This window comes from Schistocerca americana, chromosome 1, assembly GCF_021461395.2.
Source record: "Schistocerca americana isolate TAMUIC-IGC-003095 chromosome 1, iqSchAmer2.1, whole genome shotgun sequence".
In the NCBI taxonomy this organism is placed as follows: Eukaryota; Metazoa; Arthropoda; class Insecta; order Orthoptera; family Acrididae; genus Schistocerca; species Schistocerca americana.
Genome location: NC_060119.1, coordinates 118811259 through 118933154, shown reverse-complemented (window position 1 = coordinate 118933154; position 121896 = coordinate 118811259). Strand labels below are relative to the sequence as shown.

The window sequence follows — 121896 nt, the reverse complement described above, 5'->3', positions numbered from 1 at the left end:
ATTAACACTATTCTTATTAATGTACAATCACTATTTATTCATGGAAGATATTATCAGGACTGAACTTGCTTTATAAACCTATCTGTAGAAGTTATCTATTATTTTATTTAATTATTTCAGTTGCAAGTGCCAATCTTAATTCTATTGTACTGGATCAGCCAGAGACCTTGGATTATGAGGGTGGCAGTACTTACCGTATTCATGGTTTCCAACTAATTTGAGAATATTATATATTGTGGTTTTTTCTTCAGATAAATGTTTGTCATTCTTTCCCAAAAGCTTGTAGTGCTGCATTATTCTGAATACTGTCATGTATTCAAGCCACATAGTTTTGATAATAGGTTTCTTTTTGTATTGCACAATTTGAAAGTAACCCCTGTGATTGGTTCAAATGGCTCTGAGCACTATGGGACTCAACTAAACCCCTGTGACTGTGAGTGGTGTTTCAAACAATTTTGGTGAGGACAAAACTCCCATACAAGCAAGAACACGCAGAGATAGACATAAGCAGTAAAAACACATTGAGGTATGTGGAATTAAGTGTAGGACAAAGTGCAAAATGCATCTAACACCACTAGAATGTTAAAAACAAACAGGTCAATTAAAAGGAAGAGAACCATTAAAACTTCAGAAAAAAGAAACGTAGTTTAGTTGAGGAACTGAAACTGAAGGGCTGAAACGATAAGGAATTAATGTCTAATGATGACAAGTACTCATTGAGATGACACACTTTCTTGATTTGTTAAAGAAATATATCAAAAAGCTGATTGTAAGTGTTTGAGGCAGTAAACCCTATTATGTGACTGATGCGTGGAATGTGTTTGTTTTCATTTTTTAAAAGTTTTATCAAGCTGGATGAAGTCTTATGAGAACTGTTCACTCAGCAGCTATTTTGAAACATGGAGAGTTTGTCTTTTTTCAGCTAAATTATAATTCTGTGGAATATTTTTTAATAAAAATTAAGCCTCATACAAAAAGTAAGCCTCAAGCAGAATAAGTATTACACAAATTATATTTTACAACACCATTATCTAATACCAAAAAAGTCAGTGTGTAGGTGAAGCTGTACTTACTGTTGGTCTGCAGATGCTTAAATATATCAAAAAGATGTTCACTCTCTGAGGTGTTCAAATAAGGGACTTTCCTGCTAGGTATGACAATCTTTAATAGTTTTATTTCAACAATCATAACAAAACATTATGCTAATTTTGTGGTGGGTATAGCACTGTAAACGGAGATAAGATAGGATGAAGATCCAAACTCTTCCATTTTATCGACTTGCAGGGTCTACTCTAGAAATGGAATTAAAATATTTAACAGTATTTGGTAACATTAAAATGGAAAATCTGGGATGGAACAGAAGCAGCACATATTAGGAAAGACTGCTGTTCACCACATAGAGCAAGTGGTGAGCAACATACATGCACATTTAAAAGTAGAATATAAGCTGTAGAATACAGTCCTTGTTCAGATTTAGAAAAACACACACATTCATACAATTCATGCAGTCAACACACACACACACACACACACACACACACACACACACACACACACACACACACACACACACACACACAATTACTGCTGTCTCTGAGCCATGAGATCAGACTGAACGTAATAGTGATCTTGGCTGGAGTAGGTTGTGGGGGTACAGAAGAGGCATGTGGCAGGGAAGAGATGGATAGCAGGGTAGGGGTGGGAGAAGATGACAGTGGGCTGCTGGGTGTAGCACTGAGAGACTGTGCTGCCAAGAAGAAACGGGACTGGAAGAAACAGAGATGGGGAATGGACTATGTAGATGCACTGAGGAGGACAGAAGGGTGTGTGACGCTGGAGTAGGACCAAGGAAGATCATAGAAGCAGGTGGAGAAAAGGAAGAAGCAAATTTTGAGGCCAGGTGGTAACAGAAATAAAGGATATGTTGCAGAGACTGTTCCCAAATATGCAGTTCAGAAAACCTATTGTTGGTAGGAAGAATCCAGAAGCACACCATCTTGCACAGTATGCTGAGCAAATAGGTGAATAATGTATCTTTTGGTCACAGTGGCCATTCATGTGGACAGGAATATTAGCTGACACATTAGAAATCTAGATAATTCTAGAATTTAATAATAATACTGTTATGATCCTGTTCCCAAAATGCAACGAAAGCTTTTTATCTAACACATATAAATTAGTTTTATACAACCATATTTGATATAAAAATAAGGAATTGTAGAATATTTCTGGCAGTGAAATAATTTATTTAGGAATACCAATACATATGAGTTTAAGGGCGAACTTCAAGAACTGGTCATGACATGACAGTGTCTGTAAAAAATAAAAAAAAAATACGAATATTTCATAATGTGATAGTTTAAGAGAAAATTTGACAATGTAGAGATGTGAGATTGCTTTATTCAATGATTCATTTAGTAAGGTATATGTGTAGCTCTACGGGAGCTCATAATACACAGTGAAACATTTGCAATTAAGTGATGTACAGAGGTCCAGTGTAGTAATATATTGTATACATCAACTGTACATATAATGTTAACTGAAAAAAGTATTTTGGTTATAGAGACACAATGATTGCAATAGCAGAGACACAAGAGACTTTACAACCAGACTGGAGCAACTAAACTGATGCTCTTTAATTTTGCCAAACATTTGTCTACTACGCTCAAAAAGCTGTGGTTGTACTTTTCTACATCAAAGCTTTAGACTATTTTGTGTTAAGAGCTTGGTGAAACTCATAAAACGTGCTGGTCTCTGAAATAATATGAGACAGTTATCCACATTTCAGAGGACGATTTCTTAATTTTCTAGATTGGTCTGATACAGTAAATTAAATAATCTGTAGGATCCATTTAGAATCTGAAAATAATGAATTTCGTATTATTATTATAACATATGTTATGGATTAACAAATAATAAATATTATAACCTATAAAGAGGCAACAGTGCTTACAATATTACCTAACATAACATATATGATGCACATGTAACTCATGTGCAGATTTATTGTATGCACAACACACACACACACACACACACACACACACACACACAACACAACATTAAGATCATGGTATATGTCAGTCTAAATATAACAATGCACATGAGAAACTACACAATAAGTCTACAACAGCACAGCAGGAAAAATGCAGTAGTTTAATCACTACAGTATAAAAGGATGAGTGGATGAGATAGCCATTTTTAACACAGAGACTGGAGTCTTTCAACACACAAAAGTTTAAGAGTTGTATTACATTCGTTTCGTCATCAGGGAAGTTCTCCACTTACCTTTGCTTGACAGTAATGATCTTATAAGTCCATGTGGTGTTGTGTTTAGGTGCCTACTTCTTGCAAAAATTGCCCCCCTTTCACCAAAGAAATTCAGTACCTGCAGATAAACTGTACTCGACTGTCTCCGCACAAGGAACCAGTTCTTGATGTACAATTAGAATGTGTCGAAAAACTATCAGCATTGTTGTTTGACACTGACAGTTCGTCATTTTTCTCATTAGCTCATCTTTTCTTCCCACTGTATGTCTTACCTCTTCATCTCAGGGTCATATTTGTGTATAGTGCACTATCTATAATCAGGTATGAAAAGAAGTTTGTTTTCCCTGACCAGTCTCCACAAAAACCCAAGTGACTTTGTTCAGCTCATCATTTCTTGTAAACAGTCATCACTCATGGTGTTATAATTATCAACTCTTGCGTGAGAATGAGGTGTGCAGTCTCTCGATTAATATCAGCATCATCGTTCACCATAAATGGGCAATCTGGGTTGAGGGCTTGTTTAAGCTTCTGGACATAGATATCTTTATGTACAATGATAGAACCTTCTGCACACTCTTCATCCAACTCTGAACTTCAGTCTTCACTGAGCATTTGGATGTGCATGGAGAACTATCCTTTTCACAGGGCATTCTGTAAATTTGTTTCATTTTTTCAAAAATTAATGAATTCATTTTGTTCACTTTCACTACAATGTTCACTACAGCTCTCTGGTCATCAAAATTACTACAGCTTTCTACAAAAATAACAGATTACACATGTATAAAAACAAATATACACCCAGTATGAAGTTGACTGAGTGGCTGAAACAATTAGATTTTTTTTTCTTTTTTGGCAGAGAGGGAGCACAATCACTGTTTCCAACATGGCAGTGTTACTATGGCACCTACAACATATCAGTCCATAAACTTTATAGTCACACCACATTTTTTATACAAAATACTATCTTTTTTATTGCTAATGTTGTTCATGTTTTTTGTTTCAGTATCCCTTTCATTTTGATGAGCTATAGTTCCACATGATGTTATTCTGTTTTTGTTTCTTTCAATAATTTTTGTGTATGTGGTGATGTTGTTGTTGTTGTGGTCTTCAGTCCTGAGACTGGTTTGATGCAGCTCTCCATGCTACTCTATCCTGTGCAAGCTTCTTCATCTCCAAGTACCTACCGCAACCTACATCCTTCTTAATCTGCTTAGTGTATTCATCTCTTCGTCTCCCTCTACGATTTTTACCCTCCACGCTGCCCTCCAGTACTAAATTGATGATCCCTTGATGCCTCAGAACATGTCCTACCAACCGATCCCTTCTTCTAGTCAAGTTGTGCCACAAACTTCTCTTCTCCCCAATCCTATTCAATACTTCCTCATTAGTTATGTGATCTACCCAACTAATCTTCAGCATTCTTCTGTAGCACCACATTTCGAAAGCTTCTATACTCTTCTTGTCCAAACTATTTATCATCCATGTTTCACTTCCATACATGGCTACACTCCATACAAATACTTTCAGATATGACTTCAATGTTAACAAATTTGTCTTCTTCAGAAACGCTTTCCTTGCCATTGCCAGTCTACATTTTATATCCTCTGTACTTCGACTGTCATCAGTTATTTTACTCCCCAAATAGCAAAACTCCTTTACTACTTTAAGTGTCTTATTTCCTAATCTACTTCCCTCAGCATCACCCGACTTAATTCGACTACATTCCATTATCCTCGTTTTGCTTTTGTTGATGTTAATCTTATATCCTACTTTCAAGACACTATCCATTCCGTTCAACTGCTCTTCCAAGTCCTTTGCTGTCTCTGACAGAATTACAATGTCATCGGCGAACCTCAAAGTCGTTATTTCTTCTCCATGGATTTTAATACCTACTCCGAATTTTTCTTTTGTTTCCTTCACTGCTTGCTCAATATACAGCTTTTGTTTCCTTCACTGCTTGCTCAATATACAGATTGAATAACATCGGGGAGAGACTACAACCCTGTCTCACTCCCTTCCCAACCACTGCTTCCCTTTCATGTCCCTCTACTCTTATAACTGCCATCTGGTTTCTGTACAAATTGTAAATAGCCTTTCGCTCCCTGTATTTTACCCTGGCACCTTCAGAATTTGAAAGAGAGTATTCCAGTCAACATTGTCAAAAGCTTTCTCTAAGTTTACAAATGCTAGAAACGTAGGTTTGCCCTTCCTTAATCTAGCTTCTAAGATATGTCGTAGGGTCAGTATTGCCTCATGTGTTCCAACATTTCTACGGAATCCAAACTGATCTTCCCCAAGGTCGGCATCTACCAGTTTTTCCATTTGTCTGTAAAGAATTCGCATTAGTATTTTGCAGCTGTGACTTATTAAACTGATAGTTTGGTAATTTTCAATCTGTCAACACCTGCTTTCTTTGGGATTGGAATTATTATATTCTTCTTGATGTCTGAGGGTATTTCGCCTGTTTGATACATCTTGCTCACCAGATGGTAGAGTTTTGTCAGGACTGGCTCTCCCAAGGCTGTCAGTAGTTCTAATGGAATATTGTCTACTCCAGGGGCCTTGTTTCAACTTAGGTCTTTCAGTGCTCTGTCAAACTCTTCACGCAGTATCGTATCTCCCATTTCATCTTCATCTACATCCTCTTCCATTTCCATAATATTGTCCTCAATTACATCACCCTTGTATAGATCCTCTATATACTCCTTCCACCTTTCTGCTTTCCCTTCTTTGCTTAGAACTGGGTTTCCATCTGAGCTCTTGATATTCATACAAGTGGTTGTCCTTTCTCCAAAGGTCTGTTTAATTTTCCTGTAGGCAGTATCTATCTTACCCCTAGTGAGATAAGCCTCTACATCCTTACATTTATCCTCTAGCCATCACTGCTTAGCCATTTTGCACTTCCTGTCGATCTCATTTTTCAGACAATGGTATTCCTTTTTGCCTGCTTAATTTACTGTATTTCTATATTTTCTCCTTTCATTAATTAAATTCAATATTTCTTCTGTTACCCACGGATTTCTACTAGCCCTCGTCTTTTTACCTACTTGATCCTCTGCTGCCTTCACTACTTCGTCCCTCAGAGCTATGGTGATGTATGGCTCTTATACCATGAGTATAACTCATGCATATGTTGCTCGAACAGTCCACGGGTATACTGTCGGTTCATAGTGTCCAACGGGCACAATATTTCGGCGATCAGACTTATCTCAGGTATTTAAGGAACAGCTAGGCCAGTGACAGGTGATCTCAAATGTAGTCTAGCGTAACACATTTGACACACCCACTGTTGTTAACATTGTTGCCGCCGTATAGCTGTACACTTAGTGCCCTAAGTGGTGAAAATGTCAGTCATTTATGAAAGTCATTGCTGTAGGAATAATGTTTTTTGACTTTCCTGCGTAATTTATGAAACAGTTATCAGACGATTGCATTTAATGCATTATTAAAATATCAAGAGGCGTAAATGACTCTAAAGTAAATGCAGCAAGTCCAAATACATAAGCATAATGACGTAAGCAACAATGTATTCCAGAAGAAATATTTTCGAACTTATTTTGGATTTTTTATTTCGTTCTGCACTTTCTTTTCGATGATACCCAGATCTGCCTTAACAAAAAGCTAGAGCGTTTTTTTTAAGAACCTGGATCCAAATGTTTTTAAAATTTGCTTCTCTTGACTAATTCGTTTTCTGTGATTTTTGAATGGATATCCATTCTTATTATGATAGGCACTTTCCTTGTCACATAGTAATTTAGCACAAGGTTGATAGTTTCCCCTCTATTACACATCAATCGATTTTGCAACACATGAATAATTTTAATTCAGATACTTTCATTTAAAAGTTGTCTGTTTAAGTTTCCAGTGTTGGTGGATCTGATGTTTCTAGCTCTGATTTAGTAAAAATTCTGGAATTAGCTTATTCTATGTGTTCATTTTTATTCCATTTGACATTTTATTATCACAGTTGTATGGCAATTTTCTCTTCAGTGAAATATGTGATGGTGTTCATAAAGTGAAAGGACAGTCTTGTCCTTCACAATATACCACCTTTTTTATGCTCCTAAAAATAAATGTTAATCATCGCTAAAGGTCTACAAATTACAAGAGATTTCCAGCTATCTAATTATGTAATGTGATATTCATACCTTTCAGGAAACCTAAAGAAAAACAAATGTGTGCACTTTAAACCCATCCCATTATTTACAGGATGTCTCGTATTTTAGGTCAGAAATGTATGTCCCACTTTATTTGTTTTTGTCCAGTAAAATTAGATGAACCCAAGGTTTCTATAAAAGATAACATTTAAAGTGGTGGTACTGTCAACTGACAAACCATTGTATTCTGTTTAAAAGTATTGCAAACTCTATAGTCGGATCTCTAAACTTCTGGTACAAAAGAAAACTATTTCTGTGTAGTGTTTGTGGTTAAACAGGGAAAATGGCTACAGCAAAAGAGAAATTGCAAATGCTTTCAAGTGTCACTAAAGAAGGACACTTTGTTAATTGGCAGAAGAAGCCAAGCCGGTGGCTTTCCTACCATACTGTGGGGCAACGAGCAGCAAGTTAGGACATGTGCTGCAGAGACATGGATTGAGACCAGTGTTCTGTCCCGCCCCCAAGATACGAGATATGTTGCCCCCTGTTAAAGACGACACAGCTCTTCATGTGCGCGGTTTGTATTGCGTCCCTTGCGAGATTGCGGCAGCGTCTATACAGGCCAGATTGTCACAGTTGCAGTGCGTTGTACCTAGCACAAGAGACATAGTAAACAAAGGGAGCTCGACAAGTCGGTACAGTATGAAAACACAAGAGTCTTGGCTCATGCATCAACATTCTGGGACTCTGCTATAAGAGAGGCGGCTGAAGTTAGAATAAACAGCAGCAATTTCAACAGAGATCAGGGCTACAAGGAAGCAAAGGCAGATGCTTGTAGGGAGGCAGGAACGGCAGTTTCGAACGTGGCGCCGGCTCCTCGCGCCACCTGACGTCACTCGGTCTCGTAGTGGGCTGGACTTGTCCAACTCGCCTTCCGCGCATGCGTCGTTTCGGCTCTTCTCTGACTGGTCGCCAGCGGTTGTAATCGCAAGTGTATAAGCGGGAAATAGTGACAGCCCTGGCAGTCAGTAGTTTTACTCCTGATGACGATTGCAGAGCTAGCCATCGAAAGCTCGAGAATTTTATTGGAATTGATGCGGCTTGAAAACCGAGAAAATTTTATCCGGTCGAATATTGTTTGTCGCATATTTAATGTACATGACTATGACGAAAATGACACTTTTTCAGTTTCACCAAAAATAAGGAAGAAGTGCAAACAAATGACTTGTTATCAAATATCTTGGAAGGCAACTTATATGGTACTTGGGTAAAATCAACATATGGTAATGAGTTCAAAGCGACATGCATAGTATGAAATATAATTATGGATCTCTCTGAAGGAGGTGAATTAGATTCGAAGCAGCAAGCAAGGAGTGAGGGACTCAAATTCAACACGTGTTCATAACTTTAGTCTAAAGAAACAGTCCATCTTTATCACAAACTGAATCACCTGAAAGTAATCTTATTTCTGCTGCAGAATTTGCCCTTGTGTTTCACATAATCCGAGCTATTCGAGCATGGGTTGTTCCAATAAGTTAATGTCTGATATATTTTACGCTTCGAAAATAGTAAAATAAGTTTCATGTGCTGAACCAAAGCACCTGATTATGAATGTACTAGCCCCCAGATGTACGATACTGCAGATATTGTGGAAGTACTCCACCATGAAGATCTGTACTTATCGATTGCATGTGTTGTCAAGATAATAGAGATATGTTTCGATTATGTTTAACATACTTCACAGTAGAATATCGGATGGAAAACAAATTACTTGACTTCTACGAAACTCCAAATGAATGTGATAATATTATTCCTGAAAATGTCGCTAACATAATTAGAGTGCTTAAAGAATGTCTAAGATGGTTTCATACTCTGCCAACAATACTAATTTAAATTATGGCAGTCATACACCTGTCTTTAAGCTACCAGTAGTTGAATCTACAAATGAAAAAATTGGCATCTAACTGTTGTGCACATATTGTGCATAATACAACAAAACATGATAATGACTGTCTAGATGTTGATGTGGAATGTCTGAGTATGAATGTGTGTGGCCATTTCTCTGCGTCTGCAAAGAGAATAGAAGATTTACAAAGGGGTTTCGAATTTATGAATGTTAAATGGAGAGAGATTCTAATCTATGCATCAACAAGCTACCTTTCTTTGGGTGCTGCAGTTGATAGACTACCTTTCTCATAACTGGCATGCTATTAAAAGTTATTTGTACTCAGTAAGGGAGGATTGTCCCAAAGCACTGTAGCAATATTTTGATCCTGAAGATGATACAAACAATGCTGTTGTTCTTCAGCAATAATTGTTGTAAAATGTATTAAGTACTTGGAAATAGATAATACCTTTATTGTTAAAAAGTCTTTATGTGCATTTCAGCATTAAATCTAAAATTAGAACAGAGCAGAGAAGACAATTTTTTTAAAAATTTTCAGTTAGAAATAATTTGAAACATTTCCTAGGTCTGACCGAAATAAAAGTGAAAAAGTTAAAATCCCACAAATTTTTATGAAAAGAATGTTGCCAAAAGCCTACAAATAATGAACATGGAGAGGAAAATACAGTTCTGTGAGTTGTAACAAGTACTAGAGAAGCTTCATCTGACAAATGACATCAAATGGAAGAATTATATGAAGACATTTGCATCTGTAAAGGTGATTTACATGGAATTTATGGACGTGAACAAAGTCTGGTAGAAAAATCGACTGTTAATGTAAAGCAACATGGCACAGCTAACATGAAACAGTTCAAAAAGATAGTGCCCTCTATTGCGATTTTTCCATGTTCCAATGCACCTACTGAAAGTTTATTATATCTCATGGTGAATAAGTAGACAAATAGAAGAAACAGATGTTCAGCTTCTCTGATTAAGAGTGACGTTCTGATTAGCATTAATAATAATATGTCATGCAAAGGATTCTATAATGTGGTTACAATGACGTTACACTCTTCAAATGAGCTAAATCTGGCATAAAATACTCTTGGAGGAATTTGTAAAGTGATGGCTGCCAACTTGAGGTAAATAACAGACACTTTAAAGTTACTTTAAAGATGATTTACTTAAATTATTCTAATAAATGATGAATAAGCATTAACTCAATTGTTGAATATCAAACCTTTTTAAATTTCTGACACATTTTTGACAACTGTTTAACATATCCAAGAACCTTATTTATAGGTATTTGTCCCTTTTCCATTGTTGCAATTGTGGCAACCCTGCAAATGTGTGTTCTTGTTACCACTGCAGAATATTACACAGAAAACGCTCCATTCCGTAAATACCATTACCCCTTATCACAAAACAATATAAGTGATATTAGTCACATAAATCATTGTATTTAGCAGAGTAGCTTACTGGCTACATGGCGCACTGCAGTCACAGTGTGACTTACAGGTTGATTGGCACATCACTGTTACTGACTAGCTTACTGGTTACTTGACATACTGATGTCACAGCATAGCTTACTGGCTATTTGGCACACTATTGTCAGGGTGCAGCTTACTGTCTGCTTGGTGAACAGCTGTCAAAATGTAGCCCACTGACTACTTGGCACACTGCTGTTACACTATAACTTACTGGATAGTTGATGCACAATGTAGCTTATGTCTGGTTGGTGCACTGATTTCATGGTATAGCTTAATAGCTGCTCCACAGATTGCTATCACATATAGCTTCCTGGCTACCTGGCAGACTACTGGCACAGTGTTGCTCACCATCAGCTTTGTGCACCATTGTCAGCGGAAAACCTACTGGTTGCTTGGTGCACAGCTGTCACAGTATAGTATACTGGCTACTTAATGCACTACTGTCACAGTGTAGTTTACTGGTTACTTGGCAAATTCCCATCACAGAGAAGCTTACTGGCAGCCTGGCACACTGCTGTCATATTGCTGCTTGCTGGACATCAGTCACAGGGAAGTTTACAATTTGGTTCGCGCATCTCTATTATAGCACAACTTAAAGGATGCTTAGTGCATTATTGTCATAGTGTAGACTGCTGGATATCGTGGTGCACCTCTGCCACAGTATAGCTTTCTGTCTGCTAAGTGCTCCATTTTCACAGTGTAGCTTGTTGGCTACTTGACTCACTGTTATAACAGTATAAATTGTTGGCTACTTGGTGGACCACTGTCACAGGGTAGTTTACTGGATGCTTCACACACTGTTGTCACAGTGTAGCTCATGGCTGGTCAGAGCACTATTGTCACAGTGTAGACTGCTGGGACTTGGATCACTACTGTGACAGTACAGCTCACTGTCTGCTAAGTGCACCATTGTGACAGTGGCTTACTGGGTACTTGGCTCATTGAAGTGACTGTGTAACTTACTGGCTACTTGGTGCACTGCTGTCACCATGTAGCTTGTTGGAGACTTGATACACTGCTGTCACGGTATAGTTTAATTGTTACTTGGAGCACTGTTGTTGCAGTGTTGCACACTGGCTACTTGGCGACCCAATGTCACAGTAAAGTTTACTGGCTACTTGGAAGTTCACTGTCACAACATGGCTTACTGGACACTTGATGTACCACTGTCATAGCGTAGTTTACTGAATGCCTGGCACACCACTGTCAAAGTGAAGCTTACTGTCTGCTTGGTGCACAAGAGTGACAGTGTAGCTTACAAGCTACTTGGCGACCCACTGTGACAGTGTAGCTTACTGACAATTTGGTGTACTCTGTCACAACGAAACTTACAGACCACTTGGTGTACTTCTGTTAGTGTAGCTTACTGGCTGCCTGGCTCACTGCTGTCACAGTGTAGCTTACTGTTTATGTGGCCCACCACTGTCACAGTATAGCTTTCTGCCTGCTTAGTATAATGCTGCTACAGTGTAACTTATTGTTTGTTTGGCAAGCTGTTGTTTGCAGCATAAATTAATGGCTACCTGGTGTATTGCTGTCACAGAGTGGCTTACTGGCCTCTTGGCCCATCGCTGTCACAATGCAGCCTGTAATACTGATGTCATAATGTAGCTTAGTGGCTGCTTGGTGCACTGCTGCCACAGTGTAGCTCACTGGCTGTTTGCTGAACTGCTTCCACAGTACAGCTTATTGGCTGGTTAGTGCATGCTGTCACACCATAGCTTACTGGCAAGTTGGTGCACTATTGTCACAGTATAACTTGCTGGCTGCTTGATCCACTGCTATCACAGTGTAGCAGTTGGCTACCTGGCACACTGCTGTTACAATGCAGGTTACTGTCTGTTTGGTGCACTCCTGCCATTGTAGCTTACTGGCTAATTGTTGCCCTGCTCTCACAGTATAGCTTACTGGGTGCTTGATGCACTGCTGTTATAACCTAGCTTACAGGCTGCGTGGCACCTTGCTGTCAATGTGTTGCTTACTCGCTGCTTGATACGTTGCTGTCACTGTGGAATTTATGGGTTGCTTGGTAAATTGCTTCACAGCGTAGTTAGTGTACTGGCACTTTCACACACTTGTGACACAGCTCAGCTCACTGACCACTTGCTGCACTACTGTAACAGTATAGCCTGCTGACCACTTGATGTACTGCTGTTATAGTGTAGAACATAAATGTGAATCTGTGTCACAGCTGTATGTGTTAACTGTGCCACAAATGAGAAGCTGCTGGACACTGTGACTGCTATGTCAAGATAGACAGCAGCGGTGTTTTTGCAGTGGGAGTGGGGAAGTTGGTACACAATTACAAAAAATGTGTCAGTTGCAATGGTGATTATGTTGAAAAATATCCGTTACATATATGCAGTATCTCTGTGTAATTCTGTGTTGCTTCTTGCACCGCTTCTAATTTGCAGCATTCTCAAAATTTAAAATGAGATACTTCTGCACACAAAAACGCTAAGAATATTGTAACAGCGAAGTGGTTTGTGGAGTAGTAGGCAACAGAGGTGCTGGTGCATTTTGTTAGTGCTGGTATTCACTTAGGGGAAAACCTACTGTTCTCCTTTGATTGACAGGTCATCAGCCTATTGTTCTGCTAAAAGGATCCTTCCTTTTGATTGACAGGTCCTTAACCTAGTGTCCCCCCCCCCCACCACCTCCCCAAACCCTACCCCTCAGGAAACCTCCAACCCATCCCCTCCCCCTCACTGATACATGTACACTTTCAGGTCTGAGTGATTCAAATAGCCTCCTCTCAGTCTTATCAATTTGATTCACTACTTAATTAATCAATTAACCTCTCCCCTCTGGTACCACCCCTCACCTGGCCCCCTCCCCTCTTCTACTGGGAAGTTGGCGGCTCTTTGGTGGAGAGGAAGGAGCTCATGACAGGAAATTCAAGGGCATATTGTTTATTTATAAAACATTCTGTTCACGTGGGTTCTATTTCTCCTGCTCATCATTCTCTTCTTTTTGGGAAGATGTAGGTCTTGTAAGAATTAATTAAATGAAATGCCTTTCTTTTTATTCTGATTGCACAAGGAATACCATCATGAAACACACGATCACACGTAATTACACAGTTAAAAATTTTTCCATCACGAAGCATACACCGCCCACCATCCCCTGACCACTGGATATACAGAATACCACCGCACATGCTTTCAGTAGTTGGGGTGCATCGGAGGGCCCTGCAAAGTGATGACACGGCCGTCAGCTGTCAAGCTATTTGTAGGTGTCCGTTTGGGTCCCACAAACATGAGGTGGCAGCATCCCTTTCATACTTGGCACCTGAGAAATTCCCGTCAAAACATATGTTTACCTAGCCACTATGGCTGATGCATAGCCTTTGTATTAGCGGTAAAGCGAGATATCATAGCGACTCCTCTCCCAGGCGCAGCTAAAAGGTTGTAAGTATCATACTGATGTCTCATGTCTATGTAAATAACAGCCGAATCCCCCTCTGAACACACTATAGAAATCTCTTGCAATGCTTCCCAGAATAGCACAGGATTCATTCTACCTAGCGATCGTAATTGGACAGCCCATCCCAAATGCAAGACACCTCTGGCCTCGCACTTGTTTATGTAGGCACTGTATGTACCTGGGAGTCCAGTGTTGGTCCAATTGCAGAGTGAGATGTTCCCACAGCGACTCACCTATGCAGGTGCAGCTAAAAAGGTTGTCAATGATATACTGACATCTCATGTCTATGTAAATAAGAACCAAGTCTCCCTCTCGGAAATGTTGCAGAAATAGTTAACGATCGCTTTTATTGGTGTAGGAGCTTTCGTGATGTCTGCATGGAAATTCTTGCCCTAACAGGTCCTGTTTACGAAAATAGTCCAGAATAACACCGAATTCATTCTTCCTGCTGGCCCTAATGAGGCATACCGTGCTACCCTTCCTGGAAATCGTGACGTCCTGCTTTCAACATATGTTATTACAGTAGGTGTAACCATTATTGTGAGCTGCGATCTGTTAATAACCACTACGTAAGAGCCGTAGGCCAGTCCTAACGAATGGAGTTTTCTGTGTACTTGGGACGCAAGAACATCCTAATGGAAAACTTTTAATGGTACTAGGAGCAACCCAGATTTTTATTACGCATTTATGGGCCTCTTCAAAACTGTCACTGACAGAGATTGCTAGGCTGTTTCTCACAGAGGTTTCAGAGTACTGGCCTGCAGAACAGACAGTGTGTGGTGAATGTCTACACCGAAGACAGAGGTCTGTTGCACCTACCTGCAAGAAGGTCTCCCTGGAGAGAGTGTACATCTTGCCGACCCTTATCTCGAGCAGGCGAGCCGACCTCACCATGAACACGGACAGCGACCGCTTGAAGCGAGCATCGGCGTCCGGCCAGGCGCAGCTGAACGCCGAATTCACCAGCCGTTCACTCTGCAACACGGGGTGCATTTCGAGAATCAGTATGTAACGAAGATTCTTTTCTCCTGGAAATTCCATTAATGGTTTGAGTCGTGACTGAATTTACAACAAACTCTTAACAGAAACTGATCAGCAAACGACGGATAAACCCGAGGGTTGTTCATAACCAAAGGAGCCTGAATCTGCCATCGACTGATTGCTTATTAAGTCCTACTAGACATTTCCTTTGTTTGCGGCCTTGTGCGGCCGTTACATGTCGCTCTTGGGAAGGTTTGTTGTGTTATACTCTGTCCCGGTTACCCAGTAGGGTTACCATATGACCCGTTTTTACCAGGGGCCACCAGTTTTTGAAACATTTCCACGAACCCACTCCCCACCATTCAGTTTTGGAATCTTTTACAAAACCAGCTGCCTTTAGTATAAAATAAAAATATATTTTTTATTATCCACTTCAATGTATTTTGAATCCTGGTTCGTGCAACAGCCATCCAGGAAATTTATTGCACTTTTAGCACCTGTTTTGTAAATGTATTTTGGTATGATTTGTTTGATCTCTAGCGGGTCTTTGTTTAACTCAGCTTAAAGTTTACAACACCTCTTCTCTTTACTCTTTGTTTTCTCCTTACTTTCATAAAGATGCGATAAACGAGAGAAGCTTCACAGTAATATTTTCAGTGGATCTACATTTTTTGGAGTCTGGAGCGAGTAGTGTGTTATAATATACACAGTATATCGTTATAGGGATCATGATGCCAAAAGATAGCTATAAGTGGAAGTTAAAGTTTGTTACAAAACTGAATTTCCTTTTGCTGTGCCAGGTTACAACAAAATGGTTCAAATGGCTCTGAGCACTATGGGACTTAACATCTGTCGTTACCAGCTCCCTAGTACTTTGAACTACTTAAACCTAACTAACCTAAGGATATCACACACATCCATGCCTGAGGCAGGATTCGAACCTGCGACCGAAGCAGTCGCGCTGTTCCGGACTGAGCGCCTAGAACCGCTCGGACACCACGACCTGCAGGGTAAAACAGACATAGAAACAGAACACACGTTAGGGGAGGATGGTACTAGGAACTCAGGTGGGTGTACGGGATGTTTCTCCTACGTGTAAAATGAGAAATCCCATGATTCAGGGGAAAAAATGGATTTTATTCCCAAGAACTACCTCTAAGGCAGGGCTTCCCAACCTTTTCAGCTGGCGGACCCCTTCTTCAGTCGAAAATTCATGGCGGACCCCTAGTCAGCCAAGAGGACAGTAACTTCAAATTTCAGAGCTAAACCCATGGGAACTGAAAGCTGCTTAATGCAGGTGCCATGTTCCCAATGACCCCCCCCCCCCCCCTCCTCCGCCCCACCGAAGTATCAATAGTCTTTGGTTTAGAGATGAATGAAAACAACTTGAAATTAACGATCCAATTTGAATTGCCACTGTATCCAGACACTTACTAGTGGATTTACTCCCTTTGTTCAACACACTATAGCCTGATTAAAATTACTTGGTAATTGAAATTTCACACGATGGAGCTTTCTTCCTCCAAGAGCAATCAACGTCACGACCAAACTTTTCGCTGTTGACAAGCTGTTGCTTATGGTCTGTTCATTTCCACTATTTGGCTACTGTTGTTAAGGAGCATGCATATTTCGTAACAGTCGTGTGTGTGTGTGTGTGTGTGTGTGTATGTGTGTGTGTGTGTGTGTGTGTGTGTGTGTGGTTTTTCGTTAAATATGAAGAAAAATGTTCAAATGTATGTAAAGTCTTCCTTTGGTAGTCCTCCCTCCTCATTCATTCCAACTGGAAACTTCCCTTGTTGTGAAGGCATGGAGAAACTGCAGCCTTCTTCAATGATCCTGACTTCAGCCACCGATCCATGTTAGAAGTAATAAACTGGTCAAAAATCGACTTATGAAACAGGTAGTGCACTGACAAGGCAAGTTTAAAATTTAATGATGCCTGAGGCCGCATACGTGCCAGCGAGCGCTGTGATTGGTCGACAAAGCTCGCTCCGCGCATATGTAAAAGGTTTTAGCGTATCTAGCGCCGTGGGCCAGCGCACAAACGACCCCTGTATTGTTGCTAAACAGTCGATCAGAGAAGCCGCATTCTCCGGCACTAAACTGTGTATACGTTCTCACTTAGGAACCGCAAAGGCTGCTTGGGGATACGACCTGAAGTAAAAGTACACATGGTTTTCACACGAAAAAAAAAAAAAAAGTGATGAATTTGATTTTCACATTTTTATTCAATAATTTTACTCTTTATTTTACACGATTTGGTGAAAGATGGCCGCGGACCCCCTAGAAAGAGCCGGCGGACCCCTAAGGGGTCCGCGGACCACAGGTTGGAAAGCCCTGCTCTAAGGGATACAATATTCGTGAAAACTGTCTACAGCCGCGGAGTGAACCGCACATAGCACGGTAAGAGCATTTCACCTTCAATAGGAAGGATTGGTGGACACGTCCATAGAGCAAGGAACCTGGCCGCTACCTCGCCGACCCTCTTGCGTTCCTCACATGACGGCACCCGGTCCTCCCACTGGCGGTTTGTGGCAGAAGGTTGGCGTCTCTCACTCAGCAATACCGTGGTGGCGTCCCTAGCTCAACGTAACAGCGCCTGGGAGCCAGCCTCAAGTACTGTGGAATAATTTACGTAACTGCTCACGCCACTGCCTTATTTGAACCCTCGAAAAGAGCCAGAGTGGCAAGCAACGAAAATCTGCGTTACTTTTAAAAGGTGTTACTATTGTTATTGATGACTCTGTAGTCTTTGATGAAATAAGTGCTTTAAGATTATAGTACATGACGAACTCTGCAAATTTGGTAGGGAAAAGTGTTGTTGATAAATAGCAGCAATACATGAGTGGTAGAATTGATCGCAATAAGAAAGAAGGTTGTATACATGGAAGAACCCTGGAGATACTAGAAGGTTTCAGATAGATTATATAATGGTAAGACAGAGATTTAGGAACCAGATTTTAAATTGTAAGACATTTCCAGGAACAGATGTGGACTTTGACCACAATCTGTTGGTTATGAACTATAGATTGAATCTGAAGAAACTGCAAAAAGGTGGGAATTTAAGGACATGGGACCTGGATAAACTAAAAGAACCAGAGTTTGAGAGAGCACTGAAAGACCTGAGCCGAAACAAGGCCCCGGGAGTAGACAACATTCCATTAGAACTACTGACAGCCTTGGGAGAGCCAGTCCTGACAAAACTCTACCATCTGGTGAACAAGATGTATGAGACAGGCAAAATTCCCTCAGACTTCAAGAAGATTATAATAATTCCAATTCCAAAGAAAGCAGGTGTCGACAGATGTGAAAATTACCGAACTATCAGTTTAATAAGTCACAGCTGCAAAATACTAACGCGAATTCTTTACAGACGAATGGAAAAACTGGTAGAAGCCGACCTCGGGGAAGATCAGTTTGGATTCCGTAGAAATGTTGGAACACGTGAGGCAGTACTGACCCTACGACTTACCTTAGAAGAAAGATTAAGGAAAGGCAAACCTACGTTTCTAGCATTTGTAGACTTAGAGAAAGCTTTTGCCAATGTTGACTGGAATACGCTCTTCCAAATTCTGAAGGTGGCAGGGGTAAAATACAGGGAGCGAAAGGCTGTTTACAATTTGTACAGAAAGCAGATGGCAGTTATAAGAGTCGAGGGACATGAAAGGGAAGCAGTGGTTGGGAAGGGAGTGAGACAGGGTTGTAGCCTAGCGCCAATGTTATTCAATCTATATATTGAGCAAGCAGTAAAGGAAACAAAGGAAAAGTACGAAGTACGTATTAAAATCCATGGAGAAGAAATAAAAACTTTGAGGTTCGCCGATGACATTATAATTCTGTCAGAGACAGCAAAGGACTTGGAAGAGCAGTTGAACGGAATGGACAGTGTATTGAAAGGAGGGTATAAGATGAACATCAACAAAAGCAAAACAAGGATAATGGAATGTAGTCGAATTAACTCAGGTGATGCAGAGGGAATTAGATTAGGAAATGAGACATTTAAAGTAGTAAAGGAGTTTTGCTATTTGGGGAGCAAAATAACTGATGATGGTCGAAGTAGAGAGGATATAAAATGTAGACTGGCAATGGCATGGAAAGCGTTTCTGAAGAAGAGAAATTTGTTAACATTGAGTATAGATTTAAGTGTCAGTTCTGAAAGTATTTGTATGGAGTGTAGCCATGTATGGAAGTGAAACATGGACGATAAATAGTTTAGACAAGAAGAGAATAGAAGCTTTCGAAATGTGGTGCTACAGAAGAATGCTGAAGATTAGATGCATAGATCACATAACTAATGAGGAGGTATTGAATAGAATTGGGGAGAAGAGGAGTTTGTGGCAGAACTTGACCAGAAGAAGGGATCGGTTGGTAGGACATGTTCTAAGGCATCAAGAGATCACCAATTTAGTACTGGAGGGCAGCATGGAGGGTAAAAAATCGTAGAGGGAGACCAAGAGATGAATACACTAAGCAGATTCAGAAGGACATAGGCTGCAGCACTTACTGGGAGATGATGAAGCTTGCACAGGATAGAGTAGCATGGAGAGCTGCATCAAACCAGTCTCAGGACTGAAGACCACAACGACAACAAATTGCCTGAAGTGGTGCATTACTATTTTGCCATACCTGCACATAATGCAGCTGTGTGGAGTATCTTGTGTCTGCTAAATGTTCAGTGGACGGATGAGTGGACTAACATCAATGTTGAAAATGAATATTGTTGATTGTTATGTACAACATGAGAAACATGTGTTCAGCAATATGACAGAAATATTTTTATAAAAGATTTCATAAAATAGGTCGGAGAAAATGAAACATATGTGAAATGAATCACATTATCTGAGTTCCCCCTGGTTTTGAACATTAAAATGCAGAGATGTGTCGAACACATAGACCATGCAATGCTCACTATTGTGTCATTGTGAATATAAGTATGGTTGGCGAACTATCTAATGAAGTGTTACTATTGTTATTGATGACTCTGTAGTCTTTGATGAAGTAAGTGCTTTAAGATCATAGTACATGACAAACTCCACGAATTTGGTAGGGAAAAGTGTCGTTGAGAAATAGTAGCAATACATTGTCTTTGCGACATTCCTTCTAAGAATTAGCCATGTGCAAACACAGTTTATTCATCACAACATACTATTTGTTTATGACGTCTTGATAGAGTAATTGTTTGGGTAATGGGAAGGGGGCAAGCAAATTCCACTCACCAAAGTGCAACACATAGACACTAATTGTGACCGGGTGTGCGAGGTGGGGGGGGGGGGGCAGACGGGGGAGGGCTGTACTTTCCTCATGCAGTGCTGGTACTACATGTAAGCTTACTGCGTCGGACTGGCGCAGCACGGTATCACAGTGGCTACAGTATGCACACGTACCATATTTTTTGGGCGTTAGCAGCAGCCAAAAACAAACCACTGGTAGTCTGAAGTCGCCCGCCTTCTACCGACTTCAGTGATTCAGAATTAGAATGTATGGCCTTACAGGTATGGCTCATCCGAGTAGGCTGTACTTTTCTGCTGTGTGCAAGAGAGAATGCGAATAAATTTCGTATAGCTTGGCAAAACTTGCCCAAGGTGACCAATGCTGGCTGACCTAATGACACAGCCGAATGAGCGCTGTCCTTGGCCACATGGGCATCACACGCTTGCTCCCACTTGTGCACAAGCTGAGAATTTGCAGTGTGTGCATGCATTTCCCCCATCACTACACATTGTGTTTTCTTCCTATTTCTGCTCAGTGCAGTTAACACCATCAACTATAACGAACTTGTCAGTTCATTTGCTCGAGTTACTAGCAAGAGCCTACACATACGTAGCTTAGTTGAAATATATTTGTCAGTGGGATTTACCCATAGACCGAATGCTATCATTATTTCATCAGCTATTCATTCACGCAACTTTAAAAGTCGCTCAGCTAACTCAGTAACCTTCAACGACATTCAGTGTTCGATAATCACTTTAATTTTTGTTATGCGTAAATGTACTGTATCATGGTATCATGTTGTACTGTCTGCAGATTCATTAAATAAAAACTTCAGTATCAGTGAACATGTAATAAGACAAGAGAAAAAGATACCCCATGTTCAGTCACTAAGGGCATCAGCATGTAAAAGTTCCCCAAATCGAAGAAACTTACTGATCATAGAGAGCGCATTTATATTTACGTAACATCAGATATTACAGAAATTATTTCTGTCAATTTCATAAGAAAGGCTCACACACTTTTAGAAAATATGAAGGTGAAAAGAAATTGGATACACCAGCAAGTGAATGCTCTACTCTCTGATTCATTATGGGACATAACTACTGTTCACTGAAGCCATTTTAGGTTACAGTTTCCTAAAAGCTATTAGCGGCGAAATGTTAAAACTTGAAATTTAATTGTAGCAAGTTCTAACCAGAACGACGCCTTTTTCGTGAATCTCCAATGTGTGCTTGTCTTAAAATAGCTTACTCTCATAACACAATCAAACAATGGAAAATCCAGGATGGAATATAACAATATCAGAGAAGGACAGTTGCTACTCACCATATAGCGGAGGTGCTGAGTCGCGGTAGGCACAATAAAAAGATTCACACAATTAAAGCTTTCGGCCATTAGGGCCTTTGTCAGCAGTAGACACACACACACACACACATAAACGCAACTTGCACACATGTCTGAAGTCTCTGAGAGCTGAGATCACAATGCGAACAGCAGCACCAGTGCATGATGGGAGTGGCGACTGGGTGGGGGTAGGGAGGAGGCTGTGGCGGGGAGGGGGAGGGATAGTATGGTGGTAGTGGCGGACAGTCAAGTGTTTCAGTTTAGATGGAGGGCGGGAGAGAAGGTGCGAATGTGTGGAGGGGGGGGGGGGTAAGTAGCGGAAAGGAGAGAAATAAAAGAAATTAAAAGAGTGTGTGTGGTGGTGAACTGACGGCTGTATATTGCTGGAATAGGAACAGGGAGGGGGCTGGATGGGTGAGGACAGTGACTAATGAAGGTTGAGGCCAGGAGGGTTACGGGAACATTGGATGTATTGCAGGGAAAGTTCCCACCTGCGCAATTCAGAAAAGCTGGTGTTGGTGGGAAGGATCCATATGGCACAGGCTGTGAAGCAGTCATTAAGATGAGGGATATCATGTTTGGCAGCGTGTTCAGCAACAGGGTGGTCCACTTGTTTCTTGGCCACAGTTTGTCGGTGGCCGTTCATGCAGACAGACAGCTTGTTGGTTGACATGCCTACATAGAATGCAGCACAGAGGTTGCAGCTTAGCTTGTGAATCACATGACTGGTTTCACAGATAGCCCTGCCTTTGATGGGATAGGTGATGTTAGTGACTGGACTGGAGTAGCTGGTGGTAGGAGGATGTATGGGACAGGTCTTGCATCTCGGTCTATCACAGGGGTATGAGCCATGAGATAAGGGATTGGGAACAGGGGTTGTATAAGGATGGATGGGTAAATTGTGTAGGTTTGGTGGACGGCGGAATACCATGGTAAGACGGATGGGAGGGATAGTGGGCAGGACATTTCTCATTTCAGGGCACGACGAGAAGTAATCGAAACCCTGGCGGAGAATGTAATTCAGTTGCTCCAGTCACAGATGGTACTGAGTTACGAGGGGAATGCTCCTCTGTGGCCTGACTGTGGGACTTTGGGAGGTGGTGAGAGACTGGAAAGATAAGACACAGGAGATCTGGTTTTGTACAAGGATGGGAGGATAATTACGGTCAGTGAAGGTTTCAGTGAGACCCTCAGTATATTTTGAGAGTGACTGCTCGTCACTGCAGATGCGACGACCATGGGTGGCTAGGCTGTACAGGAGGGACTTCTTGGTATGGAATGGGTGGCAGCTGTCGAAGTGGAGGTATTGCTGGTGGCTTGGTATGGAATGGGTGGCAGCTGTAGAAGTGGAGGTATTGCTGGTGGTTAGTAGGTTTGATATGGACGGAGGTACTGATGTAGCCATCTCTGAGGTGAGGGTCAAAATCTAGGAAGATGGCTTGTTGGGTTAAGTAGGACCAGGTGAAGCAAGTGGGAGAGAAGTTGTTGAGGTTCTGGAGGAATGTGAATAAGGTGTCCTCACCTTGAATCCAGATAGCAAAGATGTCATCAATGAATCTGAACCAGGTGAGGGGTTTAGGATTCTGGGTTTTTAAGAAGGATTCCTCTAGATGGCCCATGAACAGGTTAGCATAGGATGGTGCCATTTGGGTGCCCATAGGCGAACCATGAATTTGTTTGTTGGTAATGCCTTCAAAGGAGAAGTAATTGTGGATGAGGATATAGTTGGTCATGGAAACTGGGAAGGAGGTTGTTGGTTTGGAATCCATAGGGCGTCTGGAAAGGTAGTGCTCGACAGCAGTAAGGCCATGGGCATTAGGAATGTTAGTGTACAGGGAGGTGGCATCAATAGCGATGAGCAGGGCACCGTGTGGTAAAGGGACAGGAACTGTGGAGAGTCAGTCGAGGAAATGGTTGGTATCCTTTATATAGGAGGATAGGTTCCAGGCAATAGGTTGAAGGTGTTGGTCTATGAGAGCAGAGATTCTCTCAGTGGGGGCACAGTAACCGGCCACAATGGGGTGTCCTGGGTGGTTGCGTTTATGGACTTTAGGAAGCATGTAGAAGGTGGGAGTGTGGGGAGTGGTAGGGGTAAGTAGAGAGATGGACTCTTGGGAGAGGTTTTGGGATGGGCCTAAGGATTTAAGGATTTGAGTAGTGACTGGAGATCCTGCTGGATTACTGGAATGGGATCACTGTGGCATGGTTTGTGGGTGGAAGTGACAGCTGACGAAGTCCCTCTGCCACGTAATCTACATCTATCTATATCTACATCTACATTTATACTCCGCAAGATACCCAACGGTGTGTGGCGGAGGGCACTTCACGTGCCACTGTCATTACCTCCCTTTCCTGTTCCAGTCGCGCATGGTTCGTCGGAAGAACGACTGCCGGAAAGCCTCCGTGCGCGCTCGCATCTCTCTAATTTTACATTCGTGATCTCCCCGGGAGGTATAAGTAGGGGGAACCAATATATTCGATACCACATCCAGAAACGCACCCTCTCGAAACCTGGACAGCAAGCTACATGCGATGAAGAGCGCCTCTCTTGCAGAGTCTGCCACTTCAGTTTGCTAAACATCTCCGTAGCGCTATCACGGTTACCAAATAACCCTGTGACGAAACTCGTCGCTCTTCTTTGGATCTTCTCTATCTCCTCTGTCAACCCGACCTGGTACGGATCCCACACTGACGAGCAATACTCAAGTATAGGCTGAACGAGTGTTTTGTAAGCCACCTACTTTTTTGATGGACTACATTTTCTAAGGACTCTCCCAGTGAATCTCAACCTGGCACCCGCCTTACCAACAATTAATTTTATATGATCATTCCACTTCAGGTCGTTCCGTACGCGTACTCCCAGATATTTTACAGAAGTAACTGCTACCAGTGTTTGTTCTGCTATCATATAACCATACAATAAAGGATCCTTCTTTCTATGTATTCGCAATACATTACATTTGTCTATGTTAAGGGTCAGTTGCCACTCCCCGCACCAAGTGCCTAACCGCTGCAGATCTTCCTGCATTTCGCTGCAATTTTCTTATGCTGCAACTTCTCTGTATACTACAGCATCATCAGTGAAAAGCCGCATGGACCTTCCGACACTATCTGTTAGGTCATTTATATATATTGTGAAAAGCAATGTCCCGTAACACTCCCCTGTGGCACTGCAGAGGTTACTTTAACGTCTGTAGACGACTCTCCACTGAGAACAGCATGCTGTGTTCTGTTTGCTAAAAACTCATCAATCCAGCCACACAGCTGGTCTGATATTCCGTAGGCTCTTACTTTGTTTATCAGGCGACAGTGCGGAACTGTATCGAACGCCTTCCGGAAGTCGAAGAAAATGGCATCTACCTGGGAGCCTGTATCTAATATTTTCTGGGTCTCACGAACAAATAAAGCGAGTTGGGTCTCACACGATAGCTGTTTCCGGAATCCATCTTGATTCCTACAGAGTAGATTCCGGGTTTCCAGAAATGACATGATACGCGAGCGAAAAACATGTTCTAAAATTCTACAACAGATCGATGTCAGAGATATAGGTCTATAGTTTTGCGCATCTGCTCGACGACCCTTCTTGAAGACTGGGACTACCTGTGCTCTTTTCCAATCATTTGGAACCTTCCGCTCCTCTAGAGTCTTGCGGTACAGGGCTGTTAGAAGGGGGGCAAGTTCTTTAACGTACTCTGTGTAGAATAGAATTGGTATCTCGTCAGGTCCAGTGGACTTTCCTCTGTTGAGTGATTTCAGTTGCTTGTCTATTCCTTGGTCACTTATTTAGATGTCAGCCATTTTTTCGTTCGTGCGAGGATTTAGAGAAGGAACTGCAGTGTGGTCTTCCTCTGTGAAACAGCTTTGGAAAACGGTGTTTAGTATTTCAGCTTTACGCGTGTCATCCTCTGTTTCAATGCCATTATCATCCCAGAGTGTATGGCTCAAAAAAATGTGTGTGATATCTTACGGGACTTAACTGCTAAGGTCATCAGTCCCTAAGCTTACACACTACTTAACCTAAATTATCCTGAGGACAAACACACACACCCATGCCAGAGGGAGGACTCGAACCTCCGCCGGGACCAGCCGCCCAGAGTGTCTGAATATTCTGTTTTGATCCACTTACTGATTTAACGTAAGACCAGAACTTCCTAGGATTTTCTGTCAAGTCGGTACATAGAATTTTACTTTCGAATTTACTGAACGCTTCACGCATAGCCCTCCATAGCCCACATCGTTTAGATTCTGTTTGTCTGAGAGGTTTTGGCTGCGTTTAAATTTGCAGTGAAGCTCTCTTTGCTCTCGCAGTAGTTTCCTAACCTTTTTTGTTGAACCACAGTGGGTTTTTCCCGTCTCTCACAGTTTTACTCGGACCTACCTGTCTAAAACGCATTTTACGATTGCCTTGAACTTTTTCCATAAACACTCAACATTGTCAGTCTCGGAACAGCAATTTTCATTTTGATCTGTTTGGTAGTCTGAAATCTGCCTCCTACTACTCTTCCCAAACAGGTAAACCTTCTTCCCTTTTTTGTATTCCTATTTACTTCCATATTCAGGGATGCTGCAACAGCCTTATGATCACTGGTTCCCTGTTCTGCGCTTACAGAGTCGAAAAGTTCAGGTCTGTTTGTTATCAGTAGGTCCAAGATGTTATCTCCACGAGTCGGTTCTCTGTTTAATTGCTCGAGGTAATTCTTACGGTTCAAAACAACAGTGGTGGAGCCTTTGTCAGCAGGTAGGATTATAAGGTGGGGATCAGTTTTTAGATGGTGAACTGTGGTTCTTTCTGCGGATGTAAGGTTAGTTTGCATGTTGAGGGACTTAGGGAACGTTGTTGAGCAAGGTTCGAAGTTAAGAAATTTTGGAAAGTTAACAGGGGTGGTTTGGAGGCAGTGGGGGTGGATCACGGTTGGATGGAGGAGTGAACTGAGTTAGGCAAGGTCCAATATTGGTCTTTGGTTGAGTCTGATTGGTCGGGTTGGTAGCGAAAAAGTGTTGCCACTGTAGGGATCGGGAGAAGGAGAGAAGGTCTTTAACTAGTCCTGCACGGTTGAAATTGGAAGTGGGGCAAAAGGTGAGGCCTTTGGAAAGGACTGATATTTCTGTGGGACTAAGGCTTCTGGAGGAAAGGTCCATAACTGTGTTGCGGGTCTGTTTATGTTCTGGATTCTGTGTGATGGTGTGAATCTTTTTATTGTGCCTATCGCGACTCAGCATTTACGCTATAAGGTGAGTAGCAACTTTCCTTGTCTGGTATTGTTACTCTCATAACACGCGAACTATAACGCAAAAATAGCTGATACAATAATTCTTTAATCACCCATATGACGTTTTTCGTCATTTTATTGCAACAAATAGTACCAATAACGATTCATAATCGAAATTTTTCAATGTGCTGGTGCTTAGAAACAGTATATATTCATAGGGTATAAAGTATAACATAAAACCCAACGAATATGGGTTTCTGCTGAACACGAAAGCTGCAATATACCGTCTCGCTTTCTGCTTGTGATGCAGGGAGAGTTCTTGCTTCTTATTGGGTGTATTTTACATGTTACTTACTTTGAGTTTCACGTGACGAAATGGCTCCTCAACGTGAAATAGCAGGAAATGACGTCACCAAACACGTAGAGCGTCACGTCACCGTCTAGCTATCTCGTCCCATGTCACGACGACAGGGCCACTCGATTCGTACCCTTCACTTTCGTGCGAGCGCGCCCGCGTGATGACGAGTCTGCACATAGCCGGCCGTGTGCTCCCACACCGCGTGCAAAGCGAGTGATGGCAAACGAACGCCGCTTACGCGGTTTCGCCACGCGGATGCAGTGATCTTTTAGTGAGCCCTCAGCTAGGACGTTGTGAACAAATAGTACACTAGTTGTGATATGAAGCTTTCCTGGCATATATACTGCTTCCAAGGCTCTCGGGTGTAATGTCGATCCAGTCGTTGAAGGTCCACGGTATTTCGAGGAATAACCGTTCCGCCATCGTCAGGTGGTGCTATTGGAATGATTATCTGCTGACTGCTAGCGGTATTTATGCTTGCCGGTCCAAAGTTCGGTCCTCGCCAGCACCGCGCCATTATTGATGCCATCTTCAAGGGCAGTTGATTACATTATTACATTCTATATTGCTATTGCAGCCGCCCTGTTCTCGCTTTAGCAGATTATGAGCTCTTACACCACACGTGTGAATTGTTCATGACCGGTGCTGTTATCTGTTACTCGTTTACCAAACGACGCAATATCTTGATCTTTTGGACGACTTTTGGAAAAGACGGACCAAGAAACACCTCATGAAGCTCAGGAGCTTCCACAAAGATAGAGGCACATCTGCAGGACGTATTGACTTCCGACCCGGTGATCTGGCTTTGATTCAAGAGAATGGACGATCAAGACACATGTGGGAGAAAGGGAAAATAGAAAGATGTGTACAGGGGAGAGAAAATAAAATAAGGACGATAATGTTGCACACAACAGAAGGACAGCAATAGCATGTCCGGTTTACAAGGTCATCCCCGTGGAGGTTGACCATGGTGGGGAGGATGTTGGGAACTGAAGTCGTCGGGATATTTATATCTCTGATTAGTGATACTCTTTGTAAGACATAACATATTGTGAACGCTTTTGATATATGTACTTTCGGTGACTGTTAAATAAAGTGTTGTGTTAGACTGCAAATCGCTACTTACTGTTGTGATTTACGACATAAGAATCGCTGTCGAAACCCGGGAGATTTCCACGATTGCTGCTGCGATAACACGATTTTTAACGTACTTCACGCGGCAATAACACCAGAGGCTCGCGCCAGACAACAGTCTTCCGACGGACAACCGCCAGCGCACTCAGCTAAGTTAAACTACATTATCACGCTACACTTTTTGCAATGCAATTTTTAAGGGCAGTTGATTACATTAATCTGTTCTATAACTGCTATTGCAGCTTCTCAGTTCTCACTTTAACGGACTGTCAACTCTTACACTACACCTACCGATTGTTTATGAATGGTGCTGCCATCTTTTGGTTGTTTACCAAACTAGGCACTATCTTGATCCCCTTAGACAACTGCAATCGCTTCACGATGCCTGACACGGAAAACGCTGATAGCAACCACCAGTTACAACGCTTGAAAAGAGTACAGGTGAGAGCAAGAGCTAATATTACACATATTTTGAAAGAAGTACACAACTTTAATGACATAACTACCATTGAAGATTATGGATATTTCTAAAAATGGTTCAAATGGCTCTGAGCACTATGGGACTTGACATCTGAGGCCATCAGTCCCCTAGAACTTAGAACTACTTAAACCTAACTAACCTAAGGACATCACACACATCCATGCCCGAGGCAGGATTCGAACCTGCGACCGTAGCGGTCGCGCGGTTCCGGACTGAAGCGCCTAGACACTGGACTCGCATTCGGAAGGACGACGGTTCAATCCCGCGTCCGGTCATCCTGATTTAGGTTTTCCGTGATTTCCCTAAATCACTCCAGGCAAATGCCGGGATGGTTCCTCTGAAAGGGCACGGCCGACTTCCTTCCCCATCCTTCCCTAATCCGATGAGACCGATGACCACGCTGTCTGGTCTCCTTCCCCAAACCAACCAACCTGAAGCGCCTAGAACCGCTCGGCCACGCCGGCCGGCGGATATTTCTAGTATCGATTGATAGGGGGATACATCGGCGCCTCGTAAAACGCCCGTAAAGGACTAAGCGGAAAGAGGGGTGAGGAAGAATTTCATTCACCATATATAGCTCGCAAAGTTTTATTCATGTAAACAATTAATTCAGACAACAATTATAATGAAACATTTTGCCAAATGAGTGGTTACCATATATCTAAATAGGCACAAAGTTTTCCTTGAGACAATAATTCTGATACAGATACAATCAGTAAAAGCAACAAACTAGGATTAAATAACAATTCCCTGAACAGTTTGTCGTTTTGGTGATTATTAGATACACATCAGACGCCAGTAGCCGATCTACGCTACGCTAATGCAACTTTCATTGCTATGATTCACAGTAGAATGATAGTGTATCATACGGCAGAAGCCAATTTACGTTAATGCAAATTTCATGGGATTATAGTAATGCGATCACAATAAAATGCTTTCGATGTTAAGCAGCTCGAAAACTAGACTGGACACAAACTGAACAGTGACAAAAATGACTAACAGATAATAAAGAATAAATAGAATAAGCAATTTTAAATATGGAAGTCTTTCATCCGAAACACAACTTAGATACAACCTGAAGAGGTCAGGCAATAATTACATATACAGAAATTACCTTTAAGTTTGTGAACCACGGACAGTAGACGACACTTATAAACACACACATCAAAAAATGTTTTGCACCATATCGGTTCCGAGAGTTCCGGAACCTGTATAGAAAATTAGACTGGAGATCAACATAAACATCATTCCCGCCCTTTTTATTGCTCATGAAAACCACACATTGCATGTTGTACCACCATACAGCGACACCTTCAGAGGTGGTGGTCCAGATTGCTGCACACACTGGTACCTGTAATACCCAGTAGGACGTCCTCGTGCATTGATTTACGCCTGTATTCGTCGTGGTATACTATCCTTAAGTTTATCAAGGCACTGTTGGTCCAGATTGTCCCACTTATCAAGGGCGATTCGGAGTAGATCCCTCAGAGAGGTTGCTGTGTCACGCCGTCCATAAGCATCCCTTTTCGATCTATCCCAGGTATTTTCGATAGGGTTCAGGTCTGTGGAACATGCTGGCCACTCTAGTCTAGCGATGTCGTTATGCTGAAGGCCCTCTTTATATCACAACAGGTGTGACCAAGGAGAAGGCCTCTATAACACTTCACTTGCGCAACGACACGTGCAGTACATTTACAGCGCTGCTCCAAAATGAATACCAACACATTTTTGATGGCCTTACAGAGATTTGCTAGTAGATATGAATTGCCGCACACCATCTACGCCGGCCGGTGTGGCCGAGCGGTTCTAGGCGCTTCAGTCTGAAACCGTGCGACCGCTACGACCGCAGGTTCGAATCCTGTCTCGGGCTTGGGTGTGTGTGTTGTCCTTAGGTTAGTTAGGTTCAAGTAGTTCTAAGTTCTAGGGGACTGATGACCTCAGATGTTAAGCCCCACAGTGCTCAGAGCCATTTGAACCGTCTGAACACCATCTACACCGCCAATGCAAAGACCTTTCATGCCGCTATCAAAGAATTATCGGAACTATGGAACTCGCAAACCACCTCAGAGATCCAAAGCCTCCTCGCCAAAAACGGAATCACTTACACTTTCATTGCACCATGGGCATCTTGGTGGGGAGGATGGTGGAAGAGGATAGTGGGCACCGTTAAGCGACGCTTACGGAAAGTGTAGGCACGATCAAGTCTAACTGCAGAGTAACTCTATACAATCTTCGTTAGCATTGAAGCTGCAGTGAACTCAAGACCAATCTCTTCAGGAGACGACGCAGAACCTCTGATACCAGCACACTTTCTGGTTGGTGAAGACCTGTTACATGTGTCCACTGGACCACAACCTGCCGTCACACACGATCTAATCAAATAGTTTAAACTACTGCAAAAAGTGGCAGAAGACTTTTGGGAAAGATGGACCAAGGAGTATATCATGTAACTTAGGAGCTTCCACGGAGTTAGGGGCACATCTGCAAGATGTATTGACTTCCATCCTGGTGATCTGGCTTTGATTCAAGAGGATAGATGACCAAGACACATGTGGAGGAAAGAGAAAATAGAAAGATGTGTAAGGGAAGAGACAATAAAATAAGGACGATAATATTGCACACACCGGAAGCACAGCAGATAGCTGGTCACCCGCCCCCCCCCCTCAACCCCTCCACCCCCGCACAAGAGGTTGATCAGGGTGGGGAGGATGTTGGGAATTGAAGCCATCGGGAAGTTTGTATCTCTGATCAGTAATACTCTTTGTAATACATAACATGTAAACTATTTTGATATATGTACTTTCTGTGACTGTCAAATAAAGTGACTGCAAATCGCTGCTTACTACTGTGACTTTCGACAGTGGTGGTGACGGTGGTGGCGGGGGGAGGGGGGCGTGCAGCTGTGGTGATGGGTGGGTGGAGTCTCAGTTGCCTTCCTCCCGCCACCCTGTCGCATCTCGCGTCCAGATGTCGCGTTCTACTTTGATAGAGCTTACTACTGGCCCGCACGCCTTGCTCAGTTAGAAGCCTGTGTCGCTTCTGACTGAATTGTCAGCCACACAGAATTCAATCGCTTCTTTGAAAATGGAGTCCCAATATTTGTCGGTGGTTTGCCATTTGTTCTATTTCCTTGGTAAACTGGCTGTTTTCATTGGCGGAATTCAGATGTTCCAAGAATTTCTATAGTTTTTTGGGTCCTTGTGGCCAGATGACAAAGGCGTCGTCGACGTAGCGAAGAAAACAAACAGGTTTCTAGTGCTCAGTCCTGGAACTACACCATGAACAAATTTTCCCATGGCTACGCCATCAGTCTGCTCATAGTATTGTCCATTGAAAATCAAATAGGTCGATGTCAGAACGTGTTTATAAAGCTGCATCAGCTCAGGGCTGAACTTCTAGTTGATTAGTTTTATGGACTCTTCCAAGGGGAGTCGACTGAAATGTGAGACGACATCAAAGCTAATCCTAATGTTGGATCTCTGCAGCCTTAGCTCCTTCAGCGACATGCAAAATTCATTTGCTGGTATAGGAGATTTCAATTATCATGCAGACCATCGTATACTTGCTCTGATTACGAGTGTAGTGTTAAATGCACAGAGGAAATAATTACGCACGATACCAGTTGAGACTGAATAACTTTGAGCCTTTCTGAAGTTTCCATACACCACTTCAGCCGAATACAACAACAAACCATTGAACAAGATTGGACCAATTACTTGCTCGGTACTAGTGTAACGGTCCTCTCCTTTGGTTCTAATACCTGATCTACGGAATATGAGCAAAAAATTAGACAAGTTCTGAAGTTTCTTCAACTTTGTGTCCAGGTATAAATCTGTCATGATGAACTTCGTTACCTACCTGGTCGATTATGGTCTGTCCAATTAAGCAGAAGAGCCCAGTCTGGTACGTGTAGATTGCAAACGCACACATCATCTTGAAAGTCTTGTCAAACTGAATTTCATCCTGCAACAGCTGAAATTATCTTTTAGTCTTAAATCTTTCATAAATGTTAAAAAACAGAAAAAGATTTCCATTAGAATGAAAACCGTGCTGTGGAGAAATTTTACAAATAATTATAGGACAACACACACACACCCATGCGGTTTAGGGCGCCTTGCCACGGTTCGCGCGGGTACTCCAGTCGGAGGGCATGGGTGTGTGTGTTGTCCTTAGTGTAAGTTAGTTTAAGACACTATCGAGTCACATTATTTCGACGCCTCTTAGATCTCACGTGCGAAGGAGGTGCGGATCCAAGTTGGAGGTCGCGATCATTTTCCTAAAAACATTTACATTTTGACATATATCAGTAAACAAATTTCTCAGTCAGCTTTTGGAGAAAAGTTAGTAAACTCTTTATTATTTCAAAAGTAATCGCCATATCTTTTAATATATTTGCCCCACTACAAAACGGTCAATACCTTAATGGAACCCGCGCGAGGTAGCCGTGCGGTTTAGGGCGCCTTGCCACGGTTCGCGCGGGTACCCCAGTCGGAGGGCATGGGTGTGTGTGTTGTCCTTAGTGTAAGTTAGTTTAAGTTAGATTAAATAGTGTGTAAGCCTAGGGACCGATGACCCTAGCAGTTTGGTCCCATAGGAACTTACCATAAATTTCTTTTTGTTTTCCTTAATGGAAAAACATTTGCTGTTGTGTACGGTACCATGTTTGTATACAGTCGTGCATTTCTTCGTCCAAAGCAAATCGACGGCCGCGAATCTCTTACAGGGCTCTATAAATATGGAAATCGCATGGGAAGTGATCGGGATTGTACGGAGGATGTGTAAGAACTTCTCAGCAAGAAATACAAACATGGTTCCATAGACAACAGCAAAATGTTTTTCCACTAAGGCATTGACCGTCTTACTTCACAGTGTGATAAATGTATCAACAGTCATGCCGATTGCTTTTGAAATAATAAACACTCCACTTACTTTCTTTCAGTCTGTTCCGTTTTCATTTGTCTGCCCTTAAAACTCTTAAATCAAACGCATGAGAATGTACTTATAAAATTTTTTGTCAAATGATTTTCAAATGATGTTTTTCTCTATATTACAATTCCTTGGAAGTAACGCTAAAGCTATGTTATGAGCAATGAGGTCAACAAATTATTGTTATCATATTAAAAATTTCATATATTTTACTGTAATTTTAATTATTAAAATCCAAGGCACGTTAAAATGGGGTTGAAGTCAAGTTATATTTGGGATGGGATGTCGGGGAGTAACAAACTGTTCTATCTCTTCCATCCCCACCCCTTCCCAGGAGCGATCATTGTCTCCGCACCTGGTCCGTAACCCATATTCCATTACGTAATTTGAGTGATGTCAACTGAGTAGCAATGGTCACACAGTTAACTAAAGATTGATCATTTTTACTTATGGACCGTCTGACAGCAACTGAATAAAACAAAATTTTAGTGCCATACGCGTTTCGCCTTTATTTTCTGCAAGACATCATCAGTGGCTTGGAATATACATATGTCAGCTATTTAATTTACATTTTTGTCACTGTGCCTATAGGTTATAAACAGTTCTGGTGGTAAACCCTATTTCCTATTAAGTAGTAATGTTTTGAACTGTACTTACAGGTTGCGTGGACAATTTCTTACATATAACGCTCCTGTTGCATTTTTGGTGTTGTTCTTCTTCTTATGAATGCCAATTTGCGGTTTTTTTCCCACATGCCACAGCACTATGAACTGAACGCTTGTTTCAATGCAATGTTTTGGTTTCTGTTGCCGACTGTCAAATGTTTTTGCCAAAGAACGAATGTTATTGCCAAACTTTCGAGTGTAATTATTGAAGTATCTGTGATCTGTTCGTGTATGCATTTGTGTGTGCGTTTCTGTATGTGTGTGTGTGTGTGTGTGTGTGTGTGTGTGTGTGTGTTTGTGTTTTGGCATACAGCGTTTTACAAAAAGGTACGGCCAAACTTTCAGGAAACATTCCTCACACACAAATAAAGAAATGATGTTATGTGGACATGAGTCCGGAAACGCTTAATTTCCATGTTAGAGCTCATTTTAGTTTCGTCAGTATGTACTGTACTTCCTCGACTCACCGCCAGTTGGCCTAATTGAAGGAAGGTAATGTTGACTTCGGTGCTTGTGTTGACATGCGACTCATTGCTCTACAGTACTAGCATCAAGAACATCAGTACGTAGCATCAACGGGTTAGTGTTCATCACGAACGTAGTTTTGCAGTCAGTGCAATGTTTACAAATGCAGAGTTGGCGGATGCCCATTTGATGTATGGATTAGCACGGGGCAATAGCCGTGGCGCGGTACGTTTGTATCGAGACAGATTTCCAGAACGAAGGTGTCCCGACAGGAAGACGTTCGAAGCAATTGATCGGCGTCTTAGGGAGCACGGAACATTCCATCCTATGACTCGCGACTGGGGAAGACCTAGAACGACGAGGACACCTGCAATGGACGAGGCAATTCTTCGTGCAGTTGACGATAACCCTAATGTCAGCGTCAGAGAACTTACTGCTGTACAAGGTAACGTTGACCACGTCACTGTATGGAGAGTGCTACGGGAGAACTAGTTGTTTCCGTACAATGTACAGCGTGTGCAGGCACTATCAGCAGCTGATTGGCCTCCACGGGTACACTTCTGCGAATGGTTCATCCAACAATGTGTCAATCCTCATTTCAGTGCAAATGATCTCTTTACGGATGAGGCTTCATTCCAACGTGATCAAATTGTAAATTTTCACAATCAACATGTGTGGGCTGACGAGAATCCGCACGCAATTGTGCAATCACGTCACCAACACAGATTTTCTGTGAACGTTTGGGCAGGCATTGTTGGCGATGTCTTGATTGGGCCCCATGTTCTTCCACCTACGCTCAATGGAGCACGTTATCATGATATCATACGGGATACTCTACCTGTGCTGCTAGAACATGTCCCTTTATAAGTACGACACAACATGTGGTTCATGCACGATAGAGCTTCTGCACATTTCAGTCGAAGTGTTTGTACGCTTCTCAACAACAGATTCGGTAACAGATGGATTGGTAGAGGCGGACCAATTCCATGGCCTCCACGCTCTCCTGACCTCAACCCTCTTGACTTTCATTTATGGGGGCATTTGAAAGCTCTTGTTTACGCAACCCCGGTACCAAATGTAGAGACTCTTCGTGCTCGTATTGTGGACGGCTGTGATACAATACGCCATTCTCCAGGGCTGCATCATTGCATCAGGGATTCCATGCGACGGAGGGTGGATGCATGTATCCTCGCTAACGGAGGACAGTTTGAACATTTCCTGTAACAAAGTGTTTGAAGTCACGCTTGGACGTTCTGTTGCTGTGTGTTTCCATTCTATGATTAATGTGATTTGAAGAGAAGTAATAAAATGAGCTTTAACATGGAAAGTACGCGTTTCCGGACACATGTCCACATAACATATTTTCGTTCTTTGTGTGTGAGGAATGTTTCCTGAAAGTTTGGCCGTACGTTTCTGTAACACCCTCTCTCTCTCTCTCTCTCTCTCTATATATATATATATATATATATATATATATATATATATGGCTCTGCTTGTGTGTGTGTGTATTTTGGTGTGGTATAATTTTTTTGTGTGGGCTGTCTGTGTGTGTGTGTGTGTGTGTGTGTGTGTGTGTGTGTGTGTGTGTGTGTCCAGATGCTGTGGGGAAGAGTTTTTTTTTGTTTTATGTTATCATTTCCTTTGTTAAGTGTGGTAGGGAGCCTGTGCTGAAGTGTGTTTGTTCATTTATCACATGTTTGTTTTCTGCTATGGCTTGCTGGATGTGGAAGTTTTCTTGCATTTGTGTAAGATGTTTTTCATGGTTGCTTATTCTCATTATTTTGATTTCTTGTTCCATGTTTGTAGGATGATGGTTATGGTGTTTTAAATGCTCTGCAAATGTGGAATGGTTTGTTTCATACTTCCAACATCTGTTATGTTCTTTGTATCTTGTTTCAAAATTCCTGCATGTCATGCCTATGTATACTACATCACAACTTTGACATTCAAGTTTATATATTCCTGATTGTTGGAATTTGTACCTCTTGGCAGCCGGCTGGCTTAGGTGGGATTGGAGGGTTTGTCCAGGCTTATATGCTATTTTGAAGCCCTGTTTCTTTAGGATGTTTGCAACTCTGTGTGTTAGTTTATGTGTGTAGGTCATGGTGTACCATCTGGTTCTTTTCTGTGTGGTGTTGTCATTGTGTGTGTTTGCTGAGTGTGTTTGTAAGTTTTCAGTTTGTGAGTTCTTTTGTATTCTGGAAATGTTGTGTTTGTTTTGTATTTGTGTTTTTATTTTTTGATTGAGCCTGTGTACCACATGTGTGTCATACCCGTTGTTCCTAGCTATTTGTATGATTGTACTCATTTCTTGTTCATAGTTTCTCTTGCTGAGTGGAACTCTGTTTAATCTATGTAACATGTGTCTTAGTGCTGCAAGTTTCTGGCTGTGGGGGTGGTTGGATGTAGAATGTATTATTCTGTCTGTGGCTGTTGGTTTTCTAAAGATGTTAAATGTATGTTTTCCATTTCTTTTTTATTGTAATGTCAAGAAAATTTATTTGATTTTCTTTTTCTTTTTCAAGTGTGAATTTTATGTTCTGATGAGCTTTGTTTATTTCCGAATGGCGTTCATCTATTTTTTCACTTGGCTCATCTACCAGACAAATAATGTCATCCACGTATCTGTACTAATATATGATTTTGAAACTTTCATTAGTGGTTATCTTTTCAAATATCTGATTTTCTAGGTGACTGCTGAAAATGTTTGCTAGTGTTACTGATATTGGGGATCCCATGGGCAGTCCATCACTTTGAAGATATATTCTTTCTAAAACTGAAAGTAGTTTTGTTCAGTTGTCAGTCTGAGCATATCTGTTATTTCTTTTACTGCGGCTGTGGTGAGGTTGCTGTGGGATGAGAGGTTTTGTTCTATGATTTCTATTGTTTCTGACGGTCCATAAGTAAAAATTATCAATATGCCGTGATATTACACGCAACTGAGGAAGACAGGACTACAAAAGTTGAAGATATTGTAAAGATGTTTTAGAAAAATGCGCGGATGTGTGAGAAAGAAACTTGCACAACAGTGCCCTCACCCACACTGATTTATCAGCGAAATAACTTTGGGCTGGTACAATCATTACAGTTCTTGAACAATAACAACACTCACTTAATTTGGCACCGTGCGATTTGTTCTTCTCTTTGTGAAAATTAACCCTACGCTAAAAAGGAATTGATTTGTGACGGCGGAAGGGATAAAAGACAAATACGTGGGGGGAGTATCTCTAGTTGAAAACAACTCGTAAGGTGGCTAGACAGTGAATGATCACCTCATTATTTATGTTCTGCATATTGTTGAGAAGAGCGTGGTAGGCTTCGTTAGTCCGTCCGCTAAATGAAGAGGGGAAAGTAACTCGTTACGTGGTTGTTCTATTATTGATATATACTGTATATATGTGTATTATTTGAAATATTTAAACGAGTTTTGTGCAGTGGAAATCAACATATTATTAAACGATTCATTCAAAGCCGATTCCATGGTAGTAAACTGTTCTGCACGAGTAAATAGGCCTTTCTCCAATGTCTGCTGGTTCAATATTTCTTAGCACTTTATATCATTCAAATAAACAGGTGAGCAGCCATTTTATTCTCTGGTGCAGTGTTCTCTCACACGTGGACGACAATATGGCGATCACGTCCGGGATGTAGTAACGCTTTGTTCAAGTTGACCAGAACTCCCTAGCACTCCGTTACTCCTTTTTTGCAAGACCACCGAAAAATATTTCGAAATATGTTTACAAAAATTGCCAATTAGAAAAAAATGATCTTATGTATTTCCCTTTCACTCAAAGTCTTCATCTTCAGATTAGTTGCTGTTGTGGTAAAAGCGTGAAAAAAAGAATAAAAAATAACAGTGCTTTAAAGTGGTTTTAACTGGTGCTACATAGTATGTTTAGATCTTCTATAAAATCGTATTTGAAAAGAATAAACCATGGTGCCGATCAATGCAAATAGTGAAACCATTTTCGAACTTTTTGCTGAATACAGAGTGCTACGATGTCGACAATAATGCGCTAGTAAAACTGAGTAGCGTGGGTTTCGTTCATATTTGTTTCTTTCCAATGAGTTCGAAACTTGATATGCAACGATCTATTGCGTACAGATTTCTGTGACAGTTTTCATGGAATGCATTTCATTGTAACAATGTTCCTTCCTGACACATGAAAGTGAAGCTATTTTTGTTAAAATTAAATGAAAAAAACCAGTTTTTCCTGTAATTAGTTATGAAGAGATTACAATCTAGAAAATGGAATGCGAACACTGGATACTTAATACACTCAGTAAATTGTGCATAGCTCTCTCTTTCTACCACCAAATTTAAGAATTTTTCCTAGTACTTACCACTGCTGTCACGAAGATGTGTAAGCAGATGCAGACCATATTGGATGACAGGAGTATCAGCGTTGAGTGACTCATCACGGTTTCCAACTGGCTTAGACAACTGAAAGCATGAATTATTGAGTAGCATCTCACTTCATCCATTACTTAAAAAAAGAAAAAGGCAACACGTAACAGGAAACATGACATTGAGTTCTGCGCGCCGAGGTTTTGTTCCCTCGTGACGTGGCAGAACTGTTTCCATTCCTAGATATCAGTGTATTCTTGTGGGGACTATGAACGCACGAATCAATCATTCTGAGTATAAATCGTGGTCACAATATGAAACGCTTGTAAGGTGCTGCCGGGTAGGCTGCACTGAGAAACAGTTGTTTATGAAAAAATCGGCACATTGCGCCGTTCCCGAGTTAATTAGCGTTGAAGTTTGCCAATCAGGCCGTTGCGAGAGCAAATTGAACCGGTTCGCCAGATACAGCTAGTGTTAGACAGTAACGTACGAGACTGCTCAGCTTTTGGCTTGGGTTCTATTCTTACTACCGACAGATGTCCAGTTCCTGTATAGCTCTCTTGTTCAGTTTTAGGAAAGCAAACGAAGAACACATCTGACAACAGCGTATGTAACGGGTCGCTTGAATTTTCGCCCGCAACAGTCTGACTGGCTAACATCAATGCTGATTACTTGGAAGCGGCGCGACTTAACAGAACTTCTTTCTTAAAAGTTATTCCCCAGCACAATCTGCCGTGCAACACCTTTATAAACTTTCAGACTGTTTCTGACTATCCTGTGCACGAAATAGGCTAAGGTAATATGATTTTTAACAACAGTCCTTTGTTAGCGTGAAAATCGTTGTGGAATGGTCACTTGTAACTACAAGCACCAGCCGATGGATCAGGAGAAGAATTATTGTCATTTATCTAGAATGTGGCTGTATACAGGTAAGAATGTACAATACGTTCGAACATTTCCACACCAATGACGTATGTCTGTGTTTCTTGGATCCTTGTACCTAGATTCCTTTAGAAATGGTAGTACATTCAGGAAAACAGAAAGAGGGAATCAGTCAAGAGGTCCTGGCACATCCTGAGAAGATCTGTATCTAGGACTACTTGAAGTACAACCACTCCGAATTTCTACAGGGACCGAAAATAAGGCCGTTCCGAACAGGTAAATTCATAGAGCAGGAAGGTGAGTGATACGACGAACATTATTGAAGTTGTGGAGCCCCAGCTTTTGCCGAAGTTCAGTTCCAGTATGAGATTTTCACTCTGCAGCGGCGTGTGCGCTGATATGAAACTTCCTGGCAGATTAAAACTGTGTGCCCGACCGAGACTCGAACTCGGGACCTTTGCCTTTCGCGGGCAAGTGCTCTACCAACTGAGCTACCGAAGCACGACTCACGCCCGGTACTCACAGCTTTACTTCTGCCAGTATCTCGTCTCCTACCTTCCAAACTTTACAGAAGCTCTCCTGCGAACCTTGCAGAACTAGCACTCCTGAAAGAAAGGATATAGCGGAGACATGGCTTAGCCACAGCCTGGGGGATGTTTCCAGAATGAGATTTTCACTCTGCAGCGGAGAGTTCGAGTCTCGGTCGGGCACACAGTTTTAATCTGCCAGGAAGTTTCAGTTCTAGTGTTCGCTACGATACGACGTGATTTTCCGATCTATAATATCTGTTGATTCATAGTGGATACGGGACAGCGGGAGGTCAGATATTTACCAAAGAAAAATCACCAAACAGCCGTATATTTCAGAAGTTGTCATTTGATTTACACGACCAGTTTCAGCTGCTTATTCATGTCATCTTCAGGTTCCCTATGCACTCCATATATAGACAAACAGATTTGTCGATGTGTCTATAACAGGAGCCGTTTGTGGAGTACACACTCCCTCAAAAAATTCACAAAATCCAGCTATTGACCGCTCCGGTTATGAAAGCATCGATGTATCTGATTCCCCATACAGGGAATGCGTAGGACTTGAAGATGACATTAATGAGATGCCGAAACTGGTCGCGTGGATAAAATAACAACTTCTGAAAACATACGGCTGTTTGGTGTTTTTTCCTTCGTAAGGATCTGTAATGTGTGAGCAAGAAAATGGGATTAGAGACACTGTGATTTCATGACTGTGGGCTCACTTCCAACCGGCTGAGTTATTCCGAGAAGATCAGAAGCGGGTAGTCCGCGAGTAACTCCAGTTAAAGATGATCGTTATTATGACAACTGTCCTTTGGACTGGCTATAGAAACAAAATCAAGTGTCAAACCTTTCAGTCAAAGAAATGATACAGAAATTCAGATTAGAAGCTCGGAGGATATTGGTGTGTGTTTCAAGAGTACCGCGGCACGTTAGTGTCTGAAACCACAGGGCAGAATAATTTCGTGGCTAGGGCACACAGCAAGCAAATGTGATTTATTTTCTGATGAGTTGTGATTTAAAGTGGAGTCTGGTTTTTGGAGAAAGGGTGCAACGTGAAACAACCGCACACATCTTGTTTCGATCATCCTATTATTAAGGTGATTGACGAGCAAGCATCGGTACTGGAAAGCATAAGGACCTCTGGATCCGTCAAAATTATTCTTTGACGGCTCAAAAGGACAGAGGGGAGATTTCGTAAGGTTTAGTTCTCACTTACACTGATGTCATTGGTGAATTTTTCCTTTACATGGACGAAAACGGTTCTCCCGCTAGATGACTGTTAAATGACACCGTGCCAGTAAATGAAGCGATCTTTGTAACGTCAAATCAGCATGCTCATCGTACTTAAATCCTACTGATCATGTCTGGTATCCGCTTGAAAGATAAATTTCAATTAGGCAAAAACTTCTCACGACTTTTTCACATGTTAAGATTGCTCTTCGGTGTGCTGACCACACGCCCCTCCTATCCGCATCCTCAGCTGAGGATGACGCGGCGGTCGGATGGTCGCCATGGGCCATTTATGGCCTGAAGACGGAGTGCTAAGATTGCTCTTATTGTCTTGAGCCAAGGAAGTCCATGTTCCTGCCCAAAAAAGATCTCCGATATGCTGAGAAAATGTTCTAGAGCACCTAAACCAGTATATTTCAGTACATTGTAGTGTATCTGGATATATAAGTAGAAGCTTTCCTTGAAATTTTAGTTTGCAAATTTCAGTACGTATAACCACTAAAAGCGACAGTTTACAGATACTTAACTGTACATCGTACGGAACTAGTTCCTAACAGTTGTTTGGTTTCGCAACGAACACATTAGCTCTCTTTCTACCCCTTACTTGTAAGTCATTTTCAACCAGGTGTTCGGATGCTCTTGATCATATAGTGTATGTGTGAGTGACTACCCCTTACTTGTAAGTCATTTTTAGCCAGGTGTCCGGATACTTTTGATCGCATAGTGTATGTGTGAGTGACTAAAGTAAATGGTAGTAAGGTTACTGGGATGTTGACAGCAGTTTTGTAGTAACGAAGAAAATTGCAATTTTCGGTTGAAGATTTAACATTACAATCGATGGTAATTAATAATAACTAATGACATATTTCGAAATATCTCAGAAGCTATTTTTACTAAGGAAGAAAGAGAAAGGAAGGGCGATCTTCCAGCGAGAAAATTTTTAGTGTAAAACAAATAACAGAAAAATAAGGAAATTGTTTGTGACAACAAATTGCGTTAACTCATTAGCATAACTATACTCTTGGACAAACTGATTTTTCTCAGTAGCCGATATGAACCCATACCCAGGATTGGAACTGGATATAAATAAAAGTTTTGCGACCCCAAAGTTGAGTTTTTTTTTAGGAAATAGCTAAATTACCATGACGTTATATCGCTGTTGAAGGGAAACACTTTCACTGCCGTTAAGGATAAAGTTAAGATTGATGAATACCGAAAAGAAAAGTACAGAAATGCCTCTAAGTTTTGGATTTGAAACTCTGTAAATGTGTTTGTGTATGAACCGATTTTTGGAATTGGTTGACGCTGAAGACAAAGGTGCACCCGGCAGCGGACGATACCTTTTAATATCTTTCCGTCAATCTGTGTGGCAGTCAAACATTTCGAATAACTGAGAAACACGTATAAGTTATGCAAGAACTTTATATTCTGATGATTGAGTGTCAGTATGGGAATATCACAATAGCGGAAGTAGAGAAAACTTTACTCACCCTATTACTGTTTGGTGGTGCTTTATATTGCTGACGAGATGACTGTACATTTCATCCTCTGCTGTATCTGTGTGAAGTTCAATGTATCCGAGTCTACCACTGGCTTCGTCCTTTTTCCTCTGCGGCGACACGTCGATTTTGCCGTCCTCCGCTTGCCTTACTTCGGATGGGCCCACTTCCCGGTTGTAGATGGCAGCTACGTTATCGTTGAGGACCTCCAGTTCGGCAGCCAACTGCAGCATCAGGATCTGGAAGGACGTGTCTAGGAAGACGGTTCCCTGGACGACGGCCCAGATGCAGAAGACCTGGACGAGGTAGACGATGTGGTAGGTGGGCGTGGCGCGCATGTCCAGCGGCAGCCACACGGGTACGGGGAAGTCCCGCGCTCCCGACGAGGCCCCCAGCAGCGGCGCCACCGACCACAGGCTCGTGCAGAACACCGTCGACGCCTGGTCAACACCAGCACCAGCACACCTGTGGTCTCCAACAGTCTGAACAGATATCACAGCTGCACTTTGCTAATAACACCTAATCATAGCTTGGGACATGATGCTGTGATTCGTTTTCAAAGTTGTTCTTGAATTATACTGAAACCCCAGACCCACTCACACTCCACACTCTCTCTTAACGAATCTTCAATAGCTTGATCTCCGAGATAATAAAGGCCATGCATCCATTCTATCAACTCTCACTCTTTAGTTCCTTACCTTACCCCATATCAGGATTCACACCCCACCCTTTCCACGCCTCCTACTCCTTCTCTCGTCATACCAGGCTGGCCCCCGCCCTAGTCCCATCCAGGGGTGTACCCAGGGGTTGGCAGGAGTGGCCCCCGCCAGGGGCGCAAGAGGAAGGGGGCGCAAACTCCAAAGGCCGCCGACGATGACGCGATGGAGCGCCGCGCCGAAAAAATAACGCTGCACCGCGGCCAGTCTGGTACGAGAAATTGTGGGAAAATTTGCTACAGAACGGAGAAGAGATACTAAAGGAAGACCCTCTGATGACGAGAATCCTCTTCGCTTTACTGGGAGGCACTTTCCTCATGTCACTCCGAGTGACCAGTCCAAGAAACGCAGACTATGGCGTAGATGTGCAGTCTGCTCGAAACAGAATGTGCGTCGCCGCCGGTATTATCTTTTTAGGTAAATATATATATTTGCTTATATCTGCCAAGAAATGCCTTCACATTTTCTTGTGTAAGTAGGCTGTTTAGGTTTTCTTATTGGTAACGCCACGTAGAGCTCTGTGTGAGAATCACTGGCTGTGCTGTGCGCAGCCTGTGGCTAGTTTGCATTGTTGTGTGCCATTGTAGTGTTGGTTGGTGGCACAGGGGTAGGTATTGGACCAGTACTACTGTAGTAAGCCACAGCCTGCGACACAGGCTGTTGCTGTACTCTCGGCTGTATCACTTCTGGGGCGGGATGAAGTTCTGATTCAGCATCTTCTTCAGCTTCTGATCTACCTGAATCCTGTTCGACTTCTTCATCACTTAGTATCATGTCCCGATAGCGAAATATGTCATTGTGAACATAATACTGCCTTGGTGCCTGTGCCGCTAGAACAAAAGTTTGAGTAAAACGTCGCATTGGTTGACCACTGTTTGACAGTTCACCTGTTACCTGGACAACAACACCATCTCCAAGTGTTGCCTGAGAATCAACTTGACTTATCTTAGCATGACAGTCATGAAAATTAAGCTGTTGAATTTTTTGATGGATCTGCTTTTGTCCAATCACAGGTGTCGTTTCTCTATTGGGTGCATCTAGACCGCCATGTACAAAGGAGGAATTATTGTTGTAAAACCTATGAAGATGTGCTGGTGCTTTATTAAGCAATGCGTAGGCCCGCGAGGGATTTTGCATCCTTCGCAGTGACACTCTCTCTCTTCTTGTGTATTGTGGTAGACGCAAGTTGTAATTAGAAGCGAGGGTAGTGGTGACTTATTGGCTGGTTAAAAAGGCTCTGAGCACTATGGGACTCAACTGCTGAGGTCATTAGTCCCCTAGAACTTAGAACTACTGAAACCTAACTAACCTAAGGACATCACACACATCCATGCCCGAGGCAGGATTCGAACCTGCGACCGTATCGGTCACGCGGTTCCAGACTGAAGCGCCTAGAACCGCACGGCCACACCGGCCGGCGGTGACTTATTGTTAGTACAGAAGATGAGTACATCTACATCTACATTGATACTCTGCAAATCACATTTAAGTGCCTGGCAGAGGGTTCATCGAACCACCTTCACAATTCTCTATTATTCCAATCTCGTATAGCGCGCGGAAAGAGTGAATACCTATATCTTTCCGTACGAGCTCTGATTTCCTTTATTTTATAGTGGTGATCGTTCCTCCCAATGTAGGTCGGTGACAACAAAATATTTTCGAATTCGGAGGAGAAAGTTGGTGATTGAAATTTCGTGAAAAGATTCCGTCGCAAATAAAAACGCCTTTCTTTTAACGATTTCCAGCTCAAATCCTGTATCATTTCTGTGACGCTCTCTCCCATATTTCGAGATAATACAAAACGTGCTGCCTTTCTTTGAACTTTTTCGATGTACTCCGTCAGTCCTATCTGGTAAGGATCCCAAACCGCGCAGCAGTATTCTAAAGCGTCGTGTAGGCAGTCTCCTTAGTAGGTCTGCTGTAAAGAAGCACTGACAAGGCGAAATGACCGATTCTCGAGATTAGATGGCCTTTAAAGAAGGTGTGTTTTGTTGAGACTGTGTAAGGTGTAAGAGGAAGATTAAATGATGCAAAGTAAACCATTACATATGTGTTCCATTAGAGGATGAGCAATGCTTGGAATGAGTTTCACACTACAGTCCACGCTTCGAACGAAAAACATACAAACCACGTCCAATACAAACAGTGTTGTATTCTTCGTTATTCCACTTCTGTCGTGAGGAAACGTATGTGTTACGTCAAAAGAAAACGGGGCACACAACAAAGACACACTTATATCCCTGTTACAAAAAAACGCGCTGTTTCTTTATTCATTTGCTGATAGCAGCTCGCGTTTATGGGCTAACAGCGAGTTGTGTAGCTATACATTCGTTTCTATAATTTATTTCAAGAGTTATTCACCATTTAGAAATTGCACTCCGTTTTCATCTCATGTTTTCTTGTCCTTACATACTGGATAAAGCCTCGAAAGTGTGTATATGTCAACGTAATAGTTAGACGTTCCCTCAACGGATATTAATTACTAAAATAAATTTACAGCAGTCTCCGAATAAGTTACGGCTGTATAAATGTATGTATAAACAGATCAATATTCATTGCTCACCAATAAGTCGTTATACTGCTATATAAGTTGCTTTTGTCATTTAGGCAAGTTGGACGTTTTGTGACGTTTCAGCTTAGTCTTGGGAATGACTATAATGCCGAAATAGTGACTGTGTTACACAAATGAATAGTAATTTACAATTTAATGGCGGAAATTTGTTTCAAGTCGGTTGCGTATGTACGTACCGGGAAGGCTGCGTGTCCGCGGTGATACTTGCGATTTCGCGTACTCGCACTCCTTTCTGAAAGAGTCGAGTCCAGTTGTACCCGCCAACAGACGTAATGGCAGGCGAGTGGGTAGCGGCGGAAACTCGCGGGTCGAGTCTACGAGCAGACGGAGACGGCGATTTCGGAGATGACGTCACAGACATCACTGACGACTTTAGACGCAGTATACGGAGCTCATTTCTGATCTCTCTTGGTCGGCCGAAAGGCGGTGTGTGTGTATGTATGTGTAAGACTCCTAAGCAATGTAGAACAAGTCTTAAAATCATGTGACTGTACGATACTTATGGTCGAAATCGAGCCACTTGGGATAAGTCGTTTCAATGCTGGACAACAAGGGACACGTGGTGGACCAAAGAGAAGATAACTGGAGCTGGTGTTCGAGTCACTGTGGAGTCTCCGGGCTCTGCCCCGCTCAACACGGCTACCAACTGCCCAGTTCCTGGCTCTGAGCCGCCTCACCCCGCCACATTGAACCGCGGTGGGCGGCTGTGTCGTCGGCAAAGGCGAACGGAACTAGAGTGCGGACAACCCGTTGCGTTTACACAAGGGTGCGCGCGCCGCGGGCCACGCCGTTCGCCCCTGCTGACACCACCTGGTCTCTCTGAGGTATTTTCTCAAATATGAATCCTAAAGCAAGATGATCCGAGGTAGAAATAACAGGCCAATACTGCCCCTGTCGCTCAGTAATAATTTCGAAATACACTGGGGTGACAAAAGTCATGGGGCACCTCCTAATATCGTGTAGGACCTCCTCTTGCTCGGTGTAGTTCAGCAATTCAACAAGTCGTTGGGAGTCTCCTGCAGAAATATTGAGCATGCTGCCTCTATAGGCGTCCGTAATTGCGAAAATGTGGCTGGTGTAAGATGTTGCACGCGAGCTGGCCACTCATTATGCCTCATGAATTTTCGATTGGATTGACGCAGGGCGATCTGGGTGCCCAAATCATTCGCTCGAATTATCCAGAATGTTCTTCAAACTAATCGCGGTCAACTGTGCCCTGGTGACATGACGCATTGTCATCCACAAAAATTCCATCGTTCTTTACGAACATGAAGCACACGAAGGTCTGCTAATGGTCTTCAAGTAACCGATCATAACTATTTCCGCTTAATGATCGGTTCAGTTGGAACAGAGAACGCCGCCCACTACAAGTAAGCACAGACTGCAGAATTATCGAGTCACCACCAGTTTGCACAGTGCCTTGTTGACAACTTGTGTCCATGGCTTTGTGTGGTCTGCACCACGCTCGACCCCTACTATCAGCTCTTATCAACTGAAATCGGGACTCATCTGAGCAGGCCACCGCTTTCAAGTCGTCTAGCGTCCAACCGATACACTCACCAACTCAGGAGAGGCACTGTAGGCGATGTAGTGCTGTTAGCAAAAGCTCTCGCGTCGGTCGTCTGCTGCCACAGCTCATTAACACCAAATCTCGCCGCGCCGTCCTGACGGATAGGTTCATCGTACTTCCCACATTGATTTCTGCGTTTATTCCAAGCAGCGTTGATTATCTGTTAACACTGATAGCTCTATTCTGCTCCCTGTCGTTAAGTGAAGGCCATCGGCCACAGCGTCGTCCGTGATGAGAGGCAATGTCTGAAATTTGATATTCTCGGCACATTCTTGACAGTGTAGGTCGCGGAATATTGAATTTCCTAACGATTTACGAAATGGAATGTCCCATGCGTCGAGCTCCAATTACCACTCCGCGTTCAAAGTCTGTTAATTCCCGTCTGCGGCCATTATCACGTCGGGAGCATTTTCAAATGAATCGCGTGTGTACAAATGACAGCTCCACCAATGCACTGCCCATTCATGCCTTGTGTTCGTGATACTGCCGCCACCTGTATATGTGCATATCGCCATCCGATGACTTTCGTCACCTCAGTGTACATTAGTGCAGTGTCTGTAATTCACAGTGTCTGTATAGTTCCATGTGATGTTCTTTCGGAAAAGCATTCATATCCAGAGGAACAGACACTGCACATAATCGACAACTGTACTAAATCATGAAATGTATTCTCAAAGTGCAAATACGGCACCACAACAGCTACACACTTTACTGGAAAAATATGAAAATTTCTACCGTACCGGGACTCAAACCTGGAATTCCAGATGGCCGCGAGCTGTCGCCTTAAGTACTTCGGCAGTCCGAACACTCTTCCGAGACCGATCCAAACCTTAATTACGTCCCTGTGTCTGCTTCCCAACGTGCTCGCATAGTTATGTGATTCCGGAAAAGGGAGAGACTTATTTATTTTTCTCCTCAGGTTGCTTTGGCTTCGGCATGAAATACACTCATTTTCAGAAAAAAAACAGAACTCCTTGAACGACCAGAGATAGTGTGGTGTCACCGCCAGACATCACACTTGCTAGGTGGTAGCCTTTAAATCGGCCGCGGTCCGTTAGTATACGTCGGACCCGCGTGTCGCCACTATCAGTGATTGCAGACCGAGCGCCGCCACACGGCAGGTCTAGAGAGACTTCCTAGCACTCGCCCCTGTTGTACAACCGACTTTGCTAGCGATGGTTCACTGACAAAATACGCTCTCATTTGCCGAGACGATAGTTAGCATAGCCTTCAGTTACGTCATCTGCTACGACCTAGCAAGGCGCCAGTACCAGTTACTATTGATACTGTAATAATGTACCGGCAAGACCGACGTTCACCATTTATGGATTAAAGTTAAGTATTCCACCAGCTACGTCCGTTTTTTCTAAATTGTAATTTCCTTGTCCTGTTCCAGACCTCACGCCAGCCTGCGTGAGCTAAAACGCGTGCCTTTCGGCTTCCTCTAGTAACCCGGTGTTGGCTCTCCTGCCAACCCACAACAGATAGGACGTTCATATTCACAGGACATGTACATCAGTAACTTCTGCAGAAGTGATTAGCTAAAAAAAAAAAAAAAAAGTCTCCAAGCACTATGCGACTTAACATCTGAGGTCATCAGTCCCCTAGACTTACAAGGGAATGGTCAGACTTGTCATGCCGAAACATGTAATGCTTTTTTTAGCAATGTTATTTAACTGTGCAAAAGGTCCGTATGCAAAATTGTAGCTGCTGACATGAACTGGAAGTCACCTAAAAAAAATCACGAACATGGCTGTGTTTCCTGCTTGGCGCTTGTAGTGACGGCTGGCCACCCCTGGAAGTGGCGAGTCGCGAGCGTTGTGCGCATGGTCGGGAAGTGCGGCCGTCTTATCGCGGCGTTCATTAAAGAGGAATATCGCTGCACGGTTTTGGTGGAGAGGGGAAAAGAATATTCGTTTCTGTGGCATGCACGTCCTTTCCATTTCTGGTATGTATTTCGAAACATACCGTCCTGAAACTGGTTAGAGATGTGAAAGATGTTCTGTACATGTACATCTGTACTCCGCATACCACTTCACGGTGAACATTCAATCTCCTCTCACAGGTGATGGCGACCCCTGTAAATGTTTTGCTGCTTGCTATGGAGATATACCACAGACGCCAAATGAAGCAATCAACAAAAAACACGCGTGAAGACTATGTGTTGTGCGACATGGTTGTTAAACTTCTAGACGAGCATGTAAATGGCGCAGACATGTCGCTAGAAACAACTGAAACACTCATATTGCAAACTGTTAATCTACAGACGGCGAAGACACCGACGAAAGTTGCACTCATGAAGACTCTTCGAGTGATAGTGCCACGTACCATCATCAATTATATCCGAAAGTAACACCAGCAATTAGAATTACCTTATCAGACGAAGAAAGAGCGGTGACGTATTGGTTGAACGAAAGTGGTAAGAAACGCCTACGTGTCAGTACTGTTCAAAATAAGTATCGCTTTGTCCGTTCAAAAAAATGGTTCAAATGGCTCTGAGCACTATGGGACTCAACTGCTGAGGTCATTAGTCCCCTAGAACTTAGAACTAGTTAAACCTAACTAACCTAAGGACATCACAAACATCCATGCCCGAGGCAGGATTCGAACCTGCGACCGTAGTGGTCTTGCGATTCCAGACTGCAGCGCCTTTAACCGCACGGCCACTTCGGCCGGCTGTCCGTTCTGAACGTGAATTGTAAGATGGAAAAAGGAAGTCACTGGACGACGTAAGAGTCGACTGGAAATTGCGACGGAGATAAATGCGCGACTTTTTGAGCTATTTACCGATGCCAGACAACAGTCATTTAGTGTCAGCGATACAAGTTTGCGTGATTGGGCGTTAGAGATTGCCAAAGAGATAGGCGCTAAAGAATTTACAGCTTCTCATAGCTGGATTAGTCGCTTCAAAAGATCACGTAAAATTGTGGCAAGAAAAATAACAAAATTTGTATCGAGAAACAGGTCGGAAAATGAAGTGACACAAATCGAAATGATAGAAGCTTTTCTTACGAATGCGAAAAATAAGATCGCTAGTTTAAGTGAATCGTACGTGTACAATGCAGATCAGTCAGGTTTTCAAAAAGAAATGCGTGCGAAAAGAACACTGTCATGCAAAGGGCAAAAACATATTGAGGCGATTGCGCAGTCCACAACTGCACTCACCCATTCATACACTATAATGCCCATAATTAGTCTGGATGGTTCATTGCTGCCTAAACTATATGTGTGTCTTCAAGAACCAACTGGACGTTTTGGACCACGTGTCATAAGAAGAATGTTCTACGCAAACTATCTTGTGGTAGACCCATCGAAGTCTGAAAAAATGGGAAATGAAAACGCTACACTTTTCATGCGTCATGCTTTTCTTCCGTTCTGAGGGAACAAATCTCTCCTCCTTCTAGATTCGTGGTCAGGTCATGAAAGGTCTGATTCATTAAAAGCTGTATTTCGAGCTCACCCTGACAAAGAAGTAGAGATACTTCAGATTCCACCCGGCACGACGAACGTAATTCAACCTTTAGACAGTGAATTTTTCCGTCAGTGGAAGGCATTTTACAGAAAGCTAACAGAGAAAATTATTGTGTGCAGATCACTGCATTTTCCTGTCTACCACCGTGACAATATTCTCAAGTTGCAATAAGTAGTACATTATCAATTTTCTCCCCACGGTTTCAGAATTTCATTAAATACGCGTGGCACTCCTCGAAATATACTGATACTAGGCGTGATTCATTCCTAACACCAGACCAGTTTTGTCTACGGACATCTAACAACGTCTGTGATTCGCAGGGCTGTCATATGTCGTCTTTGCTTGTATGATCTTGGTGCACAAAAAAACCTTTGTTTTGAACATTGTATCAATATTTCGCATTTTTGCGCAAATTACAAGAAATAAAAATTGGACGTGTTCTAAACCGTATATTTATTTGTGTATTTCATAGCTATTTGGAAAGAATGTTGTAGACAACATATCAGCCATATTTGTCAACGAATGTTTAATTATCATACGATCGCTTTCACTGGGGGGAATCAGCTCTCTCACTGCTGTGGCAAGAGAGCGGCGCCTAGCTGACGACACCTTGTCCCTAGATGGCGTTGGTATAACGTAGCGAGAGAGGTCAGGGTTGTACAAGAGGCGGTTATAAGCGCGGAAACCATGCGACAATAATGTCTTACTTCATAAAATTGTTTACAGACTTCCAGGTCATGTCAGCAGCTAAAATTCTGCATACAGACTTCTTGCAATGTTAACTCACAGTGGTAAAAAAGGCAACACAGGTTTCGACATGACAAGTATGACCATTCCCTTGTTAGAACTGCTTGAACCTTACTAACGTAAAGACATCACACACATGCATGCCCGAGGCAGGATTCGAACCTGCGACCGTAGCAGCAGTGTGGTTCCGGACTGAAGAGCCTACAGCCGCTCGGCCAAAGCGGCTGGCAAGTGATTAGCATTTGAAACATGTCAGCCCGCACGTTCAAGTTCAACACCTATACCACGGCGCAACAGCATCTACCGATAAAATGTACATGCGGTCTCGTTGTTGCTATAAGCCGAAGGTAATACCTCGCAGACGTATGCGTGAATCGTACCGTCAAATCGATGAGTTTGAGAGAGGGTGCATTATTGTCATGAGAGACTACGATTCTTCCATGTGGCAAATTGCTGCTGGTGATGGAGGTCGTGTTTCAGCAGTGCAACGGGAGTGTGTAGAATGGTCCATGGAAGTTCGTAGAAAACGACGAGATGGGTCAGATCGCACCTCCCCTCCGCTCCCCCCCCCCCCCCCCCTCCACCTCGAGCAGATCAAGAACTCAAATGGTTGAAATGGCTCTGAGCACTATGGGACTTCACAGCTGTCATCATCATCATCATCAGTCCCCTAGCTCTTAGAACTATTTAAACCTATCTAACCTAAGGACATCACACACATCCATGCCCGAGGCAGGATTCGAACCTGCGACCTTAGCGGTTGCGCGGTTCCAGACTGTAGCGCCTAGAACCGCTCGGCCACTCGGACCTGCTCAAGAACTCATCCGAATGGCATTGCATCCTCCTCGGCTCTGGCGCGTTAGTGGAACAGTGTAAGACATCGCACACTATCAGGAGTGACAGCCTGTTGCCTTTTATTACGGCATGGGTTACGTGCGCGTCGTCCACTTCTCCGTCTACTTTGGCGAACGTGCAGAAACATGCTAGACGGCAATGATGTATGGAACGATATCAAAAGGGGTAAAGAAAGGCATCAGGTAATATTTTTGGACGAATCCAGGTTGTGTTTGTTTGAAAAGGGTGGCCGCATTTTGGTTCGCCGCAGACAGGCGGAGCGCCATCACAGTGATTACGTCCGCACAAAACATGCTGCGCCAACTCAAGGCCTTACTGTTCGGCGTACAATCACAAATCGCAGTTGGTGTGTGTCCAGGGTACTGTGACGAGCGCGACCTACGTGGATGACATCCTGTGACCCGTAGCCATACTGTTCCTACACACTCCCCAGACGCCACATTTCAGCAAGACAATGCACGACCACATGTTGTTGCACCAACACGTGCCTTCTTGATGTCAGAGGACGTCATGCGTTTGTCTTGGCCTCTCAGATCACCAGGCTTTTCGTCAATCAAAAACGTGTAGGATACGGTGAAACAAGTGGCAGCGCTGTGACCCAGTGGCAACCACCACAGATGAACTTTAGAACTAGGCGAATGCAGCATGGATGGCTATACCACAGGACGCCATTCGCGCCTTATACACGTTGATGCCGTCATGCATGGAACGAGTTACCAGGATCCATTTCAGACCTTGCGCCTACTAAGCAACAGGAGATATGCTGAACCCCAGATGACGTCCTAGCCCTAGTCGTTGAAGGTGATCTATTTTTTTTCTGAAGATAGGAGTGCATCAGTATAGTAGCTGTATTGGCAGTGTTTGTATAGTTCGATGCAATGTTCCTTCGGAGATGCACACATGTTAACGCGGTACATTACGACGACCGGGGAACCCGCTTTCGAATACCGGTGTGGCACAAGTTTTCATATGTTTACAGTAAATTGCATAGATGTTGCGGCACCATATTCGCACTTTGCGAACACATTTCATAATTCAATAAATCAAAAGTAAATTGAAAAGCAGTTGTGGTAATTCAAACACAAACAACAAAAATGTGCAACAAAAGAACACACTTTCACAAGTAGAAACCACAAAAAATGAAACTTAATACACAAATTTAGTTTCATCACACTTTTTCACTCATTTTTCTCTGATAGAAAAGTTACAGTGACTAAAAACAAGAACATCAACATTTTTCGGGTGTAAAAGTAACCGTCTCAGAGTGACAATGCAACTGGCTGACCTAAAATTTCTCCTCGAACCCGAGGTGGATACTTGTATACACAGTATTTTTCCGGCGATGTTATAAAGACTTTTGTCTGTTCGTAAGCAAGTAAGAAGTCACATTTTCTTCTATTTTACAGTATTGTTTTTAAATACTTCCACGACCTGTCATTTTTAGTAGGACTATACTCGATATCCGATCACAAAGCGAACTTCTTTACTTCCGCTGATAGAGAATATGACGAAAGAATGGCCTTTTTCTTGACTCGTGGCCCTTTCACCATAAAGCTTTTCACCCAATTCTAACTACACAAAGACTTTTTAATGTATTGTTTGGCAATTCAGCGCCTATGTGAGCCTTACTGTGAACGTGACAGTGCCACTGGAAACAAAACTAGACGTCCTGTTCTGGAAGATAGTTGGGTCGTTTCGTAGAATTTCGGGGCTCGGGCAAGGTCGGTCCCAGATTCGACCCAGGAATATGATAAGGCGTACCCGCATATCCTGCACTTATTTTCTATGACAAGGAAAGATAGAATGGTTGGTGATAATATAAAGTGCCCTACAGACTATGGCGCACGGAGCAAAGCAGTGCCCCTCCCCGACGTTTCACAGACCACAGCTCGCCGCGGCCGCCAGTGCTGCCGCCAACCCGCGACTGCTCGCAGCGCAGGCCCGCCATTTCTACAGCTTCTGTATAACAGGCTGAATAGTCCGCCACGTTCTCTCCATCTCTGAGGATTAGTAGTGTTTGCGTTGTGGGTGATTAACCTATCCACGCAACTTTTTACAGTACTTCTTATAGCATATTTGATATTGCATGTATGAATGAACCAAACAGCAATTACCGTTTAAGGAAATATTTAAAATGCCCTTTTTATGCAAAAGAAAAACATAAATGTAATATTACACGGCTATAGAAACGAAGGCTCGGAACTTGCGTGATAGTTTGTAAACATCAAGTGTAATGGGTTAAGAATTCTGTATCAGTGTCTTCAAATATGATTGTTATGCAGTGACAACCTGTGGCTATTTATTAACTTTGCCTGCATATAGCCGTTTGTAAAACAGGTCTTTATTTTTTATTCAAAAGAAGGTACTTTAAGAAATGTCGCATTTTTATTGCACAGAGGTGGGGGAAAGTATAGTTTTATCTTACAGTGAAACGAACTTTTCTTAACAGTTTCATGTATCTTTTAACCAGTATTCATTTTACGTACTTGATGATAGTTGCTTGTTGAGCTGCGATAAAAACTTCATTCTTTGAAGGTTATGTTACCTGTGCAGTTTCCCTCACAATGACCAGTTCCCAGTTCGCTATCAAAATATCCTAATTATCACTTGTTCTGTCGGGCCTATATAAGAAATGGAGTTAAGTAATATTCAGTTTGTGTATGTTTATGATAAGACGTATAAATACATCAAAAATATTCCTCTTCACTTTTCCACTTGCAAACGTATCACAGCGATCGAAAGATTCTGAGACGAACTGCTTGAGCACAGTGTTCGACTGGAAAGAAACGTAGTTTCATACAATTGGTTTCATATTTACAACCACTTTTATTACCTTATATTTACAATACACAAATAAGCGCTGAGTGGTTCCCAATTGTCTCTCCGGCGGTCTATGGCTCATCTTTTTCTTCATTGGATCACTAGGAAATCTAAACATGCGGAAACCACTTTTGCAACAGTTAGTGCCGTTCACGGATGAGCAGCCACCCGTATTTACGACCAGTTCTTCAATACATTTAATTACAAATCTCCACTCGCATCGTGACTCGTATCTAAACAAGTATGAGTATCCAGAATGAGGTTTTCACTCTGCAGCGGAGCACCGATATGAAACTTCCTGGCAGATTAAAACTGTGTGCCGAACCGAGACTCGAACTCGGGACCTTTGCCTTTCGCGGGCAAGTGGTAGAGCCCGCGAAAGGCAAAGGTCCCGAGTTCGAGTCTCGGTCCGGCACACAGTTTTAATCTGCCAGGAAGTTTCAAGTATGAGTATCCTATACTTGTGGAAAAGTGGCGGACACTTCAGCCAGGTTGTAGGAATCTTAGCCCGCATCATGACGTCACTGGTTCGTTTCGTCAGATATTGTTTTGTCCGCGACAATTTACAGAAGATCTGAACTTACGGACTGGTGGTCCAAACAATCGTTGGGACAAGGACCTAAACGTCGAGAGTCACAAAAAGAGGACATAAATTTTCAATCATTATATGCACTACTGGCCATTAAAATTGCTGCACCACGAAGATGACGTGCTACAGACGCGAAATTTAACCGACAGAAAGACGATGCTGTGATATGCAATTGATTAGCTTTTCAGAGCATTCACACAAAGTTGGCGCCGGTGGCGACACCTACAACGTTTAGACATGAGGAAAGTTTCCAACCGATTTCTCATACACAAACAGCAGTTGACCAGCATTGCCTGGTGAAACGTTTTTGTGATGCCTCGTGTAAGGAGGAGAAATGCGTACCATCACGATTCCTACTTTGTTAAAGGTCAGATTGTAGCCTATCGCGATTGCGGTTTATCGTATCGCGACATTGCTGCTCGCGTTGGTCGAGATTCAATGACTGTTAGCAGAATATGAATAGGTAGGTGGCTTCAGGAGGGTAATACGGAACGCCGTGCTGGATCCCAACGGCCTCTTATCACTAGCAGTCGAGATGACAGGCATCTTATCCGCATGGCTGCAACGGATCGTGCAGCCACGTCAAGATCCCTGAGTCAACAGATGGGGACGTTTGCAAGACAACAACCATCTACACGAACAGTTCGACGACGTTTGCAGCAGCATGGACTATCAGCTCGGAGACCATGGTTGCAGTTACCCTTGACGCTGCATCACAGACAGGAGTGCCTGCGATGGTGTACTCAACGACGAATCTGGGTGCACGAATGGCAAAACGTCATTTTTTCGGATGAATCTAGGTTCTGTTTACAGCATCATGATGGTCGCATCCCTGTTTGGCGACATCGTGGTGAACGCACATTGGAAGCGTGTATTCGTCATCGCCATTCTGGTGTATCACCCGGCGTGATGGTATGGGGTGCCATTGGTAACACGTCTCGGTCACCTCTTGTTCGCATTGACGGCACTTTGAACAATGGGCGTTACATTTCATATGTGTTACGACCCGTGGCTCTACCCTTCATTCGCCGGCCGAAGTGGCCGTGCGGTTCTAGGCGCTGCAGCCTGGAACCGCGAGACCGCTACGGTCGCAGGTTCGAATCCTGCCTCGGGCATGGATGTGTGTGATGTTCTTAGGTTAGTTAGGTTTAACTAGTTCTAAGTTCTAGGGGACTAATGACCTCAGAAGTTGAGTCCCATAGTGCTCAGAGCCATTTGAACCATTTGAACCTACCCTTCATTCGATCCCTGCGAAACCCTACATTTCAGCGGGATAAAGCACGACCGGATGTTGCGGGTCCTGTACGGGCCTTTCTGGATACAGAAAATGTTCGACTGCTGCCCTGGCGAACACATTCTCCAGATCTCTCACCAATTGAAAACGTCTGGTCAATGGTGGCCGAGCGACTGGCTCGTCACAGTACGCCAGTCACTACTCCTGATGAACTGTGGTATCGTGTTGAAGCTGCATGGGCAGCTGTACCTGTGCACGCCATCCAAGCTCTGTTTGACTTAATGCCCAGGCGTATCAAGACCGTTATTACGGCCAGAGGTGGTTGTTCTGGGTACTGATTTCTCAGGAGCTATGCATCCAAATTGCGTGAAAATGTAGTCACATGTCAGTTCTAGTATAATATATTTGTCCAATGAATACCCGTGTATCATCTGCATTTCTTCTTGGTGTAGCAATTTTAATGGCCAGTAGTGTAAGTATTTCCTTACAAAATATACGAGTATTATGAACAAAGTTGGTAACAAGTACAATTGTACTCAAAAGTACTGTTCTGTTCATCAAAAGGATCAGCCTGAGGCAGGTAGCAAGGAATTTCCGCCTCGTTTCAGTATAACTCCGCAGACAGGCCCGGATGTACGGGCGGGCAATCGTTGTATCTGCCCCGTACGGCAATTTCACGAGACGCCAAACTCATTTTCTTGAATAAGAAACCCTTGTTTCACAAAGCGCCTAGCATCCTGCGCACGTTGGTCTATCGATTATTCATATGATTTTGAAACGCATCCCAAGTGATTTTTGAACATTTTTGAACACATTCTAAGTTGATTTCTTAACGAATCATAAGTTGACTTTTGAATGCGTGCATAGTGCACTTTATGTCTCTGTCAGGGTAATACCCGTCGCCTTGATGAACTTGTGGGTAGTAAACCACAACGAATACAGGCATTCGTCAATGCAAGAGGACGTGCCACTGGGTATTAGAGTTACCGGTGTGTACAGCAATCTTGACCATCACCTCTGAAGGTCTCTCTGTATGGTGGTACAACATGAATGTGTGGTTTTCATGAGCAATAAAAAGGGCGGAAATTATGTTTAAGTTGATCTCTATTCCAATTTTCCGTACAGGTTCCGGAACTCTTGGAACCCACGTGATGCAAAACTTTTTTCGAGCTGTGTATTACTACAAGCTTTCCCGCAGACAAAAGGGGACAGAGCTACACGAGCTGAGCCGAATGAACCAGAACGAGTGAATGAGAATCGCTGGTTGTTTATGTGCTTGACGGGTGTGCGAATGGTCAGCGTTGTTTATAATAATTATCATAATCAATAGATTCAGACTAGCAGAGTAGAAATTAGCGACTGACAGGAATAACAGGTAAGAAAGATTACCTATTATCTTCTCGCTGTATCCAAGAGAACGAAATTTTGACAAAATTTTTGCCAGATCGCTGCACTACTGACGACCAGTTGTGCAGACCCTGGTTACCAGCCGCCTTATGTTCTATTCTCGGTATGGGGCAGAAAACGCGTTGTACGAATACGTAATAACGCCTAACCGGAGATTGAACGCGGGCTAACTGAACCGGTTATTCTGGCAGGGTTAATGAAGTTAACCGGAGAATAAGTTTTGATAATGGCAGAATTAATGATGTCCAGATTTTCTATTAGAACGTAGAGGGAGAAGAAACGGGGACATCACTCAAATTATATGGACGAATATGAAGATTCCAAATTTATATAAAAATTTCGTGCTACTTCTTTTCTATCCCGTGCTTGAGAAACTGCAGCGCATGAATGAAATGTGAACTATTTCCTTACTTTTTGCTTGTAGTAGGCCTAATAGCAATTTGATATTGATAATTCGTGAATTAGATTCCGTTCTGTTATTTATGTAAATGAAGTATATAAAAATGACCGTCTGTGCCAAAGCAGTCTAGCTTATTTGGTGTTTGTTACAATTGCTGCGATATTAGCAAGGCCTATTTCGTTCTATCTAGCAGACAGTGTAAAAATAGATAATCAAATCGAGAAACCACTCCAGTCTTGGGTACTATTCATATCAACAACGTTTTAAGTGTTAGACAACGACATTTTCATTTTTCATGCAGGAAAACGTTTGACGAACTTTGATGAGGTAGTAGATTCTTTCGCAGAAAGAAAGACGCTGTGTACAGCTGTTGCAAGATTAGAGAGACAAAAATGCTTGGATCCAAAGATTGAAGATATATGTACCCTCTTGGTTTATCTTGCCTTTACTGTTTTTATGTTTACCGTATTTAATTTTATGTCACACAAAAAAGAAAGTTGTTAGTTAATAGGCAATAAAGGGTGTAGATTTTCTGACGAGTTCTTATTCTACTGGTCACAAATAATGCCACCCAATTGTGAGGTTTTATTTTAAGGTGGGTAGGATATCAAATTGGCCAACTGGGAGTTGGAGAGGCTCCATAGGACATTTTAATTTCCACTGTCCTGAATATAGGTTCGATGGCTTCCATTACAAAATATACATGTTCGAAGTACAGTGACGTGCGATAGAATAATGGTGTGCGAAGAGGCGTGGCACAGCACTCTGGTGCACTTAAGATCAAATAACATGTCTTATATTTACTCGGACATGTGTGTTTTATACTCGTATATCAAACTCGTCAGAAAGATGTTCGCTACAAAACATATTTTTGTAAAATCGATTTTTCTAAATTTTTGACATCCTATCTAAACCTCTCGAGGGTGGCGGGTGGGGGCCGACTATCAAGTTTTTGCCCATGTTCGGAAATATCGTAGATGCGGCTTTGTCCGCATATACTTAGATATTAACGATCATGTTTTCAGGTGCAAATTCATCTATTAGGCTACGCGCTCGCGGTGGGACGTAATACACTCCTGGAAATGGAAAAAAGAACACATTGACACCGGTGTGTCACACCCACCATACTTGCTCCGGACACTGCGAGAGGGCTGTACAAGCAATGATCACACGCACGGCACAGCGGACACACCAGGAACCGCGGTGTTGGCCGTCGAATGGCGCTAGCTGCGCAGCATTTGTGCACCGCCGCCGTCAGTGTCAGCCAGTTTCCCGTGGCATACGGAGCTCCATCGCAGTCTTTAACACTGGTAGCATGCCGCGACAGCGTAGACGTGAACCGTATGTGCAGTTGACGGACTTTGAGCGAGGGCGTATAGTGGGCATGCGGGAGGCCGGGTGGACGTACCGCCGAATTGCTCAACACGTGGGGCGTGAGGTCTCCACAGTACATCGATGTTGTCGCCAGTGGTCGGCGGAAGGTGCACGTGCCCGTCGACCTGGGACCGGACCGCAGCGACGCACGGATGCACGCCAAGACCGTAGGATCCTACGCAGTGCCGTAGGGGACCGCACCGCCACTTCCCAGCAAATTAGGGACACTGTTGCTCCTGGGGTATCGGCGAGGACCATTCGCAACCGTCTCCATGAAGCTGGGCTACGGTCCCGCACACCGTTAGGCCGTCTTCCGCTCACGCCCCAACATCGTGCAGCCCGCCTCCAGTGGTGTCGCGACAGGCGTGAATGGAGGGACGAATGGAGACGTGTCGTCTTCAGCGATGAGAGTCGCTTCTGCCTTGGTGCGAATGATGGTCGTATGCGTGTTTGGCGCCGTGCAGGTGAGCGCCACAATCAGGACTGCATACGACCGAGGCACACAGGGCCAACACCCGGCATCATGGTGTGGGGAGCGATCTCCTACACTGGCCGTACACCACTGGTGATCGTCGAGGGGACACTGAATAGTGCACGGTACATCCAAACCGTCATCGAACCCATCGTTCTACCATTCCTAGACCGGCAAGGGAACTTGCTGTTCCAACAGGACAATGCACGTCCGCATGTATCCCGTGCCACCCAACGTGCTCTAGAAGGTGTAAGTCAACTACCCTGGCCAGCAAGATCTCCGGATCTGTCCCCCATTGAGCATGTTTGGGACTGGATGAAGCGTCGTCTCACGCGGTCTGCACGTCCAGCACGAACGCTGGTCCAACTGAGGCACCAGGTGGAAATGACATGGCAAGCCGTTCCACAGGACTACATCCAGCATCTCTACGATCGTCTCCATGGGAAAATAGCAGCCTGCATTGCTGCGAAAGGTGGATATACACTGTACTAGTGCCGACATTGTGCATGCTCTGTTGCCTGTGTCTATGTGCCTGTGGTTCTGTCAGTGTGATCATGTGATGTATCTGACCCCAGGAATGTGTCAATAAAGTTTCCCCTTCCTGGGACAATGAATTCACGGTGTTCTTATTTCAATTTCCAGGAGTGTAGATTATTCCGAGTTGTTATTCATTGCAGTGAAGTACGCAATCTCTGTGTGTGCCGTATTATGTTACCATGAAGGTGAGTGTGGGCAGTGAACTGGTCTGGCGCACGATCAGTATGTATGTTTACACTATGAAGGTACAGAAATATTCAAAATGTGTTAATTCCTAAGGGACCAAATTGCTAAGGTCATCTGCCCCTAGAGTTACACATTACTTAAATTAACTTAAACTAACTTATGCGAATAACAACACACACACCTATGCCCGAGGGGGGACTCGAACCTCCGGCGGGAGGGGCCGCGCTATCCGTGACATGGCGCCTCAAACTACGCGGCCACTCCTCGCGGCGGCTACAGAAATATTATTAAATTTTATGCGAACTTTTCCATATTCCACATACAGTCTTGTATTGCTACTATAAGCGCAAACCTTAGCTCATTATATTCAGTACTTCCGAAGATATGAAATCTTAACCTGAAAACTATAATAACTTTTCTTATACTGCAAAACAGAGCCAGGGGTTGTAATATATTACTTATAATATCATCTGAAACTGCAACTAAAAAGATCAGTTCATATAAATTCTTTATTTAAAATTATTTTTGTTGTCGCAACAACACATTGCTTAAATGAAAGATATCATTTCGAAATTATTATTTAAGTATGTTTTGTTGTGTAAGTGTTATGGACATAGTACGAGAGTGTATGGAGGATATATGTGAAGTAAGGATGTTTCGTTTTATTGAAAACTATGTAAAACTATGCAAGGCCAAATCTCGTGCAATCATGAGGCATGTGAAGTACGTCCAACATTCATGCTTTTGTATAAAAGCAGCCACAACGAAATTAGTGTTTTAAAATGATTAATGTTTTATTTATGGGAATAATTTTCGTTTTCATTTTAATTTTTTTTCGTAAATTCAGAAGGTCTTTCACTGTTACTTTCTGTAATTCTACTGGATGAATTACGAATTACCGCGAGTATTTGAGGGCAGGAGCTTTTGTAATTGGCTGTCCAGATAGTCAGCCAATGGGAGTTAGGCAATCGCTGCGCTTAGAGTAGGGCTTTGTGCTGCAGTTCTAGTCTCGAAGAGTCGCTCGGGAACTCTGTCAAATTTTAAATGTGTGTGAATTCCTAAGGGACCAAACTGCTGAGGTCATCGGTCCTTAGACTTACACACTATTTAAACTAACTAAAACTAACTTACGCTAAGAACAACACAGACACCCATGCCCGAGGGAGGATTCTAACCTCCGGCGGGAGGGACCGCACAGTCCGTGACAGAGCGCCTCAAACCGCGCGGCCACTCCGCGTGGCGGAACCGTCTCAATGAGCAGAACATATGTAACGGCGCGACACAAATTTCGGCTAAGATGAAGAAAACCATTCATGTTTTCTGTTCTTTTACCGTCAATGTGAAGCAACTACAATTTTAAAACTTATGGTGAAGTTCTGAGAATTTTATGTGATTTATTTTGGAAGTTGTTCAAATAATTTATGGAAGTGCAACCGGGTGGCATTGCCGACGACCGCCGATATTTCGACCGGAGCGCACCCTGCCATTTTCAAAGCTAAACTGCAGCAAGTAAGAGCTGTGTAAGGGAATTTAAAACCTCAGTTTTCAGAGAAACTCCGGAAAGATAACACTCACACACACTGTAAACACTAACGTCATCACAATCCGAAGATGATCGACGTAAGAAGTTCTTGATAGTGAAATTAATAATTAGTGGGTGAGTGAGGTTGCAGTAACTCTGTCTCCCTGTTTTTTGGCAAGCGAGAGGGCAGGATTCGGTGCAGGATTTAAACAAATTTTTAAGGTTACTTGCTAATTTAATTTTAACAGCTTCCTTAATAACAGTATCCCAATAGCTGGAAGTGCATGACAGAATCTCCGTGTTGCTATGTTCCACAGGATGACCGCTGCCAAGACAATGTTCTGCGGATCTGTTCGACTGTTGCATGCGTGTGTGTCGCTTATGCTCAGTCCACCGGTCGTCCATACTCCTGATAGTCTGACCAATATACGACATTGCTCAACTGCAAGGAATACGGTAGACCACAGCCTTAGGCAACCCAAGATCATCGTTTACGGAACCCGAAAGGACCATGATGTAAGATGGTGGTGGACGTTGAGGGACGCAGTATATGCTACCCCACCCGTTGATTATTAATTTCACTATTAATAACTTCTGTCATCGGCCATCTTTGGTTTGTGATGACGCTAGTGTTAACAGTGCGTGTGAGTGTTATCTTTCCTGAGTTTCTCTAAAAACCGAGGTTTTAAATTGCCTTGCACAGCGCTTACTTGCTGCATTTTTGCTTTGAAAATGGCAGGATGCGCTCCAGTCGAAATATCGGCGGGTACCGACGACGTCATCCGGCTGCATTCCAGGTCTCAGTTTGGAAATTATTTGCTTGTGAAATTTATGGTCGTAGAACAACTCCACATGCGATGATATGTGAACTTTCATGCAACATTATGGCGAGCACTTCTTTGCAAGAAGACCACTGAACGACATGACGTAGCAACTCGCGAGCAACTGTAGGTCAGTGAGTGTTTTGAAACTGGAGTTTATCCGAATTGAACATGTAATGTTCTGGCAGCTTTTCGTGTGAAGTCTTGTATTAAAATAGTAGTGGAGTTGCAATGATTATAGTTTAAAGCCGCAAAAGCTGATTTAATAGCGATTTAAAATGTGTTTCAGAGACAAAAAGACCTAATTAACTGAACTTTAAACCTTTCATGCAGGTAGATAGCATCCAGAACTCCCGATATTTTCTTTTGAATTTACAGATACTGCCTCCAAGCTTGAGTAATGAGGCCCTTGTCTGATAGGTACTAGTCGTTGTTTCTTCAACGTGCTTTTCATCTTTTGAACCAACATCAGTCAACACAGAGTGAACTGGACGCACTAAAATCTGTCGAGGTAGGTGGACTGAATTATCTGCACCGAAACTACAAAACTGGATTTTTAGACGGAACTGTGATCTGAAGCAGGTGTAGGGAGTAAAGAGTCTCTTTGACTAAATATACGCACAAAAGATGTTGTTGTTGTTGTTGTTGTTGTGGTCTTCAGTCCTGAGACTGGTTTGATGCAGCTCTCCATGCTACTCTATCCTGTGCAAGCTTCTTCATCTCCCAGTACCTACTGCAACCTACATCCTTCTGAATCTGCTTGGTGTATTCATCTCTTGGTCTCCCTCTACGATTTTTACCCTCCACGCTGCCCTCCAATACTAAATTGGTGATCCCTTGATGCCTCAGAACATGTCCTACCAACCGATCTCTTCTTCTAGTCAAGTTGTGCCACAAACTTCTCTTCTCTCCAATTCTATTCAATACCTCCTCATTAGTTATGTGATCTACCCATCTAATCTTCAGCATTCTTCTGTAACACCACATTTCGAAAGCTTCTATTCTCTTCTTGTCTAAACTATTTATCGTCCAAGTTTCACTTCCATACATGGCTACACTCCATACAAATACTTTCAGAAACGACTTCCTGACACATAAACCCATACTCGATGTTAACAAATTTCTCTTCTTCAGAAACGCTTTCCTTCCCATTGCCAGTCTGCATTTTATATCCTCTCTATTTCGACCATCATCAGTTATTTTGCTCCCCAAATAGCAAAACTCCTTTACTACTTTAAGTGTCTCATTTCCTAATCTAATTCCCTCAGCATCACCCGACTTAATTCGACTACATTCCATTATCCTCGCTTTGCTTTTGTTGATGTTCATCTTATATCCTACTTTCAAGACACTATCCATTCCGTTCAACTGCTTTTCCAAGTCCTTTGCTGTCTCTGACAGAATTACAATGTCATCGGCGAACCTCAAAGTTTTTATTTCTTCTCCATGGATTTTAATACCTAATCCGAATTTTTCTTTTGTTTCCTTCACTGCTTGCTCAATATACAGATTGAATAACATCGGGGAGAGGCTACAACAATGTCTCACTCCCTTCCCAACCACTGCTTCCCATTCATGCCCCTCAACTCTTATAAGTGCCATTTGGTTTCTATACAAATCGTAAATAGCCTTACGCCCCCTATATTTTACCCCAGCCACCTTCAGAATTTGAAAGAGAGTATTCCAGTCAACATTGTCAAAAGCTTTCTCTAAGTCTACAAATGCTAGAAACGTAGCTTTGCCTATCCTTAATCTAGCTTCTAAGATAAGTCGTAGGCTCAGTATTGTCTCACGTGTTCCAATATTTCTACGGAATCCAAACTGATTTTCCCCAAGGTCGGCTTCTACTAGTTTTTCCATTCGTCTGTAAAGAATTCGCGTTAGTATTTTGCAGCCGTGACTTATTAAACTGATAGTTCGGTAATTTTCACATCTGTAACACCTGCTTTCTTTGGGATTGGAATTATTATATTCTTCTTGATGTCTGAGTGTATTTCGCCTGTCTCATACATCTTGCTCACCAGATGGTACAGTTTTGTCAGGACTGGCTCTCCCAAGGCTGTCAGTTGTTCTAATGGAATGTTGTCTACTCCCGGGGCCTTGTTTCGACTCAGGTCTTTCAGTGCTCTGTCAAACTCTTCACGCAGTATCATATCTCCCATTTCATCTTCATCTACATCCCCTTCCTTTTCCATAATATTGTCCTTAAGTACATCGCCCTTGTATAGACCCTCTATATACTCCTTCCACCTTTCTGCTTTCCTTTCTTTGCTTAGAACTGGGTTTCCATCAAAGCTCTTGATATTCATACAAGTGGTTCTCCTTTCTCCAAAGGTCTCTTTAATTTTCCTGTAGGCAGTATCTGTCTTACCCCTAGTGAGATAAGCCTCTACATCCTTACATTTATTCTCTAGCCATCACTGCTTAGCCATTTTGCACTTCCTGACGATCTGATTTTTGAGACGTTGGTATTCCTTTTTGCCTGCTTCATTTACTGCATTTCTATATTTTCGCCTTTCATCAATTAAATTCAATATATCTTCTGTTACTCAAGGATTTCTACTAGCCCTCGTCTTTTCACCTACTTGATCCTCTGCTACCTTCACTACTTCATCCCTCAAAGCTACCCATTCTTCTTCTACTGTATTTCTTTCCCCCATTCCTGCCATTTGTTCCCTTACGCTCTCCCTGAAACTCTGTACAACCTCTGGTTTAGTCAGTTTATCCAGGTCCCATCTCCTTAAATTCCCACCTTTTTGCAGTTCTTCAGTTTTAATCTACAGTTCATAACCAATAGATTGTGGTCAGAGTCCACATCTGCCCCTGGAAATGTCTTACAATTTAAAACCTGGTTCCTAAATCTCTGTCTTACCATTATATAATCTATCTGAAATCTGTCAGTATCTCCAGGCTTCTTCCATGTATACAACCTTCTTTTATGATTCTTGAACCAAGTGTTAGCTATGATTAAGTTGTGCTCCGTGCAAAATTCTACCAGGCGGCTTCCTCTTTCATTTCTTAGCCCCAATCCATATTCACCTACTACGTTTCCTTCTCTCCCTTTTCCTACTACCGAATTCCAGTCACCCATGACTATTAAATTTTCGTCTCCCTTCACTATCTGAATAATTTCTTTTATTTCATCATACATATCTTCAATTTCTTCGTCATCTGCAGAGCTAGTTGACATATAAACTTGTACTACTGTAGTAGGCGTGGGCTTCGTGTCTATCTTGGCCACAATAATGCGTTCACTATGCTGTTTGTAGTAGCTTACCCGCACTCCTATTTTTTATTCATTATTAAACCTACTCCTGCATTACCCCTATTTGACTTTGTATTTATAACCCTGTATTCGCCTGGCCAAATGTCTTGTTCCTCCTGCCACCGAACTTCACTAATTCCCACTATATCTAACTATAACCTATCCATTTCCCTTCTTAAATTTTCTAACCTACCTGCCCGATTAAGGGATCTGACATTCCACGCTCCGATGGGGGACTATTTCACCTCCGGAATATTTTACCCAAGAGGACGCCATCATCATTCACCATACAGTAAAGCTGCATGCCCTCGGGAAAAATTACGGCTGTAGTTTCCCCTTGCTTTCAACCGTTCGCAGTACCAGCACAGCAAGGCCGTGTTGGTTTGTGTTACAAGGCCAGATCAGTCAATCATCCAGACTGTTGCCCCTGCAACTACTGAAAAAGCTGCTGTCCCTCTTCAGGAACCACGCGTTTGTCTGGCCTCTCAACAGATACCCCTCCGTTGTGGTTGCACCTACGGTACGGCTATCTGTAACGCTGAGGCACGCAAGCCTCCCCTCCAACGGCGAGGTCCATGGTTCATGGGGGGACAAAAGATGTACAACGTTGTAATTTGTAACAGAGCAAGGAAATTCATTGTTACGGGCATTTTTGCACATGTGTAGTGTATACAAAGATCACAATATATTAGAAAAAATAAAATGGGATTTTTGATTGTTCTTGCTGACATCTATCATAAGATCGCTCGTGAAGTCCAAAATGAAACAAAAACTTGCATTAAAGAGTTAAATATGAGTAAACATACTTTCTATAAAGAGATGTATGCAACGACTTTCTTATGAGTATTAGCGAAATTTTAAAACCTAAGACGGATTGATCTTTACGCTTCTAGTGTACGGTAATTACTTAATATTCTGAACTGGCATCTAAATTCATTTAAATTGTTTGTGTTTAGGCCTACTGCGTTTCGAAATAGATATACAGGGTGTTACAAAAAGCTACGGCCAAACTTTCAGGAAACATTCCTCACACGCAAATAAAGAAAAGATGTTATGTGGGTATGAGTCCAGAAACGCTTAATTTCCATGTTAGAGTTCATTTTAGTTTCGTCACTATTTACTGTACTTCTTCGATTCACCGCCAGTTGGCCCAATTGAAGGAAGGTAATGTTGACTTCGGTGCTTGAGTTGACATGCGACTCATTGCTCTACAGTACTAGCATCAAGCACATCAGTACGTAGCATCAACAGGTTAGTGTTCATCACGAACGTGGTTTTGCAGTCAGTGCAATGTTTACAAATGCGGAGTTGGCGGTTGCCCATTTGATGTATGGATTAGCACGGGGCAATAGCCGTGGCGCGGTACGTTTGTATCGAGGCAGATTTCCAGAACGAAGGTGTCCCGACAGGAAGACCTTCGAAGCAATTGATTGGCGTCTTAGGGAGCACGGAGCATTACAGCCTATGACTCGCGACTGGGGAAGACCTAGAACGACGAGGACGCCTGCAATGGACGGGGCAATGCTTCGTGCAGTTGACGATAACCCTAATGTCAGCGTCAGAGAAGTTACTGCTGTACTAGGTAAAGTTGACCACGTCACTGTATGGAGAGTGCTACGGGAGAACCAGTTGTTTCCGTACCATGTACAGCGTGTGCAGGCACTATCAGCAGCTGATTGGCCTCCACGGGTACATTTCTGCGAATGGTTCATCCAACAATGTGTCAATCCTCATTTCAGTGCAAATGTTCTCTTTACGGATGAGGCTTCATTCCAACGTGATCAAATTGTAAATTTTGACAATCAACATGTGTGGGCTGACGAGAATCCGCACGCAATTGTGCAATCACGTCATCAACACAGATTTTCTGTGAACGTTTGGGCAGGCATTGTTGGTGATGTCTTGATTGGGCCCCATGTTCTTCCACCTACGCTCAATGGAGTGCGTTATCATGATTTCATACGGGATACTCTACCTGTGCTGCAAGAACATGTGCCGTTACAAGTACGACACAACATGTGGTTCACGCACGATGGAGCTCCTGCACATTTCAGTCGAAGTGTTTGTGCGCTTCTCAACAACAGATTCGGTGACCGATGGATTGCTGGAGGCAGACCAATTCCATGACCTCCACGCTCTCCTGACCTCAACCCTCTCGACCTTCGTTTATGTGGGCATTTGAAAGCTCTTGTCTCCGCAACCCCGGTACCAAATGTAGAGACTCTTCGTGCTCCTATTGTGGACGGCTGTGATACAATACGCCATTCTCCACGGCTGCATCAGCGCATCAGGGATTCCATGCGACGGAGGGTGGATGCATGTATCCTCGCTAACGGAGGACATTTGGAACATTTCCTGTAACAAAGTGTTTGAAGTCACACTGGTACGTTCTGTTGCTGTGTGTTTCCATTCCATGATTAATGTGATTTGAAGAGAAGTAATAAAATGAGCTCTAACATGGAAAGTAAGCGTTTCCGGACTCGTGTCCACATAACATATTTTCTTTCTTTGTGTGTGAGGAATGTTTTCAGAAAGTTTGGCCGTACCTTTTTGTAACACCCTGTATATTCTATGAATTACTTACCAGTCGCGTTTCCACTGACTGAACGAATAGAGAGCGTCGATGAGCGTTGTGCACACATGTAAAAGTAAACTATCTCGCCCGTTTCGTTCCTCACTGCCAACAAAAGCACGAAACCAACAACTGGGCGGAAGCAATTGGCGGTCACTGTTGTCGAATGGAAGCACTAATTGTCACTCCAAGAGAAGTCGCGGCCAGTCTGTGGGCGAAACGCGGTAGAAGTTCAAACGCTGTTCAGTAAACAGCGGCGTGGTGGCAATACTACACTGAAAGCCCCCTCCGGAGAGTCGAAACTAAATTAAAATGAAATGGAAATTTTTGTAAGTTGCGCCAAAGCGATCTTAGAGTCTTTGTCAATGGATTTAGTCACTCAGTTCAGTATTCCCCAAGCCACCTTACTTTGTGTGCCCGAGAGAATGTACTCCCTGTACCAGTGACCCGTGCTCCACATCCTTTTCGAATTGTGGGCACCAAGTATTAGCAGGGCTTCCCGATCTGTCACGGCAGCACACGCTTCGCGCTTCCTTTCGGGGAACTACCTGCTTTGACCCAGTTGTTGTGATTGCTACTGTTGTTAGACTGCTTGCCCAGAATTTAGGAGGATATCCAAACAGTTTGGGTGCCTTCACGTGACGCTACCGAGTAGAGCTTTTCCGCAGCCCCTGAGCCGACTTTTCATAGATGGCATTCGAGGCTTGGCCGATAAAACGCGCCACCGGCTGGTGCCCTGTGTAGACCGCTATTGGAAACAATGTCCTGCCAGCGGTAGCTCAATGTGAAGGGGACGTTCGTCTTGATAGTGTGGGGTTCTAGAGTTTTGCGACACGTGAAACAAGTTTCAAAAATAACATCTTTCGTTTCTAAAAAACAGATGATAATATATAAGTGACTCCTCGCGTATTATGTTGACCAGTGCCTTTTGTTCCTATATTACCTAATTTCGGAATTAATGTTAGTAATGTAACATTATTTGAAATTACTCACAAATTTTTACTCGTTCTCGTACATAGTGGACTGTTTTTAATGCTGAAGTTAAATTAGAAAGTACAGAGAATTTCTACATCAGTCGTTTTACTTTATAAGCATGATGTATTTTTATGTTCACCCATCATCTTCAGGTGGTAAATTGATCAATTAATTGATGAAACTAAATTAGTTTTACTGTATTTACTTAGGCAGCGAAAAGTGAGTTTTCGTGGATAGACGTACTTGTTGATGCAGCGAGTCCTCTTGAGCGAATGATAGTGTACATTACATTCAAAACTATGGCTTTACGTACCTGCAAGTAAGCTTTGAGCTACTGTAACGCTGTAATATCATTCGCACTGTTTACATTGTACTTCTCTGGCTCAAATGGCTCTGAGCACTATGCGACTTATCTTCTGAGGTCATCAGTCGCCTAGAACTTAGAACTAATTAAACCTAACTAACCTAAGGACATCACAGACATCCATGCCCGAGGCAGGATTCGAACCTGCGACCGTAGCGGTCGCTCGGCTCCAGACTGTAGCGCCTAGAACCGCCCGGCCACTCCGGCCGGCGTACTTGTCTGGAACTATTAGTCTCAAATACTTTGTTTTGATAACGTGATAATATAGATATTGCATTATTATTACCACTATGTTTATTTAAAATCGAGTATCATTGTGAATTGTATTAAAAACAAAAATTAGAAAGAAACATTTGTGTGTCTATTGAAGATTTTACAACCATTATCTTCAAAACATAAGTGTATATATACCTCCTTTTTGCCGATGATACTTCACTTTTTACCTCAGGTGTAGAGAAACTTCAACAAAGAATACAAAAACATGATACCGCAGTTTTGAAAGTAGGTCTGCTAAACAGTTATAATAAAACTAAAGAAGTTATAGCTAACAAATGAAAAAGGAAGTAGTACAAATTAACAGTGAACTCACAAAAACCCTTCACGAATTGTTATGCTTAGTATCTTTTACAGCAACGACTTGACGGACAGCAAAAGAAATAAACAGAAGCGAAAAGACGGTGAACCTTTGGTGAACAAAATAGTGTTTTCAAAATTACGCTTGCTATGCGACTGAAATACAATCATTGTGTGTTGCCTGTATTGACTTACAGAAACGAGACATGAACTTTTAACGCGAAATTAATTGAAAGTTTCTCATCGACACGCATGTTCTGAATTACGAGGAGAGAAAGAAAAACAATCAAATTGATCAGGGAAGTGACTAGAATCGAAAATGCAATTATGACTGTAGCGGACAAGGAATGGAGTTGGGCGGGACACACGTCCAGGCGAATAGATGGAAGATAGACAAAGAAAGCTTTTTGCTGGACTTTTATACAACTGACACTACGACCTGATGGAAGCTGGCATCAGAAAACGAGAACGAACAATGTGGATGTATGTACCCGAATACCGAAGTACACGGAAAAAGTCAAGAAGTGGATGTGAAGTGAATGCTGTTATTGCTGCTGCTGCTGCTGCTGATGTATGTCCTGCAAGATGGCTATGGGTGAGTGGACGAACACCACATGTTTATCTCACCCTCAACGTTAATGAAAAGGGAGGAAGATGATAGTTTATTGTCAACAGGTCTGTCAATGGAGACGGAGCAGAAGCTCGGATTACAAAAGGGTGTGGAAAGAAATCGGCGGTACCCGTTTCAAAGTACCCATCCGGCACTTCCGTCGAGAGATTTAGCGATTCATAGTAAACACAAATTTGGATGCCATGACGAGGATCTAAACCATCGTCTTGATGAATGCGAGTCGGATGTGTTAGGCTCTGCGCCATCTCATTCGGTCCACGCGCTGAAGAAAACCAGCGAATATTTAATGTCGACTAAAGGAAGATCTGAACAGCTCTCAGCTTCGCTAGTATATCTTCTGCCATCTACCTATAGCTAACACAATATCCTGTAAAGTCTAGAATTACGCAGAGCAAATGGGAAAAGTAGTGAATTCTACTGCAAGTTAACAACTATCAAATTAAATTGTAGGAGAGGTAACTGGAATTCAGACTGTGGAACACCTTTATAGAGGAACAAGAAAGGAACAGTACATGTGTGGTGGGCTATATGCACCAAATGCAAACTTGATGAAGACGAATACTCCACCTACTTGTCAGAGCAACCTAATGGTTACGGTAATTCGTTACCAAGTCACAACACTGGCCACTGGCTCAATCTACAAATCTCACGTCGGTCAATGAGCTAGACATTATATCCTGCTCGCCGAAAACATCGGCTCCTTTCATCAACCCCATATTTGCAATCCGCCAGTTACGAAGTTATTTCCGTTTTAGTACTTATAACGCAACGGTCGGCATGACTGACATTCCAGAGATTGCTAGGTTGGTGTTATGAACGCCTGAAAGACAACTTTTCTCTATGGCTTAATGGCGATAGCATCCCCTTTGAGTTTCTGAGTATAAAGTATTGGTTCAAATGACTCTGAGCACTATGGGACTGAACTTCTGAAGTCATCAGTCCCCTAGAACTTAGAACTACTTAAACCTAACTAACCTAAGGACATCACACACATCCATGCCCGAGGCAGTATGCGAACCTACGACCGTAGCCGTCGCGCGGTTCCAGACTGTAGCGCCTAGAACTGCTCGGCCACCCCGGCCGGCTATAAATTATTCCTCTATTCGGATCACCGGGGACTTCTCAGGAGGATGTTGTTATCAAGGAAAAATAACTAACTTTCCAGTGGTCAGAGTGTGAAATGTTAAATTCATTAATGGGATATGCACGGCTAGAGAATTTAAAAAGTGAAATGAATAGGTTGAAGTTAGATAAAGTGGGAATTAATGAAGTGCGATGGCATAATGAACAGAACTTCTCGTCAGCTGAGCGCACGGCTATAAAGAAAAAAAAATCAAATAGCGGTAACGTATGAGTAGTTCTAATAATGAATAAGAAAATAGGAAATCGGATCAGCTACGTATTACCGTAACCGAGGTAGACAAGAAGCCAATATCCACTACAGCAGTACATGTTTATAAGCATACTACAAAGAGTGAAACAACGTATGATTAAACAGAAGAAATTATTCAAATAGTTAAGGGAGACGAAAACTTAAATGTGATGGGTCATAATGTGAAAACGGAGAGAAGCGAAAAAATGGTAGGAGGACTTGGACTGGGAGAAATGAATGAAAGGCAGCTGGTTTAAAAATCATGTAAGGAATTATATATGTGGAAGAGACCTGGAAACACTGCAAGGTGGCACATTGATTCTATAATGGTAAGACAGATTTTCGGGGGCAGATGTGTGCTCTGACCATAATTTATTGATTACGAACTGCAGATTAAAACTGAAGAAATTACAGAAAGGCAACAAATTAAGAGGATGAGACCTGAATAAATTGGAAAAAACAGAGATTGTTGAGTGCTTCAAAGGAAGCAACGATTGATGGAAAGAGGGGAAAGAAACACAGCAGAGAGCGAATGGATAGATGGTATAAACAAAATAGTCAAGACAGCAAAGAGTCAAATAGGCAAAGAGACAAGGCCGAGTGAAATCCTTGGATAACCCACGAGATACTGAATTTAATTGGCGAAAGAAGACAGTGTAAAAATACAGTAAATAAAGCAACAGAACAGAATACAGACGTCTAAAAATAAGATTGAGCTTAAGTGCCAACTAGCTAAGTAGGTATTATAAGGGGACAAGTGCCAGGCGTGGTGACGTGTGTGACTAGGGGAGACATAGATGACACCTATAGAAAAATCAAAGGGACCTTTGGAGAAATGAGAAGCAACTACACTGAACAGCTAAAGAAACTGGTACACCTACCTAATATCGTGTAAGGCCCCCGCGAGCACGCAGAAGCGCCGCAACACCGACGTGGCATGGACTCGACTAATGTCTGACGTAGTGATGGAGGGAACTTACACCATGAATACTGAAAGGCTGTCCATAAATCCTTAAGAATATGAGGAGTTGGAGATCTCTTGTGAACAGCACGTTGAAAGGCATACCACATATGCTCAATAATGTTCATCACTGGGGAGCTTGGTGGCCAGCGGAAGAGTGTTGCTGGAGCCACTCTGCAGCAGTTCTGGACGTGTGGGGTGTCGCATTGTCCTGCTGGAATTGCCCACGTCCGTTGGAATTGTACAAGGCACTTGAATGGATGCAGGTGATCGGACAGGACGCTTACGTACGTGTCACATGTCAGAGTCGTATCTAGACGTATCAGGGGTCCCATATCACTCCAGCTGCACACGTTCCACACCATCACAGAGCGTCCACCAGCTTGAACAGTCCCCTGCAGGCATGCAGGGTCCATGGATTCATGAGGTTGTCTCCATACCCGTACACGTCCATCCGCTCGATACAATTTGAAACGAGATTCGTCCGACCAGGCAACATGTTCCAATGTCGGTGTTGACGGGCCCATGCGAGGTGTAATGCTTTGTGTTGTGCAGTCATCGAAGGTACAGGATTGGACTTTCGGCTTAGAAAGCCCCTATCGATGCTTTTCGTTGAATGGTTCGCACGCTGACACTTGTTGATGGCCCAGCATCGAAATCTGCAGCAATTTGCGGGAGGGTTGCACTTCCGTTGAACGATTCTCTTGAGTCGTCGTTAGTCCCATCCTTGCAGGATCTTTTTCCGGCCGCAGCGTTGTCGGAGATTTGATGTTTTACCGGATTCCTGATATTCACGGTATATTCGTGGAATGGTCGTATGGGAAAATCCCCGCTTCATCGTTACCTCGGAGATGCCGTGTCCCATCTCTTGTGCGCCGACTATAACACCACGTTCAAACTCACTTAAATTTTGATAACCTGCCACTGTAGCAGCAGTAGCCGACCTAACAAATGCGCCAGACAGTTGTTATCTTACATAGGCGCTGCCGACCGCAGCGCCGTATTCTGCCTGTTTACATATCTCTGTATTCGAATGCGCAAGCCTATACCGGTTTCTTTGCCGCTTCAGTGTATATGAACATTGTGGAAAGTGAAGAGCAAGGAAAACGTGGGAGATATTGTACTGCGAGAAGAATTTGACATAACACTGATAAGAAATCAAGGCCCTTAAAGTAGATGACCTTCTTTCAGAATCACTGATCCTTCGGAGAGCTAACCATGATATAACTATTCCACTTGGTGTGCAAGATGTATGAGACTCCCGAAATACCCTCAGACTTCAAGCATATAATAATTCCACTTCCAAAAAGGCAGATTCTGACAGATGTGTATGTTGCCGAACTGTCAGGTTAATAAGCCGTAGTTGCGAGATACTGACGCAGATTACTTACAGGTGAATCGATAAACTAGTAGAGGCCAATCTTGGGAAGGTCAGTTTGCGTTTCGGAGGCAGTACTGATCCTGCGATTTATCTTAGAAGATTGGTTGAGGAAAGATAAACCTCTGTTCGTAGCTTTGACGAAACATTCTCGGCTTATCAGCAAAATTGTGCCTGCATTTTTAACTCATAATATCCTGCCTATGCTGATTAGACAGATGTTAGCGTCGGGAATAAAATGGCTGCCAATAGCATCACTATGTATTCGCAGCAGGTCATCACTATCTTGAAAAACGGGCTAAGTAAAATTAAAGATATTTCTGGAGGACGTTTTTAACGTCTCATAACTATGCAGTGATGATACGTAGTTTCACCTCAGTATCTTACGATGATTTCAGAAAGTAGCTGACGGGGTACATAATATGTAGAACTTTGATTTAATGAATTATTCCTCAATACCAACGTTAATATTTTAGGTCCGACTCTTTTATGAACTTCCTTTCTACAAGCTTAGCTGCGTGCGATTACTGAGGAGCCGACCCGCTGAACACAGCACTATGAAGACGCCAAATAGTAAGTGGATACTAAACCAGTACAGAACGGTAACCGTCAAAGGCGGCGATAAAGCTAAATTAATGTTCCATTATTGACTGCCCTATTTAATTTTTGTTTAAAAAAACACTGTCTTTTTACCTTTTAAAGTACTGCTGTACCAAAGATGATAATTTACATTTTTTACAGTAGATGCTTGTTGCTAAATGAAGTAGATATATTTATTGTCTTTTGATCTGATGCCAGTTGTGCTTAAGTTCTTCCAAGAAGTTGACGGTCAGCTTTTATCATTGTTGTGGAAAGTGTCATATTAAATTGTCAAGTTAATATGGGATAGTGGAATAAATATAGTAAGTTTTCGATGAGTCGGTGTCTTTTGCTACAACGTATTGTATAACACCACATTTCAGAAGCTCGTATTCTCTTCTTGTCTAAACTGCTTGTCGTCCACGTTTCATTTCCTTCAGACAAATACATTAAGAAAATACTTCCTAACATTTAAATTTATATTCGATCTTAACAAATAGCTTTTTTCAGAATCACTTTTCTTTCTATTATCAGACTGTATTTTATATCTTCTTTACTTCAGCCATCGACTGTTATTTTCCTATCCAAAAAGAAAAACTCATCGACTACTTTCATTGTACATTAAACCTCAGGGGGGTACGCGCTTACTTTGTGTACCATGTGTGTGGCAACCACAAGGAACCCTAGCTAATATGGTATTTGCTTATACAACTTTACAGATCGGTACCATATTTCTCTAAAACATAAATTACACAGCTATCTGATCATTTAACTGAGAGAGACAAACATTTATTTTTATTACATGAGTGACACATGTTTACGTAATTACACCGTTGGATAACTTCACACTTACGAAATTGTATTTTGTCTGTACTGTGTGAACTCTTCATATTTTTTTGGAACCATTGTGATACTATGAGAGCTTTGAATGATGTATTTGGTAAAGGGATTATGATTTTTAAAGTACGTTTGAGGCAGATGACACTTTTGACATGAGCAGAGAATTTTTTTAATTATTGGAGGAAGCTACGACGATTTTGAGATTTGACCGAGGTGTTATGATGTTATTTTTACGACGACGATGTGTATTATGCTGCTGAGGTATGTTTACGATTAATAGGCTGAGGCTATATGAGTTATTTGATTATGCTTCATATTTATAATGACGAAATATTGACGAGTGTCGATGGATACGTATATGTGTAATAAGGTAAGGAGTAATGAATAGTGGGTAGGGACTCTTGACTTGTGAAAAAGGATGTTGGAAACCAAGAATCGTACTTTAAGAGTTATGACATGTGTGAATCATGTGTGAATGTATCACAATGCCACTGAACATTTTTTGGACACTGTTATATTCATAGGATTTTGTTTCTACAGATTTGCAACGCTAATTCTTGACCTGTGAAATATTTTTATGTGAGGCTGTCACTGTAGCGGTAAATATTTCCGTAAGAAAGTTAAGTGACCACCTGCACGTAATGCGTCGCGGGCACCCAGCTGTGTCAGACGCCTGGAGAAAAAGCCATTATTGCGAGCCCTTTTCAGCGGCACAGGTAGAAAAAAAAGGGGACGTGGGACGTGTCAAACACCTGGAGAACAAGCCAGTAGGGTGTGCCTTTCATCGCTAATGCGACACCCTCGTTACTTGAAAACATATGATTACTCGCACTTTGTGCTAATTACTGAAATGCTTATGAATTGATGGGAAATATTCGTACATCTGCACACCTGATTACGACAAGCGTCTTTCTACGAGAGTTGAGAGAATTTCTACTAACTTATGAAATGTCACATGACTATTGAATGATATTTTTATGCTTTGGTTTGCGTAACTGCTTATTTCATTTGATACCTGTTTTTCAGCTGTGTTGCAGCATTGCTTTTATAAAATGAAATGCATTTGCTAATGTGAACACTTTCTGTCAACAGACCTATTAAATAATTATTTTATGATCCACATTCTTTAAAAAAGGAGCACTTGGAAAGGAAAGAACAATAAGAAGGAACTAGTAACAGTAACACATAATTTTCTTTTCAAGTACATGGTAATATTTTTTTTACAATAAGTTCTTATGGTGCACCACTTTAATTACATAGACATTAAGATGTGAATATACATTTCCCTTGTCTGCATTATCGTCTTTAGTATAATATTTTTTCTGCTTGCGCTATGTAATGTTTAGGTATAAGTTGCTGCTGTTTGCCAGGCATAGTGTTATTGAATTTGACTTTTGCTCATTTATGCTGCTAGCTTTGCCAATTTGCATTTTTTGCATTGCTGTTTATAATAATTGTTTTACGTGCTGCTGCATTGCCTCGTCCCTTAGTTTAGCATCTGAGCTCAGTAGATTTAAGTTAGCTTAAGAGGGGGTAGACTATATGAGAAACTGACTATGGAGAATAGGTAAAGAATGCATTGCGAAGTTATATAAAAAGGATTTGGGCCCAAATGAGTATTGTACAATCAGAAATAATTATTTTGAAAGAAATATGAACAGAATACAGAAAGCATGCTTGGATAAGATTTTTTTGGGGGAAGCAAAGGTTGAAATAAGACGAAAGATCTATAGAATGAAGTTTTGGGTTGGACTGCAGTACCAAATGTTACACTGAAAACGAACCCTGTCCTTTCCTATTGGTGTTATCCCACTATGTGTTTGTGTACCCTTGTGTAGTTGTTTTCTTCCTGTCTCTGTGTAGTTTCATAGAATTTTTCCCTCTTTTAATATTAAGCTACATTCACTATGATGAGGAATACTGTTATCATCAAATATAATTGGCATGAATAATATGTTATTTACTTTGTAAAGATATTAGACATTATTCATTCTGTTTAAATGCTTATGTGTGAAGTTGATGTTTCGAAAGTTATTCTGATCTTTTATGTACGTACTCATGTCATAATTCCTGTAACACTGATGTCTATGTTAGTTCGATTCTTTTGTAAAGCCTGTACTACAAATGTTATCTGTATTGTTATGTTCTTTAATGATGTATTTTGTACCTTTGTTATTGTATTCTTCTGTTATAAAATGGTAATTGTCACCAGTTCATGATATTATTAACTTGTAAGTTACATTTCACTGCACACGTTTCTGTTGGTCATAGTATATGGACAATATGTGAGAAGTTGGGACTGTTAGTGTTTGCACATGTGTTAATAATTCCGCAAGGGACTGGATAACAGCATTGCTGGTTCTAAGGACATGTCAAACAAATTTTTTGTGAGTGGACAAGGGGTGGTTTATGGACTTGCTATATTCTCCGCAAGACTCTTCGATGGTGATTGTGCACCTGCACAGTCGCAACAGATGGCTGCTGGCCGTGTCTACAAGGACTACAGTAGGTCTACATCTTTGATGATTCATCAATACCATTATTTCTACAAGGACTGCAGTGGGGTCTGCACCTCTGGTGGCCCACCAATACCGTAATCTCTACCAGGACTACAGTGGGTCTGCTCTGTGATGACCTACCTACCAATATTCATCAAAACTTCGACTGACTCTGCAGTGGGTTTGCTCTGTTGTGGCCCATTACCTGTCAGCATGTCGAGAGTCAGCACTGACTTTCCGTTGGAAGGACAACACTACTTCTTCAAGACTGCATGGAAATCCACTACTTCCGTGTGCATTTTCTTCTACTGCTCAGACTTTGAGAAAAACACTATTTTACTGTGATGAACAATGTGGACTGTCTTTATGGACTGTGAGAAATTTTTAGCTTTTGACCAACGTTGTATCAATAAGTGTGTGCATTTGATTTCTTTGTTATTGTAATTATGAAAAATTTTTTTCAATTCTGTATTGGCCACTGCCCAATCCTATTTGTAAAAATTTTTGTGGGGAGCATGGGGGCTATGTAAGTAGGCTGTTTAGGTTTTTTCATTGGTAACGCCACCTCTGTATGAAAATCACTGGCTGTGCTGTGGGCAGTCTGTGTCTGCTTTGCATTGTTGTAATACTCGCCATTGTAGTGTTGGGCAGCGGCAGCTGGCTGTGAACAGCGCGTAGCGTTGCGCAGTTGGAGGTGAGCCGCCAGCAGTGGTGAATGTGGGGAGAGAGATGGCGGAGATTTGTAATTTGTCATGAACTGATATATATATTATGACTTGTGATGATATTAAGGTAAATACATTGTTTGTTCTCTATTAATATCTTTCATTTGCTAACTATCCCTATCAGTAGTTAGTGCCTTCCATAGTTTGAATCTTTTATTTAGCTGGCAGTAGTGGCGCTCGCTGTATTGCAGTAGCTTGAGCAGCGAAGATTTTTGTGAGGTAAGTGATTTGTAAGAGGTATAGTTTAATGTTAGTCAGGGCCATTCTTTTGCAGGGATCTTTGATAGTCAGATTGCGTTGCGCTAAAAATATTGTGTGTCAGTTTAAGCACAGTCATGCATAAATTGTTCAAAGGGGAAGTTTCACCCTACTTTCTAATCTAATTGTATCAGCATCACATGAATTAATTCTATTACATCGCATTACCGTTGTTTCAATTTTGTTGATATTCATCTTATAATCTACTTCTAAGACTATATACATTCCATTTAACTAATCTCGTAAGTCCTTAAGTGTCTATGACAGTGTTGGAATGTCATCGGTGAGCCTCAAAGTTTGTATTTCTTCTCCCAGAACTTTAATTCCGTTTCGAATTTTTTCTTGGTTTCTTTTACCGTGTACAGACTGTATAACATTGGGGAGAAGCTACAACTTGGTCTCACTTCCTTCTCAACTATTGCATCCCTTTCGTGTTCATCGACTCCTATAACTGCAGCTTGGTTTCTGTACAAGTTGTAAATAAAATTTCGCTCAGTATTTTATTCCTGCTACCTTGAGAATTTCAAAGAGTGCGGACCCGTCATCATTGTCAAAAGTTTTCTTTAAATCTACAGGCGCTACAAAACATATAGATTTGCCTTGCTTCTACTCATCTTCTGAAATACATGGTAGGGTCAGTATTACCTCGCGTACTGCTTGATTTCTCTGGGACCTAATCTGATCTTACCGTGGCCGGCTTCTATCAGCTTTTTCATTCTTTTGTAAATAATGTGTCACTATTTTACAACCATGTTGTGTTAACGTTCACACCAGTTAGCATGTCGCTTCTTTGGAATTGGAACTATTATATTCTTTATGAAGTCTGAAAGCGTTTTGGCCGTCTAATATATTTTGCATGCAAGGCTGAATAGTTTTGTACGGAGGTTCTGCCAAGGATCTAACATATCTCGTGTGCAATGTTGAATAGTTTAGCAAGGAGGTTCTGCCAAGGATCTCAATTACTACGAAAGAATGTCGCCTACTGGAGATGGCAGTTTAGGTCTTTCAGAGGTCTGTCAATTCCTCTTGCGGTTGTGAACATTTTACTGTAATATTTCTTTTTATTTTTTCTTTTTTCACTGCAAAGAGAACTGCAACAGTGCAAGTTTCCGTTCCTTTCTGTATACGTTCTGTAACTGCCGTCTACGGAACTGTTATTCTTATGCAATGTGCTTAGAATATTTCTAAGTGCATAAAATGGTATATTAATGTAAAATTGTAATTTCGATTGAAAGATTAAAACTTTGTTCTCTATGCAGTTTCTGCCAGAAAAATCAGCTTTGGAAATGAGTTTGGGGGGGATAGCAGAGACTGATTGTTGTCGTGCTTGAGCGAGAGAATGTCGTCTTTCTAGCATATGTATTTAAGAGTGTGTTTTTGGTGTACAACACGGACCTTTCGATTCACATTGCAGACTTTGAACTTAGAAGACACACAATTAATGCGTTTACCGTGTGGACCATCATCTCACAAAGTAAGCTTCAGAACTGCCATGTCCACGTAGGGAAGTAACGTGTTGGCTGAGTGGACGGTTTTCGCTGTGTGGCATGGAATGGATGTGCGCATCAAAGGAATTTTGTTCTAAACTACTATTTCAGAAAATATTAATCCGAAAGCTAAGATGTTCGAACAGTGGAGTAGCGTTTCTGGTGGCTTTGCTGCTGTCGAGGTATAGCGTATCATACAGTGAAAGCTATAAAAACGGAAGAATGAAGAGGCAAGTTTATCATGTTGACTGTTTTCAGTGCACTGGGCGGACTGTGCAGTTTAATCACAAAATATATACTTCCTGCCATGGACTAATATTTCACAAAATAACAATCTGAAAGCTATCCAGTTTGTACAGTGGAGTAACATGTTCAGCAAATGATTCGTTTTTGATGTGCAACGCAGACTATGAACTACAAATGTACTGCAGTGGATCTTGCCATAAGCTAATATCTGAGAAAATAATATAAGATTCGAAGAGTGGTGAGAAGTGTTCTATAAGAGCAGTAACGTTGCTAAACATCAGGTTTTTCTCGGTGAAGCACGTTTGCTCCACATCGCCGGCTACAGATATTTCAAACAACGAGGGAAGGGTAGTTTCTAGTGCATTGCTATACAGGTGGATGACAATTCCAGGAGCTGTATTTCATACGAGTTGCACTAAAACGGTTTATAGACGGCGTGGGATGAGGGGATGCTATTTCTTACAGCTGTCTTACAGTGTCTTAAGTAATAAACAAACAATTTTCTGGCAGAAGTTACTTTTATGACTTGTTGTTGTTGTTACCAATCTCACGTATATTAAATCCCAGGCATATCATATGATACTTTCAGTAATTTGAAAACATTAAGTGAAATTAATTTATTTTATTAAATTCTCTTTTATAGCAAAATGTTATGATTTTGAGAATACTATGCCTTTTGAACTCGTTTTTGTAGCATTGATCTACACATTCACTTAAATAGATATAATTTTTTTATTTTATATTTTCTCCATCTTCTACTACATATAGCCTAACAGTGTTTTGGCAGTGTTTGCGAGTGTTGCTTCATTCTTTTGCAAGTTTACCCATACCGCCCTCCGAATTACGAGTTTTTTAATGCAATGTGCAATGAAATAAAAGCGTCATATATCGTTCGCCATGAAGCCAGTTGACCTCGACAAATCAGGAACGAGTGAATGGATTTTCATTGATGAAGCATTTAGACAGCATGAAAGTTTTAAATCTGACAAATGAGTGTTGGGTGAGGTTTGTCTACGTAATAGAATTCGTCTTACTATGATATTTTACGGCCATTGTGGAGCCTTGCTTACTTGTTTGTTTCAGTCTCAGTGAATTCTGGGAACAGTCAAAATTTTATGTTTTTTACTTGTTCCAGTATTATGTACTATGTCATGTAATTAGAAACGTGTCAAGTTTCCACCTCTTCCTTATGTTTTTGGATCAAATTCTGCTTTAATTGGAAAGAACAGTTATTCCTGTAGAAGTAATTTTAGGGTAAATTTCTGTTTCGTCATATAGTTTCATATCTTCCATCTCATATGCATTTACATTGAGGCAACAGAAGTCATGGGTAGTGATATGCACACGTACAGATGGCGGCAGTATCGCGTACACGAGGTATGAAAGGGCAGTGCATTGGCTGTCATTTATACTCAGGTAATTGATGTGAAAAGTTTCCAACGTGATTACGTCCACACGACGGGAATTAACACACTTTTAATGCGGAATGGTAGTTGGAGCTCATGGGACATTCCATTTCGGAAATCGTTACGGAATTCAGTATTCTGAGGTCCTCAATGTAAAAGACTGCGCCGAGAATACTAAATTTAAAGCATTGCCCCTCACCACGGACAACGCAGTGGCCGTCGGCCTTCACTTAACGATCCAGAGCAGCAGCGTTTGCGTAGACTTGTCAGTGCCAAGCGACGCTGTATGGGGTAGCTGCAGAAACCAATGTGGGACGTAGGACGAACGTATTCATTAGGACAGTGCGGGGAAATCTGGTGTTAATCGGCTGTGGCAGCAGATGACGGACGCGAGTGCTTGTTCTAACAGCACGACATCGCCATTCGCCTGCAACGCCTCGCTTGGGCTCGTGACCATATCGGCTGGACCCTAAACGACTGGCCTGGTCAGATGAGTCTCGACTTTAGTAGCTAAGAGCTGATGATAAGGTTCGAGAGTGACGCAAGTCCCACGAAGCCACGGACACAACTTGTCAACAACGCAGTGTGCAAGCTGGTGGTAGCTCTATAATGGTGTGGGCTGTGTTTATATGGAATGGACTGAGTCCTCTGGTTCAACTGACCCGATTACTGAATGGAAATGGTTGTGTTCAGTTACTGGTAGAATATCTGCAACCATTAATGGACATCATGTTCCCAAACAACTATGGACTTTTTATGGATGACAGTTGTAGCAGCCCTTTTTCTGTTTTCGCTTTTTCGTCTAATAGGTGAAAGTTTGATTTTATGTTTTACACATTGACTGTCATTGAAAGGTTTTACTTTTATTTAATATTGTCCCGGCTAAGTATCAGTTTAATTACTTTTAAAACCCAATGTTAAACGTGGGTGACTACACGTATAGTCTTCCCAACTCTGAGGGAAAAAATCTTTAGTAGCTTTACTACCAATGTTTACAGACGACGATACTTTAACCTTTTGTTCAATTGTTTTAGTTACGAATCGCTAGTTTGTTCTTGGCATAGATCGCGTAACGTTAACGTTTATTAATCTAAGTTAAATTAATGTTCAAGATTTGTATTATGTTTCAAATTATCAACGTCAGTTTATTGACTAGAATTATTAATAAATAGGTTCACTCATACGATCTCACTCAAAGAAGTTCTTGAATTAGATCTCTAAGTAGGATTCCCGCTAGCATCAGAGATGTTAGATAATATCCTGTCACTTTCGGTAAATAAGTTATTTCTATTTAATATCCGCAAACTGTCATTAACTATGATGACTAGTCGCGTGAAGTTAAAGTTTCCCACTATCATAATTCAAAGTCCGAATCCGGTTAAAATTCTCAATTCAGTAAAACGTTTAAATATTCACACGAATTGACATTAAAGCCAAAGAGATTACTATTCACCTTCCCGTTTATCTAATCTAATAAATGTCCAAATTAAAGTCTTGAATTGACAATCCTCAAAAACAATCTCGTCACGATCTATTCTTGATCCCCGTTTAAAAAAGTCCCAATTGTTGTTCTCTAAAGCTGTACGTCCTAAATAACTTCAGAAATAGAACAGACTAGAGAATGGAGTATCGTAATTACGACGTATGGCTATTTATACTTTAATAAACACTGTCTTTGGTGTCCCAGACCTACGTTCTGTGACAATAATATTGATTTTCTTACATATTGGAACAACTAATAGTTTAATATTTTCTACTGTTTTTCCCCCTTCCCATGTTTCTAAAATTTACAATTAAATTTTTCTTTTCTTTTCTTTTGCTTTCTATACTAGATATTTCCCTCTATTTGTTTTTTATTTATTTTTCGTAATTACTACTTGTGGAGGGACTTGGGTCATTTTGTGAATTGATATTTTAAGGAAATGGGAGCTAATTTGGGAGCTATTTTTGTTTTTTCAACACCGAGAGGCGTTGTAGGTGTTACACAGTGCACCATGTCATTGGGCCAAAGTTGTTCACAATTGGTTTGAAGAACATTGTGGACAGTTAGAGCGAATGATTTGGCCATCATGATCGCCCGACAAGAATTCCATCGAACATTTATGGCATATAATTGAGAGGTCAGTTTGTGCACAAAAACCTGCACGGGCAACACATTCGCAATTCTGGACGGCAGTAGTGGCAGCAAGGTTCGTTATTTCTTCAGGGGACTTGCAACGACTTGTTGAGACCTTGCCATGTCGAGCTCTGCACTATGCCGGTAAAAGGATGATATTACTAGGTGTCCCGCGACTTTTGTTCGTATAATTCTTCGCCAGCTTCTGTACTATTTTCATGACACTCATTAATGTTATTCGCTGCAAGATAAGAAATTTACGAAGGCCGCTATGGCCGAAGCATAGCTGTAAATGTGCTAGGGACTGTGAAGAGTGTGAGCTTTCATCCTGAGGAGAGCTGCGCACCTGTGTGAACCTGTAGAGCGCGGTGCCGAAGGCGAGCCTGCGGTCGCGCGTGGCGGCGTTGCGGCCGCCGGGGTCTGCGTGTGCGCGGCGAGCGGCCGCCAGCCGCACCAGTAGAGCGTTGAAGCTGCCGCGGTCCACCACGTACGACACCACCTGCACACAGCAAGCTGTCACTGGCTGTCCCAGCACTCTCGGTCATTCTTATATCTAGTCTACTCGCTAAGAATATAGCCTGTGCGTATCAACGTATCTTCCACATACTCGTTATATCTACATCTACAGGGTGTTACAAAAAGGTACGGCCAAACTTTCAGGAAACATTCCTCACACACAAAGAAAGAAAATATGTTATGTGGACATGTGTCCGGAAACGCTTACTTTCCATGTGAGAGCTCATCTTATTATTTCACTTCAAATCACATTAATCATGGAACGGAAACACACAGCAACAGAACGTACCAGCGTGACTTCAAACACTTTGTTACAGGAAATGTTAAAAATGTCCCCCGTTAGCGAGGATACATGCAGCCACCCTCCTTCGCATGGAATTCCTGATGCGCTGATGCAGCCCTGGAGAATGGCGTATTGTATCACAGCCGTCCACAATACGAGCACGAAGAGTCTCCACATTTGGTACAGGGGTTGCGTAGACAAGAGCTTTCAAATGCCCCCATAAACGAAAGTCGAGAGGGTTGAGGTCAGGAGAGCGTGGAGACCATGGAATTGGTCCGCCTCTACCAATCTATCGGTCACCGAATCTGTTGTTGAGAAGCATACGAACACCTCGACTGAAATGTGCAGGAGCTCCATCGTGCATGAACCACATGTTGTGTCGTACTTGTAAAGGCACATGTTCTAGCAGCACAGGTAGAGTATCCCGTATGAAATCATGATAACGTGCTCCATTGAGGGTAGGTGGAAGAACATGGGGCCCAATCAAGACATCACCAACAATGCCTGCCCAAACGTTCACAGAAAATCTGTGTTGATGACGTGATTGCACAATTGCGTGTGGATTCTCGTCAGCCCACACATATTGACTGTGAAAATTTACAATCTGACCACGTTGGAATGAAGCCTCATCCGTAAAGAGAACATTTGCACTGAAATGAGGATTGACACATTGTTGGATGAACCATTCGCAGAAGTGTACCCGTGGAGGCCAATCAGCTACTGATAGTGCCTGCACACGCTGTACATGGTACGGAAACAACTGGTTCTCCCGTAGCACTCTCCATACAGTGACGTGGTCAACGTTACCTTGTACAGCAGCAACTTCTCTGACGCTGACATTAGGGTTATCGTCAACTGCACGAAGAATTGCCTCGTCCATTGCAGGTGTCCTCGTCGTTCTAGGTCTTCCCCAGTCGCGAGTCATAGGCTGGAATGTTCCGTGCTCCCTAAGACGCCGATCAATTGCTTCGAAGGTCTTCCTGTCGGGACACCTTCGTTCTGGAAATCTGTCTCGATACAAACGTACCGCGCCACTGCTATTGCCCCGTGCTAATCCATACATCAAATGGGCATCTGCCAACTCCGCATTTGTAAACATTGCACTGACTGCAAAACCACGTTCATGATGAACACTAACCTGTTGATGCTACGTACTGATGTGCTTAATGCTAGTGCTGTAGAGCAATGAGTCACATGTCAACACAAGCACCGAAGTCAACATCACCTTCCTTCAATTGGGCCAACTGGCGGTGAATCGAGGAAGTACAGTACATACTGACGAAACTAAAATGAGCTCTAACATGGAAATTAAGCGTTTCCGGACACATGTCCACATAACATCTTTTCTTTATCTGTGTGTGAGGAATGTTTCCTGAAAGTTTGACCGTACCTTTTTGTAACACCCTGTATACTTTCTATAGGGTACTATTTGTTATTTATTTATTTACGTGTCTAGTTCCGTAGGAGCAAATTGAGGAGCGTGTCAGTACATGAAATTACAACATAAAAGTAATACCAGATAAAATAAATTGTTTGCTGTTGTTGTTGTTGTGGTCTTCAGTCCTGAGACTGGTTTGCTGCAGCTCTCCATGCTATTCTATCCTGTGCAAGCTTCTTCATCCCCCAGTACCTACTGCAACCTACATTCTTTTGTATCTGTTTAGTGTATTCATCTCTTGGTCTCCATCTACGATTTTTACCCTCCACGCTGCCCTCCAATACCAAATTGGTGATCCCTTGATGCCTCAGAACACGTCCTACCAACCGATCCCTTCTTCTAGTCAAGTTCTGCCACAAACGTCTCCCCAATCCTATTCAATACTTCCTCATTAGTTATATGATCTACCCATCTAATCTTCAGCATTCTTTTGTAGCACCACATTTCGAAAGCTTCTATTCTCTTCTTGTCCAAACTAGTTATCATCCATGTTCGTCTTCCATACATGGCTACACTCCATACAAATACTTTCAGAAACGACTTCCTGACACTTAAATCTATACTCGATGTTAACAAATTTCTCTTCTTCAGAAATGCTTTCCTTGCCATTGCCAGTCTACATTTTATATCCACTTTACTTCGACCATCATCAATTATTTTGCTCCCCAAATAGCATAACTCCTGTACTACTTTAAGTGTCTCATTTCGTAATCTAATTCCCTCACCATCACCTGACTTAATTCGACTACATTCCATTATCCTCGTTTTGCTTTTGTTGATGTTCATCTTATACCCTCCTTTCAAGACACTGTCCATTCCGTACAACTGCTCTTCCAAGTCCTTTCCTGTCTCTGACAAAATTACAATGTCATCGGTGAACCTCAAAGTTTTTATTTCTTCTCCATGGATTTTAATACCTACTCCGAATTTTTCTTTTGTTTCCTTTACTGCTTGCTCAATATACAGATTGAACAGTATTGGGGAGAGGCTACAACCCTGTCTCATTCCCTTCCCAACCACTGCTTCCCTTTCATGTCACACGACTCTTATAACTGCCATTTGCTTTGTGTACAAACTATAAATAGCCTTTCGCTCCCTGTATTTTACCCCTGCCACCTTCAGAATTTGAAAAAGAGTATTCTAGTCAACATTGTCAAAAGCGTTCGCTAAGTCTACAAATGCTAGAAACGTAGGTTTGTATCCATGGCTTTGCCTACATACACGCATGTCAAATATAATACACATATATTTAACATATTTCACACGTATTTGTACATATATTTCACTTGTATCTCTGGTGTATTTCACCCAGCCATTTTAATATCACGCACCTCAATGTTTATTACGCCGTATCTACTTGAATATGTACTGTGAAAAATTTAATTTTGGAGGTACATCCAGTGGTATATGGAGGAGAAGTAGAACGTACATACATACATATATACATGCATGCATGCATATACAGGATGAATCACCTAAAATTTGCGCCGCAAATATTGCGGAAATGCAAAATGCTATTGATGTGCGGTTTTCACAGAGAGACTCGTAATGTTAGGCAACAAGCAGATTGTAATCATACTTACAAAATGTATTTTTTGTGTAAACATACACTTTTTAAATGGAACAGTGCCTATTGACACCAAAAAACGAAAAGTAGAATTGATTATAATGCCAGTGGTGTCTGTTGGAGGAGTAGTGCGAGTCGTTTACGAGATATCGTATTTTGAAGTTTTCGCACTGACAATAGTTTGTGCCAATTAGTCTGCATAGTTGCTAGGTACAATGTTGTTATGTTTGCTTACAGTGTGCTTGTGTGCTCCTTGAGCGCACTGCGACTTGCCAGTCAGTGAATGTGTGTCATCTGAAGCAGTAGGCTCTGAGTGGACGACGGGATTTACCAGTGCACTAAAAGCCGACGTGTTCATGGCGTATGGAGAGTGTTGGAAGAAAGCAGTTCGTTCTTGTACAGTGTATGAGGCAAGATATACCATTAGACGTCAAACATCTCGGCACTTATTTATTTACCTCTTTACCCAATTACGTGAAAGTGGTACTGTAACACGACAGTGTAACAGAAGGAAGCAGGTGACGACAGAAGAGAGGGAAATTAATGTTCTTGCTGCTGTTGCAGTTGATCCGCACGTAAGTTACCACGCTATCGCACGAGGAAGTGGCTTGAGCCAGGCAAATGTTCTAGGCATTCTCTATCGACATAGATGCCATGCCTACCACATCTCTCTCCATCAAGAGCTGCATGAAAACAATTATGAGAATCGTGTTAACTTCTGTACATGAGCATTAAGACAGGACACACCAGATGCATCATGTCTCTTGTTTAGTGACGAAGCCACATTTACCAGTCGTGGGCGGGTAAACCGCCGAAACATGCACTGTTGGTCTATTGACAATCCCAGCTGTCTTCCTCAGGTGGAACGTCAGCATCCACGAAGTATAAACGTGTGATGTGGGCTAGAGAACCATCAGCTCGTAGAATCGTTTTTCATAGACGAAATACTGAACGCGCACAAGTATCGCAGCTTCCTAGCAGACCATCTTCCACGGATGCTAGGAGACGTTCCACTGTAAACCAGGTGGAACCTGTGGTACCAAAATAATGTCTGTCCAGCCCATAGTGCACGAAGTAGTACACCATGTCTTCACGAACTTTTCCCAAATTGTTGGATTGGACGCAGAAGACCTGTACCTTGGCCGGCCCGTCCCCCGGATTTGACACCTTTAGACTTTTTTCTGTGGGAAAATCTGAATGACGTTTTCTACAGGTACATATCAACTACACCCGATGATATGCACACGTATTGCTGCGGCCTCCTTGGGCATCTCTGCCGAAATGCTAGCACCTGTGCAGCAGTCGTTCCATACCAGACTGGAAGCGAAGCGTGTATTGCCACTGCTGGTGTGACGGTGAATTGTCTCGTTACGAGTCAGAATCCACATAACTACACTCATGCTCGTAAATTAAAGATAATGCTGATACACGGTGAAACGACGCTCTGGTGGGCGGTTTGCGGGTTTAAATCACCTCTGGGTATGACCATGTGGTGCATCTGTCCTGCGGTCGTCGCACGGTGGCGCTGGCGGCAGTCCACATACGCAGAGGTGTGTTGGTACATGTCAGAGTACGGTGCAGTAAGTAAGTGTGCAGACGTTTTCAGACGTGCTAATGGTGACTGTGTGTTGAAAATGGCTCAAAGAACACATATTGATGACGCTGCGAGGGGTAGAACACTAGGGCGACTGGAGGCTGGTCAAACACAGTAGGTCGCAGCATGGGCCCTCCGTGCGCCACAAAGTGTGATCTCAAGATTATGGTAATGATTCCAGCAGACAGGAAACGTGTCCAGGCGCTACAGTACGGGACGTCCACAGTGTACAGCACCACAAGAAGACCGATATCTCACCATCAGTGCCAGCAGACGCCCACGGAGTATTGCAGGTAGCCTTGCTCGGGACCTTACCGCAGCCACTGGAACAGTTGTCTCCCGAAACGCAGTCTACAGAAGACTGAACAGACATGGTCTATTCACCCGGAGACGTGCAAGGTGCATTCCACTAACCCCTGGTCACAGGAGAGCCCGTAAATCCTGGTGTCAAGAACATAGTACATGATCATTGGAACAGTGGTCCGAGGTTCTGTTCACGGACGAGTCCAGGTATAGTCTGAACAGTGATTCTCGCCGGATTTTCATCTCGCGTGAACCAGGAACCAGATACCAACCCCTTAATGTCCTTGAAAGGGACGTGTATGGAGGTTGTGATTTGATGGCGTGGGGTGGGATTATGATTGGTGCGCGTACACCCCTGCATGTGTTTGACAGAGGAACTGTAACAGGTCAGGTGTATCGGGACGTCATTTTGCGCCAGTATGTCCGCCTTTACAGGGGTGGAGTGGGTCCCACCTTGCTCCTGATGGATGATAACGCTCGGTCCCACCGAGCTGCCATCGTGGAGAAGTACCTTGAAACAGAAGATATAAGGTGAATGGAGTGAACTGCCTGTTCTCCAGACCTAAACCCCATCGACCACGTCTGGAATGCCCACGGTCGATGTATCGCTGCGCGTCTTCAAACCCCTACGACACTTCAGGAGCTCCGACAGGCACTGGAGCAAGAATGGGAGGGTATACCCCAGCAGCTGCTCGACCACTTGATGCAGAGTATGCCAACCCGTTGTGTGGCCTGTGTACGTGTGCATGGTGATCATATCTCATATTAATGTCGGGGTACATGCTCAGGAAACAGTGACGTTTTCTAGCAGATGTGTTTCTGGACGATTTTCTCAACTTATCACCAATACCGTGGACTTACATATCTGTGTCGTGTGTGTTCCCTATGTGCCTATGCTATTAGCGCCAATTTTGTATAGTGCCACGTTGTGTGTTACCACATTCTGCAATTATCCTTAATATATGAGCATGAGTGTAGTTGCACACGTGTTGTGCTTTAGTATGTGCTACGACAGGTATTGTACAAGTGTCGGTTTATGAACTTTTCAAAATACGATATCCCGTAAACGACTTGCACTAGAATTCTGCTACACCATTGACATTCTAATTTACTCTACGTTTAGTTTGTTAATGGCAATAGACATTGTTCCATTTAAAGAAGTCTATGTCTGAACAAAAAAATTCACATTCTAATACTATTACATCATGTTGACTGGGTAACGAAACGAGCAGCTGACTACCAATCCATTCTGTGAAAACCGCACGTCAATAGAACTTTCTCTGTACCCGCAATATTTGCGGTGCAAGTTTTATGCGATTCGCTGTGCATACGTACATCCATTTTTTATTATGTATGGATGTGTTTGGCAGCTAAATGCCGATCCATAAACGTCAGCTAACGCTAAGAGCCTATTAAGAGGGTAGTTCTCTTACTCATTATCAAGAATTATTGTTCGCCCCCGGTAACTGAGTGGTCAGCGCGACAGAATGTCAATCCAAAGGGCACGTGTTCGATTCACGGGTGGGTCGGAGTTTTTCTCTGCTCAGGAACTGCGTGTTGTGTTGTTCTGATCATCATAATTTCATTCCCATCGACGCGCAAGTTACCGAAGTGGCGTCAAATCGAAAGACTTGCACCCGGCGAACGGTCTACGCGACGAGAGGCCCTAGCCGCACGACATTTACATTTTTTACATAAAAAATTGTTACACAGCCAGTAATATTTTAAGATGTGCTTAATTTTAATTGACGTTGGTGAATTTCGGTTGTGAGCTAAGCAAAGTTGAAGCTTACCTCAAGTAGCGCGGCCGCTGCCAGACTAGCGGATGTGAGAGTGGGGATGTTTTATTATTAGTCTTCCAGTGCTGACAACTCGTGGGCGTGGGTGCCTTGCACCGATCGGCAGGAGAAGTGTAAAATTCAAACGGAAGTAACATGGATTTGTCTACTGCCTTAAAGAGACGGTGACCTTCACATACATTTCGTAGTTGTACCAAGGAATATGAAATAAAATTAGGGATGCTGTAATACAACACAAAGAGTAAAAGAAAAATGACATTCAAAACACTTAGTAAACATTTATGATCATGCCTCTAATTGTACAATGCATTTAAATTTAGGCCTAAGTGCAGTTACTGTTATTTATCAGTTACTCATTCGCTCACACAGGCAACACAACCCTTAGTCAGGAAACTACAGTGCCATAACACTGGTATCGTTGTAGATGGCAACAACAGGAAGCAGAGAATAGTAAAGACGAAGTGTTCTGAACGATGCAGACTTTTAACGACCAATGCTGGGGGCCGCCGACCAACAGACTTTTAACGACCAATGCTGGGGGCCGCCGACCAACTTGTCGCACCTTTACTATAGCTAGACTAATTTGACCTCACAACATACTAGATTACGTACGCTACCAATTAACAATAAGGTCGGTACATACGCAGTCCGAGGTAGCGGCTCACAATGTCAGCACTTGCTCTAGAGCAAAAAAAAAATTGACGACTACCGCTCACTGCCCTACAGTTTCATCACGTACCATTGAAAATATTACTCATTCTTTATCTTACCAGCCCATCTACTTTTCAACATTCTTCTGAGGCACCAAACGTAAAACAATTTGGTTCTCTTCTGTTCTGGTTTCCCCCACAGTCCATTACTGATTTCCGTAGAATGCTGAACTCCAAATTTACATTCGCAGAAATATCTTCCTCAAATTAAGGTCGACGATTCATATGAGTGACTTCCTTCGTCCAGGAGAGCCTTCATTGCCTGAGGTCGTCTACTTTTTATGTCCTCCTCGCTTTGTCCGTGATAAGTCATTTTGCTTGCAAGGTAGCAGAACTCTGTCACTTCGTCTGATTCGTGATCCCCAATTTTATTTTTAAGTGTATCGCTAATCTAATTTCTGCTACTCGTTATTACTTTCGTATTTCTTCAGTTTACTGTCAGTCCATATTCTGTAGTCAGTAGACAATTCCATTCAACACGTCCAATAAAGATTCTTCGCTTTTAGTGAGGTTAGCAATGTCACCAGAGAAACTTATCATTGGTCTTCATTAACTCTGAATTTCAGTCCAATTCCTGATTTTTTTCCTATTTCTGTCATTGCTTCTTCGATGTACAATACGGATGAAGTACTACACCCCTGTCTTATACCGATTCTCATCTCAACATTTTGTTCTTTGCATTCTCTACTTATTTTTTCCTCCTGTTTCTTGTACATACTGTTTATTGCCGGTCATTCCCAATAGCTTACACCTATTTTTGTGAGAATTTTAAACATTTTCTTCCATTTTATGTTGTGGAATGCTTTTTCTGGGTGGAAAAACTTGATTTTTCTGAAGTCTTGCTTCCATTATCAAGCACAACCTCATAACTGGCTCTCTTGTGCCTGTACCTTTCCTAAGTCCTAACTGATCGTCATCTAGCAGGTCCGCCATTTTCTTTTCCATTCTTATGGATGTTATTTTTTTCAGAAACTTGGACGTATGACCTGTCAGTCCGATAGTTTTTGCACTTATCTGTCCTTGCTACTACGGACTGAATGGCTGACTTTTTTTTTCAGAAGTCTGATGGTATGTCTCAAGTTTCATAGATTCTGCGCTCTTTAATACTCGTTTAGTTGCGACTTCCTCCAATGGTCTCAAAAATTCCGAAGCCATATTACCAATTTATTCCACCTTATGTTACCTCACCTCCCCCCATGAACCATGGACCTTGCCGTTGGTGGGGAGGCTTGCGTGCTTCAGCGATACAGATGGCCGTACCGTAGGTGCAACCACAACGGAGGGGTATCTGTTGAGAGGCCAGACAAACATGTGGTTCCTGAAGAGGGGCAGCAGCCTTTTCAGTAGTTGCAGGGGCAACAGTCTGGATGATTGACTGATCTGGCCTTGTAACATTAACCAAAACGGCCTTGCTGTGCTGGTACTGCGAACGGCTGAAAGCAAGGGGAAACTACAGCCGTAATTTTTCCCGAGGACATGCAGCTTTACTTTATGATTAAATGATGATGGCGTCCTCTTGGGTAAAATATTCCGGAGGTAAAATAGTCCCCCATTCGGATCTCCGGGCGGGGACTACTCAAGAGGGCGTCGTTAGCAGGAGAAAGAAAACTGGCATTCTACGGATCGGAGCGTGGAATGTCAGATCCCTTAATCGGGCAGGTAGGTTAGAAAATTTAAAAAGGGAAATGGATAGGTTACAGTTAGATATAGTGGGAATTAGTGAAGTTCGATGGCAGGAGAAACAAGACTTTTGGTCAGGTGATTACAGGGTTATAAATACAAAATCAAATAGGGGTAATGCAGGAGTAGGTTTAATAATGAATAAAAAAATAGGAGTGCGGGTTAGCTACTACAAACAGCATAGTGAACGCATTGTTGTGGCCAAGATAGACACAAAGCCCATGCCTACTACAGTAGTACAAGTTTATATGCCAACTAGCTCTGCAGATGATGAAGAAATTGGTGAAATGTATGACGAGATAAAAGAAATTATTCAGGTAGTGAAGGGAGACGATAATTTAATAGTCATGGATGACTGGAATTCGTCAGTAGGAAAAGGGAGAGAAGGAAGCATAGTAGGTGAATATGGATTGGGGGGAAGAAATGAAAGAGGAAGCCGCCTTGTAGAATTTTGCACAGAGCATAACTTAATCATAGCTAACACTTGGTTCAAGAATCATGAAAGAAGGTTGTATACCTGGAAGAATCCTGGAGATACTAAAAGGTATCAGATAGATTACATAATGGTAAGACAGAAATTTAGGAACCAGGTTTTAAATTGTAAGACATTTCCAGGGGCAGATGTGGATTCTGACCACAATATATTGGTTATGAACTGCAGATTGAAACTGAAGAAACTGCAAAAAGGCGGGAATTTAAGGAGATGGGACCTGGATAAACTGACTAAACCAGAGGTTGTACAGAGTTTCAGGGAAAGCATAAGGGAACAATTGACAGGAATGGGGGAAAGAAATACAGTAGAAGAAGAATGGGTAGCTCTGAGGGATGAAGTAGTGAAGGCAGCAGAGGATCAAGTAGGTAAAAAGACGAGGGCTAATAGAAATCCTTGGGTAACAGAAGAAATATTGAATTTAATTGATGAAAGGAGAAAATATAAAAATGCAGTAAATGAAGCAGGCAAAAAGGAATACAAACGTCTCAAAAATGAGATCGACAGGAAGTGCAAAATGGCGAAGCAGGGATGGCTAGAGGACAAATGTAAGGATGTAGAGGCTTGTCTCACTAGGGGTAAGATAGATACTGCCTACAGGAAAATTAAAGAGACCTTTGGAGAGAAGAGAACCACTTGTATGAATATCAAGAGCTCAGATGGCAACCCAGTTCTAAGCAAAGAAGGGAAGGCAGAAAGGTGGAAGGAGTATATAGAGGGTTTATACAAGGGCGATGTACTTGAGGACAATATTATGGAAATGGAAGAGGATGTAGATGAAGATGAAATGGGAGATAAGATACTGCGTGAAGAGTTTGACAGAGCACTGAAAGACCTGAGTCGAAACAAGGCCCCGGGAGTAGACAACATTCCATTAGAACTACTGACGGCCTTGGGAGAGCCAGTCATGACAAAACTCTACCATCTGGTGAGCAAGATGTATGAGACAGGTGAAATACCCACAGACTTCAAGAAGAATATAATAATTCCAATCCCAAAGAAAGCAGGTGTTGACAGATGTGAAAATTACCGAACTATCCGTTTAACAAGTCACAGCTGCAAAATACTAACGCGAATTCTTTACAGACGAATGGAAAAACTGGTAGAAGCGGACCTCGGGGAAGATCAGTTTGGATTCCGTAGAAATGTTGGAACACGTGAGGCAATACTAACCTTACGACTTATCTTAGAAGAAAGATTAAGAAAAGGCAAACATACGTTTCTAGCATTTGTAGACTTAGAGAAAGCTTTTGACAACGTTAACTGGAATACTCTCTTTCAAATTCTGAAGGTGGCAGGGGTAAAATACAGGGAGCGAAAGGCTATTTACAATTTGTACAGAAACCAGATGGCAATTATAAGCGTCGAGGGGCATGAAAGGGAAGCAGTGGTTGGGAAAGGAGTGAGACAGGGTTGTAGCCTCTCCCCGTTGTTCTTCAATCTGTATATTGAGCAAGCAGTAAAGGAAACAAAAGAAAAATTCGGAGTAGGTATTAAAATCCATGGAGAAGAAATAAAAACTTTGAGGTTCGCCGATGACATTGTAATTCTGTCAGAGACAGCAAAGGACTTGGAAGAGCAGTTGAACGGAATGGACAGTGTCTTGAAAGGAGGATATAAGATGAACATCAACAAAAGCAAAACGAGGATAATGGAATGTAGTCAAATTAAATCGGGTGATGCTGAGGGGATTAGATTAGGAAATGAGACACTTAAAGTAGTAAAGGAGTTTTGCTATTTAGGAAGTAAAATAACTGATGATGGTCGAAGTAGAGAGGATATAAAATGTAGACTGGCAATGGCAAGGAAATCGTTTCTGAAGAAGAGAAATTTTTTAACATCGAGTATAGATTTAAGTGTCAGGAAGGCGTTTCCAAAAGTATTTGTATGGAGTGTAGCCATGTATGGAAGTGAAACGTGGACGATAACCAGTTTGGACAGGAAGAGAATAGAAGCTTTCGAATTGTGGTGCTACAGAAGAATGCTGAAGATAAGGTGGGTAGATCACGTAACTAATGAGGAGGTATTGAATAGGATTGGGGAGAAGAGAAATTTGTGGCACAACTTGACTAGAAGAAGGGATCGGTTGGTAGGACATGTTTCGAGGCATCAAGGGATCACAAATTTGGCATTGGAGGGCAGCGTGGAGGGTAAAAATCGTAGAGGGAGACCAAGAGATGAATACACTAAGCAGATTCAGAAGGATGTAGGTTGCAGTAGGTACTGGGAGATGAAGAAGCTTGCACAGGATAGAGTAGCATGGAGAGCTGCATCAAACCAGTCTCAGGACTGAAGACCACAACAACAACAACATGTTACCTCAAGTCCTCCAAAGTTGTGTGAAACGTTGACTATGTCTCTGTATGAGCTCTAATTTCTCTGAGTTTGTTTTTATTGCCACTTTTGGAAGTATGTCGGTCTAAGTAATACGTTATCGGAGTCTGAGTGGAATGTAAGCTTTCGGATTTTAACGACAAACCTCTCCGTGATGCGTAACACCTTTCCTGTAAAGTTTGCCACTGGAGTTCGGCGAGTATCTGCGTAAGGCTCTTGCGCTCACTAAACGAACCCGTGACGAAATGCACCGTTATTCTTTGGATGATCTCTGTCTTCTCTGTTAACCCTACCTGGAAAGTGTCCCATTGTGTCTAGAATATTCAACAATTGACCTAAACGCGTGTTTCATAAGCCACTTATGTCGGGGATGTTTTACATTTCTTAGGATTATTCCAATGGTATCTGTTTTCCATACAATTAGTCACAATATAAATATCGTGGTCGATGTATAAAACTTTCTCCTAACGTCTCCTCTCCGACTGCGGGAGACATCTTCGGAGGTAAAACGGCTAACTGCAACCAGGGCTCGAGAGAGCGCTGATTATATAGGCAGTGTAGAGGCACCACAGTATTTCACGTGACGTCGGCTACGTGATTATCACTGGTATTGCTAACATTTGTCACAAGCACAAAGGAATGCGCTGAGGGATATCAATCCAGACAAAAACGAGCCGACCGAGGTGGCCGAGCGGTTCTAGGCGCTACAGTCTGGAACCGCGCGACCGCTACGGTCGCAGGTTCGAATCCTGCGCCGGGCATTGATGTGTGTGATGTCGTTAGGTTAATTAGGTTTAAGTCATAAGTAGGGGACTGATGACCTCAGAAGTTAAGTCTCATAGTGCTCAGAGCCATTTGAACAAAAACGGTATCGTTCTTACCACAGACAAGGGTAATACCGCGGTCCTGATGAGGAGTGGGGACTATCATGAAAAGATCAATAGTATTTTCGATCCCACAAATTACAAAAAAACTTCTGAAGGATCCGACTCAAAGATATTAAAAACCACTAATCGACTGGTGAAAGAGTCTTCACTCTTCTCTGACGATATGAAGCTGCCCTGCAAAATGGGTCACCCGCCTAGGCTCTATAGACCACCCAAGGTACACAAACAACAGATTCCTTTCAGGCCTGTTGTAAGTGCTATAGGGTCTCCCACCCACGAATCAGCTATACACCTTGCCTCACTACTGCAACCTTATGTTGGTGGAACTGATAGTCATCTTAAAAATACATATCATTTCACTGACAAATTAAAAGAAATGCGCGTGGGCGAAGATGATAGCCTTGTTTGTTTTTATGTCGCGTCCTTATTTACCATGTTTCCAGTGGACGAAGCTATCTTATGTATGGCTTATACTTTTCCAGCAGATATTGTGGAGGTATTCAGACACTGCCTCATCACGAACTATTTTTAATACAATAACGATTTTTATGAACAGATTGACGGAGTGGCTAAGGGCAGTCCTCTTAGTACAGCCGTTGCCAATTTGTTTATGGAGAACTTTGAACAACAAGTGCTGCAGACTGCCAGAAAAAGACCAGCCAGGTGGTACCGATATGTCGACGGTACTTTCGTAGTATAGACAACTGGATGCCTTTCTGATACAGCTCAACGGCATCAATCCGAAAATACATTTTACTATGGAGACGGAGAATAACAGCCAGCTGAATTTCTTGAATTTGTTTGTTATCGAGCGAGGGGACGGGACTTTGGGCCATAGAATATACAGAAGAGCCACGCATACTGATCGTTACATGCATAAAGATTCTGACCACTACCCCAGACAGAAAAGGGGGGTGATTAAAACGTTGGTAGATAGGGTGCACAAAAATTGTGAATCGACTTACTTAAAAGATGAACTTTAACATCTGCGGTCGACATTCAAGAAGAATGGTTATTCTAACAAGAAGAAAGATAGAGCACTTTGTTCTATGGAGAGAATCGGGACAGGTGAGGAATGAAGGACGCCCAAAGCGAAAGTTTTCCTTCCGTTCATCAGTACGATTACAGATCATATAGAGAAAGTGTTGAGCAAATGTGGTGTAGAAACCACCTTCAGACCCTCTAGCAAAATAAAAGAATGTTTAAGATCGGCAAAAGATATACGACATCGTTTGGTTACACCCGGTGTAGATAAAATTCCTTGTAGTTGTGGACTGGTTTATATTGTTACCACAAAAAGAAGTGTAACATCCGTCTCGTTGAACACAAGAAGAATTGTCACCTAGGACACACGGATAAATCTGCTGTAGTGGAACATCTTTACCAAGAAGTTGATCACGAAATAAAATTCACTGAAACGAGTGTCATATCGAAAACATCGCATTATCATGCGCGTATGTACAGAGAGGCTACTGAGATCTATAAGCACAACAGAAGTTCAACAGAAAAGGGAAGTTGTAAAATTAGACAAAAATTGGATGTCAACCTTGCAAAGGAAGGATGACGATCGGTTACTTTCAACCGAGATTGTTAGCAATACGAGTGATAATCTCGTAGCCGAGTCACGTGATAGACTGTGCTGCCCTCTACATCGCCTAAATAATTGGCGCTTCTTCGAGTTCTGGTTGCAGTTAGCCATTTTATCTCTGAAGACATCTCCTGCAGTTGGAGAGGAAACGTTCGGAGAAAGTTTTATACATCGACCACGGCCTAATAGCCCGGAAGTTTTAAGTGATGTCACAAATTAAATAAATAAAAAACCATTTTGCAACCGATACTGCCTATTTTTTCTTGAACATCTCAACAGATTGCTGTATCATTAGCCGAAAGATGGAGAGTGTGATTTTCATTGTTGGAAGTTGTGATACCAAGTGTTTATTTTGATCTATCTTGAAATGTACAGAAAAGCTGAGAAATATGTTTTTTATTTTTTAAAACAAATAAAGGAAAATGAAGCTGCAAAGTTGTGGGTGTCATTGTCCTGCTTAAGTCCATATGTATCATATATAATACCATCTGTAAAATATTCACTTTGGTTTCAAACTTTTTGTGAGTCGTTAGTTGTTAACTAGCATTAAGACAATAGTAACTCACAGGTGCTTTTAGTATGTGTTCTGGACAGAAAAGGATTTACCCTTCTACCCATAAAATTGCAGCACCTTGAAGGCAGGCTACAACAGAGGTCAAATTGGCAGAAGGCTCAGATATGCAAATGATTACTAATTCAGCAAAACCCTGCAAAGTAGTCCTGCAAAATAGAAGTAACTCCATCTACACTCTTCACTTGAATTTTAATTGTTTGTGGGAAGATCGTGTCACCCTTCATATAATAAGGAGAGACATCTAGCAGCACGTGTCGGGATTCGACAGTGGCTCGATATGGGCATATCAGGACTGCAGCCTGACTTTCCAGGATACTACTCCTAGTGCTCTACGGGATCCTGTAATGAAGACCTACAACCGATGACTTCACGAGGACTGAACTCAACGCCATACAGGATCTCAGCCGCCACAGACACATCCTCAGCCGCGCAGAATCGCACAAGAACATAACATACTTTAAATCAGGAAATGGCAAGTATCCAGGCAATCAGCATAACGACGCCCAGAGCACCACAGACTGTCGCAATGGCGACCACTGTTGCGGTTTCTCTTGACGTGTGATCAGAGAGACGCGCACTGACAGACTGTTGCAATTGTGACCATTGTTGTAGGCTTCTCTTGACGAGTGATCAGGGAGACGCGCGCTGACAGACTGTCCCAACTGTGGCCATTGTTGCGGCTTCTCTTGATGCATGATCTGAGAGATGCGTGCTGACAGACTGTTGCAATTGTGACCATTGTTGTGGCTTCTCTTGAGGACTGATCAGAGAGACGAGCACTGATAGACTGTTGCAATTGGGACCATTGTTGCGCCTTTTCTTGACGAGTGATCGGAGAGAAGCGCGCTGAGAGTGGTCGACCCAACGACAGCATTGCACACTGGAATGCACCACATCGATCTCTCAGACGAGTCTTGATTGTGCGTACAGCTGCACGACGGTCATGCCTGTGTATGTGGCCTCCGAGGACAACGAACATCGCCACAGTGCATTCGTCATTGTAACGCGGCCCGACTCTTCTGTGGAGTGCTGGCCAGCTCGTTCCCCAAATCTCTCATACAACGACAACAGCAGGCCACAGGTTGCTGAGACACTGGCACATCGTCACTCTCCAACCACTACGATTGATGAACATTGCCATAAACTTGAAGCAGCATGGAAGGACAGTCCTGTGTCACTCGCGCTCATTTTGACTCGACGACCAGCCAGGTTAGAGGTGTCATCGCTGCCAGAAGCGGCAGATCTCTGCACTGAATTCTGCATCTTGTATAGCCCCAAATCACCTTCAAATTTAGTATTTTTTCCTTACTATAAATTGTACACTCCTGGAAATTGAAATAAGAACACCGTGAATTCATTGTCCCAGGAAGGGGAAACTTTATTGACACATTCCTCGGGTCAGATACATCACATGATCACACTGACAGAACCACAGGCACGTAGACACAGGCAACAGAACATGCACAATGTCGGCACTAGTACAGTGTATATCCACCTTTCGCAGCAATGCAGGCTGCTATTCTCCCATGGAGACGATCGTAGAGATGCTGGATGTAGTCCTGTGGAACGGCTTGCCATGCCATTTCCACCTGGCGCCTCAGTTGGACCAGCGTTCGTACTGGACGTGCAGACCGCGTGAGACGATGCTTCATCCAGTCCCAAACATGCTCAATGGGGGACAGATCCGGAGATCTTGCTGGCCAGGGTAGTTGACTTACACCTTCTAGAGCACGTTGGGTGGCACGGGATACATGCGGACGTGCATTGTCCTGTTGGAACAGCAAGTTCCCTTTCCGGTCTAGGAATGGTAGAACGATGGGTTCGATGACGGTTTGGATGTACCGTGCACTATTCAGTGTCCCCTCGACGATCACCAGTGGTGTACGGCCAGTGTAGGAGATCGCTCCCCACACCATGATGCCGGGTGTTGGCCCTGTGTGCCTTGGTCGTATGCAGTCCTGATTGTGGCGCTCACCTGCACGGCGCCAAACACGCATACGACCATCATTGGCACCAAGGCAGAAGCGACTCTCATCGCTGAAGACGACACGTCTCCATTCGTCCCTCCATTCACGCCTGTCGCGACACCACTGGAGGCGGGCTGCACGATGTTGGGGCGTGAGCGGAAGACGGCCTAACGGTGTGCGGGACCGTAGCCCAGCTTCATGGAGACGGTTGCGAATGGTCCTCGCCGATACCCCAGGAGCAACAGTGTCCCTAATTTGCTGGGAAGTGGCGGTGCGGTCCCCTACGGCACTGCGTAGGATCCTACGGTCCGTCCACGCTGTCGCGGCATGCTACCAGTGTTAAAGACTGTGATGGAGCTCCGTATGCCACGGCAAACTGGCTGACACTGACGGCGGCGGTGCACAAATGCTGCGCAGCTAGCGCCATTCGACGGCCAACACCGCGGTTCCTGGTGTGTCCGCTGTGCCGTGCGTGTGATCATTGCTTGTACAGCCCTCTCGCAGTGTCCGGAGCAAGTATGGTGGGTCTGACACACCGGTGTCAATGTGTTCTTTTTTCCATTTCCAGGAGTGTATATTCACAATGACTAAAACTTCATTATTTGCTGTCCTTCCTGGTGTCGCAATTTTAATGAAAAGCAGTACACAGTGCGATTCTGTGTTCATGTTACAAAGTATGAGGGGTGATGGAGAAGGGTAAATGCATCAATTTGAGGTAATGGACCCTCGTCCAAGAACGACTGAATCAAAAGTTGCAACCCAAAATCGTTCTGAATCCTCTTCTACTACAAACTCTTTGTTTTCTAAGTTTTGGGAGGAGGTGGTATGGACTAAAACAAGAAATAATTGTCTAGTAAACATCCGCTGTAAAATGCATACCTGGCTACAGAGTCCTTGTTCAGTCAGAGATGTGTTTCACAATAACAAAAATGAACAAAGGTCATAGGTCTTAAGGTATGCACTTCAGAGCCCACATTTACTGGACATTTTTTCTTGGTTTGATCCATACCACATCCTCCCAAAATATGGAAAGCAGACAACTTACAGTAAAAGAGATCTACTGTCCGAGGTATCAGAACGATTTTCGCTTCTAACTTTCGACTCGGTTGTTTTCGGACCAGGGCCCTCGTAATTTATAAAGCTCAGAGTTTCTAATAGTCACAGTACTGAACATCTTGCTTAGGTGATGGTCAACAGCACGTACAGATTTAAAAAAATGTGTAACACGGTGTTGTCTGTAATAATGTTATTTTTTATTTTGCTTCAGGTTTCGGTTCTGAACCATCGTCAACGTTAGAACAATTATCTGAGATATGTCACATGCCATACATGCTTTAACATATGTTATTACATAAAACCATAACTGCCAAGAAAAATCATAAATTGTGACAAGAGTGAAATATAATGGCACGTCATATTGCTGCATTGAATATATTGCTTAATAGATACTTTTTAACAGTATTTTTAAGTACGTTCGTTTTAGTACTACCTTTAATTTTCCTAGGCTGTGTATTGTACAATTTTTTTTCTTGGTGGAAATTGGCGTTTTGAATTTGATGTTCATTCTCTCTTGGTGAATGTAAGTTCAGTCCAGATCCTGTGGTATGATCATGTCAGAGCTGTTTGTGGACTAATAATCAACGTTAGTTTTGATGTGCACAACAGAGTGGTAAGTGTACTCACAATGTGTAGTTAAAATCGCCGCTGTGTTGAAAACATATTTACAATGTACCCGACTACTATTTTTGATTGATAGTCTTATGTCCCTTTGCTGTAGTTGGAAAACTGTTTTCGTTCTTTGTGCATTTGTGCCCCAGAAAAGAATTCCATAGCTAAGAATTAACTATACATATGAAGAGTATCTAACTAAAAGACACCAGCTTTTATACTCTAATGACTGGACTTAAAGGGCACATGCTGTTGGCACTGTGTTTGCAAATGATTTAATGTGCTCACACATCTTCAACTAAGAATCAGTGTTCATTCCTTGAAAATTTGTTTGTTACACAGCCTATATTTATTTTAACAGTATCATTTTCCTTCTTCAAACTGAATATCATGCCATTTGTTTTCTTTATGTTCAATACCGCATTATTGCACACTGACCAAGTGTAAGCTTTCTTGAGGGTTTCATTTGTTTTTTCTGCATGGAGTTCTCTTGTTTTATGACTGACTATAATATTGCCATTATCGGCTAAGATAATTTTTTCCGTTTGATGTACTCTACTGGGACAGTCATTGATGTAATTCAGGAACATTATTGCCCTTAACATGTTACCCTAACACACATATTTATGTATTTTGGTTCTGATAAATGTTTCACTAAAAGTTTCACCTTATTTGACGTAATTCTGCTACACAACCGTGTTTAAGACTCCATCTACAAATCTACACCGTCGACGTAGACATTAAATGGTGATCACTCTTTACTGCAACCACCTGCCTCGGATTTTTTCCCCCGCTGGAAGCCAGCTGGCGACGGTGCTGTCGGGGAGTATACTGGATATTTTCCCTCCGCTGCGAGGTCTTTGGTTGCGTAAAAATCTTGTGCAGGTAGGTGTTTGTTAGGCGACGCAATACAGTGTATTGAGTGAAAGTGTTTCAAGTGAAATGGCGAAACACAAGTATTCTATCTGCCAAAGAGTATTCATGTATGATTCATACTTGAGTACAGAATCAGTGCGAGCAGTAAGGAGATTATTTCAAGAGGAATTTCCTGATGTTCAAGTTCCTTATCGAAGTACGATTCATCGAAAAATAAATAAATTTCGTGAAATGGCAAGTTTTCGTGACAGGAAACATAGACAACGACATATAATACTCACATAGGAACCTCTGGATATCACTGAGCATGTTCTGGGAAGGTCTCCTAGAAAATCAGTTCCACATCCTTCTTAGCAAATGGAAATATCGTGTGGCTCCGTTCAAATGGCTACAAAGTTACTGAAGTTCTCTATAAAATAGCTGCAGTGTAAGTACTTAAACTGGGTGACTTTACAAAAAGGTTGCGGTTTTGTGTATGGATTTTGAAAAGGGGGCATCACGTAGAAATTGAGCCTAATCTATCTTTATTTTTGGTTTCCTAGAAAATCCGTTCCACATCCTTCTTAGCAAATGGAAATATCCTGTGGCTCCGTTCAAATGGCTACAAAGTTACTGAAGTTCCCTATAAAATAACTGCAGTGTAAGAGCTTAAACTGGGTGACTTTACAAAAAGGTTGCGATTTTGCGAATGGATTTTGAAAAGGGGGCATCACGTAGAAATTGAGCCTAATCTATCTTTATTTTCGGACGAATCATGGTTGCAACAGAGTGGATACGTTAATTCAAAAACTGACCATAGAGTTCAGAGAAGCCGAGCGTAATACACGAGGCACCTCTGCATGATCAAACAATAGAAGTGTGATTTTTTTTCGGGAAACAATAAACAGCGAGAGATATGTGTAAAACGTTTTGTGCCTAGTTTCTTGCTAATTTGGCTTCCGCGACCTATCTGCAGGATTTTGCAACGGCACATACAGTCAATTTCTCATTACAGATGGGCGCTAATGACCATTGTAGTTGTGCGCCCTAAAACCACAAAAAAATTTCTCATTACAGAAAATTCATGACGTGTTTCAAGACAGAGTTATCACTAACGACATATGGCCTCCTCATTCCCCCGTTGTAAGCCACTACGATTTTTCTCTCTGGAAGCCATTAAAACAGAAAGTGTACAAATCAGTTCCACACACTTTAGATTAACTTAAACTAACATTCGTCAAGAAATTGCTGCCATATCTCAGAGGGAAACGCATAGTGTAATGAGCAAGTGCCTAAGCAAGTGTCAGGAATGCTTGAATAACGGAGGGAAGCAGTTCCAGTCTCTCCTTGCTAAATATACGTGAATAATTTACTTTTCATTTTAAGTGTTTATGTTATCTGTTTAGAAATAACTTATTCGACAAACCGTACTACATTACCTGACTTTACTTGGCATTGTTGCACTCGACCTCGCATGGCCGTTACCGGAAACACGTGGTGACGTTTCAATTAACACGTACAATGCTAAGGAAAACTCACCGCTCTGTGAACTATATCAAAGAGTTGTGCAAATACTATCGAGTGTTTCAACATGTCCTCGTGGAATATCACGATAAAAACTAACGAGAAACTGACCAAAGCCCTCTCTCTCCCACGCGCAATAACACTGCGGCCGACTGATACACTACTGGCCATTAAAATTGCGTACTAGAACTGACATGTGATTACCTTTTAACGCAATTTCGGTGCATAGATCCTGAGAAATCAGTACCCAGAACAATCACCTCTGGCCGTAATAACGGCCGTGATACGCCTGGGCATTGAGTCAAACAGAGCTTGGATGGCGTGTACAGATACAGCTGCCATTGCGCTTCAACACAATATCACAGTTATTCAACAGTAGTGACTGGCGTATTGTGACGAGCCAGTTGTTCGGCCACCATTGACCAGACGTTTTCAATTGGCGAGAGATCTGGAGAATGTGCTGGCCAGGGCAGCAGTCGAACGTTTTCTGTGTCACGAAAGGCCCGTACAGGACCTGCAACATGCGGTCGTGCATTATCCGGCTGAAATGTAGGGTTTCGTAGGGATCGAATGAAGGGTAGAGCCACGGGTCGTCTGAAATGTAACGTCCACCGTTCAAAGTGCCAGTGCGAACAAGAGGTGACCAAGTCGTCTAACCAATGGCACCCCATACCATCACGCCGGGTGATAACCCCAGTATGGTGATGACGATTACACGCTTCCAATTTCGCCAAATACGGATGCGACCATCATGATGCTGTCAACAGAACCTGGATTCATCCGAAAAAATTACGTTTTGCCATTCGTGCACCCAGGTTCGTCGTTGAGTACACCATCGCAGGCGCTCCTGTCTGTGATGCAGCGTCAAGGGTAATCGCAGCCATGGTCTCCGAGCTGATAGTCCATGCTGCTGCAAACGAACTGTTCGTGTAGATGGTTGTTGTCTTGCAAACGTCCCCATCTCTTGACTCAGGGATCGAGACGTGGTCGCACGATCCGTTACAGCCATGCAGGTGAGATGCCTGTCATCTCTACTGCTAGTGATACGAGGCCGTTGGGATCCAGCACGGTATTCCGTATTACCCTCCTGATCCCACCGATTCCAAATTCTGCTAACAGTCATTGGATCTCGACCAACGCGAGCAGCAATGTCGCGACACGATAAACCACAATCGCGATAGGCTACAATGTGACCTTTATCAAAGTCGGAAACGCGATGGTACGCATTTCTCCTCCTTACACGAGACATCACAACAACGTTTCACCAGGCAATGCCGGTCAACTGCTGCTTGTGTATGAGAAATCGGTTAGAAACGTTCCTCATGTCAGCACGTTGTAGGTGTCGCCACCGGCGCCAACCTTGTGTGATTACTCTGAAAAGCTACTAATTTGCGTATCACAGCATCCAATCGGTTAAGATTCGTGTCTGTAGCACGTCATCTTCGTGGTGTAGCAATTTTAATGGCGAGTAGTGTACTTACTGTGGACCTCCTGTCACCCACCCCACGGGCACTACATACGGCCTCGTCGGCCAGTCGCAGGCCGTGAAAGCGTTTTGCATTCACGACTGATCAGCCTATAGAATCGGAGATAAACTACATCCTTCTCTCACTCCTTATCTTTGTTGGTGCTGACTCTGTATGCACTTACATCCAACACAAATGTGTTTTCGAACAGGGTGAGTTGCTGTTACCAGATTGCAGGAGAATCGCCTTAGCTTTGAAAAGGCTTTATGCTACTAACAGCAGCCAGAAAGTGGTTGTGACCTTGACGATCATCCCGAGTGTGGTCATGCAGGCGAAGGCGTTGATGGTGAGCACCTCCAGGTCGTCCGGCGTGTCCATGATGAGGTTGGCGGTGGAGGTGGAGAAGAGGGCGAGGTGCGCGGCCACTACCAGCGCCAGCCGCAGCGACCCCCCAGGGGGCCCTGTGTCCCCCGGCGCCGCCCACAGACCCAGGTGCCGCACGCCCACGGCGCTGGGACCCAATAGCGAGCTCTCCTCCATGGCCGCTGAAAATCAGCGAAAAACACCATGTGTAGCGCCTTTCATCACAAGTCCTGTCCTACCTAGAAAACAGAATGAAGTCAGGGCAGCACTACAAAAAAATACCATTTTCACTGCAAGAACAATATTTTTATGTTTATAATATATACCTAAAAATGAAAATATTTCCTCAATAACTTCGGTACTGTCCTCTAATTATAGCATTTTTAAGTATTATAAGAAAAATAGTATAACTAAAATAGACAAAATACAAATCTTAAAAGGTACATCTTAAAATTTCAATTATATCAATTTTGGATATAATTAATCATGTAAATAAACAAACTGCATAAATCTTGACCACCTAATTGTTCGCCTCATCAATAATCCAAAGACTATGATGAATAATAACCTACATTTAAAATTAAATATGTGAGACATTTAGTTGAAAGGACAGGTGTAAATCGTACACAACCTTCAAATTTAACAAAATATGATGTATTCAAAGAAAATAATATGGGAGAAGAATCAAGTTAGAAATAGGATAATTCAAATAAGAACCTAAAATAACTACAGTAATTTTTAAAAACATTGAATAATAAGGAAAAGCAATCACATGAACAATATCGAAAATTAATTGAGGTGTAAGACTACCCCCAAAAACAGCAAAAATAATAAATTAATTACACCTAAAGAAATATAATGACCCTCATCATACACAAAAATTAATGAACTCCAAAGAAAAATATATATAAACAAAAAACATCCAGTTTGTATATGAAGTACGAAAAAGAATAATGGAGTGCTTGATTGAACAATTACCTTGAAAGGGTAAATAAAGCAATTAAAATTACCTCCATTAACAATTATATAAAATAAAATTAAACTACCTTATTTAGTATCGAAAACTAACATGCATCATACACATTAATGTAATATTACACAAAGGTAAACAAATAAAGGTGCTGGGTTCATATCCCACTTGTAGTAGTATCAGGCCTCTCCTTTTAATGACTAACTACCATCCAAAACTTGTCTTTTGCATCATAACTTTATCACATTATTAAATGGAAAGCTAGTTAAGATAATGGGTCCATATCCCATTAATGGAATATCAGACCTCTAATTCTTAATGAGCAAAAACTGTACAAAACATCTCCTGTATCAACATTAATTATGGGAATGATCCGGTTCATTTCATCAAATTCCTAAGGAGTTTTGATGGGGCTAGAGATCAGTTTACTCTCATCTATCCCATTATTAGCAAATAATGGAAAGATAACAACAAATGAACCATCTATTATACATTTTGTCATTCAAAATAGCAGCAAAAATTTCATTATTTTCAATACTTTTGATCCGGGTAAAACATCCAGTAGGATGAGAAAGACAACTTATTCCATCATAATAATAAGATCTACATTATTGTAAAAATTGAAGTGGGTCCATTTCACTTTTGATTTCCAGAAATTATAGAACTATGAAGATGAACTAATCGCTTAATGTTGATAACATGAGATTACTCACTACATTACTGACATAAGCATTAAATAGTTACATATGTGAGATAGAATTTATGTATGACAATAACTTGAAAACACTGACAAAAGATATATGAAAGTGAAGCACCATGTCTCCTACACATATCGACATATGTAATCAGATGGGCAGTGATGACCCTTTGTTGGTATGTCTTTGAACAGCTGTTTCCTGTAAACTGCACAGTGTTTAATCAAGCTAGGTAGGGCAACGTTCTGGGCAGTATAGCATAAGTTTTTACTTTTATGTATACATGCCACCATAGCAGTGATATCATTTGAAAGCACTGATGAATATGGAATGTCGTTTGGGCTTGTGTTTACAGTGACAGTGGTTACATATTAAAATGACAAATGCGATAGTGTGAATTAAGAGTGTAGGAGTACATACTTGAAAATGACACAAGGCTGAAATCAGCTGAATGTGTATAAATGTAACGGCAAGAGTGGAAACTGTAATTTTATTTCAATAAATTTGTGGCTAGGGGACCAAAACTTTAAAAAAAAAAAAAAAACCTTGTGGAAACTAATGTGGCAGAATTTTGTGCATTTCATTGGTGGGAGATAAGGTGGATAAGTTGAAGAAGTTGCTCGTCAATGAAATATTTGGAAGAAACACACATTGGGTATTGGGGTCCGTTAGGTGACTTATAAAGTGATGATGGATTCATTGAGAAACTATAGTTTCAAGGATTTTGCTGAAAATCAACGAAATAGGCTTGCCACGGCCATTGAGATCTCTCATCAGCGCTGTTGGTCGTCTGACAGGAAGAGTAGCCAGATATTTAACCAGGTTAATGACTCCAATAGTTACCCTCTGTGAACACTGTATTAAAAACTCTCAGACATTTACTGAACAAATCAAACTAATTAGGATTTGTCCAAATGATAATTTAGTCAGCCTGTATATGGTCACACTATTTACAGAAGTTCCTATGGAAGTATATTGAAACTGGTGATAGAAATTATAAAATTATATAGTTGTTCTGACATGCTGTGACGACCACCCACTCCTTGTACAGTAGCAAATTTTATGAAATGATCTACAGAATGACTATGGCTTCTACAATGTCTCCAGTAGTGACCAAATTCTTTATGGAACATTTTGAAGAATGTACCTTAAGTTGGTTCCATTTTCCCATATTCATTTTATAATTATGTTAACATCACGTTGATGGTCTGACCACATGGCAATGACACTCTTCAGCAGTTCCAGCACATGAGTAACATGCACCCAAACATCCGGTTTACCGTTGAGACAGGGAGAGAGAGAAACGTTTTTTTTACAATGAAAGTCAATGGGGTGGTTCGAACAGTCTGTATACTGTAAGCCAACATACACTGATTTATATCTCATGATGGAGAGTTTCCACCATCCAGTCTAGAAAATGTGTTGTGTGGAAACGAGCTGTCGACGCTGAGAACTAACAGAGAAATTTACAGAATTGTTTAAACCCTTAGCCAAGCAGTGGTGGCATCATTGCTGATGTTTACACAACTTGTGACAGAATGACGACTTATGACGACCAATTAGAAGCGGTCCATGAGCTATATAAGTCAACTGCAGAAGTCAACTACACTACCATGTTACTTACGTCACAACTAACCAAGCCCACTCCCCTGTATTTCACCTCGATGCTGGTGTGCCTCAAGACTGCGTTCAGTCTTCTTCCGTTGCATTCGGTACATTGCAGATATTCGCAAACCACCACTCCCTAACTACTTCCTGGAATATGCTGATGGCAGCACATACCGAAACCCAACGCTCCGATGGCTCTCTCCAAGCCACTTTTATCTCCTAGCGAAGTGGTGTAATACATTGAAACTCGACAGAAAAGCCAGTACTTGGTGTTTCTGTTGTCCAGACTTTCATCTCTCCTGCAAGCAACACATCCTTTTGATTAATACGCTAACGTATTTAGGAGTAATTCTTGATGGAAGATTGAACTGGAGTGCAGACCTCCTTACTGACCAATATAAAGCCCAAAGCCGACTAACACTACTAATATGCCACTCCTAGAGTCTAAATTCTTCTACCATTATCCTAATCTATAAGTCCCTCACACGCTCCATTCTAACTTAAGCCAAATGCCATGTCCCTTGGAGGCTTCGAAAGGCATGCAATCTGCCTCGCCTTCCACAGACGCCTACCTTCCGCAACTCATCTCCTGTATCGTCTTATCCACTTTTCAGGTCTTCTTCTCTGCTCAGAGCAACTTTGGATTCAATACATTAATCGCAAAACCCAGTCCCAACACCCAGTATCCTATTTACTAATCACCAGTCCAACTACTGTACTGCGCCACTACATATATATTCCACTTTCCAAGCACCTTCATGCCTTATCCATCCTTTTCCGTCATAACATTAATCAGCTCCCACTATCAAACACTGAAATCCTTTCCAAAATATACCTCAGCTCTAGTGACAATGATCAGCCACACACCATACTTGCACTTGCCTCCCTCTGCCTCTTCCTCCACTTCACTGACGTTTAGTCCTTACTTGCGGTTCCTCAGGGCACATTACTCATCAAAATGGTTCTAATGGCTCTGAGCACTATGGGACTCAACTGCTGTGGTCATAAGTCCCCTAGAACTTAGAACTAGTTAAACCTAACTAACCTAAGGACAGCACACAACACCCAGCCATCACGAGGCAGAGAAAATCTCTGACCCCGCCGGGAATCGAACCCGGGAACCCGGGCGTGGGAAGCGAGAACGCTACCGCACGACCACGAGATGCGGGCTATTACTCATCATTCCAGTCCATCAGACCATGATCATTTTCATGCACTGGCAGCATCACCAGCATCACCCATCTACCATAGCCTCATTTACATTATTATCACTGATTATATAATAACTGAAATTTAAAACCGTCTAAGAGGTTTTAAAAATTGTTGATCACTGTATTTTTTTAAAAAAAGAAACATCTTTTGTTGTCATCTCTCTTTCATTATACCGAAACTTGTTTTAGATATGTACAACCTTTGGCTGAAGAGCGCTTTTTTTCCATTCCCAGGCCGGTCCTTCGCGAGGAGTTGAAAAAACAACAAAGAAAAAAAATAACAGCAACAGTCAGTGGCGCCTGAGAAAGCTGATGGTGTTAATCGTCAAAGGCTTGAAATTTATCCAGAACTGACGTACAAGAAGTCCGACAATGTTTTATTCAAGAGTGTCTTCGTGAGAAACTTCTTTCTCATAACTACAACTTTTTTCGAAACATATCTCTACGTGTATCTAGCAGTGATATGACTTAAATCTTTCAATTACTTTCTTCCTCTTAGAATCAGAAATGGCTGGTGGTATGCAGCAGAGATTGTTCCGCCTGTGTCATGGGTGATCCTGGTGGTGTGTGTCTGTCGTGTTCACGTATCAGGCTCCACTATAGACATTCTGCAGAATTCAGCTATTTTTTCGGTGAATCTTATTACCTGTTTTAATCTTTTGTTCGTCCAAAAAGAAGTCTTTAAAATTTCTTCGATAATTTCCTGTTTCTCCTGTCTCTTCCCTTGGCAATGAGAAACGCCGCCTGCGATGTGTACTTCTTGTTTTCCAGTGTCTATAGTATCCAAGCTGTGGAGGATGTCTGCCACCATAAGCTACTAGCAGCTTATCCACTACCCTCGAAGAGAATGTATTCCGCCGGACGCACTTAACGGTATTATTGTTTCATGACTCTGCGTCATAATGAATTCCAATTCTTCAAGTACTGTCCTTTGCTGTTGCCAAAAATACACATATATAGAGCTCTTCTACAACTGTAAATCACTAAGAATCTTGTATTTACTTGGAGATTAGATGAAATTACAAACACTGTTCTTTCCGTATACACGCAGTGAGGAGATTCTCAAGGAATCGAAAGACGTCAGAAATGTGAAGAAAACATCACACAGACTTACAAGGAAACCGGTGTGCTAGTGTCCCCCTGACAGTTCTTAAGTAAAACCGTCGTCAAAGATGTGGGATAAGTCAAAAGTTTTAAACATGTTCTTACTAAAAATTTATCCAAACATGTAAATGTATGCGTAGTAGAGCGAGCCAGATAATTCTGAGGCTCTTGTAGCCAAGCATTAAAAAATAGAAACATAGTCTGTTATTAACAGACATTTCGTAAAGGGCTCACTGTGCCTGTAGCTTATAGCTTTGGCTCTTGAAGTGAATGTCTGTAATGTTGATCATTGCACCTTTCGCATGGTAAATATTTTAGAGAGTATTGATATAGTTCGCTGTGTTTCTGGTTTCGAGGCCTTCTTGCAATGTACAGCTAGAAAATATTGTTAACTTGCGAAACACTGATGAACACATGCAGAAGTCATACACTACATAATATGTTATCGTATTGGCGGTAATATACTGTTTATTAACAGTGTAGGAAAAGATAGATTGATACTGTAAAGAAGACATATCGAGTTGCACACAGACATGATTAAAACACACTCGCATGTAGCTTTCGGCCACAGCTTTCATCAGTAAAGTGAGAGACATACGCAACATTCACACACAACATTCACACACGCAGACAAGAAAGCACACCGACCGCCAGTTCCAGTATCTCGGCAGGAATGCAGTATCACGTGGGACGCAAGAAGCACTCTGCAGGGAACAGGGAAGGGGAAGGGATAGTAGTGTACAGGCAGGAAGAGAGACGAACGCTGTCTGTCAGAGTGTACAGGGACTAAACTCCAACAGGTGCAGCATCAGAAGGTTGTGGGGCAGGGAGGTGGGGAAAAAGGGAACAAAAAAGATAGGAGTAGGAAAGATGGGCGGATGCGTTGCCAGAGGGCTGCGAATAAACAGGGTGGGAGACAAGAATGGGGAAATGATAGAAGAGAGGGGGTGGAAACTGTAGGATGGAGGGTGTGGGGACAGTATGTTACTGTAGATTGAGGCAGGGATGATTATGGGAGCACAGAATGTGTTGTAACAATAACTCCAATCTGCACATTTCAGAAATAGCTGGTGGGGGAGGGAAGGATACAGGTGGCTCAGGTAGTGAAGCAGCCATTGAAATCAAGTGTGTTATGTTCAGCTGTACATTGTGACACAGATTGGTGTACTTTGCTCTTGGCCACAGTTTGGTGATGGTCGTTCATCCTGGTGGACAGCTGGTTGTAGCCACACCAATATAAAATGCTGTGTAATGATTTCAGCAGAGCTGGTAAATGGCATAGCTGCTTTCACAGTGGCCCAGCCCCTTGTGGGCTAGGATAAAACAGTGACAGGACTGGAATAGGAAGTGCTGGGTGGGTGGATTTGGCAAGTTTGTACCTGGATATTCCACAGGGTTATGATCCTAGTGGCAAGGGGTTGGGATTGGGAGTGGCATAGGGATGGACTAGTATATTGTGGAGATTCGGTGGGCGATGGAACACCATTTTAGAAGGGGTGGGAAGTATCTCAGGTAGGATGTCCCTCATTTCAGGGCACAATGGTAGGTAATCAAGGCCCTGGCAAAGGATGTGGTTCAGTTGTTCCAGTCCAGGGTGCTACTGGGTAACGAAGGGGACACTCCTCTGTGGCTGGTTTTTGAGGATGGTGGGAGGATTGGGATTGCGAGGGGAAATGTCACAGGAGATCTGTTTGAGGGCTACGTCTGGGGAACAGTGCTTGTCTGTGAAGGCCTTGAAGAGACCCTCAGCACATTGAGCAAAGGAGTTTCTGTCACTGCAGACACACCATCCCTCGGTATCCAGGCTATATGGGAGGTATTGTTTGGTGAAAGGGATGACAGCTGTCAAAATGAAGGCACTGTTGTTGGTTGGTGGGTTTAATATGGAGAGAGGTGTGGGTGGAGCCATTGAAGAGGAAGATGGCATGCTGTGTTGAGGAGGACCACATGAAGCAGGTGGGAGAGAAGGTGTTGAGGTTGTGATGGAATGAAGATAGGGTGTCTTGGCTCTGGGTCTACATCATGAAGATATCATCAATGGATCTTAAGTAGACTAGGGGTTTGGCGTTTTGGGTAGTCTCCTCTAGATGTCCCATGAAAGTGTTAGCATAGGAGCACACCATGTGAGTGCCCATGACTGTGCCACAGGTTTGTTTATATACCTTCCCTTCAAATGAGAATTAGTTGTGGGTTAGGATAAAGTTAGCAATGAATGAGGTAGTAGGTTTGGAGTCTGAAGGACGTTGGGAGAGTTAGTGTTCAATAGCAGTAAGACCATGGGCATGAGAGATGTTGGTGTACAGGGAAACGGCGTAAACAGTGATGAGTAGGGATCCAGGAGGTAAACGGGTGAGGGTGGTGGAGAGCTGGTGAAGGAAGTGATTTTAACTGCAATTTAAATTCATCAAAAAGATTTAAAAATCATAAAAATTGTTTACCAATGTATTTTTTGAAAGACATCATTTATTGTCAACTGTTTTTATCTATTCTAAAACTTCTTTTAAATTTGTGCAAGCTTCAGCTGAAGAGCTGTTTCTGTCTGATGCTGGACCACCCCTTTGTGGGGCACGGAAATAACAACAACAAAGAAAGAAAAACGCCCACGGTGGTCCGTTGGCCGTGACGAAGATGGTCGTGGCAATCACTGAAAATTAGAGGTTTTATACAGGGCTGATGTGGCAAGAAATACGAGAACGTTTTGTTCAATTATAGTTATATCTGCTTAGTAATATTAGTTATACTAACATGCTCAAACCATCCTGGTTCTATCATTTTATATTTAAGATTTGTATTCTCCAAGAATTAGCATTCATCATATACGATACATTAATACGAATTAAATCCACTACAGGAAAAATTTAAAACATGGAATAAACAGAAATTCTGGTCGTTTCCACGAGTTATGTAACGTGACGTGTGAACAAAACAAGCGTGAATAAAAATCAACTCGACTTAGAGTAGTTGGGCAGTGGATGTGTGTCAGTACTCAGCACATGTCTAAGAACCTAGATAAGAATTTTTGTGTTGACAGTAAACCTCTCTGCCAGTTTCATTTGTACATTGTATATTACTGAGGTGTGATAATTTATTTAAAAGTGAGCATTATGTGTTCGAATTTGGATCACCGACTACAACGATTGATCACCTCAAACAACAAGAAGTATGGGAACGGTACCAGTGGACAATGAAAGCATGATTGTACAAATAAAGCTCAGTACAGCTATCGACAGTGTTGTCATGTATTGTGTGTCTTGTACCTGGTGGGGTAGTAGAGAAGACACAAAGGATATCTAAACACAGCTCCTCCGATGTGTAAGACCAGTGCCTTATCCACTGCATAGTTTGGCTCTAAGGGTTGATAAACACTTGGACCTGTATAGAAGTTGAACCCTGCTCCTCATTCCCAAGTGCCACCCCTCAGTCCACTACAGACATAAACACTAGGTGGTAGCAGAACGCCTACGCATTCCATATCCAAAAGTAGGGCACAAAGAATTAAGACTGTACTATTAAAAATTAAGAACTTGAGATGGAAACCCTTCAGGACTGCATGTTGACACCAACACTACTTTAACGTAAATCAATAAATTCCTGCAGCGTTAAACAGTGAACACCAAAATTATGATTCAGAATGACAACAGAATCATAGCTCGGATAAAACTTAATTACTCTTATAGAATGTTAATGAGATAACAAAGGATATTTACAAACCTAAATATGTACACTACTGGCCATTAAAATTCCTACACCAAGAAGAAGTGCAGATGATAAATGGGTATCCATTGGACAAGTATATTATACTAGAACTGACATGTGATTACATGCCGGCTGGAGTGGCCGTGCGGTTCTAGGCGCTACAGTCTGGAACCGGGCGACAGCTACGGTCGCAGGATCGAATCCTGCCTCGGGCATGGATGTGTGTGATGTCCTTAGGTTAGTTAGGTTTAATAAGTTCTAAGTTCTAGGCGACTGATGACCTCAGAAGTTAAGTCGCATAGTGCTCAGAGCCATTTGAACCATTTTCTTGTGATTACATTTTCACGCAATTTGGGTGCATAGATCCTGAGAAATCGGTATCCAGAACAACCACTTTTGGCCGTAATAACGGCCTTGATACGCCTGGGCACTGAGTCAAACAGAGCTTGGATGACATGTATAGATACAGCTACCCATTCAGCTTCAACACGATACCACAGTTCATCAAGAGTAGTGACTGGTGTATTGTGACGAGCCAGTTGCTCGGACACCATTGACCAGACGTTTTCAATTGGTGAGGAATCTGGAGAATGTGCTGGCCAGGGCAAGAGATGAACATTTTCTGTATCCAGAAAGGCCCGTACAGGACCTGCAACATGCTGTCGTGCATTACCCTGCTGAAACGTACGGTTTCTGAGGGATCGAATGAAGGTTAGAACCACGGGTCATAACACATCTGAAATGTAACGTCCACTGTTTAAGGCGCCGTCTATGTGAACAAGAGGTGACCGAGACGTGTAACCATCACGCCGGGTGATACGCCAGTATGGCGATGACGAATACACGCTTCCAATGCGCGTTCACCGCGATGTGGCCAAACACAGATGCGACCATCATGATGCTGTAAACAGAACCTGGATTCACCCGAAAAAATTTCGTTTTACCATCCGTGCACCCAGGTTCGTCGTTGAGTACACCATCGCAGGCGCTCCTGTCTGTGATGCAGCGTCAAGGGTAACCGCAGCCATGGTCTCCGAGCTGATAGTCCATGCTGCTGCAAACGTCGTCGGACTGTTGGTGCAGATGCTTGTTGTCTTGCAAACGTCCCCATCTGTTGACTCAGGGACCGAGACGTGGCTTCACGATCCGTTACAGCCATGCGGGTAATGCCTGTCATCTCCACTGCTAGTGATACGAGGCCGTTGGGATCCAGCACGACGTTCCGTATCACCCTCCTGAACCCACCGATTCCATATTCTGCTAACAGTCATTGGATCTCGACCAACGCGAGCAGCAATGTCGCGATACGATAAACCGCATTCGCGATAGACTACAATCCGACCGTTATCAAAGTCGGAAACGTGATGGTACGCATTTCCCCTCCTTACACGAGGCATCACAACAACGTTTCACCAGGCAACGGCGGTCAACTGCTGTTTGTGTATGAGAAATCGGTTGGAAACTTTCCTCATGTCAGCACGTTGTAGGTGTCGCCACCGGGGCCAGCCTTGTGTGAATGCTCTGAAAAGCTAATCATTTGCATATCACAGCATCTTCTTCGTGTCCGTTAAATTTCGCGTCTGTAGCACGTCACCTTCGTGGTGTAGCAATTTTAATGGCCAGTGGGGTAGTTAACTAGGGAATAACTTGAAGGAAGATAACAGCACAAATGTAGATGTAAGAAACAAAATTAGCTCAATTGAATTAGATTCAAATAATAACTCCTCAACAGTATGGAATGCGTACTGACTTTCAAATTAAAAGATATAACCAACAAATACCCCATCAGCATATAATATTGTTAAAATTCTTATGTTAGATCTTAACATCTTATGTAACGTAGCTTGAAACTGCTATATAGAAGAAAAATTAGTTACGGAATCATATTTCCGCTATAAAATACATAAAGTTAGGAAGCTATTTTGAAGGCACAAAAATAATAATAAGTAAAGTTATATTCTATACTAACTAAATGAAAATGCAGTATGCATTAAAAATATACTCAATATTGTACATCATTCCATTAATTAA

General features: G+C 42.4%; 1 protein-coding gene across 1 annotated transcript; it reads right to left on the bottom strand.

The window, feature by feature from the left end:
• Positions 1-2464: 2464 nt before the first annotated feature.
• On the bottom strand, positions 2465-110758 carry LOC124605072. Its single transcript, XM_047136559.1, has 5 exons — positions 110519-110758; positions 87322-87474; positions 32746-32859; positions 14988-15143; positions 2465-2859 (listed from the first exon to the last, which is right to left on the bottom strand). Exons 1-5 carry the CDS (start codon positions 110756-110758, stop codon positions 2800-2802), a joined length of 723 nt encoding a protein of 240 aa, XP_046992515.1. The 3' UTR covers positions 2465-2799.
• Between the last annotated feature and the right edge of the window lie 11138 nt (positions 110759-121896).

Bases quoted from the DNA above. Each gene is read 5' to 3' on its own strand.
- LOC124605072 (XM_047136559.1), bottom strand. From the start codon at position 110,758: ATGGAGGAGAGCTCGCTATTGGGTCCCAGCGCCGTGGGCGTGCGGCAC. The intron at 87,475-110,518 runs GTCACAACCACT...TGCTGTGTGCAG, and splicing joins CACTCGGGATGATCGTCAAG to GTGGTGTCGTACGTGGTGGA. The intron at 15,144-32,745 runs GTAGGTAACGAA...CCCGTGTTGCAG, and splicing joins GACAGACCATAATCGACCAG to AGTGAACGGCTGGTGAATTC.